The following is a 134,970-nucleotide window of genomic DNA, read 5'->3' as shown; positions in this document are numbered from 1 at the left end:
CTCCTTCACTCGCAAAGTGAAGTGGACTCTTCAAATGCAAAATGCTGAGCCCAACAAACTTTGGGTGTGTTTTGTTGAAGGACTTGGGGTGTGAATATTTAGGGCAAGGGCTGCCCTCCACCTCCTCGGCAGGACTTCGGGGGTGCCCGCAGCTTCCCTTCGGGGGTCTCCTGAGAGATGAGGAGTCCCTGTGCCCTGGAGGCCTCCTACAACAAGCTGGGGCTGCAGTTGGCTCACCCGGGGGATGGTGACATGTATGGTCACATTTGGGGACAGCCTGGGACAGGAAAGAGCCATGTATCTGTGTTTTGCATCATCCACCCTGGGTGGGGCTGCAGGGGCGTGGCCGCCCACTGCTTTGCCCTAATCCAGGCCTCCCACCGCATCCCTGGCTGTGCAAGGGCCTCCCCAGTGGGTCTTCTCTGAGCGGCCAGGAGCCTGGCCTTTGGAATCAGCAGAGCCTCGGAGAGGCCGGGTGCTGGAGAAGAGTCCTCGGAGGCCATGTTGAGCTCAGCTCCCAGGAACAGCAGGTGCTTCGGGCCCAGGCGGAGGCTGGGGGCTGCCATCCCTACTGTGGCGGGCTTCAGGAGGGGCTCCTGCAGCCATGGGCACATCCTCAGCTGGGTTCAGCACTGGGGTCGGGGGAGGAAGGAACAGCCAGGCTACCTGCCTTCTGATCGCCCGGAAGCCCATGCAATCCCATCATCCTTTGGGTCCTCCGTTCCTGCTTCCCTGTGTCCCGTTTCCCTCTCAGCAGACCAGGCAGCGGTGGCTGAGTCCTCAGACCACGTGTTTTGGGCTGAATCCCTCCTGTAGCCACAGTAGTCCCTGGGGAGAAGGCTGCCCAGGGGTCAGGCCTGGATGCTGGAGCTGGCCATGACCTCGACCAGCTCACCTCGATTCCGAGCCTCACTTTCCTCACCTGTGACATGGGTCACAATCCCTTCCCTGCCACTCTCAGGCCTGTCCTGAGGGTCAGGGGAACGAGCGGGTGGAAGCCCCTTGCAAGGCTAACTGTTGTAACCATCCTCTACAGCACGTGCTGAGCTGCCGGCTTCGGCCAGGACCCAGAGGCAGCACCCCCTGCTCTTCCTCTCTGTGGCAACTGCTGCCCCCTCCTGGGTCTGGCGTCACCACATGGCTGTTGTCCCCAGTGGGCTTTACATCGGGGCTGAGCTTTAAGTTTTTGTAAACATCTTCGTCCCTAGCCCTCTCTCCTATTTTCATGGTGTCCTCAGAGAAGCATCCCCCAATGTGGATGCAGTGGGGCTCGCCCTGGCCACTGCACAGGGCCCCCCAGTGTGGATGCAGTGGGGCTCGCCCGGGCCACTGCACAGGGCCCCCCAGTGTGGATGCAGTGGGGCTCGCCCGGGCCACTGCTCACTGGGTGCAGGAGGGCAGGCTTCTGTCTCCTATCTCCATCCTCTCTGCTCCCGTTGTTCCTCCTCCCTTTACCTACCCCATCCAGGCCCTGCGGACAGAGTGAGGGTGTACCTGTTCTGCCCCACAGAGACCTCACTGACCACTCACTGGCCACGTGTAGCAGAAGGTGCCAGCAACCCAGGAAGGTGGACGAAGAGGCGACGCCCAGCTCCAGGATGGAGAAGAATAGCAGCGGCGCAGAGAGGCTCTTCCGGGGCCCTTGGAAAGCAGCAGGAGGAAGCCCCACAGTCTGCGCCCCAGCTCCGAGTGGGAGGGGCCGCCCCAGGTCCTGGGAGTCAGTTAGCAGATCCAACCGGGAAAGCTCGCGCCACACACCAGGGACTGGGCTAAAAACCGGAAGGGGGACAGATAAAAGAGGAGAAGGCTAGGAGGAGGGTGAGTCATCGGTCATCCACCGGGCGCCTGCTATGTGCTCTTTTCACTCTCCATCGTTTTATTAGGTAGATACTATCATTAGCCCCATTTCACAGAGGATGAAACTGAGGTTCAGAAAAACTAAGGTACGTGTCCAACCACGCACAGCTGGCAAGTGTAAGCCGGGATTCAGACACAGCTGTCTAGTTCTGAGTCCCATGTGATCAGCCACTCAGCCAGTCTGACTTCCAAGAGCAAAAAGCACAGCGAAGTTAGAAAATACACAGCAAAGCGTCTCGTGGATTCAGCAGTAAGTCACTGGTGACCTCCGCGAGAGGGCTGAGATGAGGGTGGAAGGCGACGAGGTGGAGACGGTGAGAGATGCTTGGCTGTGAAAGGGGAGAGAGAGAGGACCAGAGTCAGAGCTGCAGCTCTCGGAGCCTTGAATCTGTGGAGCAGAGAGGAGGGAGGGGATGGGTGGAGGAGAGAGCCTGGGGAGGTGGAAGCAGTGCAGGAGGGTCGCGATCAGGGGCTCTGGGAGGCACAGTGTGTCCTCTACTGATAAGGAAAGCACCGATGGGGCTGTGTGAAGGTTCAGATACATGGGAGTCATGGGCAGGAAGCCGATCCTTGGGGCTGTCCAGGGACCCCAGGCTGTGGGGGCAGGTCTGGGGTCATGGGCTGTAGGGCAGCAGTGGACAGCGTGTGTCCTGTGTCCCGCACCTGCCTGGTGGGTTGGACTCGACCGTGGAGAGTAGCCATGCTCCCTTCCTGGTCCATCCCTAGTACGTGAGCAGATGGAATTCCTCCCCACTGTGTTCCCACCCCCATTCACATCCGGGAGTGATGTCACGGGAGTGACGTCATCCCACAGCTCTGACCTGGACTCCAGTGGGGAAGCGACAAGACTCTCTGATGAAGCCCCGTATCTCAGCTTCACAGTCTTCCTGACATCACTCACCCTGTATTCTGTGGGGGCGCCCACTGTCGAGGCGACAGCTTGGAGACTCTCCAGGCAAACGTTCTCTATACCAGGCAGCGTAGGACAAGTGAGTCTGGTGGTCAGAGCCTGGAGCTCAGATCTGGGGTTGAGTTCTGCCGCAAGGACGCTGTGGTATGTGACCTGGAGCTAATGGATAAGGTACCTCAAGCCCGTTCCCCGGCTTCCGCTTTGGTAACTGGGGGAATAAGACATCTCTGGGGAGTTGTCACCAGGGTTAAATGGTGCTAAAGGGCAGGTGCTGGTTCTCCAGCCCTTGACTTTCTCCATCCTTTGGGCCCGAGGCACCCACCTGGGTGTACCGGCTGCTGGCACCAGCTCCACCACGAAGGCACACATCCCAAGGCCGAGCTGACCAGGTTCAGCCCTGTGCTGATCTTCATCAGCCAAGGCGACCAGAGCACCCATCATTACCCAGCCAGTAGGGGAGGGTGCTGGCCTCACACGCTGTGGGAGTCACAGGCTTCCTTCATGGGCTTTTGATCCGGGAAAACCGATGACCTGCCCTGGGGGGCTAGGAACCAATTACCGAAGGTGGGAAAGACATCTCTCCTCCGACTGCTGGATCCCAAGGGCCACAGAGGCCAAGAGCTGCTGCTGGCCCGTGGAAGCTGTCAGCCTTCCCAGCCAGAGGAACAGAGGCACAGGCAGCACACGTGACCCCTTCTTCCTCCTGTGCCCATGGCAGACAGCACTAATCGATCCTCACAATCCACCGGAGTTGGCAATGAGATAAAAGCGATTTGCCCTCTGTTGTGGGTTGAATTGCGTCCCCCACAAAAGATTTGCTGAAGTCCTAACCCTGGTACATGCGTATGGGGCCTATTGGGAAATAGAGTCTTTGCAGATGTGATCAGAGCCTCCGAAGCTCTGACCCAGGAGGCCCAGGAAGGTGAATGCCATACGGCTCTGCATGCAGCCTATTCCGTCAGGGGCAACTTGGTGTCCATGGTGAGGTCTAGGCGGCATCGAAGGCGTGGAGGACTGGGGTGTTTGTCTGACTAGCAGAGGTTTGGAGGCTCCCCCAGGGGAAGAGAGTGGGCAGGAGCCCAGACCCCACGTAGGTAGGTTTGAGGGCAAAGATCCCTCCTCCCCCTCGGCGCCATCCTGTGCAAAGGCTCCCACGAGGACCCACCTTCCTGTGAGGTTTTCCAGGAAGCGCTGTGCCTGCTGGCAGAGGCGACGGCTGAGAAACTTGCCCCAGAATTGTGCAATTTGCTGCCACAATCGAGGTGGCTGCTCCTGGGGTGAAGAACTGTGCAGAGGGGCAGGAGCATTTACGGGCCCGGACAACCCAGGGGCCGCTCCACCTCCCAGTAAGACCCGTGTGCTGGAAAGTTCGCCATCTGGGAAGGACTTACCCCAAGGGTAGACATCTGGGGCTCATCACGATGTGGTCACATAACAGGGAGGAACGGGCCAGGGCAGCAGAGAAGGGCATGAGGCTCTCCCGAGCTTGGTAGGACAGAATTCCAGAAGATGACTACTAGTGACTCCTGGGTACGTGGTCCAGTTTGCCTCAAACTTGTTGAGCACACAGGTAGCCTGGAGCCCTTGTTAAAGCGCAGATTGATTCCACCAGTCTGGATGGGGCTCCGACTCTGCATTTCTTTTCTTTTCCTTTTGTTTTTTGGTGAGGAAGATTGGCCCTGAGTGAACATCTGTTGCCAATCTTCCTCTTCTTTTTTTTTTTCTCCCCAAAGCCCAAGTACACAGTTGTCTATCAGAGTTGTAGGTCATCTTCTATGTGGGATGCTGCCACAGCATGGCTTGATGAGCTGTGTGTAGGTCTATGCCCAGGATCTGAACTGACAAACCCCAGGCCACCGAAATGGAGTGTGGGAACCTAACCACCTAGCCAAGGGGCTGGCCCCCATGAGACTCTGCGTTTCTAACAAGCTCCCAGGTGATGCTGCTGGTCTGTGGACCACGCATGAGGAGTGAGGGACCAGTCTCTTAATTTGAAGACGAAGATGAAGAAACTAAGGCCAAGACAAGGGAATCCAATCACAGGGCTGGTAAGTGATAGATCTGGGTCTGGAAACCAAGGCTGTGACTCCAAGTCCTGGGGCCTTTTCCACTGTGGGGGCTATATTTCGTGCCTTGAGTGCCACCATGTGGGGTCCCCATCCCCGCCCCGGGAGCCTCACCTTTCTTCTTCCTTTGGCTAAACCTAATGGGGTGCGGGCCCTTCTCCACCACTCCCCTCCTCCCCACCCCACGTCCAGAGAAGCAGCTGTAGCTTCTGGCTGACTGCCCACCAGCCAGCTCCCTCCCAGGGCCCTTCCCATCCTGCGTGCCTGTGTGAGGTGGGGTGCACCAAGATCTTCCCCTGGAGTTCGGAACAGGTCTACATCCTGCAACTTCACCCTCTTTTTCCAGACCCAAACTCTCCCCCCAGGGCCTAGGGAGAGAGCAGAGGCCTCACCTCCACCAGCCCTCCGTGGCTTCATCAAAAGCCCATCTCTGGGCCACTATGGGGTGCGGGCTCCAGGGTGCTCAGAAGCACTCTGCTGGCCTGTGGGTACCAGTAAGAGGTGGGAAACTCCATGAAGTTCGGGGCAGCAGCCAGGATACCCCCACAGCTGACATGAAGCCAGCCAATAACGATCTGCAGGGCCTGGTGGGTGGGGATAGGGGTGAGATAATGCCCTGGTGGTCCCGGAAGGGGGGGTCTGTCTCCCAAGAACTTAAAGGGCTGAGCTGAGCAAATCTTTGTCTAGACATCGCTGCCCAATGGGATCTTAGACTCCCGATCCACCCCCTCGCTTGGCAGTGAAGGAAGCAAAAGCCTGGAGAGAATGAGCATCTTGCCAAACTCATCCAGCCAGTAGGGGCAGACCCAGGCCTCCCCATTTGCAGCTGGGCATCAAGGGTTTGTAGAACCCTAGAAATCTCGGGTTAGGGCCATCTCGGGCATGGAGCCTAGTCTTCCTTCTTGAGATGTTCTTATTAATTAGTAATGTTGGGTACCTCCAAGATGCCAGGCTCTGAGGGTGCCAAGCCCTCTCTGTGCATTGAATTGTCTCGCCATCAGAAGACCGGGAGGCAGACACCCTCATCACCATGATTCAGACAGGACGTGAGCCTCAGCAGCCTAAGTCGCTTGCCCGAGGTCTCCAACCTGCACCTGAGCTCGTCCGTGCCCAAGCACAGCGCCTGTGCTCCTTACCCTCTCTGTTCGGCATCTTCAAGCATCCTGATTGTTTCAACTTCTTCTTCCAGAACACTGGGTTGACTCAGCCTCGGCTGAGTTTGTGGTCACTTGTCCCAAGGCGTGACCAGCTTCCTCCTAGGCTTCTCTGATCTGAGAGAGGCACTGTGACCTTGCCTTCCATACGCTGTGTCTCTGAGTGTCACCCAAGAGGAGTAGCTTCTCCCAGGCTCTCTCCCCTCTTGTATCATTCAGTGCTCACCTGCAAGGTAAGGGAGCCATGTTTTGGAAGCTCAGAGCCCCCAGCACGTGAACAGAGGACCTGGGATTCAGACGTCCGGCTCAGCTGCTATGCCGACATCAGAGCCAGACAGGCGCCCTCTGCCCACGCTCGTTGACCTTCCCACTGACCACGACCCTCTCAGGTGCACGGGCAGAGCCACGTATAGCAAAGGAAAGATGAGGGGAACCAGAGGGAAGCTCACCCCTTGCCCCAGAGTGGCCCTAGGAGGATGTCACCCACTCACTCCGGGTTCAAGCCGGCGCCTCCAGGACGTGGTGGCAGCCGCAGCCTTTCCTGTAATTTTCCCGAGCTGGAGACTACGCAGGGAAAGCCAGCAGGTCTGTCTCACCTCCTCTAACTGTCCTGCTGGCTTATACCCTTGGCCCCGTAAATCCTGCTGACTACGTGGATGCTGAGATTGGCATCTGTTTCCTGTCTACCTTGGAAAGGAGGGGGTCTGTGGAGACCAGGGGGCCTATGTAGTCTCAAGGCGGCTGGCTGTCCCTGGAAGAATTGCTCCTTCTTGCTGCGGAGGGCATTCTCCAGGTTCTTGGGCTGTAAGAGTGGCGTCTCTGGGCTCTGCCATGGTGCCCCTGGCATTTCAGGCGGAACGACCATCACTGGTTGCTGATCCTGGGTTGTCATCACTGATGACTGGCTTCTGAGGACAGCTGGGCTGTAGGCTGGGCTGCCTCAAGCTTACTGGAGGGAGATGGAGTTGGGGTCCTGGCTCCTGCCATCTCAGACACCCTCTGCGTGGAATACCCGGACACGTGTGATCCAAGGATGACGTGGAGCATTCACAGGCAGGCCCCACGTCCCGGGGCTCTGTCTTCCCATTTGAAAAGTAAAGCTTCATCACCAGCAGAGGTAGTTGGTAAAACGCGGGTTTGTGCATGTGTGTTTAATTTGTAGCAATTAAAGCAAAGGACAGGATGTCCACAGAGAGCAACACGTATCGATCTTAAACACGGGCTGAGTGGGAAAGAAGAGCAAGAAACGGAAGGAGACCTCACAGAGCCATTTGTGTAAATTAAATATTTGCACACTAAACAATTCATGAATAAAACCATGCACATTAAAACCGTCTAAAGTCTCGGCCTGGGGCTAGGAAGATGACGGAGGGGAATGCAGGCAAAAGGGAATGAATGGAGCAGGTGGGGGAGGGGTTTGGACTGGGTGACGACTGCCCAAGGCTGATGCTTACCAATAATTTCACCCACGGGGAAACTGAGGACCCAAGAGGTTAAGTAGCTTGCCTGCTTAAATAAAGAGTGCAGTTGGGACCTGAATCCAGGACAGCTGGCTACAAAACCTGGTTTGTCCTGCTTTAATACGCCCCCTTCCAGCCCCTCCTCTTATCTTCCTGCTCTGCCGGGCTAGTTAACAATGCCACCAGCTCCACAGCTCACACCTGTCTGTCCAGCTTGCTAGCACCTCCCTAGTGCCTGCAAGGACGTTCCCCTGGTTAATTACTAGACATCCCTTGAGGCCTGTGGGCCCGGGAGCATCACCTCCTAGTTCGCTCAGGTCAGACAGATGCAAATAGGTGGGTGTACATTTGAAGCCACACCTTCCGACCCCATAGCCAGTGTTGAGTCCACTGCCTTGGCTTGCCTCCCTAAGCAAAAATGGGAGAGATTAAAAAAAAAAACACAACAAAACCTCAAAACACCTCAAATTATAAGTGAATCCAGGAGAAGAGAGCTGGGAGGCTCCTAGGATCCAAGCACTTTGACCCCAGGTCCTTTGAGCTTTCCCTTGACCATGGGGCCCTCCATCTAGCAGCTGTCCAGGCCTCCTCACCTCTCCCAACATCGCTTCTTCTCGGCCCCAACCTGCAGTCTCTCACTGCCCCCAACACGCCTCGTTTGGTCCCACTGCTGAGCCTTCGCACAAGCTGCATCTTCAACCCACGCCCTTTCCCCTTTCTCCATCTGGTGTCTTGCTTGATCATAAGAATCAGCTGGGTGCCTGATAAAAATACGGACTCTCAGGCCTCCCGCTGCTCTTCTGAGTCAGATTCTCCGGGGAGAGGCCTGGGAATTTCTGCCTTGAAGATCCCCCCAAGTGACCCTTCTGATGAGGCCATTTTGCAGAACACTGGCTCATCCGACCCTTTGGTCCTTAGCTCCTGCTGTGTTTCTGAGGTACCGATGAGGTCTCCTGACGGTCAGCCCTCTGCACTGACGTCTCAACTCCCACATCGGAGCAAGTCAGTTCACCCCTGTAAGCCTCTGTTTCTTCATCTTAAAAATAGAGGATGGGCTGGCTCCGTTGGCCAAGTGGTCAAAGTTCTGTGTACACTGCTCTTGAGGCCCGGGGTCGCAGGTTCGGATCCTGGGCATGGACCTGCTCCACTCGTCAGCTATGCTGTGGAGGCATCTCACATACAAAGTAGAGGAAGCTTGGCACAGATAGCTCAGGGTGAATCTTCCTCACAAAAAAAAAAAAGGGGAGAAATATCTATCCCAGGGGATCTTGTGAGATTAAATGGGATGCTACCTGCAAAGTGCCAGCATGGCTCCTGGCTGCAAACACGTGAGCTTCTTATTTGCTGCCATATGCAAACCAGTTGCAGGAATGATGGACAGGGCCCTCCTGAGCCTTGAAACTCTACTCACCCCTTGGGTCCTGTAGACTTGTCTCAAATGGCCTCCCTTCCCAGATGCCCACCTGCCATCTGTGGAAATGGCTGCCTTCCCTATAAAAGCCTGTGAGTTTCTATGGGTGTCTGCTAATCGCTTGCCAGCCTCATGTCTCCCACCATGTGAGTGCCACATGTCCATCATGAGGAAATGGACAAAGGTGGAGTGTTTGGGAGACCTAAAGGGATGCTGACAAAGGTCCACAAAGAATAAGGAGTTGTTGGGGGGTTCCTCCCTTTGTCATCCTAGGAAGAAACAGAGAGAGAAGCCCTAGCGTCTGATCTCCAAGATCTTTTTAGGGAAACAATAATGGGTCTGGCGTCTTGACTCTGCTGCTAACATTCTGTGTGATGTCGGGCCAGTTACTCCCTTCCCTGGTCTCAGTTTCCCCATCTGTAAGATAAGAGTGATGGGCTAGAATGATTGGTACTGTCAGGAGCTATGGCTGTGTGATGCTGTGACTATTCTGGTCATCAGAGTGGAGAAGCTGGAGAGTTACTCGTTTTATAGATTTGAGACTGCTCTTTTTTCCTAATATAAACATCTAAGGCTATACATTTCCCTCTAAGCACTGCTTTAGCTGCATCCCACAGATTTTTTTTTTTTTTTGCTATGCTTCATTTTTAATTTCATTTAGTATATTCATTATACAGTTGGAGAAATTGTAGCTGGGGGAGAAGGCCCCCCATCCAGGAAAACGTCACACATCAGGCTAATTGCAGAGCAAAGAAAATTCTGTCTTTTCCCTCCTACTCTAGAGTTTTTTAAAAAGGGAGTGCTGATGTTTAGTTGAGGCTCTGACAACATTTGATTAGATTTTCATTTTTTAAAAATGTAGATTGTAACTATTTTTTAAAAACTGTGATGAAATTAGGTACACTCAAGAATACATTTTATCCCAGATTTTGACAGTTGGAATCCACTAATGTGTTTACTTGGGCTGCTAGTTTATCCCATTTCTGTGCTGACTTTGACTTCACATTTCTCCTGCCAACTCCGTTTCATTGAATGGTGCCCTGAGATTGTCAGGCAAGCTGGTAAAGACCATTGTCATTTGCAATTACTTGTCTGTTTGCATCAGGCCTTTCTTGACACTGTGTAATCAAATCAAATTCAGAAATAATGTGGATACAGATGTTACCCATACTCCTTGGTTTCAAATTTTGTGCTCATTGAAATTTCTCATTGCTCTCATTGACTCCCTTTGTAATAGATAAATGCTATAAAATTGAACTTGTATAATACACTTATAACCATAAAATACCACCTTTATCTGTTTTATCTACATAAACATTTTCCTTTTAAAAAGTTCTGCTACTAAAACCTTAAAAACTCTTGTCTACTTTTTCCTGCCTCGCCAGGTGCTGACATTGCTTCTTGGTCACTATGCACCTACAGATGCCTATGGCGGCATGCGTGCAGCCTGAGGGCTAGTTCCAATTCTATCTTTTAGTCACCTTCTAATCCCCAGACAGGTCATTTCCATTGGCCTCAGTTTCCTCTGCTGCATAAAGAGGAGCTAGACTAGCTGATGTCTGAAGTCCCTGCTGGCTTGGACATTCCTGGATTCTTTGGGTTAAGGCTCAAGGATTAAGACATAAGGTGACGGTAGAGCTGTGCGGGCAGCTGAGGCAGGAGAGAAGTGAATGGAGCAGGAGTGGGGAGGCTGGTTTTCACAGAGGCAAAGGGAAGAGATCTGCAGGCCCCTTGGGCAGCCAGTGTACTGACATCCGGGTGACCGTGGTAGGGTCTGTGCTGCACATTCTCCATGTGTCCCCCCAGGATCACTCTCCCACTGTCTCCATCCTGCTCTATGCCCAGGAACTGGAGGTGGGTGATGCAGATGAACTGCAAATGCAGGCTCCCTATTGGCCGGCTTCCTATTGGCTTCAGCCAATGAGAGACGCTGGAAGGGGTTCTCCAGGGAGCAGGAGAGCGAGGCTGGGGTATTTATTCCCTTCCTGCCAGGTCACTGAGGATTGGCTACACCTCCTCCCAAGGCTACAGCTCCTGGCGGGCGACCCATCTGGGTTCTGGTAACTGCTCTGTCCCCTTGATCCTTCTGGCCTAGGGGTGGTGACAGCTCCGTGGCATTGGTGGCCTGGGGTACTGCCCCATCTTTGTCACCTTTTCTAAACACTGCCTTCATCTTTGTAAGTCCTCTTCTTAAACCCTCCTCCCATTCCCCATGTTGAGCGGGCCATCTGTTCCAGTTGGGACCCACCAATACAGTCTGTTCCAGCAGCTTCGCCGTCGGAATTTCCTCCCCCCAGCCTCATTCATTGCTCTCCAATCTTTTTTCACTGCTTCCCCTATTTCCATTTCTGTGAATTCCGTGCACACCTTTAAAGAGCCAAGCACCCCTCTGGCCCACGCTACCGTGAAAACAGAGAAGAGTAAACTTTCACTCCACGTCCGGTTTAAGGTGCCCGGTGCTCATTTAGCTGGAGATGCCCAGGGAGCAGAGAAGCCAGCAGGATGGCTGGAGTGTTCTGAAGGAACTGTGTCGAGGAAGGCAAGGCTGGGAGGAGAGAGTTTCAAGGAGCATGAAGGCATGAATTTGGAAATTCCATAATTCTGTCTTCACCCCGCAGCCCCTTCCTTCCCACGGTACCTCTCCTCCATCACTTCTTACGTCCGCTCTCTCCACTCCGTCCTTCATCTTCCTGTGCTCCTGTTCAGTGGGCTGGCTCTGGCCTTGCTGGCCAGTGATGCTCCAGGGCACAGAGGCCCCTGCCCGGTGTCCCTCACCCTCAGCGGGGCCACACGCAGCCCTGACCCATCTCTGCCACCCACCTGCTGTGCCACCTTGGGCATGTCACTTAACCTCTCTGAGGGTGAGACCTGCTGGCCAGAGCCGGGGTGGGGGGTACTGATGGTGGGGAGGGGTCTTTCCCTGCTGTTTGGTGGGATGAAACAGGTAAGACGCTCCCAATGACCTGAGTCTGGAATGCCAGGCACAGGGGTTTGCACCCAAGCTGATGAGCCAGCAGAGGAATTGCCGGATCCCATGTAGGTGGGAAATTCTCTGGACTTTGTATACCGTGGTCCCAGAGAGATCTTTCCAGAACAGAAATCGATGGCTCCCTAGGGCCTCCGGCTCACTATGGAAGCCCAGGCCTGATCCTAGCACAGAGTTTCCCAAACTTGGCCCAAGGGGCTGGATGATTCTTTGTTGGGAAGGACTCTCCTGTGCACTGTGGGGTGTTTAGCAGCGTCTCTGGCCTCTACCCACCAGATGCCAGCAGCACCCTCCCCCATGTTGTGACAACAAAAATGCCTCCAGACGTTGCCACTGAGGACCACTGCTCTGGACCGATTCACTGAGAGCTGCTGGAGGTAGGGCCTCGGGGGAGGTTGGTAGATTTTTGTTTTTGAGGAAGATTAGCCCTGAGCTAACTACTGCCAATCCTCCTCTTTTTGCTGAGGAAGACTGGCCCTGAGCTCACATCCGTGCCCATCTTCCTCTACTTTATACGTGGGACGCCTACCACAGCATGGTGTGCCAAGTGGTGCCGTGTCTGCACCCGGGATCCGAACTGGCGAACCCTGGGCCGCCAAGAAGCGGAACGTGGGAACTTAACTACTGCGCCACTGGGCCAGCCCCGGTCGGCAGATTTTAAATATCCCCCAGGGGACTCTGGTCCAAGTCAGACTCTGAGCCGCTGCCAGGTGCCACTTCCTGCCGGTCTCTGCCCTGAGCTTCAGGCCCATCACGCCAACCCAGAGCGGACCCCCAACGTGACCTTTAACCTCCCTAGGTCCAGCTCTTCACCTCTGCCCCCTCACCCCCTACCCTGCTGCTGGTCGGGGAGAGAAAAGTCAGTATCGAAGTAGCCAGGGGACCCCCATCACCTTCCCCTTTGGGGACTGATGCTCGGAGTGGGAGCCATGCGCGGCTGCCTCTGTTGGTCTGTTCCATATGATTGAACTTTTGGGGTAATTTATGGGCTTTTCAAGGACGAGTCCCTCCATGACGCTGACCGTCCATGATTGCCTCAGTCTGCTCAGGCTGCCCTCAAAAGTACCGTGGACTGGGGTTTAAACAGCAAACGTTTCCTTCTCCCAGCTCCAGAGGCTGGAAGGCCGAGAGCACGGTCCGGCGTGGTCAGGTCCGGGGAGGGCCCTCTCCTGGCTGCAGATGGCGGCCTTCTCGTTGCATCTCCCCAGGGCCCAGAGCAAAGAGAGAAGCAGGCTCTCCCCGGCCTCTTCCGAGGGCACTAATCCCGGCATGAGGACCCCACTCTTGTGACAGAATTACCTCCCAAGACCCCATCTCCCAACACCATCACGTAGGGAATTCGGGCTTCAACATATGAATTTTGAGAGGACACCAACATTCAGTCCATAGCAATGATTTTTATCTCACCCATTGACTTTTTTTTTTTGTGGTGAGGAAGATTGGTCCTGAGCTAATATCTGTTGCCAATCATCTTCCTCTACTTTGTACGTGGGATGCCACCACAGTATGGCTTGATAAACAGTGTGCAGGTCCACACCCGGGATCCCAACTTGTGAACCCTGGGCCGCTGAAGTGGGGCATGTGAACTTAACCACTATGCCACCAGGCCAGCCCCTTACCCATTGGCTGTTGATGTGAAGTTCTTTGTAAAGGGGGCTTCCTGTATTTGGAGGTATAATTGCTTCCTGCTTCTCTCCTTCTATGCCTTCGTCCATGCTGTTCCCTCTGCCTGGAACACTGTTCCGCCCTTTGAGGCTCAGTGCAGGCATCCAACTTCCAGCACATCCCTGGCCGCCCTGTCCAGGCTAGTTCTGGCACCTCCTGTGACCCCACGACATCTGCCCGGTTGGTCCCAATTTTACTGTGTTGTCCCGTGTTTCCTTCACTCAGCAGAGCCCCCTGAGGAAGGCCTTTCTCAGCTCTGTGTCGAGGAGGGGGAGGGGTGGGGCTTGGCAGTCGGTCACGTGATGGCTTGAGTCCTGTTTCTGCCACACACAACCTCGCTCGGCCTCCACATCTTTCCCTGTAAAATAGAGACCACCACAGCCCTTTCCTCCTCAGATCTGGGAGGACGAAGACATGATGGTGACAAACCACTCTGTCACTTCCGACGTAAAGGAACCAACAAATGGAGGCGGGATTGCAGACTGGTAATGAGTTCAGGCTCTGCCTCGGAAAAAATGAAACTCCCGGTTCGACCCCTCTCTTGCTGTGTGACATTATGCAAATTACTTCACCTCTCTGTGCCTGAGTTTCTTCAACAATAACTTGTTTTTGTGGCTTCTTACAAAAGTGCTTAGAATGGTGGCTGGTAGAGAGTAAGCACTCAATCAGTGCTAGCTCCTGGAGAGGAATAAAATTCATTAATATGATGACGTCTGTGGACTATCTCCCTCCACGCCTGTCAAAGATAATTCTATACTTGCTACTCCTATCTACCCCTCTGTCTGCAACTTCTTTTGCATTAGTGTGTCCATGATAGTCTTTTTTTTTCTTTTTTGGTGAGGAAGATTGGCCCTGAGCTAACATCTGTGCCAATCTTCCTCTATTTTGTATGTGGGATGCCGCCATTGCATGGCTTGATGAGTGGTGTGTAGGTCTATGCCTGAGATCTGAACCCACGAACCCTAGGCTGTCAAAGTGGAGCGTGCACAAACTTAACCACCTACGCCACCAGGCTGGCCTTATTTATTGATTTTTAAAAAAATATGAACAGGTGCCACGTCTACCTTTACAGAAGCAAACCAGCAATCTGGAACAAAGTTCTGTTTTACAAATGAGGAAACTGAGGCCCAGCGAGAGGAAGGGGCTGAGTCAAGATGGAGAGTGAGCTACCGCAGAGCCGGAATTGGCCTCCAGGGGTCTGTCTGTCAGGCCCTGTCATCTCTGGGAAGACTGTCTTTGTCCTAAACACGTGCGTGGCTCTCGGCTCTCGCTGCTGCTTCCTCGGAGCCCGGTGATTCTGCCTTACTCTCTGTTCTGAAGCAGCCTGAGACCCATGGAAGAAGCAGGTCACAGGTGGAGAAAAGAGGTGGGCTGGGCAGGCCCGCGACTGAAGCCAGAGGGGACCGTGCAAAGTGGCAGCAAGGCAGGTGACAAAGCAGATTGGGGAATTCAAAGACCCTCGAACCCCAGGGATGCTCCGAGCGAGGACAAATGGTCCTGAGAGCATCTGCCCACAAGGGAGTTTATAAGACAATGCAGAGGGGGCTGCTACCCCAGACCATCAGAAACCTGTGAGACCACATGGGAAACAGCTCGGGTGGGAGGATGGGGTTCCTGTTCTTGGCCGGGAGGACAGGGGCCATGCTACAGCCACATTTGGGCGTCGTCAGGAGGCAGCACTTCGGTTTGGAGCCAGATTGTCTGGCTCCACATCCCAGCTCTGCCACTTACTAGCTGTGTGCCCTTGGGCAACTTGCTTAACTTCTCTGAGCCTGCGTGAAACGGGGACGGTAACAGAACCTACGCCACAGGGAGGGTTGAATGACATCAGCCTTGGCTCAGAGTCAGTGGCCCAGGGAAGATTCAACGAGCCAGCTCTGCAAATAGCTGGGGGAAGAGCATCCAGGCAGAGGAAGGGCAAGGGGATGGCTCAGAGGCAGCAGTGTGCCCAGGGTGTCTGTGGAGCCTCGAGGAGGGCGTGGTGGCAGGAGCAGAGCGAGCAAGGGGCAGAAATGTTGTAGGTGAGATTGCAGAGGTGGGGCGGCGAGTCAGTTTTGTTTTATTTCCATGATTTTGGTGCTTCGCTTCTTTTTATGGAAAGATATTGGCTTCCTGTTTGTTGCTGTTCCAAAGCACCCCTCTAAAATAATATCACGCAAGAAAAAATCAATTTAAGGAAACATAAAGGGGCTATAGCACAGGCCACAAACCAACCCAAATCACGAGGGCTGTCCCGGGACGACTGAGGTCTGGGAATAAGGGAGGCGGGTCCCCCCCCGCCCCCCCCACGCCCCATTGACTCAGCACGGGTGGGTGTGGAATCCCGAGGCTGAAGTTTCACTGCTGGCCCCAGCCGTCGCAGCCAGAATCCTGAATTGTTCCTGATCCAGATCTTTCCAGTGGGGAGACCCCAGGATCCCTGCATCCACTCGCCCCCCTCATTGTACAGATGGGGACACTGAGGCCCGGAAGGCAGAGACAGCCATTGACGGTTAGGAGGGAAGAAGTGGTCACAGCGTCCGTCTGACTCACGCACCTGCTGCCCCCCATCCAGACTCCAGGGCATCAGATGCACAGGTTTCCCCAGTGACCTCTTAGGGGTGGAGGCCGGGGAAGGCCACGCCTCCCCCCACCCCCTGGCCCTGAGGACCCCTCCTCTGGCTCCCCTCACAGCCCACATGGACAGGCTCCCTGAGCATCCATCATTGACTGGAGAAAGCAGACAAAGGAGGGAGGAGGGGGTGAGAGTGCCAGCCCAGGGGCCTCCTCCGGAGCCGGCAGGGTGGGTGGGTAGGACCTGGTCCAACTGAGGCAGCTCTGGCCACCCAGTCAGGTGCTGCGGGGTTACGGGGGACATTACGGCAGGGCGTCTGGAGGCTCCTCTTGTGCCTGAGGGAATGGAGACAGGGCAGCCCCGCCTTGGCCACCAGTACGGGGCAGACAGTTCTAGCAACAGCATGCTTTGACCCTTTAGAAGGTAACTGCCCCCTGGGGAGTCGGTTCATCTCTGCGCCAGGGAGAAGGGCCCTTGGGGTGAATTCTGACGGTGCTGCTTTTGCTCCCCATGTGCCGCCTCGAGTCACGTCCTCGTGGGATGGTGGAGGCCTCACCCACGGCCCTCTGAGCTCCAACGGTGTGTTGGGAACAAGGGACAAATCATCCTTCTGCAAAAGAGAAGCCACAGTCCCTGCCAATCCCATACCGGGAGTGAGTGGCCATTTACAAAGTGCTTCCCTGCTGGCTCACTTGTTGAAGTCTCGAGGTCCCCAGGAAGTTGGGGAAACTGAGGCTGGAGAGACAGAGGGCTTCCGTGAGGGCTGCGCCTGACTTTCTCCACCTCCCTGTTCTTGAGAGGGGAGCTGGGGAGCGGCCCACGTGGGAGTCAGCAGGCTGGGACCTGCTACCAGTGTGCTGGTGACCACGGGAAAGTCACTCACTGGGATGGCTTCCCCAATGCGGCTGGGCCAGGCACTAGCCAAGGTCCCTCCCAGCCGGAATACCTCCTGGGAGCAAGTGTGATGCCCACAGCGTCCCCAGTGACTGCTGCGTCCTCATCCCTGATCTGTGATGGGCCTCAGAACCCGTCCCTGGCACTGTCCTCTCAGAGGCAGGAGGGCACAGGGGTCTTTGCAGTGGCCCAGCTCTGCCACTTACTGCTGTGTGACCATGGAAAGTCGCTTAACCCTTCTGAGCCACATTCCTCCTCTTTAAAATGGGAAAGCAGACCCTGCCTCCCACAGTGGCTGCGAGGTTCCAGGAGGTCTGAGCCGGTAGGGTAGGAGGAAGGATGGCCCCTGAAAAGCTCGGAAGTCCCCAGGGGAATCTTAGAGTGCGGTGGCCTGTGGCTCTGAGTGCCCACGGTGTTTTCTCTTTGGTGGCCCCGCATTTTTTGCCTTGAACTGGCATTGTCTCCCCTGCGCTCTGTCTCCCCTGCTGGACTGTGGGCTGCCTTCTTTGTGGTCCCACTTAGCAAATGCTCGGCAACGTGACAAATGAATGAGTGGGAGATGTGCCCCTCAGGTACCGTACCTGCTGCCTGCCGACTCCCCTCTCTGAGCCCTCTGTTGCCTTGTGTCCCCATCTCTTGAGGGCTTGTCACTCCAGGAAGGGAGTTCCTCTGCAGACAGGCGCTCATTCCCACCAGCTATGACGGCCGCGGCCCCCAGCAAGGCCAGCTCCAGCCTCTGGATGTGGACCTAGGAGGGAGCAGGGGGGGGAGAGACGGGGCGAGGCCTTGCTGGGCACCTGCACCCACCACGTGGGCACAGGCAGGGGTCAGACCCAGCTGGCAGGGGGCCATGGGTGCTTCAGCTCCTAGGTGTGCATGGGGAGGGCTGTCGCAGTCATTGCTCTATGCCCAACGCCTGGCGTCCATGGGTTCTTGGTGAGTACTTGAGGGTGGAGAATCTTGCGGGTCCCAGTAGAACTGCAGGTGGCCCTAGCGTCCTCTCATCCAACCCCACTTAGATGTGGATACCGAGGCTCAGAGAAGGGGCGTCTCTTACAGCTCTGGAGGAGAAGAGCTGGGTTGATGACTGCCACGCAGCTGAGACATCTCTCAGGGCCACGAGCATTTGGCGGCAAGTGTGTATGTGTGTGCATGTGTGTGTGCACGTGTGTGTGCATGGTGGCCGGCGATGAGGAATAGCCAGCCACCGAGGTCAGAACCATGGGAACCTGGCTCAGGGGCCGCAGCCGCCCACGTGGAATGGCTGGTTCACTTCCGCTTCAGAGGCGGCCGTCATGGGGCAAAAAGAGTGCTGGGCTTGGAGTTATAGACCAGGCTTTGAGTCCTCATCACACTCTGATTTGCTGTGTGGCTTTGGTCCACCAACTTAGCCTCTCTGGACCGCAGCGTTCATTCTCATAAAATGGGAGTAACCAAGTGGACTCGGCCAGCTCTGCAAGGCTGCTGTGAGGCCCACAGATAATGGGGCCCCAGGGGCTACGATATTTAAAGAGCCTTGAACAGGGCCATCAGCAGTTCTAGGCTGTGGGCCTGAATTTGCTGCTCGACCTCAGATCGTCCCCTCTCCCTTTCCAGGCCTCGGTTTCCCCAGCTATAAAAGTGGGATTGGACTCAGTGACTCGAGGTCCCGTCCAGCCCATGATGCTGACCAGCGAGAATGCCGACTTCCCCCTTTGCATCACACCTCCGGTGGGATGGAGGGGGACAGATCAGCTGAGGGTGCCACCTCCTGCCCCTGGGCTTCAGAAGACGGTTTCTGAGAGCTGGAAACATCCTCTTGGCCAAGCCGGAGGCAGCACCTTCCTGAGTCGGAGGAGCCTGGGGGCCTGGGTGCTCACTATGCCGGTGGGGTACGGTTTCCAGCTCAGGAACTCAACCAGACTCTCCAGAAAGAGATCCTCGGCCATGATGAAGAGGCAGCCAGCACGCAGAGGAAGCTGATGATGTTTGTAGTCAGACACAATGCCTTCTACAAGCAACAAAAGTAACAGCCATTGTCCAAATCTAGGTCCTCCGTCCAGGCCTGCCAGGAGCTTGCTCTGTGACCTCAGGAAAGACTCTGCCCATCTCTGGGCCTGAGGATCTTCAGCCAAACACGGCTTGCTGAGCTAGCTGACCACTGAGGAGGCCCCAGCCGGCCCTCACCTGCTACAGAGCAGGTTGGGGGAACCCAGGGCTGCCTCCGGATCCACAGGCTTTGTGATAAGGAAGAATGTTCCCACTGCCATCTCCCCCTCAAAGCCAGTCCTGACCATCCTGGCATCAGATACGCCGGTGGAGCAGGGACTCAACACCCAGATGGCCCCTCACCCAGCCCCTTCCCCACCGGAAAGGGCAGGAGGACCCCTGGAGGTCCCCATCCTCACACACTCCAGGTCTGCCTCCGTCCTTACCCACCGTGGTCCCTGCATTGCCTCCACGCATCATCGTCTTGGGCTTAGCATTGTTCCAGGAGCCTCTTACCAAATGTGGACCCCGGTGATGGGGAAAGAGCGCGAGCGTATCCAGCCCCTTACATGAGAACGGGTTTCTCTGTAGGAAGGGAGAGACTTACAGTTCTGAAAGGGGTCCTGCCCAGGAGGAATGGGCTGACCACGCATCTCCTGCCTCTGCTGGGTAACCTGTACAACACCCTTCCATTCTCTACACCCTCTGAGAGGGCGAGGGACAGCCACAGCCCAGCCCAGCCTGAGGGGCACAACTGTGGGACCTGGCTACAGCTTCTGGGGCAGAGGGTGGGCTGAGGGCATGAAATGGGATGGGTAGGGACGGTCCTTCCATCCTCCACCCACCTCCATCCATCCAGTCTCGTGCGGGTGTCTCCTCCATGCCTCCCTGGGCCACCCCAGGCAAGAAAGATGCTCCGACACCTGCTGCCCACCCAGCTTAGTGCATGGGCGAGAGGGACAAGGACACAGGTATGTCGTGGGAGCTGTGGGGACACAGAAGCCGGCCGTGGTGGTCGGAGAAGACTGCCAGGAGGATGAAGCGTGTAAGCTGAGTCTTGAAGAACCATGAGGAATCAGTCAAGGCCAGGGGAGAGTGCGCAGCAGGGAGACGGCGAGGTGCTGGGACCGGGGACGGCACAGCACAGGGGACGACAATGGCTGTGTCTGGCTGGCACTTAGAGATGAGAACAGATGGACGCCCGGCTGTGGGCCGGGGCTGCAGCCCTTACGGACTTGCTGATGTTGGAGGCAAGCCGAGGGCACCATGGAACGCAGGAGGGGTTGACGGCAGTGGAGTGACAGTCAGACTTGCCCAGGAGAACAATTACTCAGGCTGCCGTGTGGGGAGCAGGCTGCATGACACCTCCAGGCTGGACCCCACGGGGGCCAGGGCTTCGGTGGAGGAAGGGCAGAGTGTGGAGGGAAGGGTGTGGAGGCAGGGATGTGAGGGGCCGAGCTCCGGGATGTGGGGAGCTTGGGCGCCCTCTGCTGTCCGAAAGGCTGGAGCCTGCTCCCAGCAGATCCCAGAGAGCAGCTCCGGAACGTCCTCCAGGCACAGACGCCCTTCCCACAGTTACCCCAGGCCTGGGGTGGAGAGGAATGGTCTCAACGCTCTGACTTACCAGATGTGGTTTAGAAAACGAATCCATTGTTATCGCCGAGATCCCTGAGACAAGGAACGGCAGGCCAGATTTGAAACAGTCATAAGAGAGAAGTTGGGGTTCCTTGAAACCCACAAATTCCTTCCTCTCCTGCTATTCTCTAAGAAAACCAATGTCTGGGGGCCGGCGGTGCAGAGAACACCATTCCTCTGACAAAGGAGTTCACCCCGCCTGCCACATGGCCCATCCCAGGCCCCGCTCCAGCCAGGCTGGTCTTCCCTGGAGCACACTTAGGATCAAGCTGTGCTCCCGCTTCCCTCATTTTACTACTCAAACCATCCCTCTCGGATCCCTGCACCGTCCCATCCTCTCCAACTCTTTTTCTGTTCCTGGATCCTGTAGTTTGGAGGATGTTAGCTCTTGGTTCTAAGGCCTCTGGTATATTTCTGCAATTCTTCCTTCAAATGTTCACTGAGCGACTACTGTGTGGCAGTTACCAGGATGAATGGGCACTGCCTGTGGGGACAGTCCCATCACTGTGCACTGAAAGCTGGGAGCTGGGGGCCGTCGGGACAGAGGACTGAAGTGACAGTGGGGTGTGGGGACACCTGCTTGAGAGGCTGCCCCGGAGCTGGGACTTGGTGTGTAAGCAGGACTCCACCAGGGGCTGCCGACGAGGAGGGGGCACAGGGGAGTGTGCAGGAAACGGCATGTGCCCTGGTCTCCTCTCATCTCCCATCCGGGCTGATGGCCTCTAGAGGGCAGGAGCCACACCTTATACCCGTGTGCTCTCCTAGACCAACCCTGACAGAGACTCAGGGCACCAGCGATGCGTTGCTGGATCCCAAGGCAGCCTGGCTGCTCGGAAGCCTGAGGAAGATGGAGCCGCCCCAGCTCTGCCCGCCCTGCTCCCTGCTGGATGCGTGTGTCAAATTAGGGGAGTGTGAGGAGAGCATTCCTGGGATGCAGGCTCTCCTGTGGGGGGGGGGGGAGGGCGCCCTGGGAAGGACCCATTTCCAGTGTGACTGAGAGAACAGAAGCAGAGAGAGGAGACTGGAGAAGGGCCGGCCAATGTTCCGCTCCTCTTAGCCCACTGCACCTCACCCTACCGCCTATCCCAAATGAAGGGTCCCCCAGAGCTGCCTCCTGACCCCCCACCTGGCCCATGTATTGGGACCTACTCAGAGGCAGCCCCCTAGAATGGATACCAAGAGTTCAGCACCACCAGGTGAAGGCTCTTAACTGCAGAGACCAGGTAACCCCCAAGGGGACAAGAGCAGCAGAGCGATGACCACATGGAAGGCCTGGGCAGGGACCAGGGAGCCACTGGTAGAGGACCGGCCCTGGAAAAGGTTGTTGGTACTTTTGACCAACCAGCCGAAGTGAGTCCGCTCCCCACCTTCTAAGGGATCCTGGCGGGTCTGCGAGGAAGGACCAGTCCTTGGGAAGGCAGGTGGGAGTCAAATAATTGTGCCACCACCTGTGGCCGTGCCAGTGCCTCCGGGTTTGCGGGATGGGGAAGGGGAGGGAACGTTGCCTGCTGAGCATGTCCTGGGGGCCGGCACGCAGCAGTGTTGGTGTAGGTGTGGACAGCCTCTCCCATTCCTCATGGCTTCTTCAGTTGTAGGATGAGTGTTAAGCAGGGCAGCTGGAGGCTTTCTCATCTCCCTCCATCCTCAAGGCTCCCCAGCATCCTCCCCATGCCCCCCTCTTACCCCCAGCACTCCGGGAAATGGATGCTCACGCCCGGCTCCTTGAGAAGGCTGCTCTTCTTCCTGGGCTTCTCCTGGAGCCAGTCTGGAGGCAGGAGGCCCGGCCGGGTCACCCTCTGGGGTAGACTGGTCTGGCTGGGCTGGGTTGGGCTGAGGGTCTGCCTTGGTGGGAGGCCCCTAGCTTCAGGTCTGGGAATAACTGCGGCTGCTCCAAGGGCTCCTGCTGCCAGGACTTGGGCTGAGGACCCCAGGTGCGGGCTAGGAGAGAAGATGAGTCAGAACCCATCTCAGGTATGGGGCTTGTGCCTGGGTGACTCAGCGCCTGTCACCTCTGCCCTCTGGGCCGGGGCCTTCCAGAATAGGGGCTGCCCTGCCCAGCAGCCTCTGAACTTGATTTGACCTGGAATAACCCGGCCCCCTGGGGATGGGGAGAAATTGCCACTGGCAGCCTCTGTGGGGCTCAGGGGGACACAGCTCCTTCCGGGACAGAAAAACAAGGACCAGACAAACTTTCCAACAACTTCAAGACAGACCACACCCAAGCTGGCTGATTGCAGTTTTGGCAAAAGCCAGAAGTGCCGTGCGGGTGGTGGCGCTGGGCAGGTGGTGGGAATTTATAAACAGTCCCCAACCACTGGCCCAGGATGAGCCAAAGGTGGGCAAGTGGGAATCAAATAATTGTCCTGCCACCTGTGGCCATAGCGGTACTTCCTGGGTTTGGGGTGATGGGGAAGAGAGAAGAAGGAAATTTCTGCTGAGGGCCTACTATGAGCCAACACTGAGCCAGGAAGTCAATGTTTAACAATAAATCAACCTTTATGACTATTTCCTCTGTTCCTGGCAGTGGGATAAGCATTTTATATGCATTATCTGATTTTAGCCTTATCTCAACCCCAGGAAGTAAATAGCTCTCTTTGCTCCCATTTTGCAGACGAGGCTCAGAGATAGGAAGCCACTTGCCCAAGGTCACACAACCAGTAAATGACTGGGCTGGGACTCAAAGCCTGGCAGCGTGGCTCCAGAGCTTGTGGGCTGAAATCCTTGTACTGTTGCCCCGATGAATGAAAATGAATGGTCTGGGTGTTTTAAAGGTCAGGGGCGAGGGAGATCTCGGCGGGGAGGAAAGGGGTCGGCCGTGAGGCTCTTGGTAGGTGACAATTCTCCACGGGGATGGGGCTAATGAATAAATCCCTTAGAGGCAGTGGGTTGTTTTCCCTCTTTCTAGTAAAAAGAAAGCGGGGGCCACATTCCCCTGGATTTTAATTCCTACCGTGTAAATTCAGGAGGCCATGTTTGAGCATTCACATTTTACAATTTTCCTGCCATGGAGGTGGTGACAGTGGGAGGGGGAAAGCCTTGGGAGGCTGTGACGGACAGGTAGCTCAGGTGACAAGTCCTGGACAGGGAGGAAAGGGAGGGACAGTGTCCGAGACCTGAAGGACCAGACGGGGCCACAGAGTTGCTGAGCGCCGGCTCGGCACTGGGCACTGTGCAGGAGGCATTTTTGCATGCTGACGTCTCTCAAGCCCCAGGAAGTTGGCTCCATTCCATAGAAGAGGAAACTGAGGTTCAGGGAGGCCAAGCGCCTTGGCCAAGGTCACACAGCAAGGAAGCGCCTGGAATGGCAACGGTATGTGGTCAGACGCCAGTGCTGGGACCTCTGATCAATCTGCCCCTTGGCCTGCAGTGGCAGCACCTGATTTAGTGGGGAGGGTGGGGTGGGCGGGCGGCTGGGCTCCAGGAGCTGAGCCCAGAGACACACTGATGCTTAACTCTCACCTGTGAGCTGGCCCAGCAATGCTTGGGAATTCATCCTGCTCTCAGTTCCCAGTACTTCAGGGCCCTTCTGACACAGTCCTAGCTGGACTGAGGGATGTGATTGGTGGCAGAGGCCTGTACCAATTAGCCACCGGGAAGCACAAAAGAAGGACGACTTCTTAGCAGAGGGGTCTCAGACGGAATGGGTTGTCCAGGGAGACTGAATGTCTGGGCACTGGAGGTGTGCCCCCACCCAGGCATTCGTTTTCCAGAGTGGAGGTGACGGGAGTGCTTCAAACAGCCAATAAAGGCTTGGATTCACGAAGCCAGACTGATCTTTCTCAAAGTATGTTCCACGGAACGCTGGTCCCAAAAGATCAGCAGCAAAAGGGTTCCACGGTGAAATAAGTTTGGGAAATCCTGGATATCCTCTTCCTTTATCTTTAGCATATTGAAAGCCCTGAGAGTTCCTGCAGTGGAGCACTCTATTTTAATATTCAGGACACTTTCCAAACTTCACTGGCTGTGGGACCTTGGTTCTCATAGCCCAGTGATTCTCCACACTTAAGATTCTTGTGGGAAACGCTTTTAGGCAAAGTGGCCTTAAACTTACAAACTTTAAGTTCTGTATTTTTTTTCTGGCCTTCTTTGCCCTCCTTTTGGTTTTCTCATGCACATATCACGGTGTGGGGGGGATTGGACTGTGACCTCTGGGGTCACTTCCAGCTCTAAATAATTTTCTCATGGGACTGACAGCTGGTGCAGTGAACTTTAAACAACTGGCGGGGGAGTGGGGAGGAAGGAGATGCTGAGGTGGGACTCAGAAAAGCAGAGGGAGAATCTGTCGTGAAGTTCCCACTTCCTGAATGAAGGACGTGAGCTCTGAGGCCTTGGAAAGCTCAGCCCAGTGTCCCCGCCCACCACACCCCCAGAACCCCGTGCAGGGCCGCTGGGAGGCAGAAGTGGGCTGGTGGAGGGGAGGGGGCAGGGGACTCTTGGGGGCAGTGGGAGGAATACCCCTCCCCAGGCCCCTCAGCCAGCTCAGGACCCACAGGGCCTGTAGCCTCGCATCCCCAGGGAAACCAGCCGGGGGCCTTGCACTCCCTGGGTCTCACACATATTCTCTTTGTTCCTTTGGCTCCTGGTGGGCGGGGTTGGGAGGGACAGAGCTGGCCAGGACCCTCCAGCCCCCAGCAGAGCGGACCAGATCTTGAGTGCTGGAATTGGACAAGCCTGGGCCGCACCCTGGCTCCACTCCCTGGAGCAGGCTGATTACACCTCAGCATCTTCCTCTCCTCACTTGTCACAGGGGGCGTGCCTATCCTGGGTCGGGGAAAGGCTGTGGGGATTCAATGAGACACTGTCTGCAACGTGCAGGGCCTGGCACAGCAAACGCTCAATAAACAGCCAGCAGTGCCACCAGCCTGTACCTTCTGCAACCCCACCACCAGGCTCCATTTGGTCCTTGTCTGGTTCTTGGTTAAGATCTAACACATCCTTCCTCTTCATCTGGAGAGATGATCCCATGAGAAGAGGGGCATGAGAGCTCTGGGCTTCTGGGCAAGGGGGGTGGGGGAAGGATGTGGAGAGGGAAGGAGAGCAGGGAGTGTATTGAACTAGAGGTCTGAGATGCATCTGTGGAGCTCTGAGCTGAACGCCGCAGGGGCCCAGGCAGCAAGGAGTAAGACCTGCCCACTCTTGGGGTTTGTGGTCAAGCAGGCAGAGATAACCTGTGACCCCAATAAGACTGTGCTGTGGAGGCCAGGAGGCCAGGGAGGGATTCTGAGGGGTGTGTGCCTGCGTGTGTGTGCACAGGTGTGCATGCATGTGTGTGCATGCGTATGCATGTATGTCAAGCAGAAAAGGGCAGGAGTTGAGAGGTATCGAGTCACCTCATGTGACAGAGGGGCTGCTGGGGGCTGGGGGCCCCCTTAGAGGGCCGGGGCTCAGTGTATGCCAGTTAGTAAACAGCCAGCCTCCCCCCAGTGCTTCCCAACAGAGTGCTGGTGTAAAGAGAGGTTCATTTGTAAGGAGCCAGGGGCCTTGGTGGGAAATGAAGGCTTCTGCTCAGGGATGGGTCAGGAGGCCTGGATGCCAGTTGTGGCTCTGAGTGGTCCTGGGCAACTCCTTCCTCTCTCTGGGACTCTGTTTACTTAAAGTTGTCTCTGTGTGGATGCGTTTCTGGGGTTGGAATGGAGATGGCTGAGGCCCCTCCGAGCTCTAACAGTCAGTGATGAGCAGCAGCCTGGGGCTCTAGGTAGCAAATTCCTCCCTCAGGTAGATACTGTTGGGGCCCCTCACTTCCCATTCACTGGGGAGTGGGGTACCCATTTCCAGCTGCTGTAATTGTTGGGCTCACAGTTGCTCCCTTCTGGGAATTTAGGTTACACCCTTGTCCCCAACCCTGCAGCCAGTGACTGGCATGGAGTATCTCAAGGTGGGACCGAGTCTGTGCTTGTCAGCAACCCCCCATGTGGAATCAGGTTGAGGCAGGTGGGCAGCTCAGATCACATCTGTCCTTGGCTTGTTTCACCTGCCCTGTCCTGCTTCCCTCGCTCTTCTTCTCCTGAGAGCGCTCCTTCATAAACCAGTTGCACCAAATCCTTGTCTCAGGCTCTGCTTCTAGATAAATTGACTAAAGACATTCCCCTGCTTGTTTCTGCCATGGGGAACCACTCACCTGGCGCCAGGACCTTCACTCTGAGCTTCCAGCCATGATTGGCCCTCTGGATCCACCTCAGCCCCACGGAGGAAGCACCAGAACATCTTTACATCAGGCTTTGGATCTTTTCCTCCTGGCCGCACCTCCTGCTTCATGCTCCGGTTGCACGTGAGCTGTCAAAGTCTTCCCCAGCCCCCAACCCAGGCAGTGAGAATCTTAGCACCCTCCTTGCTAGTTGTGCATTTCCTTTGGCAAGTCGAAAGTTGACGATTTCACCTATTTACAGTAAGGGACAGATGGAGTGAAGATGATGGTAAATCTTCATGGAGTTAGAGGTTGAGCCTCTTAAAAGATCTTTTTAATTTTGGAAAATTTCAAACATTCACAAAAGTAGGGAGAATGGTCCAGTGAGCTCCCACGTACCGTCCCCAGGTACCGCGGTCCCCAGCTCTCGGCCGATCTTATTCATCTGTTTCCACTCCGTCTCCCGCATCAGACAGCAAAACTCAGACATCCTGTCATTTTATTTGTAAGCATTTTAGTATTTATTTCTAAAAGATGAGCACTCTTTAAGAAAAGTACGACCACGTGCCACAACTGAAAAATTAAAACGAGTTAAGTCCCGGTGCTCATGGAGGCGTATTTGTGTCTGATTCAGTGACCCTACAGCCCTGCAGAGCTCTGTGCTGCATGTCAGATAACTGGTCTTGTCGAGGAAAGTTCAACACTATGAGTCAGAAGAACTTCTTCTCACCCAGTTCTTCCCACTTAATCGATATCACATATCTAGGCAGTGTGCAAATTTCTCTGATTGTCTCACAAGCATCTTGTGACCTTTGACTTGCTCCCATCAGGACCCAGCCATGGCAGGCAAATGGCACCAGGCTGATCAGTGGAACTGTCTTACTCGCCTGGCAGCCTGCCCCGCTCTGGGAGGTGTGCAGATCCTTGATGAGGCAGTGCCAGGGGAGGAGGTGAAGGTGGGCTCTGATCACCCTCGGCTCTCATCCTGGGCCCCTGTCTTTCCATCTGGCTTCTCTCTCTGCACACTGTTCTGCTGAGGGTGGGGAGGGAAGCAGGAGGGAGAGCCCAGAGGCCATGCCGGAGACCCCCCACCTTGCCAGGACTTTTCAGCTTGTTGGGCACAGCATAGCCCTTCAGAGCCAACTCTGGGTCCGGGCTGCCTGAGTTCAAACCTTGGTTCTGCTGCTTCATAGCTGTGAGAACTAGGGCAAGTTATTTGACCTCTCTGGGCCTCAGCTTTCCCCTCTGCAAAGTGGGGATAATACCTATGGGGCTGCTAGAAGGTTAAATGAGTTGGAATATGTAAAATGCTTAAAGCAGAGCCTGACATGTATTAGGCACTGTGTTTAAGGATTACAGTCACTCTCAGGGGTCACCTCTGCTCAGCTGTCATGCACGTTCCATGTCACACACACAACCAGAGAGTGCAACCTCCTGCACACTCACTTAGCTGTCACGCCCAGTGGAGGTCACTCCCCTTCTCTCGGCCCTGCTGGACCTGGTGGCCCTCCCGTGAGGGGTGAGGCTGGGCAGTCAGTGGCTCTGGAAGGTTCATTTCTCTTGAAGGCACCACCCACCCACAGCTGTGGTCACACACGCGCCCTGGGGCCTCCTGCGGTGTGGTGCCCACCTGTCATAAGGTAATTTGTACCTGTTCATCATCCATACCTTTGGTTCCTCAAACATGGAATGAGAGTTTTTCTGGGACCTGTGGCTTTGCACTGGGTTAGAGGCCTCCGCTTCACAGTTCTTAGTCACATACGACATATAACATACACACACGCGCGCACACGCACATTCCACACCTTTGTTCATTAACTGACCCACTCGTTCACAAAACCCTTAACGAGCTGACAGGCCGGGCACGCTGCTCTGTGCTGGAGGTCCAGGAGTGAAGGAGAGGCCAGCCCTGCCTTGGAGGAGCTCGGGGGCTGAGGTAGGCGGAATAACGGCCCCCGATGTCCTCTGGGTGTCTGGGTCCGTGGAACCTGTGACATTTCCTTACACAGTCAGAGGACTTTGCAGATGTGATTAAGGACCTTGAGGAGGGGAGAAGGTCCTGGCTTCCGTGGTGGGCCCCACGTAACCACCAGGGTCCTTGTGGGAGGGAGGCAGGAGATCAGAGTCAGTGAGGGACCGGACGGGGCTATGCTGCGGCTTTGAAGAATGAGGATGTGGTCGCAGGCCCTAGAAGCCAGAAAAGGCAGGCAACTGGATTCTCCGCTGGAGCCTCCCAAGGAGCTCAGCCTTCCTCACAGCTTCATTTGAGACTTCCGACCTCCGGAACCGGAAGACAATAAACGTGCTGTTTTAAGCCCTGAAGTTTGTAGGAATTGGTTACAGCAGCAACAGGAGCGTGATAGAGAGTCCAAAGGGGAAGACGATCAGGGAGATGGGCGACTGTCTGGGGAAGTGAGGTGACCCTGGACCTGTAGGGAAGTGAGGTGACACTGGACCTGTAGGGAAGTGAGGTAACCCTTGACACATGGGGAAGTGAGGTGACTCTGGATGTGCGGGGAAGTGAGATGACCCTGGACGTGTGGTGGAGTGAGGTGACCCTGGACCTGCAGTGGTTGAGGTGACCTTGGACGTGCTGTGTGCTGAGAGCCCAGCAGCAGCCAGCTCACGTAGAAGGAGGAGAGAAGCATGAGACCAGGTGAGACTTCCTGGAGGAAGTGGTTGAATACTGCGGTCTGAGGAGGGTTGGGAGTTAAGAGGGACAAACAGGAGAGTGGGGGGGCAGGTGGGGACAGTACTCCAGGCAGAGGGGTTTCACAGGCTCCGTGTGGCTCTAGGGTCAAGTGTAAGAGGTGGACGAGGAGGGACAAGCCTGGAGAGGTGAGTGGGCCACGTCTCCAGTGCTTTGTAAACTTGCCAGAACATTTGGACTTTAGCCTGAGGCCAGAGGGGAGCCCCAAATGGCGATAGGCTGAACAATAACACTCTTGCTTTTGTACTTTGGAAAAGTCCCTCTGGCTGTCATCCAGCCCAGAGGTGGGTTGGGCCAGCTTGGAGCTGGGGACACAGGTTAGGAGGTTGGGAGGCTGATGTCATGATGCAGGTGAAAGATAATGGTGGTCCACGAGTGCTAGGAAGGAAGACGGGAAGAGTGAACTGAGTTGAGAAACCTAGAGTGAGGAGAGTCAGTGGAGGGTGATCATATCCGGGGCGGAGGGAGGGGAGGAACCAAGAATGATGTTCAGATTCTGCTATGGCAGCAGCCAAGTCTGTAGTGACCCTGACTGACAAACCGATGTGTTGGAAGAGGAGACGTAGATGTCTTTTCAGTGGGACATGAAAGGAGATGCTGAAGCTGGCTCAGAGAAGAGATCTGGGCGGGAGGGAGAGATTTGGGAGTTGTCAGGATAGTGACAGATGGTTCCATGAAAGCAGGGACTTTAGCCTGAGGAGGCACTCGATAAGCAGCTGTTGAATAAAATATTAAATGAAACCAAGGCAGCAGATGAGATCACCTAGGGAACAAGCAGAGTGCAGAGAGAGTCCAGGGTATGCAATACTGAAGCAATGGGTGGAGCGACTATCAAAACAAGGATTTAACAAAGCCCATTGGTTTTGGTGACGAGGAGGCCAAGGACAACAACGCTGGAGAGAGCAATTTCAGCGGTGTGAGTGAGAGGTGAGGAAGTAGACTCTGTTAAGGAGAGGAGAAAAATAAACCCACAGCCAAAGGGGCTTAGGGGGGTCAAGACAGGGCTATTTAAGCTGGGAGAGAAAGAAACACATTGCATTTTCACATTCATGAAATTTAAATGGGCAAAAGTGTAACTGTGGTGGACAGACTCCGAGGTGGCCCCCATCCCTCCCCCTCGACTGTGGGTGGGACCTGTGATGTGCTTCTAACTGATAGACTGTCACAAAGGCGATTCCAGGTCACTTCCATAATGATGTTTTTACATGAGGCTTCATCTGGCTAGTGGACTTGCTCTAAAGACTCTCTCCCTGGCTGGCCCTGAAGAAGTAAATGGCCATGGGCTGGGGCCCACGTGGCGAGGAGCTGAGGTGGCCTGAAGGAAGCTGACAGCTGACAGAAAGAGGCTGGAGCCCTTGGTCTCATAGCTGTGGGGAAATGACTTCTGCCATCAACTGTGCGAGCTTGAAAGTGGGCTCTTCCCCAGTCGAGCCCCAGATGAGAATGCAGCCCAGCTGCCACCTTGATTGCAGCCTTGTGAGACCCTAAGCAGAGGACTCAGCTATACCTGGATCGTGACCCCAGAAACTATGAGATATTAAATGCGTGGTGCTTTGAGCCATTAAATTTGTGGTAACTTGTTACATAAAAATAGATAACTCACACAGTAACATTTTTTGTTTCTTTGTTTCCAGCTTCTGAAAAATGGAGATAATTACATAAGATGCATAAATATGTACAGCCTGATGAATTTTTATCTATGTATACACCCATGTAATCATCACCCATACCAAGATCTAGAGCATTTCCCACGCTCCAGAAGGCTGCCTCATGCCCCGCTCAGTCAGTACAGCCAGCCTCTGGGGCAAAACCACTGTGCCGGCCACTATCACCATCAGTTGATGTCGCCTGTTCTTGAAAGTCTTATCAATGGAATGATACATATGTCCTTCTTTCACTCAGAGATTCATCCCTGTGTTAGATGTATCAGTAATTCTTTTCTATTTATTCATTTTTTGTGAATATGCCACAATTTATTTACCCGTTTTATTGTTGATGAACATTTGAGATGTTTTGAGTTTTTGCCTATTATGAGTACAGCTGTCATTAAAAACTCTTGTACGTGTGTTTTGGTGGACATATTCACTCATTTCTGTTGGGTATATATCCAGGAATAGAATGTTGGATTCTATTGTGTGCTTTTCCAGGTCTCGCCAAACATCTTTTACAACGTGGTTATTTCAAATTATACTCCCACCAGCAATGTGGAAGATGAGCTCCCAAAACTCATCAAGACTTGTATAGTCAGTCTTTTAAATTTTGGCCATTTTGGCATGCTATGTATCTCATTGTGGTTTTAATTTGCATTTCTCTACTGCCTAATGATGTGTGTCAAATGACACACTTATTGGCCATTTTGATATCCTTTTCTGTGAAGTGTCTGTTCAAGTTCTTTGCCCATTTTCAATTGAGCAGTCTCTCTTGTCTTTATTTATTTTCAGGAGTTATTTCTATATTTTGCATATGAGTCCTCTGTCAGATATTATGTGTTTGAAAATCTTCTCCCAGTCTGGCGAGCATTTTCACACTTATGATGGTGTTTTTTGATAAGCAGAATTTCTTAATTTTAAGGAACTCTAATTTGTCAATCTTTTATTTTCTTTCTTTCTTTTTTTTGGTGAGGAAGATTAGCCCTGAGCTAATATCCACTGGCAGTATTCCTGTTTTTACTGAGGAAGATTGACCCTGAGCTAACATCTGTGCCCATCTACTTTATATGCGGGATGCCTGCCACAGCATGGCTTGATAAGCAGTGCATAGGTCCATGCCCGGGATGCGAACCTACAAACCCTGGGCCACCGAAGGAGAGTGCACAAACTTAACCACCATGCCACGGAGCCGGCCACTCAATCTATTCTTTCATAATTCGTGTTTTTTATGTCCAGTTTGAGAAATCTTTGCTTAGCCCAAAGTAATAAAGATATTTTCCTAATTTTTTTAGAAGCTTGTTTTAGTTTTCAAATTTAGGTCTATGACTCATCTTGAATTAATTAATTTTTACGTATAGCGTGAGGTAAGAATTAAGGTTGATTTTTTTTCTCTACGGGTATCCACTTGTTCCAGGAGCATTTATTGAAAAGAACATCTTTTCTCCATTCAATTCGGTGGAGCCTTTGTCACAAATCAAGTGAACTATATACGTGAGGGCCTGTTTCTGGACTCTCTGTTGATCTAATTGTCTATTTTTGCACTGAAACTGTGCCGTCTTAGTTGTTATTGTTACTGCTTTATACCAAGTTTTGCAACCTGGTAGTTTAAGTCCTATAACTTGGTTTTTCTTTTAAGATTTTCTTGAATATTTTAGACGCTTGGAACTTAGATGTAAAAATTAGAATTAGCTTGCAATTTCCCGCAAAACAAACTGTTGGAATTTTGAATGGGATCCTACTAAATCTATAGAAACATTTTGGACATAAAGGACATTTTAACAAAACTTTGAGCAAAATTTTAACAAAATTGTATATCTCTCCATTTATTTAGATCTTCATTAATGTCTCTTAGTAATGTTTTGTAGTTTTCAGAATTCTCTTTCTTCTTCATGGTAATTACTTCTCCAGCTCCCATTTCCTCTCAGTGGTGGAAAATTTAACTTTGCCGTTTCAGGATAACTTGGTCCCTTCCTGTGACTTCTAATCCACAAGCCACGATCTGTCCTTGCTGGCCTCTGTGGACGTGCAGCTCATCCCTGCTGGTCTCTCCCTGGTGGGCCCTGTCTCCACTCTTATTTGCTCCAAGGCTGCAGCCTCGTGCCCTCCACAGCTAACATCAACCTGCTCAGGCTCTTGCCGTTCCCTCTTGGGGACACAGAAATCTTTCTGATGCTTTTACTTACATCCACATGGGCATGTAGGACTCCGTGTTGCGTGACCGGGCACAGCCCTGAGCCCTGTCTAACCCATATTCTGGCTCCATGAGGTCTGGACACGGGGCATCTCTAGGGACATGTCTTGCAGTCTCTCAGGTTCCAGCCTGGGATTCGAAGAAGCATCCAGCCCTTATTCCTCCTAATTGATCTGTGGTTTTCGGCCCCACAGCTCCGGAGGGACTGAGTCAACAGGAGACAGATGGTGGCAATCCCAGCCTGAAGCTAAGCTCTCTTTTCCTCCTTGTCCTCCCTCCCTCCCTCCCTCACACCCTCCCTCCCTCCCTCTCCCTCCATCCAGAAACATCTCAAATCTCCTCTACATGTGGCAGGGAAACTGGTCTTAAACCCGCAAACGCATTTCCCTCCAACTCTGTACTCCGTGGTCTTAAACCCTCAGCTCTAAGTCCTCAAGATTCCTCTTGACTTTGAAAGCCAAAACTTGTTGCATCCCCCACCCCAACTCTGCACTTGCATGACCCTGGGAGCAAGTGCCTCCTTAAAGGGGGCCTCGCTAGCCCCACGCTCCTCCCAGCCCCGTAGCTGAATGACGCTTAGCCACCTAGCCAGCTACCCTCCTTTGGGAAGACCTCACAGAAGGGGCAATATTAAGATGGGGTTTTGAAGGAGGAGCAGGAGTTTGTTAAATGAATACACGGAGGTGCTGAGGCACGCAGTCTTAGCCCAGTCTTTGGGATGAAGAAACAGGAGGAAAGAGGGTAAGAGGTCACTTGGGTTTGGACCTGAGAGCCATGCGGTCAGAGCATGGACTCTGACATCAGATGAAGCCAGGTTCCAATTCTGGCACTGCCTCTTACTAGCTCGGTGGCCTTGGGCACATGATTTAGCCTCTCCGAGCTTCCGTGTCCTCAGCCGTAGAGAGTGGGGATATGAATGCCTGCTTATGGGGGCCCAGGTGGGGACAGAACAAGTGTAACGATCCAGCACACAGAGCCCAACACCCAGAGATGCCCTCTGCTGTGACGATGGGACGGCTGCCCAGGTCTTCTGATAAATTCGGGACAACCCTCTGTAGTTAAAAAGAAAAAGTCGTTGCAATGAGACCAGCTCAAAATGTAAGCCACACTGTTTATTTGCCTCTGAGGTGTGGTCCAGACGAGCCACCCACCAGGGCCTCCGAATACAGGGGGAGAGGCCTCCTCCACCCGGAGGCCCGGCCAGCTCACGGGGACCTTCACGGGCAGCCTCGCTCCTCAGGCTGGCGGGAGAGGGAGGGGTGCTGAAAGGCGCAGGGGGGGCCTGAGCCTCCTGGGGGAGGCTCCCTCCATCACTGTGCACCTGTGGGTGCTGACTGGGCTCACTGGGCTGGCTTCAGCCCTCCTCTGCACCCTCCCTCACCCTGGGAGATGGGCAGGGCTGGAGTCAATACCGACTCCATCCTACAGAGAAGGAAAATGAGCGTTTCTGGAGGCAGTGCGGGGACAATGCCTGACCCGGAACCGGGACTTCAGGGAGGCCAGGGGAGCTGGAGGGCCCTTATATGTCATCTGGTTCAACGCCTTAGTTTCCAGGTGGGAAATCGGGCCCAGCGACGTGGCAGCAGATTACAAAGGAGAGAGCTGGTCCTGGGGCCTGAAGACACAGGGTCAGGCAACTGCTGACTGCGTGGCCTCGGCAGCTGGACTCAGCACTCCCTTCTGGAATCTTCTGGGCTTTCTGAGCTTAAAGACCTCCCCAAAGCCTGAGAGTCAGCGTAGCCTTCGACCCCGACTCCCACTGATCCAGGGTTTCCCCAGATGAGCAGAGAGAAATGCAGAGCAGCACATGGGGGCATTTCCGGAAGGGTGATGGGGCCCGGGGAGCTGAGAGACACACACTCCTGACATCAACGCTAGCTCTTTTAGGACAGAAACCACTTCGGGAAATGTGTGGGACAGACGTCCCCGGGAAACACTTCACTCGGACGCCACAAGACGTGAGGGTGGGAGGCGGCGGGCTCCCCCCATTATCAACGTAGGGGTGGGGAAAGGCTGGACTCCAACGGGCCGAGGGAGCATCTACTCAGACGACTCCTTGGCCATGTACGCCACATTGTCATAGGCGGGGGGCGGAGAGGCTGCCGGGCTGGGGATGTTGAAGTCTGCGCTGAAGGCGTTTGGCAGGAAAATGACAGGCTGCAAAGAAAAAGAAAACCCCATGAAGGTCCTACCAGGAGCTCTCGCCTTCGGGGAGGGGTGGCAATAGTGCCCCCTTGCGGGCATTCTGAGAACAGCGTCCTCGTCATGAATTCTGCAGGTCTGAACTAGCCGGCTCAGAACTGTCATCCGTTCGACTGATATTTCAAGAAATTTTTACGGGGGCCAACTCTGATCCAGGCGTTGGGAGTACAGCAGTGGAGAAAACACACAAAAGTCCCATTTCTCTAGGAACTAAAGTTCTGGAGTTCTTTCTGGTCGGTCCCCCACTGGTTCAAGACTTCCATACCATTGCACTGGCCCCCTTGTGGCCTCCTTGCCTCCAGCGCCCCCCCCCCCCCGCCCCTCCGCCCCTCCACCCCTCCACTGGACAAACCCTCTTGACTGATTTCCCTGAAGCCAGCTCTACTCACCCTCCCCTTTGAGCAGATACTTCTCTGCTCAAAGACTTTTGATAACCTCACCTCCCATTTTGCACGAAGCCACCTCCCAGGCAGCACCCCCACACCACAGGCTGCATTTTCCCGCCCGAGGCAGCCTTTGCTCCAACTGGTTCCCCTGCCGCGAATGCCCTCCCCCATCCCCTTCCCATCTTCACGGTCCTCCAGCTTTTTGGACACTAAGCTCAATTTCTACCTGAGTCATGCTGCCCCTTTCTGATGCCCCCTGTCTCCCTCGCGGCCCCTGAACTTCTGGAGGGTCCTACTCATCCAGGTACAGCCCTCTCCCTGGTGCCCCGCGCCCGGGCCTTCGCTGCTTTGTATCAAGGCTCACAGAGCCGCTGGTCCCTTGGTGCTGGCGCCCCTTTGTGGCCATGAGGAAAACAGTCCCATCTACTTTCCTAATAAAGCAGACTTTTTTTGGGTCCTAGTCTCATTGCAGCCTAGTCCCTCCAGATTGCTTCCCAGAGGGAAGAATGGAGGGGCTGGAAGCAGAGAGCTTTCCCAGCCAACAGCTTCCCTGAGAGGCCCAGTTGGGGGTGGGTGTGCCGTAGAAGTACTCACCATGTTGGCTTGGGCGCGGGTGGCTTGGCACCCAAAGTGGGTGACAATGACTGCAATGAAGAACTCCAGGATGGTGAAGATGGTAAGCACGGCCAGATAGCCCCTGCCCACATCCTGGAGACCAAAAACCCACAGTCAAGGCAAGATGAGAATTCTAGAACAGAGGAGGAAAGGGGCCCAGGTGGACAAGAACTCACCCAAGGTCACACAGCCCACTGGTGGCAGAGCTGGAGCTGGAGCCAGGCTTCCTGCTGCCCATCCCGTGCCCTCCCCTTTGCTCTACCAGGCTGCCTTTCCATCTCTCCCTGGGGTAGGGCCCTAGGGTCAATACACTCATGGGGTCTATTGGGACCATGAGGCCCCGTGAACGCCCAGGCCTCCTGGTGCTACAAACTCTCGCCTCTGCCCGCCTCCTGGATATGGCTCTGCCCTTCTCCAAGCTTTCCCCTTCCTGGGGGCGTCTGACACACACCCAGTTAGTGACACCAAAATCCATGAGCAGAATGGCCGTCCCAGCAAAGGCCGCCGTGGCGCTGAGGATGTTCGTCCCCAGGCTGCTTCTTACCTGCGGGAGGCAGAGGGAAGGAGAGAGAGGAGCAGAGGGAAGGAGAAAGCACAAGAGGCAACAGCCATCTCTGCCTGAATCTCCCACACCCAGCCCTCTGTGGCCGGGGGGCAGTGGCCATATGGATGTGCATGGCTGTGTTCTTGATGACCCCTCTCCTTCCCTGGGACCTCAGGAGAATGGCCTCTCTTACCTTCTGTCATCTTCTTGGAGGCTGTTAGGGAGAGGGGCCCATTTCCTTCATGGTCTCTCTGGGTGGGGTTTGCAGCAGGCTCCTCACCCACCCACATTGTGCCCCCACCCCGAGGCTGAGCACCCTGCAGGGGCAGCTGCCCCAGGGCAGGGGTCAGGGGAAGCCCCCTGCTGTGGACACCGAGGCCCAGTTGGGAGAGGTGTTGGGGTCATTTCCATGAGGTCCCAGGCAGCAGCCAGCAGAGCAAGGCACTGCAGACCCTGGCGGGGCACCAGGCAGGGCAGAAATGAGAGGCAGGTGCTGGGGGCCTGAGGTCGGGGTGGGCCAAACCCTCACCGGGAAGCTCAAGGCTTCAGGGCAGGTGGATCCCTGGGTGGTCCAGGTGACCACCCAGGGGTCACCCTGCCCATGCAGCCACAACTTGATGCTCTTTTGACCCAGTAGCTGATGCCTTCTGGTTAAACTGCCCTGGCTTTGAAGGGGGCACCACTGCAGGACCTACTCAGGTTCAAAGACCCCTGACTCCTCTTTTTTTATCTTTGATGACAACGAGGAGGTCATTGAGACCAGAGCAGCCTCTCAGGAAATGAATTGATTGATTAATTAACCCAACAAACTTCTCTGGAGCCCCTGCTGCCCACCAGGCACTGTTGGAGGTACTGTGAGCATGGGGGAGAGAATGTCAGGCCCCTGCCCTCCTGACTGTACAGCCTGAGGGGACACTGGCTTTGGTCCTGAGGGTCCCCCACGGCCAGTCCTGCCCCCCTATAATCCATTCTCCTCCCAGCACCTGGATAGCTCTCCAGAATGTACATGGGGCAACCATGCCCCTGCTTAAACCCTCTGTGGCCTCCTGTTGCCCTTACAATCAGTTCTGAGCTCAGCTGCCAGGCCAGAGTCACCCCCGCATCTCCCTCCCAGCTCATCTCCTTCCACCTGGCTTTTTGCCTGCTGTAACCCAGTGTCCTGGCCCCTTCTGTGTCCTGTGATGCATGCGCTCTTCCCCAGGGCACCTTCCGCCCTGGGATGCTGGTCCCCGGGCTCCTCTGTGGCGGTCGCTCTTGGAACAGTGAGCTCCATGACAGCTGCTCACGGAGCCCTGACTGTCCGAGCTGGGCAGAATCACTCGCATTATCCCACCATCCCTTTTAGATTTTTCATTCTCTGTCATTAGCTTACTTGTTGGTTTGGTTTTTGGGTGTCTTACCAGACACCAGAATATAAACTCCATGAGGGAAGGTCTTGGCCCTGGGTGACCCTCAACGCTCCTGTTCAGAGCCTGCCTCGTCTCCCCGGTGCCTGCAGAAGGCGTGGGAGCCTTCCACAGTCTGCACCTAGCGTATCTCTCCATCTGAGTTTCTTCCCTCCCCAGACCCTTGCTCTGGCCAACAGAAACCACACATGGTTTCCATAGCGACCCTGCCCATGAGCCCTCCTTGCGTTCCCATGCCTCTCCTGTATTTCTGGATCCTGCCTGCCCACCAGGGCCCCGCTGAGCCGTCTCCTCTTCCAGGAGGGCCTCTTGCATCTGCCTTTTCTCTGGACGACCATCAACACTTCATCGGTGGACTCTCACTTTCTGCCCTGGAGTGTATTTCGAAAGCGTATCTCGGTTCTTCTGTATGTAGGGCAGGGCTGCCTGGTGTCGTCCTGCTCCTGGCACTCAGCAGGCCCCCAGGCAATGCTTGTTGAAGGAGCCGAAGGAGTGAGCGTATTTGGAGGCAGAGGGGAGTGGAATCCAGCTGCAGCGCAGCCCCCTCCCCTGGGCTCCCTGTTCAGACTTACCAGGCAGCTGGTGTGGTTCTTCTCGGCTGCCACTGAGAGGGACCCAGAGATGATGAACTATGTGGGGAAGAGGGGACCCCAGTGAGGCTTTAGCTGCGATACTGGGTAGGCTGCGTCGGGGCCATGGGTATCAGGGAGACGACAGTAACCTCTTGGCTGCTACCTTCGATGCCTCCTGGCCAGGCACCTTGGGATCTCTCTGTCAGGGTGTCCCCTGGTTACCAGGGGCTGCCGTCCAGGGAACTAGGGCCACAGCTTGAAGATGAACGTGTCCATTGACATCTTATTGTCAGAGCCTCATAGGGAAGGCTTTGTTCCTTCAAACATTCACTCATGAAACATTCACTGGGCAGCAGGTATGTGCCAAGAACATAAGAAAGCTGAGTAAGACAGACAAGATCTTGCTCTCATGGGGCTTCCATCCTAACTGGGGAAGACTGACACTTAGCAAATAAACATTAAGAAGTACGGGTGGTAGAGACAAGGGCTGTAATGATGTGATAAGCAATCACTGGGGCTACTTGAGGTTGAGCCATCAGGGAAGGCCTCTCCCAGCTGAGATGCAAAGGAGAGGATGCAGGGCATGTGATTATTTGGGGCTGGAGGGCATGAGAGTGCTGGCTCAGAGGCTGGCCGCCAAAGATGGCTCCCAATGAACCCCGCGTCATTGTACCCATGCACTTGGCACTTGCCTTGTGTAATGAACCTGGGCTGGCCCCGTGACCGGCTTAGCTGAGAGAATGCAGGGGGAGTGGCACCAGTTCTGGCCCTGATGTTTAGAAGCCCTGGCAGCTTCCATCTTTGCACTCAGCTGCCCTGCTGGAGACACCATGGGGACAGACCTCATGGAGAGGCCAGTGGGAGTTTGCAGGGGCAGTCCTGGGGTTACATGGACACAGAGAGGACGGGGAAGGGGCTGCTACAGCTGTCCAGGTGGTGTGGACCAGGTGGCAGTGTAGGTGGGGAGATGTGACCAATTCCAGGCTCTGCTTGGGAGGGCAGCTGATGGGACCTGCTGGTGGCGTGGATGTGGAGTGGGCAAGAGAAGAGTCTAGGCTGACTCGGGATGTCTTAGCAACTGGATGGATGGAGGGAGGTGCCATTTGCTGAGATGAGGAGATTGGTGGGGGGTGGAGAAACAGGGTTGGAATCAGGGTAGGAATCAGGAGTCGAATTTTGATATATGAAGAGTTGTCTCTTTGACATCAAGAGGCGATGTCAAGATGGACGTTGGATTTGGAGTCCTGCCCTCAGGGCTGGAGACAGACACTATGTTGCACAGACAAAGAAGCTGAGCCCCAGAGAGAGGCAGTGACCTGCCCCAGGTCACACAGAGGAGGCCCGGCTGGGACGACATTCCTTTTTCCTTCTTATGCTTCCTTCCTGGGATTTTGGGATTTTTCAACTAAGAACCCCTTGGATCATCTGACAAAAGCTATGAGCCTTCTCTCTAGAAAAATGTGCATAATCCACGTGTTCTTTCAGGGGTCCCCAGAGATCAGCCACGTGGAGACCCAGCCGAAGGATTAAATGTTGGAGCTCCCCCCGTGCTGCCAGGGTCTCCTGATGCTGATGTCTTCTATGATTGAAAAGCAGGGTTTTTTTTTTTCCCTCTTCCGCCATTTTTGAAATCTTTACGGGCGTCTATGTATTTCCCGTCACAGCCTGGCAGGAGGGAGCTCAGAGAAGAAAGCGACACCTTTGTTTCTCCCGGTTGCAATTTCTCCCTTAGATCTTCCTATTGGCTGACATTTTCCCCCAACTTCGGTCACTACGGACTATTTGAAGGGCCAGGCCCGTCCTCATATCATGGCCGGGCGGCCATCTTTCTCCAGCTGTGTGTCAGCTCCTTTGGCCTCCCTTGGCCCCACTTTTGGAGATTCTGAGCTCTTGCTGGAGGCACCTGGCACAGGGGAAGAAGTCACTGTGCCTTGGGTTCAGGAACCACCATTCACTCGAGGGAGGTCCCCCTCAGGCAAGCCTCAGACTCTCTCTAAAGGGGGAATTGTTGCAAGTAATAGTCACCATTTGGTGCAGAATCAAGGGCTGGCAATTGGCTCCCACATGCATTAGCTCTTGATTTCCTCAAACTATGGGGCAGGCAGGGCCAGAACTATGGACCCGACTTTTTGATGAGGAAACTGAGGCTTGAGACTGAATGACTTGCCTAAGGGACTCTGTGGTAATGGGCGGTCCAGCTGGGAGGCTCACGTGCAGACAGGGACGTTGTAAACGCTAAAGTGCTCTCTTCACTGAGCTGATGACTATGCCTCCCTTGACTCTCCAGCAGGGGTGGGCAGCCAGGGTGGCGGGGGTGTGGGCAGAGGAATGGGCTTGGGGGCTTCAGAGCTGGTCAGACTCCCAGGACACGGAGCTCAACGGTCGGCTGGGACCCAGAGGGACGCTGACGGGATTCTGCAAGCCTGGGTCTGGATGTGGGTGAGGCTTAGGACCCAGGTAACACGGGTGGTTTGTGTCCTTATCCCCTGCCCCCATCCCCTTCATCCCATCCTTCATGGGAGCCTTCTCTGCGCCAGGCTTTTTGCTGGGAGCTTTTCATACATTGGAGGGGGGTCTGGCTCAGGCTTACGATTGAGGGTTTGTGGGTAGGAGCTGGATTTCGGTTCAGGCCCCCGCCCAGCCCCCGCCTAGGGACGGCTGTGCCCAGGAGAATGTGGTCGGGGGTTGGCCGCAGTGGGGAGAGGTGAGCCTGGGCAAGGTGGCAAGCCTCCCAGGTGGCCCCGGCACTCACGCAGGCTCCTCCCCAGAAGGGGACGCCGCCTTCGATGAAGAGTATCCCCACGTGGCCGCGCCGGACCATGAGCAGCACACTGCCGAAGCCCAGGTGGATGAGGCCGCCTCCACACCGCCCTCTGCCGGCAGCCGAGGACGCGACCGGTCAACTACTCGGAAATAACCCCAGATTCCCTTCTTTTGAGAGACATCGTTACAACCACCAAAAAAGACAGTTTTAAGAAGGAAAGCCAGTGTCCCACAGCCTGCGGGACCCACCCTTCTGTTTCCACGTCTCTACAAGTTTGCATCCTGCTCTGTGCTCTGACCACAGATCTCAAGCATCGCTCTGCGTTGCTCTCTGGTTTTCTTCGCCCTCATTTCAACGACACAACATTCTCTGCGCTGAATGCCCCACCTTTTCCTTCCCCATCCCCCTGCAGCCTGCACGGAAGATCTCCTTGAGCATCTTTCTCATTTGAGCGTCTATCATTGACCCATCCCAGCCGTGTGCTCCAGCTGCCTCCCGCCCAACTGAAATCCGGACTTTTTTTTTTTCAGAGGTGGTTTCCTAGCACCCCACTCATTCATTCTTGGAAGTGGGATGGTTTTCCCAAGGATGAGGATATGTGGGCTTCTGGTAAATCCTGTCACATTTCTTCCAAACGTTTTTGGTAACAATTGGATTCTAGAAGTGAGTGGAAAGAGACATGGAAAGCCCCAGAATTCAAACTCTGCCTGAACCAGGAGCCCTTTCCAGCTCCTGACTTCTAAATGGACTCCTCCAGTGACGAGCAGCTCACCACCCAAACCAGCGCGGTCTGCTGATGGGCAGTTCTGACTGTAAACAACTAGAATCGTGTTCTGGGGGCATGCGGAATATGAATGTCTTTCTAACATGAGTGCCAAGAATTTGGACATTTATAGGCATGACCTCTTGAATCTTCTCTCTTCCGTTCTCTCTTTGGCTGCAAGTCTTTCTTCTTTTCAGCTTCCTTATGGGGCGTGGTGTCCCAGCTGCCAATGCCGCTCCTTCTCTGTAGGTCCTTCTTCTGCTCCTAGACCACCACTGCCATGGCCGTCAGTCCTCATAAAACACAAGCTGCTGATTACGGAGTGCCTGTCTACACTAAGCAATGTGCTGGGTGTATTACGGACATTATCTCATTTAACCCTGGCATGATAAGGTAGGTATTATCATCCTAATTTTGGAGATGAGGAAACCAAGGCTCAGAGATATTCAGTAACTTGCCTGAGATCTCCCAGCTATGAAGTGGCAGGCCAGCGAACTCTAAAGCTGGTATTCTTCTCCCTGGGTGACTATCCCTAACACCTGTTTATAGTTTCCACTTTTTATGGTTTTCAACAATTTGTATAGGTCTTGTCAAATTCTTTTGGAGGTCATCGGTTCCCAGAGTCCGCTCTGAGGTTTCAGGATTCCAGCAATTCATAACTCTATCTTTGTTCACTGTCTCTAGTCTCTTCATGCACCCATGGACTTGGTGCAGCCTCCAGTGTATAGAATCCTAAATTCCAGAATGTTCAAACCAAAACTCCTGGATGCCACAGAGCAGTGGTGTTGAAAGTAGAACTTTACAGTCAGGCTGTCCTAGGGTGCAGGATGCCACTTACCAGCTGTGTGGCCTTGGGCCAGTGACTCAGCCTTGACAAGTTTGTTTCCTAATCTGTCCAATGGGAACTAGGATCCCTTGTCTCACAAGGTGGTGATGAGAATTGAAGGAGATGATGCACGCAAATTTCTTGTGCACCTCTCAGGGGCAACTCAATAAATGAGAGCTGTCATCATCATCACTATCACCATCATCATCACCATCATCATCATCACTATCATTACTTTCACTATCATGGTCATGACCATCACCTTCATCATCCCCATTGTCACCATCACCATCATGATCATCTCTATCATCATCACCATCATCACCATCACTATCATTACTTTCACTATCGTGGTCATGACCATCACCTTCATCATCCTCATCATCACTATCACTATCACCATCACCATCATCACTTTCACTATCATGGTCATCACCATTACCTTTATCATCACCATCATCACCATCACCACTGCGTAAGCTATGTTTTCATCTTCTACTTGGAGAAAACTGAGGCCAAGGGACAAACTGAAGACACTCTATAAGTATTTATAGATGAATATGTGCATCTATCTATCAATTGTCTAATATTTTATTCCCTCCCAGAGACCAATATCTCCAGGCCATCTGAGATTGGAGATCTTACAGGCCAACTTCCATGGACTTTTAGCCCCACGGGAGCTGGCCCTGGCCTACCACCTCATCTTCACCTCATCTCCCTCCTTCCTTTGCTCACTGCATTCTAGTCATGTCCACGTTCCATTTTGTCTTTGAACAAGCCACACTCACTCCCACCCCAAGGCCTTTGCACTTGCTGTTCCTGTTACCTGGTGAGCCCTTGTCCCCAGGCCTTCCCTTGGCTGGCTTCAGCCCAGCATCTGAGTTTTAGCTTAAATGTCATCTCCCCAGAGAGACCTCTCTTTCCACTCCTGCTGGTGTTGGCCCTCCCCCATCTGTCATTTTCGACCTCATTACCCTATTTGGAGTTCTCTTAGTCATTTGTTTACTGGATTTTTCTCTGAGCTCCAGTGGGGAAGCATGACTGGTGCATGACTGAATCCTAAGTATTTATCAACTGCCTCCTCTCCAAAGCATGCACAGATGATCCAGGGCTGGGGTGTCCCCTCCTTGCACAGTACCTTCGCCTCGGATCCATTGTCCCAGGGGCTTTTCTTACCCCTAGAGCTTTGGGCTCTCCGGTCAGGAATGTTTCCATGGGCCGCAGGTCTGGCGGCTGGGTGGCCCTTGGAGTCTGCGCCCCCAGCGGTGGCTCCTCGAACTGCACCACCCCGGGAGGCTGGCACATGGAGGTGGGCAGAATGGCTGGAGGTGGGCGGAGGCCGCTGGAGTTGCTGGGTGGGATGACGACAAACACGCCATTGCTGGCGGGAGCTGCGGACATTGTGCTTAGAGAACCTGGGACACAGAGGCTTGGGAGATAATAATGATAAGATGATGGTTACATAGAGCTCTATGCAAATAGAGCTCTATGCATATATTTGCATAGAGCTTTTTAGTTTATAAACTACAGGCCTACCTACCCCTGCTCACTGCAGCCCCCAGAGATGGCACCAAGATCTCTGACTGCCTATGGGGAAGCTTTACTCAGAGACGTGAAGGGATGTCAAAGTCAAGGGTCTCTAGGAAAGGCAAGGTCAAGACTTGACTTCTCCTCTCTCGGACCCTAGAAGCTATGTTCTTAACCTCTATGCTGGGTTACATAAAAGGACCTGCAAGAGGAGCACGTATTTAAACCTGCTTTCCCCAGAGAGGGCAAGTGACTTGCTTAAGAACACACAGCCAGCGAGAGGCAGAGCTAAGCCAGCAGGTATCTCTCCCCTGGTGTCCGGAACTCACGCTCCATTTCCTGTCCCTGAGCCTGCACTCACGAGCTTGTGTAAATTACCCACCGTGGGTAATTTCCTGCTGTGGGAGGCTTTCTTTGGCGACCCAAGCCATCACCATTAATGCAGCCAATATGCACAGATTATGCAAAGTTCACCTGTGGCTGGCCCAGAGGAAACACTTTGCTGAAAATCCCCCAGCTGTCGGGAGATGCATTTAGTAGGAAACGGCGGAGTGGTGAATCTGCGAGATTATACGGTGAAATTAAAACAGTCATCCTTCTCATCAGTGTTAATTGGTGCAGCACCTGGCTGTGGAGATAGAAGCTGGGATCTGAATCCTGGCCCCTCTGGTTACTGTGAGACATGGGGCAAGATGGCCACCTCCCAGCCTCAGTTTCCTTACCTGTAAGATGGAGATGATAACACCAGTAAAATCTCATGGGGTTTCATGTGAATTAGGTTGAAATAACACCCACAAACCTGATAAAAGCCATCCTTTAGGTGTGACTCTAAGCACAGAGTCCCTGCCCTCCAGGAGCCTAGAGTTTAGTTGGAGGAGCAAGAGAAGTAGGCAGTTCAGTCCAACAGACCATTCTTGAGTCTTTCCCAAGCAGCAAGCTAAGGGGCTGGGAGCACAAGGATGGATGACGACCGGATGTCCTGCTTCACAGCAGCTCCCGAGGTAGAGCAGGGCCACTGCCAGAGGAGAGGAGGGTGGAGGGAGGGGGCCCTGATTTGACCCCGAATGTGGAACTCAGGGGTGTCTTCACGGAAGACATGGACCTAAGACGAGGCTCCTCAGAGGCAGCCGCTCCTCTCTGTCGCCTCTCTCACCCCGTGCTCCTCTGCTTTTCTCTTTCTCCTTCAGTCCCTGTCTCCTTCCCCACCCATTGACCTCTTCCCTCCCTGCCAGACATATTTGGGAAGAACGGACAGTTGCTGAGGTCACTACTAAAGATCGCCTGGTCTGAGAGTCCAAGAAAATGGGACGAGAGGGTGAGAGGGCGGAGAGAAGGTGAGTCTGGGCTGAGGAGGACCCACCTGGCCCCCGGGCTCTTTGCTTTTTGAGTGTGAATAGTGACCATGGGAGCCCTCATCTCATTCTGAGAGAGAGACAGGCATGGACTGTTAGTCGTGCTTAGAGATGAGGAAACAGGTTCAGAGACGGTGAGGGTGTCTCCCACATTCGCACAGCACCTCAGTGGAAAAACTGGGATAGATCCTGGACTCCCGTCTCCCAGTAGAAGGATGCTGACTTTGTGGGATTCATCCACTCCTGGGTCTGAATCCTGCCTTTGTCGGAATGAGGGGACCAATGCTTGTCCTCCACTGGGTAAAGCAATAGTGCGAAAATGCTCAGAGTTCACAGATGAGTCAATTAAAAACAAATGGGCACTGAAGGGGTCTGCCAACTCTCCGCTTCCTCAATCAGTTCATTTAAAGAAATCATCCACATTCTCGCCGTCATCTAGAAAGAATATTTCACACCTGAGAGGAAGGAAGGCCATAATTTCAGGATGAAAGGACAGAACCTTTAAGTGGAACAAATTTAACTTGGTGAAAACCTTGTTGCTCTGACTGTGGAGTCGCCATTTCACTAGGGACAGGCAAAAACTGTGCCCGAGACCCATGGCAATTGCTGGCATGTTTGTGGACATTCTCTGGGATTCCGAAGGGTCAGTGACTCAACCGGTCAGCTGGACGCTTCCTGGGCTCTGCGATGGGACCTGAGCAGCCCCAGAAGGGAGCACATGTGGAAGTAACAACATCTCTCCTGGGCAGATGGTGAGAAATGTGCTAAAACCGAGACCTCGCCCTCCTTAGGAGAAGAGAAAACACCTACAAAAATAGGCTGTCTGCTGGTCGGGTGGGTTAAGTGGCAATTGGGAGCATGAAGGTGTCACATAGTTCGTGAGACTTGCCATCTCCTCTCTCTACCCATCACCCCTGCGGCCACCACCAGCACTGCTGCACCCTGAGGCTGGGGACCACCCCTCTGTTGAATTCCAGAGGCCACCTGGCCCATGCCCTCAGCTACGTGTCACCCTGAGAGAGAACTCTTTTTTTTTCTTTACTAGCCAATCAGCCAGTGCACCCTGGACACTAATGCATATGTATCCAGGGACAGACAGGTGGAAGAGAGGGAAAGTCATGGTCCCCTGCCTCCAGGAGCTGGCGAGATACCCTCAGGGGCATGGCTACCTGTGACAGAGACCCAGGAAACACCCAGCCATCAACAGGAGGCGTGTTATCAACAGCTGAATGAGCCGTGGTAGTCCTGGCCCCTCACAGGCACCGCCTTCACAGTTTGTGAAGAGTTGTCATCTGTATGAGGACCGCAGATCCTTACCACAGCCCTGTGAGGTAGGGGTTACTCAGCCCACCTTGCAGATCAGTAAACTGAGGGTCAGAAATTGCAGCGGCGTAGAATATGACAGGCCGTGGGCCTTGAAGTGGACCATCTTTGTCAGCGATGTTAAGACGGAAGTTTCAGCTGCGACCAGACACGCGAGCGAGCTGTGTCCCAGGCGGCCCAGTGGGACTTGCAAAAAGCAGGTGGCCGAGAACCTGCTGCGTGACTTGATACGCTCATCTGCAGAGCTGGGGGGTGGAGATGGAGAGAGGATTCTGGAAGAGGACGTTTAGGGAGAGCTGAGCCCCATGTGTGTGGAGGGGAGGGGAACGCATCACCGTTGACCTTAAGGTGAGATGGAGAGGCTGGCGGTGAGGAGGCTTGGGGAAATTGACAGGCATGCCCTGCATTTAGGACCTGCCTGACTCCTGAGCTGAGAGAGGAGTTCTTGGGGGAGGCACACAGGAGAGAGACCCCCCAGTGACGGGAACTGTCTCCACAGACCCAGTGAAACATCTCTGCAGAGAAGTCTGCTTAAGCACGGCCCACCTCAGGGAGGAGGATGCCAGCCTACAAGAGCAGCAGGCAAGTGCAGGCTTCCTGCCCCTCCGTCTCCTCCTTCCCATTATCTGCTCCCCCCCGGAGAGGGCAGCAACCGCACGGGTCAGCTGTGGAGGAGGAAGGAAAGCAGGCGGAGGAGGAGAGGCCACCACATCCCCTTCTTACCTGGCCGAGGGCCCCGGTGTCCTAATCAAGCTGTTACATAAGACAAGACTGGACCCTCCAATGGCTAAATCAGGGCTGTCCGTCTCACCTGAGAGCAGCAAAGCCCTGGGACTGCCCCAAGGTCACCCTTACATAGTCGTTGTGAGTTTTTTTTTTTGGTGAGGAAGATTGGCCCTGAGCTAACATCTGTTGCCAACCCTCCTCTTTTATTTGCTTGAAGAAGATTGGCCATGAGCTAACATCTGTGCCAATCTTCCTCTATTTTATGTGGGATGCTGCCACAGCATGGCTTGAGTGGTGTGTAGGTCCACATCTGAGATCTGAACCCGTGAGCCCCGGGCCACCAAAGCAGAGTGTGCGAACTTAACCACTACACCACCGGGCTGGCCCCTCGCTGTGAGTTTTAAAAGAGATAATGCCCATCTAGTGCCCAGGAGAGTGCCTGGCACGCAGGAGCCATTCAATGCCTTTTAACTTCTGTTGTTGTTGACAACCTTATGAGGTGGGTGCTGTTAATATTTTGCTGGTGAGGAAAGTGAGCTCAGAGATGTTAAGTGAGATGTATGACCTTCGGCCAGTCATTTAGTCTTCATGAGCTTCAGTTTCCCCATCTGTAAAATGGGGCAGGCAGACGGCCCCAGTGGGTCCCAGTTGTTGGACCTTGCTCCTCTAGAACTTGAGGACAGGTGACCTGTGCTCTTCCTGGGAACATCTCTCCAGGACCCTCCTGGGCAGCCAGAGGCCCAGTGGCTCTGCACACTCCATCCAGGAGAGAAGGCTCATTTCCTGTTGTTTGGAAGATGAGCGAGGTGACTCTCCCAGGGTCGCAAGGTCAGGATCAGGGCTAGAGCTGGGAGACAAACCTAGGTCCTCTGATTCCACCTCTGCTGTTTCCCAACTCCCTGCAGCCCCTCTGATGTAGGGGCCACACCGTGGGGACACAGGGGCTGCACCAGGATGGCCTCGGCGAGCCCCAGGATGCCGACTCCACTTGGCTCCCTCAACTGATCCAAGGTCCCCTGGTCCTGCACTGACTTAGGAACATCACTGCCTTTGGCTGGGTGGAGCCCTGTCTTGGCCGAGCCGACCCTAATCAGCTGGGACTCATCTTTTGAGCATCTCTGGGCATTCTCTTTATTCTTGAGGAGCCAGAAGCGGCTTTGTTCATTCACAGTGGAGCAGCGTGGCGAGGTGTTCCCAGCTGGAGGAGAGAGGCTCCAAGGGGGGGCGTCTTGGATGAAATGCACAGGAGCACATTGGGAGGGGAGCCTGCACCTCTGCACCTCTGGGAGGAGGCAGCTTTGCTTAGTGGTTAAGGTCCTAGGCTCCGGGGTTAGCCTGGGGAGAACCCACCCCATCACCCTGCGAGCTTAATCAGCTGCACGACCTTGGGCAAGTTGCTTCACCTCTCTGGGTCTCAGTTTCCCCATCCGTCAAAGGGGTGGCTGTGATGTTGGTGGGAGGTGAGGTGCTCTAGGCTTCCGAAGATGCTCTGTGTACCTCCCCTGTCTGCAGCCTTGCTTCCTGGCTCCCCCCTCCCCCACATTGCCAGTCAGGCAGGAATTCGCCCCTCTATCTAGATCTGACCCTGTGGCATCAGGCTGACAGGAGGCCGTCTGGGTTCCTCCCATCCCAGCCCTTCCAGGATGGCCCAGACCTGCCCTGTGGGCCTGGAAAGGACGCCAACAGATGCAAACACATGGTGGAGGAGGGCAGGCCTCTCCCGTCCCAAAAGCCACTAGACTGGACCTTGTCCACCGCCTGGCCCCTCAGCGGGGCTCCACTCTGCTCTGGTGCCCACCCCCACTGAGGACCTGGGCTGGGGACAGCCCCTTCTCTTCTCTGGGCCTCCGTTTCCCCACCTATAAATGAGCGGTGAGCCAGTATTTGCCCCTAAACCCCTTTCAAGCTCAGAATCCCTGACAGGTCCTTCTGTTTCCCTTGGAGGAGGGAAGGGCCGGGGCACCTGCTTCTGGGTTGCAGTCACCTTTCTGCCCCACCTGGGGTCGCATGGGAGTGGGTGGAGAGGAAGACTCCATTTTCTGGGAGGATGGTTAGGGTCCTGGGGTCTCTATGGGAAATCTGAGTCATCTCAGTGACTGGCTCTGAGGACAGAAGACAGACGCCGCTCCCTTACTCCCACCACCTGTGCGGTGGGGCTGGTGGGGTCTGAGCTGGCCGGTCCCTGTCAGTGGGAGGCCAGTAGTGGGGATGGCCCTGGGAGTTGTCCTGCCCCCTCTTAGTGACAGGTGGGGGGAGACCCACGGGTGGCAACCTTCTCTGCCCCGTGGTCTCTTCCTCCCTCCTCGCCTGGGATCTGATGTTCCCCTGCCCTGCTTCCCTGTTACACCCCAGGGACCGGGCTGCCTGGGCCACTGCTCCTGGAAGGGCAGCAGGTACTCACCGGGCTGCCACCACTGCCGTGCCCGCTGCTGCTCACTCCCCGCTGCCTCTGCTCTCTTGCAGCTGCCTCTCCTGAGTTCACACATATTCGTGTGAAAGTCTTGCTATTTGTGTGGGGCTTGGAAATCCACTCCTCCTGTGAGCTGCTGCCTCTGGGAAGTTCTTAAGTTCCTCCCGGCTCCGAGGCCTCCACCCATCTGGACTGACTGATGGGGCTGAAGAGGCTGCTGGTGGAATCGTTGGCCTCCAGCCACAAGGGGCCCCTAAGAGGGTCTAGTCCCGTCCTTCAATCTACAGAATGGGAAACTGAGGCCCAGAGAAGCAAGTCGCCTGCCGGGGTCCCCCTGTTGGTGTCAGAGCTGGGAGTGGGGTCCACACGGGCCTTCACTCTCCTGCAGCCAAGGACGGGAGCCTCGGAGTCACCAGGAGGCTGCCCGAATTTCTTCCACTTGAACTGGTCTGACGTTAGATAAGAGGGGCCGGGGGTTAGTCCACAGCTTCCCAGGGGCGGGGGCAGAGTGTGTGGGTGTAGGAAGGAGTGTGTGCAGGTGCTTGTATGAGAACGTGTGTGTGAGGGTGTGTCAGTGAGAGAATGTATGTGTGGGTGTGAACATGTGTGAGGGTATGTGAGCATGGGAAAGCATGTGCAGGAATGTGTGTGCATGCATGAGTGTGTGTGTGAGGTATGTGAGCATGTGAGCATGCATCAGTGTGTGAAAGTGTATGTGAATGTGGGTGTATGTGAGTGTGTGCGGTGTGTGAGCATGTGTGTGTATGAATGTATATGGGAATCTGAGTGTGTGGGGATGTGGACATGTGTGAGTATACTTGAGTGTGTCAGCATGTGTGAGTGTGAGTGTGTACGCCCACGGAGTGGTATTCGAGGGGCACATGCACAGAGAATTTGGGCATCAGTTTCTGGATTCAAGTTCTCATCAAAATATCCCCTGAGGCCTCCGTGCAAAGTCAGGAGATGACACGTGACCTGTGGGCTCAAAATGGCGTGGAGGTGGTTGGGAAGGGCACAGCCCGTGCCAGCTCTTAGCTTAACCAGGGATGGAAGAGTGTGGATGGTTGATTGCAAAAACGGCCCTCGTTCTTGACCCCTCCATGTACCCACACCTCTCGCAGCTAGAGCTGGAGTCTATTTCCCAAACCCTTGAATCCGGGCTGCCTTGGGATTTACTTTGCCAGTAAAATACAGCTGATGTGGTCGTGTGCCAGTTCTGACCTGAGGCCCCAGGAGACATCGCCTGCTGCTGTTCTCTCTTGAAAACCTGCAACTGCCATGGAGCATGTCCGGGCCAGTTTGCTGGAGGCTGAGACACAGGCAGCAAAGCCGAGTCAGCCCAGTTGTCACTGCTGAGGTCCCCTACATGTGAGGGGGACGGTGGCCAAGATTATCTACCTCATCCTCAGCAGAACCCAAACACACTGGCAAGTCCTGCCACACCCAGATTGATGTGGGCTTGGCGAGCTGAGGAGTTGAAAGAAAGATTTCTTGGACTCTCAAGGTCTGGCAGTAGTGCTCTTTTATTCAGAGAATAGTGTGGAATAGCATGGGGACAGGACCCATGGGCAGTAAAGAGCTGCGGCTGCATGGGGACAGGACACACGGGCAGTAAGAGCTGCAATGTGTTGAGGGTTAGAGCTAAATTTAAGGCATAGGTATGTGAGTTATCTCTTTACAAGACAAAGGAAAGAATATGTAAAAAAAAGTCGCTAAAATGGTGTTAGTGCAGGTGGGGTCTGGTTATTGGGTGGTCCTATAACTTTAGATAAGAATCAGATCGGATTAAGTAAATGGTTGAAGCCATCTCCTTAAATATCATCTTCAGTTAAAGACAAAGGAGGATGTTGGTGGTGGGGGGGATCAGTCACGTGAGGTTACCAGACAAGTGCAGTAAACAAGGGTAAGATTATTATGCAGACTTAAGTCCTTGCCATCCCCATTAAGAATTTCTAGAGATCAGGTCATCCCCGCTTCCTCCTGGTGCAGAGAGGGAGACACCCCCACAGATGGAGACTTCCATCATAAATGCAAATGTCTCTCATCAAAGGGCAAGCAAATTCCACCCTTCAGAGTTTCCTTCCTGTCTGCAGCTTTCAAAAGTAACCAGCCCAAAATAATCCTCATCAAGATCAGATTGGGAGACCTGCTCTGCAAAAATAAATGCTTCTCATCATGTGCCACTGAGGGTTCATAGTTGTTATGTTTTCCTGTTGTGGCGATAGCTACTGAAGCAATCAGTTTCTTTATGGTGGCCTTTTCATCTCTCACATCAGCAACCCCCTAGGTGGGGGACCTAACTAGCTACGCTGACCCTTTAAGAATGAGGCACAGCAGGAAGGATGGAAATGTGCAGATTCTGAGACCAGCACTAAGCACCCACGGTTTGGTGCTATGTTATCCCAGCTGCCTCCAGGTGTCTCGCCCATCTCTGAATCTCCAGCTCCTCGCAGAGTCCTGCCATGTTGAATGCATACAGGTTGAACCCATGCCAGGCCCCATGCTAGGAGTTGGCCAGGTGTCCAGTGGGGTGCAGGACAATCTGTTTTCTGACTCATAAATGGAATTGAATTGAGCTTTTCAAAGTACCAAATGAAAATGGAAGAGGCAGGAAAGAGGCAGGAACCTCCCTGGGAAGAAGAGGAAATCACAAAACATTGGAGCTAGAAGAAATTTAAGAGAGCAGCTGGCTAGACCTTCTCTGAAAGATGAGGCAGTGGAGGCCCAGGGAGGGAATGGGGTATGCCTGAGGCAACACAGAAAATCCACCTGGCCTTGAAACCTCAACAGACTGACTTCTGGCCAATGGTTGTTTCAATGAAACTTTTGATGCGCCTGCCCCTGATAGCTAGACGGGAGGTTTTATCAATTTTATATTCTCCCCCAAAGACCGCAGATGTGACTGGGGAGAAGGAGGGAGGCAAGAGAGGGGCTGGCCTCTGTGGGGTGGTCCTGGGTCCAGCCTCCAGAAACTGCCACCTACCCTCTGTCCTTTGCTCTCTACATCCATTCCCTTCCTCAGCCAAGTGCACTCAAGGTGGGCTTATGAAGTGACCCAAACTGGGGAGAAAAAGAAATCATGCTCACCTGTAATGTTCTGTCCTCCTCATTTATGAATTTCTTTGGATCAAATAGGAGGAAATGATCCAAATGACACGTTCCATTGTGACTGGTTCAAGGTGTACGTTGGCCCAGGGATAAGTTTCAGAAGATTCTGAGGGTCCCTAAGCAGAGCCTGGAGATCCGTAGCTGCCAGTGAGTAGTGGATGCTCCAGGTGGGGGCTGCAAACTGGCCATTCCTGCTGGATATTGGAGCACAGTGGGTTGACTCTGTGCATCTTTCACTCCCACTGGATTCTGCATGAGTGGCTTCTGTAAGTTCACTCTTTCTGCATCACCCTTGGTCGTTCTTGCTGAGGTTGAGTAAGTGGTCATCCTCAAAGGCTGCCTGTCTATGGCTTCCAGAAGCCACAGAACTCCTGGGCTGGATCATGTGGATGTTACCTGGGTCAATAATGCCGGGTACATGGTCGGGTCCAATCTTCTGCTTGATCGTGATGTTACAACTGCCACCAAACACTTTAGAAGATAAAATTTTCCTCCTCTGATAAAATGAATAATGCAGTGTATCCCATTCTTATCTTTAGTTCTGTATTCATTAAAATAAAAATCACCAGCATGTTATACAAAATAAGCTTCTTGCCTTCCTTGTAGTCCGTATTCTTGGGATCTGCTGTTTTCTTTTTGTGAGTTTGGGTTTGCAAAACTAGGTTTCATGGGGCTACCTAGTCCTTGTAGGCCCTTTGTTTACAATCTGGGTAGTGGTTTTGTTTAGGTCCCTGAGGTTGATATTTCGACTGGCCTGCTTTAGTTTTCTGAGTGAGCAGAGGCTACCTCTCTGTCTGTTGCCATGCTCACCACCAGATGAAAGCCAATCCGTCAAGAGGCAAGACAGTGGTAGAGAAAAGACTTTTATTAAGTGAAAAGCCAGCTAATCAGAAGATGGTGGGCTTTTCTCTAAAGAACCATCTTAAAGAGAATACAGAATCTTGAAGCAGTTATATAGGGCTAATGGGCTATAGAGGATGGGGTCCAGAATGTTGACCATCTGTTGCTGCAGATGGGGCTGGTGGGGGGGGGGGGGGTCTCCACGCCATCTGGTGCTGTACGCTGGGGATATGCCACACCAGACATTTCAGCTGTCATTGATGAGGTAGGCCAGTGTAGTTTAGTTATTTACTATCTAGCCTACACGCAAGCCAGAGTATGTCCAGCTGGGTTAATTACTTAGAGGTTATCCATAGTTACAACATGGCTCCCTTTCTACAAAAATGGCTTCTCTTATGTCAAGCTTGTGTTGAGCCAGTATACAACCTGCCCCCTGCCCTGGCCGCAGCTGGTTGGCCTGGGGATGAACAACTATCCTCAACTGTGCTGGTAGCTTCTCTCTCCTGGGAATTTTGGATTGGACCCAAGGACTGTTGCGGAATGGGAGGCTATGCAGAGCAACTCATGGTAGTGGATCTGAGACTCAAATTTATTTTTTTTCTGCCAGCTATCTTCATTTCACTATATTTTCATTTCTCAGAGAGAATGCTCTATCGACCAGGAGACATGAACGATGGGATGTTTGGCAGTGTAAACTGAGATCGTGGCAGGCAGCGTGGGCCACTTCTGCCTTGAACCTTGAGCTCATTCCTTGCTTTCTCAAAGGAAGAGCAGGTTTTCCGTGGGGGTGGTTTTCAGTAACAGTTACAGCAACCATAGGTGTTTATGACTCAAAGTCCTGTAGATATCGGGGAGTTCCTCCAGCCATAGATTATTGCTGTGATCATTTTGCAGACGAAATAACTGTTAACCTAAAAATAAAGAACCAAAGTGAGAGGCAGAGAGGTGTTTAATTTGAGATCAAAGAACTGCAATTTGGGGTAGACAGATTTGGGTAGCAAATCAAATACTGTCCCGCTAGGGAGTACGTGATAGGGAGCTTATAAAGGCAAAAGAGGGAGATTTGTATTGCAAAGAATGTTAATTGGGCTTGGCAGCAGAAACTTTTCTTGGCTAACCATAATTGATTGCTAAGTCTAGCTAGAGTGAGGCCAAATCCTTCACTGTAATGAACTGCAGGTTTCCTGCAGGATTCTTAAAATATTTTTCTCTTGACCTAGTATAAAAGTTCTGGCCCAATGACAATATACAGGAGACCCGTCTCCTTAAGGGCTTCCCATTAAAAGCCATTTTAAAGACCTTAGATGTCAGCGACTCCTTTTTGTTTCGCATTTCACATAACTGAGGCTAAGAGAGCTTAAGTAACTTGGTCACAGTCACACAGTTAGGACACGTTGACGTGAGATTTGAACCCAGGTCTGTCCGCCCTCAGTTTTCACAATGAATACTGTGCTAAATGTTATACTCTGCTTCACGATAGAAAAAATATGGGATATTTCTGCCTTCTCTTTTCAGAGCACCCTTCCTTCTCATACATGTGAAAAACAACACAACTGTAGACCTGGCGATTGGCACAGCAGCTGAGTCCTGTGATGGACACTCTTGAGAGCCCTTCAGTTCCACCTACTGTCAGAACAAAGGGAGGTGGTTCTATCAGAAGCCTTGCTATCAGTTCTAGATTGAGGTCCTAAATAAACCCAATCATGAGGTGCCTGCGGCTGGACTTGATGGAGGTAGGAGAGGGTGAGCCAGAAGATGCCTTGCAGGGTTCCCAGCCGTCTATCTTAAGATTGCTGTGTCCCTGCAGAGGTAAAAACTAGATTTGAGAACCCGTCCTGACTCCTCACTTATCTTCCACCTGGCCAAACTCTATATCTCCAAGGTTAGGTTGCTGTAAGCTCTGTCTTGTTGGAGTACACTAGTCTATCTCAAATGCTTTTATAAAAAGGCAATGTGTGGACCCCTGCCTCATCGCTGCTCCCCAGAGACAGTTCCAAGGGCTGTCTAGGTTCCAGGTCTCTCCTGATGTGATCCAGGTTCGGTGAGAGACATGCAGAAGAATTCATAGAAGTCTTACCTTGTAGTCCTGGTGGGCCTTTGAATGTTCCTTCTTCAGGTTCTGTGGGCCTCTGAAATGCGGTCTGAAAACTCCTGATGAAGGGGGAAAATTCAGTTTCTCTTTGAAGCAACAAAGTCCTCTTTGCAGGTTCGTTTAAGAGCCAAACAATGGTTAATTCTCTGGCTTCCAAGTTGAGTTCATTTGCTCCTCAGAGTATTTGCGGCCTGGGATGGAATGGGATTCCATGGGAACTCCTTTCAAAGTCTTTCTTTGAGAGATTAGCAGATCTAGAAGTGGGCCATGAAGGTCTTATAAACCAATAAATTACATTGAGTAAGCAGTTGACACATGTTTAATGAGTGTCTGCTGTGGGCCAGATGGTCTGTTAGATGCTGTGATACAAAGTTCTCTAGAAGTTGACAATGAGTTGGCAAGACAGAATATAACCATTGTTGGATATTTATAGTACAAGTTATGGCTGGGGACAGACAAATAGCCAGACTGTGAGTGATGACGTAGTTGGGAGATGTTTCAATTCCTCTCTTCCCCTCTCTCTTGAGCTCACTCTAGTGAGGTTTTTACATCTGTTCACCAAAACCACTCTTGTCAAAGTCTCATGACCCCACATTGCTAAGTCCAATAGCCAGTTCTCAGTCCTCAATCTACTTCATTTATCAACAGCACTTAATTCACTTGGTCATGCCCCTCCCTTTAAACCTTTTTTCATTTTTTTTTTTTTTTTTTTTTTTTAAGATTTTATTTTTTCCTTTTTCTCCCCAAAGCCCCCCGGTACATAGTTGTGTATTCTTCGTTGTGGGTCCTTCTAGTTGTGGCATGTGGGACGCTGCCTCAGCGTGGTCTGATGAGCAGTGCCATGTCCGCGCCCAGGATTCGAACTAACGAAACACTGGGCCGCCTGCAGCGGAGCGCGTGAACTTAACCACTCGGCCACGGGGCCAGCCCCAAACCTTTTTTCATTTTTGTGCAGGATCCCATATTCACAGAATCTTCTGGGTTTCCCCTACATGGCTATCTGTTCCTTCTCAGAATCCTTTTATTTCCCCTGACCTCTAAACATTGGAATTTCCCAGGACTCAGGACTTGAGTCTCACTCCCTTGATGATGTTATCCAGTCTCCTGGCTTTAAATCTCATCCTTGTGCTGATGACTGTCTTAGCATAAATGCCGTAGACTGGGTAGCTTATCAATAACAGAAATTTAAATCCAAGATCAAGCGTGGTTTGGAATTCAAGATAGAAGCAGAAATTATTTTGAGGAGATCTTTTCTGTAAAGGGTATTAGAGAAACAGGGCAGCATCTCTAGGTGGTTCTGGGGTCCGAAGAGGGTTTCATTTTCAGAGGGGAGAAATGACAACATGTTTGTATGCTGTTGGGTATAATTCAACAGATTGTGAAAAACTATGATGTGGGAGAGAGTGAGTAGATGAGAGGGGTGGAATCTGGTGCCAGGTGGAAGGAGCCTGGATGTTTCCTCTGTAGTAATTGGAGGGAAGGCAGGCTATGGGTACAGAAAGATCTCGTCTTTGGTCAGGGCTTGTACTTCTCTTCTGAGTGCACTTGGGGAAACAGGAAGCAAGCTCATTAGGTGAGAATTGGGGAGGAGGTATTGGGGTTTGCAGAGAGAAGATAAGATATGAAATAGTTGTCTGGAGGTTTGGAGAGAGCATAGATTAGGGAAAGGAAGCAGAACGTCTAGACAGTTGTGTCAGGCACTAGATAGGCAGTTGGTTGAGTTAAGCAAAGTTTGGGATTTTGTAGACAGTACACTGAGGTGAGAAGGTGACAAAAATGTTGAGAGTGATTGTAACAGTGAACCATGAAGCTGAGTGATGGCGAGAGGGAGTAGGAGACACTGAAAACGTGGGAGATTGATGGGTTGTAGGTCCTGTTGGAATTGAGGACTATAGGACTTGAGTTGGTGAGCTGGAAAGATAGGAAGTGGGGGTTGGAGAGAGGAACATTGAAACTGAGCTTATGGAGGAGGTGCAGTTGTGAAAATGACCAGGTTAATGTGTAACCATGGCAGAGTGATGCAGATGAGGTGGAAGACGGGATCATTGAGGCAGAGGGATATTCAGTGAAAAAGGAGGTCACAGAGTTAACCATTGCAGGCATATTTCTTTGCCTCACCTTCCTCTGCCCTATTGGTGTTTGCCCTTCGCTGTGTGGGGCTGATGACTGGTGGAGGAAACACTCCTTATTGCCTGACTGTTCATTGACCATCTGGTTTATTTCCTGGCTGGTTTGTGTTTGTGTTTTGTTGAATAATATTTATTGAAGCCTATAACCCAGTCCCATTAGAGATGGGTGGGTGCATCATGGTTCATGTTTATTTATTCTACCCTTTTTATTGCCTGTCAAGCCCTATTTGTGTGAATAGAGCCCTTCCCCTAACCATGGTCATACACTTGTAGCTCCCATCACCAGGGGAGCCTCTGATTATCAAGGTCAAGAGAGGGTGGGTGGATCCCAGCCAATTCATTCCCACCATGAGTGAGTAGATTGGAACATCAGGATCCTAGTACTGAACACAAAGGACAGTGACTTTATCATCCTTACCATCATCCCATGCTTTCTTTCTGTCCTGGGACCAGCACTGCGGACATGAGAGGATGAGGTGGCCAGTGAGCATGGGCTTTGGAGGCAGAGGACCTGGATTCGAATCCAGCTCCACCAATTACTAGTGGTGTGGACTTGGGCAAATTATCTACCCTTTCTGAGCCCCAGATTTTCATATTTCTTGTTCTTAAAACATAGATAATGCCACTCTGTATTGTTTGAATAGGAAATGAGATAATGCAGATGAAATGGCATTGGGCAGAATAACTTAGTAGATATTACGGACTCAATAAATGTTAATTCCTTCTTTTTTCAGAAGATTGAGTCCATTCAACGATACTTATTGAGCACCTGCATCCTTGTGTGGTGCTCAATAGTGGAAGGTGGGGGCTATTCTTTGACAGCAGGATGACTTCTGGCAGGCTTTGGACTGGCTCGGGCAGTAGTCCTGTATGTTGTTTTATTGGTCTTTTACCTGGGCAAAGTCTAATCTTGCTGGTCCTGCCTTCATTGGCCTCGACATGTGTACAGCCTCTTTCTATCGACTCCTGGTTGCTGATTTAACTTTATGAGGCATACAAAGTGTATTTGACAGTAGCCTCACCTGGATGGGAATTGGAGAGAACAGATGATCAAAGGGAGGGTGAGGGTCTTGGGCCTCTGAAAAGCTTTGGTAGGAAGTGGATGGGCTGGGACTGAGTCTTAGCCGGTAAGTTGATTGCTCAAGTCTAAAGAGGAAGGGTCATCTTTTTATCTCCTAGGTGATAACTTGGGGAGCATCTCATGTGGATTTCCACTTAGATGTAGTTCATTCTTTGGAAGAGCTTCTCAGTAGAGTTGTCTAAGGATGGAGTGGGCTGTCTTTGGACACACCACCATAATATACACCGCCATATAAGGTGCTCAAAACTAGAAGGAACAATCATTTGAGAAGATACGGTTGAGCAGAGGTTCTCAAACTTGAATGAGCATCAGAATCACCCAGCATACTTGGTAAAGCACAGATTGCTGAACCCGACCCTCCGAGTTTCTAATTAGTAGGTCTGGGGTGGGGCCAAAGAATTTGCATGTTTAACAAGATCCCAGGTGATGCTGATATTGTAAAGATGGGGCAATTACAGAGAATATTGAAGCATCAAATGAAAGCTACCTTTAATTTCTTGGCCACCTCTGACATGCTATGCTCCTATAAGTTCTTGAGGGCAATATTACTGAAATCTTGGTTTTTCTACTGAAACCGTTTCCTACTCCAGCCTTCCCCGTCTAAGGAAATGGCTGTTCACTCAGTTACTTGAGCCAGAAACCTTGGCATTGCCCTCAATTTCCTCCTCTTCCTCTGCTCCCCCACACCGTCCATGAGCCCTAGAGTCTCACCTCTGAATCATGTCCCAAACCTGCCTCTCTGTCTCCATTGTCACTACCTAGTCCAGGCATTCAACAAGTAGTTATTGGGCACCTACATCCCGTTCCGCTTCCCCTAACCATGGTTGTGTGCTTACAGCTCCCATTTTAACTAGTTTCACATGGGGAGTCTCTGATTACCAAGGGCAAGAGAGGGTGGGCGGATCACAGTAAATTCTTTCCCACCGTAAGGATCATGTACCATCAAGATTCTGGTAGACAAAGGACAATGATTTTATCATCATCATCACCGTCGATCTCCAGGGTTGATACACTTTTCTGTAAAGGGCCAGATAGTAAATTTTTTAGGATTTGCAGCCCTTATAGTCTCTGTCATGCCACTGAACTCTGCCGTTATAGCACCAAAGCAGCCAGGGACCATTTGTGAACAAGTGGGCATGGCTGTGTTCTAATAAAACTTTATTTACAAAAACAGGTAGTGGGCCAGATTTGGTCCACAGACCTTAGTTTGTCAGCCCCTGTCCTGGACTATCACTAAATCTCCTCCTGGGTTCCCCGCTTCTTGCCTTCACTCTCCTCCACTCTTTTCCCTACAAAGCAGGCAGAGTGATCTTTCACAACCATAAACCAGATTACCTCACTCTCCTGCTAAAGCCATCCAATGGCTTTTAGCTCTAGAATAAAATCTGCATCTGTTATGTGGCTGCTGCCTGAGTTTCCAGTCCCTTCGTGAGACATTCTGTGTCTCCTCCACTACGTTCCATCTGCAGGGCCTTTCTCTTCAGTTCCCTGAACACTTGAAGCTCTTCCCTGATTGAACAACTTTGCACAGGTTGTTCCCTCTTCCTGGAGTAGTTTTTACTGTACTTTCTGTGTGGCTAGGTACTTCTTTTCCTTCGCATCTCCTCTTTAGAGAAGACTTCCATTCAAAAACTCTGCCCCTCTTCCCCTTCCCTAGTAATGTCTATATGAGCATCCTATGTGTTTTCCCCATCACTTTTCATTGCTTAACTCATCACATGATTTGCCTGTTTCACACTCTGGTATGTAATTGCCAGAAGGGCAGGGACTGTATCTGCTTCATTTGCCACTGTGTACCCAGAGCCTGGCATACAGCAGGTACTTTATGTTGCTGGATGACTGAATGAATGGATATGGAAGGGATTCTTTCCTGGAAATAAGAGGATACTTTTCATTCTAGGAAATATTCAGTGAACAGCTGCTATCTACCAAGGCTTATCCTGAGCCAGGCAGGAGGGCTAGGATCTAAGGAAGACATTGTGTCTACACTCAGGGAGACCAAATCTATACAAATGGTACAAACTGTGGGCAGTAAGATTTCTGGGAAGGAAAAGTCAGGGTGGTGTGGGTCATAGCATGGCATTGGGGTGGGGGGTCCTGGGAAGCACGTGTCTTTCCTTGATGTGACATAACCCCTCACATCATAATGCCCCTTCTAAAGACTGAACTTATTTCCCAATGTATTGCCCCAATGTTTTTATGGAGGAGCTGTAAATATTGCAAGTGTGAATAAATTACTATGAAACATAAAGTCACAGTTCTATTATTTTTTAGCCACCATACAAAAATCAGAACTTTTTTCAGTCAAGATGAAAAAGAAATCCTCAAAGTTAAACTCTGAATGTCATCACTGCCAGGTCACATTTTGCACCCTCCCTTCTCCCTCCACAAGACTGCTTTTCACTTGGATGCTTCTGGCTGGGAATCTAAGACAGCTTCCCTGTGGAAGTGGAACTTGAACTTGCCAAGTGGAGAAGATGAGGGCAGGCATATCAACCAGGATTTTACGAGAAATCTCAAATTCAAGGGTGATGAGTCCTGGGACCCAGGGCCTGATGAAAAGAGGTATAATCACTTTGCAGTGGTTTTGTGCACTGACTGTACATTTGAATCTCACCATCTCACTTGAGATTTGAATCTCAAACTCCCAAGAGAGGAGCTTGAGCACAGAGACTGCAAAGAGGGCCAAGGGCAGTGCCATATTGGAGAGCAACACTTTAGGGGCAAGAGGAGAGAGATGGGCTTATGTAGGAAAATTAGGAGAGCATGTGGAGAAGCTGGAACAGAACCACGATAGTGTTTTAAGGAGAGAGTGGTTTGTGGGGTCAAATCCTGCAGAGGTCAAGAAAGATAAGGATGGAAGCAGAACCATTGAACTTGGCAACTTGGAGCGCATTGGTGACTTTGGTGAGAATAGGGTATATTCACGAGTACTATTGCATCAGTGGTAGCAGGACAAAAGGATTGATCATTTTAGTGGATGACTCACCCTCCCCAATGGTGTTCCCAACAGTGTTGTTCCTAATTGCCCTAAAAAAACCCCTTGTTCTCCTTTAATGCCCCACTCAAATGTTGCTTCCTTAACCAGGCTTGTTCCCTGCTTCCGCTGTTCCTTGTCACATCCCTGCCAGAATAAATAATATCCATCTCTGTTCTCTCTCTGCACATCCCCACATCTGCCCTGTGTTAGAGAAAATTACTTGCATGTTGTCCTTTCTTGTGAGGCCAGAAGTTCCTCGAGGTCAAGGACTTTGTTGTGTTCACCCTCCTCCTGCCATGAGTAGAGTCTTGAACATATCAAATGCTTAGTACATATTTATTAAACGAATGAATGATTAGAAGGATGAAGCTTGGGTTGTATAGACTTTTGTTCCTCTAGCCCACAAGCTCACACAGGTAAGCACAGGAATATGTACACACAAAGACCCCATGTTCCCCCCAGGGAAGACCTCTTTGCTAAAATCCACTTTAAATTCCTGTCTCCTTTTTAATAGAGGAACAGCACGATTTACCATGCTGAATTGAATGAAGTCCAGATGCATGCAGTTGGAAAGACATATCCCTTAGAATGTAAGGGAAAGAAGAACTTGGGATTCAGTAGCCCAGAAAGGGGACATCTTCATTTGGTCCCAGTGAAAGATGCTTCTAGAACCTTTGGCTTTGCCTATTTGGAGACCTGGACCAGGTTGGAATAAGTTGACGGGGGGTTCGCTGGTTCTGGGATGACCACTGGGTTTGACACACAAACAGTTGGGTAGACGACGCCCACCTAGAAAACACAGGCACACAGTAGGTCCATGAATAAGGGTGTAAGGAGGACCAGGCATGCGTGGAGGCCTCTAGACACTGCGGGACTCCTCCTACTCCTGGGCAGGAAAGGGAAGCATGAAAACCCCTCTAGTCTCCACCCCCTTTGGGGCATTTTCCACCTGCTGAGGAGCCCCCAGGACTCACGTTGTTGTGTTGACAGCAGACCAGTTGGCAGCCAAAGTGGGAAGAGGTGCTTGCAACGCAGAATTCCAGAATGCAGAAGATGAGCAGCACAGCAGAAACAGCTGATCCAGGGGTCTGGAACCAGAACAGGTGGGGAGGACATGAGTGCTGGCCAGGGAGTTCCAGGTCTGGCTTGAAGTCTGGCACTGCAATGGATCATCACCATGGCTTTGAGGAACTCCCCCAACCTCATCTCAGCCTCATCAGGAAATTATCTCACTGGGTTTTTGTGAGGGTCAAGTGTGTTTGTAAAAGAATTGTTATTTTAGCATTTACTACCAGTGCTCCTCCAAGAGAAAAAGGAGTCACTGTTTAGGAAAACATCATAATACCTTGCTTCAGGTAAGGGGATGAGGCCTGAGGGTGTGCTCTGGAGTCGACACTGAAACAGTAAAACTGTTCTGTGTAGGAAGCAAATAGAAAGTTGGGAGCACGGACAAGCCACAGAGGGAAAAGTGAGATGGTTAGAGGAGAAAGATGTGACTGAACAACATGATGGGAAGGTGGACCCTGCAGAAACAGGCGTCCCGAGAGAAATTAAGAGTTTACGTGATAGGGACGTCAAATCTTCAGTCATCAGTAGTTTCCTAGGCTTTAATATAACCCTCCATCTCTCTGAATCTTTAGAGAAAGTCGGCCACTGAGACAACCTTCTTGGCTTATGACAGTGGCGTTTTGTGGAGGGAAGTAATTGGGGCTGTCTTTAGCTTGGGAAAAAGAGTTAGTGATAGGACTCTGAAATTGAACTAGTTCAGCAGTAGTAGATGCTAAGGACCAGGAGAAATCTAAGCTGTCACCTTGCTATTCTGCAAAAATGCCCAGGAGAATGGGGCCTCACCCTGCATCTGGGGGGAGAGCTTGAGTAGAACCCATTTTAATCTTAAAGGACAAGGGATGAATGACCCAAGTAGCCATGTGGATTCCAATTACCTGAGATAATAAATATGAGTGTAAAAGCACTCAGAACAGAATAGGTACCAAATAAATGTTTGTGAATTATAATTTTTAAAATGGCATTGGAGACAGTCCACTGCTCAAAGAATTCTCCTTTTTGGAGAGACCTCTCCTTAGTACATTTCCTTCTCCTCCCTCTCACTTTAGCAAGCATTTATTAAACCTCTGTTTGGTACAAGTGGCCAAGAAGAGCATCGTGAGAGGCACAATCTAGCGAGGGAGACAGATACAGATGTAGATCATTATATTCACTTCTAGCATATGAGAGCTATAAAAGAGCCCCACAGAGTGCCTTAGGGGCACCGAGGAGGGAGGTTAATTTTTACTGGAAGACTTAGAGAGGATAGAGGAGGGAGAGGGTGTCCAAGGCAAAGGGAAGGGCAGGATGAGGATGTCTTCTTAGTCAATGAATCTCAGAAGCTTAGGGGAGAAGGGCCTTTACTCATTCTACTGGTCCTTTCCAAATGTATTTTTAACAATAAAATTCTTTCATCAATAAGACCTTCCAAGAAAAAGGGTTCCCCCAAGAGCTTTGGTATTTATAATTCGATGGGCAATGATTCATGCTCGTTGAGCTCCTGGAGTGCCCCATCTCTTGGGTCATCATTTGCAAAGTTCTGATGAAGCCCAGTCCTCCTTGGTCAGGTCGGGGGCAGCCAGGATGGGGAAAATTGTCTCTCTAAGATCAGACATTGCCATAACTGAGATTAGAAGCCAAGTTTTCCGACTCAAAAGTTACTGATCTTTATACTTCAGGGCATTGGCTGGCCTGCTGAAATTAATCTTTCCTAAATCTCTCCCCCACTTCTCCCTCCTTAGCTCCTCAACCAGGAGGAGCTCCCTCATTTCTTACACTGGGCAATTCATGCCTCCTTGGTCCGTGCTTTCCCAGTAGGAAAAGACCGGAGTGTTCTTCAGTGCTTGCTTCTCTCACTGGAGGGGAGTAGCTGGAGGTCAGGGTGAGTAAAGGATTAGAAGGGAAGTGAGCTGTAGGGCACAGGGAGTTGGAACCAAATCTCTGGGGAGCAATGAACACCTGGCTGAGGAATGTGGACTTTAATCCTAAAGCAACTGGAATCCATAAAATGTTTCCAGGAGGGGAGGAACTCAAGGTACTTTTGATAAATGACATGAAGTTGGTCCACAGGTTCTCTGGGGAGAGGCTTTTCTTAGGAATCTTGGAGAGAAAAGTCCTGGGAAGGACAGTCTGATCAAATATAGGTAACAGTTAACAGCTACCATGTATGCAGTACAAGCCATACCTGGTGCGTTCGTATATTCATTTGACAAATGTCTATGAAGTGTCAGCTATGTGCCAGGCACAGTTCTAGGCATTTGAGATATGGCAGTGAATGAAACAGAAAAACATCTCCGCCCTTAGGAAGCTTATATTCTAGTGGGAGGAGACAGACAGTAAGCATGAAACGAAACAGACGAGTCAATTGTAGAGTTTGTTAGATGTTTAAAGCTATGGGAAAAGTGGATTAGGGGAAGGGGAGTTGGGATTCTGGGATAGTGCGGGGCGATGCTTGAGACTTTAGGTACGGTGTTGGGTCATTTGGGCGGGCCTCATTGAGAAGGTGAATCCTGAGCCATGGCCTGAAGGTGGCGAGGGAGGGAGGGAGCTCTGCGGGTAGCTGAGGGAACATTCCAGGTCTGAAGATGGAAACATGCCTAGGGTTTTCGAGGAAACATCAAGGAGCTTGGTGTGGCTCAAGTGTGGAGAGCCAGAAGTCGGTATAGAGCCTGGGAGCAGAGGGCACCAGAGGACCAGCATCTTTAGGCCACTGTAAGGATGTTGGCTTTTTTTTTTTTGAGTAAAATAGGAGAAGCGGAAGGTTTTGAGCAGATAAGTGATGTGACCTTACATTTCAAAAAGGGTCACTCTGGCTGCTGTGCTAACAACAGCTGCAAGGAGACTAGGGTGGGAGCAGGAGGAGCATTTTGGTGGCTGCTGCAGTGGCTGAGCTGAGAGGTGGTGGTGGCTCGGGCCAGCGTGATAATGGAGGGACTGGTGAAAAATGGCTGGATTCTGGATGTATTTTAAAGGTAGAACCACCAGGATTCCCTGAAGAATTGGCTGGGAGGTGTGACAGAAAGAAGGGGGTCAACGATTATGCCAAGGTTTTGTCCCGAGCAACTGGAAGGACGGAGTTGCCATTAGCTGAAACAAGGAAACAAAGTTTGGGAAGGAAAATCTGGAGATCAGATCTGGATGTGTTAATTTCAAGATGTTGAGTGGACAGTTGGATACAAGAGACTGGAGTTTGGGAGCGAGGTTTTGGCTGGAGCTCTGCCTTTGGAGTCATTGTCCTAGAGAAGTTGTTTCTCTGTGAGAACGCCAAGGCAGTGAGCGTACAGAGAAAACAGAAGCGGACCTGGGACTGGGCCTAAGAGACTGGGGAAGAGAGAAGAACCAGCAAAGGAGACAGAGAAGAGAGCGACCAGCAAGGGTGGAGGAGAACCAGCCCCAGGGTGGAGCCTGGAAGCCACACGAAGTCCACCAAACAGGAGAAACGAGTGCGGACCTTAAGCAGACTTGGTGTTTGGAGAAATGAGGCTGAAAGTCTGATTAGAGTGAGTTCAAGAGAGAATAGGAGAGGAGAGAATGGGAGACAATGAGTGTAGACAATTTTTTTAAGGATTTCTCTGAAAGGAGGACCAGAGAAATAGAGTGGTAGCTGGCAGGAAAGTAGGAAAGTAGAAGGTTGGTTGGATTGTTTCTCAAGATGGAAGAAACAAAAGCATGTTTATATGCAGATGGAAAAGCTCTAGTAAAGGGGGACAGTCGATGATGTAGAAGAGAGGCGGGGCGAGGGAGAGGGGAGAGAAGTGGAGTGATAACGTTGAGTGGCCGGGAGCGGACGCCCTCTGTGTGCAGATGGAGAGACTGCGTTTACATGGGACTCATCTGTGGCTGCCCTGTTCCACCTGGTACCTGTGAGTCCCGTCTGGCTGTTGAGCACTTGAGATGTGGCTAGTCCCAAACTGAGATGTGCTGTAAGTGCGAAATACACACTGGATTTCAAAGACTTGAGGCCCGAAACGCAAAATACCGAATTAATAATTTTTTTTACACGGATTACATGTGGAAATGACAACACTTCAGATATATTGGGTTCAATAAAATGTTATTAAGATTAAGTTCACCCATTTCTTTTTTTCTTCTTTTTTTTAAATTAAATTTTTTTTTTGATTGCAGTCACATTGGATTATAACAATATATAGCTTTCAGATGTACATCATAATATATTTCAAATTCTGTGTAGATTACATCATTCATCACCCAAGGACTAATTATAATCCATCACCACACATGTGAGCCTAATCTCCCCTTTTGCCCTCCCCACTGCTCCCTTCCCCTATGGTAACCACCAATCCATTCCCATTGCTATGTGTTTGTTTGTCGTTGTTTTTATTTTCTACTTATGAGTGAGATCATACGGTATTTGACTTTCTCCCTCTGCCTTATGTCACTCAGCATAATACCCTCAAGGACCATCCATGTTGTCACAAAATTTTTTTCTTCTTTTTAAAGGTGGCAACTAGAAAATTTAAAATCATGTATGCAACTCACGTGCTATTTCCACTGGATAGCATCAGTCTATAGCACAGTTTGATGAATTACGGTCCACGGGTAAAATTGTGCCTGCTGCCTACTTTTCTCAATAAAGTTTTATCAGAACACAGCCCTGCTCATTTGTTTGTGTATTTTCCGTGGCTGCTTTTGTGCTATAGGATAGGGTTGAGTAGTTGCCACTGAGCCTGGATGGCCTGAAAGTCTTAGATGTTTACCATCTGGCCCTTTACAGAAAATGTTTGCTGACCTCCTCTCCATAGTAATGGGCAGAAAGGCAAGAATGGAGGAGGGGCACAGGTTGGTGGGTACATATGCGTCATATGTGTAATTGCCTTTAATTCTCCTAGCAACGTCATGGATAGGTGTGGTTTTCCAAAGACAGAAACTAAGACTAAGAAAAGTCACGTGCTTAAAGTAACCCAGAAACAAAGCTACAGGTCAGGGACTTTAGACTCTGTTCTGAGTCTGACAGCACCTCCTTTTCCTACAGTGCTCAGTGAAGAAGCTTGGTTGTTGGGCCCTGTCCAACAATTTCCTAAATATAGCTAAGTCGGAACCCAGAGGAGCGTGGGTTGAGGGGCATACTCACCACACCCCAGGTGTCTGGGTAAGGAAAATGGTCAGGGTAGGCATAGGTGTGGATGAGACTCAAATCTGTGATGAAGAGTATGATTCCAATCACAGAACAGATTGCACTGACGATGTTCAGGCCCAAGCTGCCATTCAGCTGAAGAAGACACAGAGGGTCAGGGTAGGAGAGAAAATGATCATAGGTGAGATGAGCAGAGACTCAACAAATGTTTCTTTCTTTTTTTTTTTTGCTGAGGAAGATTCGCTCTGAGCTAACATATGTTGCCAATCTTTTTCTTTGTTTTTTCTTTTTTGCTTGAGGAAGATTAGCCCTGAGCTAACACCTGTGCCAATATTCCTCTGTTTTGTATGTGGGTTGCCGCCACAGCATTCCTGACAAGAGGTGTAGATCCGTGCCCAGGATCTGAACCTGTGAACTTGGGCCGCCAAAGTGGAGTGCACCAAACTTAACCACTACACCACGGGGCCGGCCTCAATGAGTGTTTCTTAATGTGGCTTCCCGGAAACCTAGTTCTGCAGCAAGTAAAGAGGTGTTCTGTGCAAAAAAATTTTTGGGTAAATTAATTTTGAAAAAAGCTGGGTTGAACAAAGTTAAAAAGGTCTTTGCTGCAGGACTTCTCAGAGCCTTTAACAAGGATTATGGATCTTCCAGAGGGGAATACAAAATAGAGATTTTCCAACTCTACCTAACCATCGTCATAGAGCATCTTGTGGGACAAGTGTCCCCAAGAATAATCTTTGGGAAGCACTCAACCCATTTATCCCGTAGAAGATAGGCAGGAGGCTCACCCCCAGTGTCCTGGGAGGTGACAGGCTCTGACGCTCCATGATTCTGGGCCATGTGCATAAAGATAATGCCCAGAATTTTGAGCTTCATTTTGGAGATTTTCAGATGGATTTCATCTGGTCCTAGGGACCTGGCTGCTTTGAGGCTTGTTACCCTAGAACACCTGCTCATGAGAGAAACAAAGGTACTTTCTACTTTTTTCCTTTTTTTTGGTGAGGAAGATTGTCCCCAAGCTAACATCTGTGCCAATCTTCCTCTATTTTGTATGTAGGATGCTGCCACAGCATGGCTTGATGAGCAGTATGTAGGTCCAGGCCTGGGATGTGAACCCACAAACCCTGGGCCCCCAAAACTGAGCACGTGAATTCAACCACTACCCCATCGGGCCGGCTCCCAGAGGTACTTTCTTGATCCATTGCTAGGGGACCACAAAGCCTTGTCCGTGTTGATTTTCTGAGCTCACTTGGCTGGATTCCTTAGGGAAGGAAGCAGGCAGGTGCCTGGGTTCCCCTGATTTCCCAACAGAGACGGCTGGAGGCCTACTCTGTGCTCTGCTCTGCTGGAGGGGCGCCCTGAGCCCCTGGAAGCTTTGTACCCCCTCCCCTAAGGCCCAGTTAGGGAAGCTATTCCCTGTCTCTGTGTCTCCACACTCTGAAGCTTTAAGTAAGGTGGCTGTGTTGCCCTTGCCTCCTCCAAATCCTCTGGACTCTTTCCTCCTTGTGACTCTGGCTGGGTTCACATGGTCCTGGATGTGAGTAGGGGCGAGCCTGTGTGTCTGTGCCTGTGTCTAGTTATAAGTAGGCACAAGGATGAGGGAGGGGTTGCGTGTTAACCTTCTTCCCAGGCTTGCATCTCTCTCCTATGGGTCCCCAGCTGGGAGGGCCAGTCTCCAGATGTGACTTACCAGGCAGGAAGATTTTGGATAATTTTCTGCTGACACTGAGAGGGATCCTGAAATGATGAACTGGCACAGGAGAGAGGGGGTTTAGAAAGAGGTCAAAGGTTAGGACCCATCTTCAGGCTTCCATGATTCTGGTCCCACACATATTCTCTCGCACACACTAGGTTCCTCTGCTGGGACCTCCAGCTCAACACGAGGAAAAGAATGAATGAACGAATGCATGAGTGAGCTGTTTTGCACCACAAGACAGGGTAGTGAAGTGGGATAAACCAAGATTTTAGGACCCAGCAGACCTGGTTTTAAATCCTGGCTTGAAACTCATGTGATCTTGGGTAAGTTATTAATTTCTCTAAGTCTTTATTTCCTCACTTGAAAAATTCAAAAAGCTGCATGTCTTCCTAAATGTCATTGTCATGAGATAATTGATGCCCTGCATCTGGCATTTGGTATATCTTGCACCTAGTAGACCCTATACTTAGTAGGTGGTCAATAAAGGTTACTTCCCTCCTTGTCTTTTATTTTCCCACATGCACATCTTGTTGGTTGCCCATCTTTATCTAAGGATGCAGTCAGGCATGGGGGCTCTGGAGAGGGGAGGGAAAGGGTTACCAGCCTCCCCACTGCTTTTAGATATAAGGCCAGCATTAGTCCTTGCCTGCCTATATACCTCAGTCACTCCAAAAAAGTTACGTCTCTAGGATGCTGAGCATCAATAAGAGGATGATGAGGTAGATCGTGGGAATTTATTTCAACACTGGTATTCCTCAGGCCTCGTGGATGGTGGGTCACTGCAATGGTCTGTGAGGGCATCAGCTATGGTCTGATAAAAGCTTTGCTGAGCACTGCCACATGAAGTGTCTTTTTCACCTTGCCTTATTTAACTGCATGATGGCCCATCAAGCACTATTATCATCCCCACTTTACAGAAGGGCAGACTGAAGCTTAGAGATTTTTTAAATAACTCACCCAAGACCATTTCAATAGCAGAGCTGGGAATCAAATCTAGGCAGTTGACTCCAGACCCCGTGTTCTTAACCCTCACCCTATACCCCCCTCCCACTCAGGGTGGATGCATGTGCTGTGGATTGCAGATGGTTTTACAATGAAAACTTACTCTAGCTGCTTATGCCTTCTAAGGGGAATGCCATTTTTCCTATAAGTGGAAAAATAAATCTCGATCTTACACCCTTCTGTTTATAGAGACTGGATGAGGAAGGAAGGGAACAGAAGGCTGGACTTCTGTTGTCCCCGCCAGTCCTTTTGAGGTGCCAAGGGAGATGGGCCTTTATTCTGGAAGAAGACATTAATGATCTTTAGGAAATGGATAGTTCAGGAGTCAAGAAGGTAACAGAGAACAAAAATGCCCTGCAGAAAAAAGGGAGGAGGGCCCTCAGGGCTGGAGGGAGCTGAGCCACCTGGCAGAAGGGGAGATGGCTAGCAAGGCGTTTGAGATGTCAGGGCAGCCACTGGACACTTAAGAATACTCACTAGAATCTAACACTCATTAGCAATGTAGCTGTGGTGTCAGTCCTTTCCATTGCCCCAAACTCCATGAAAGTTGGCCATATGCACACAGGTATGGGGTCTGGGGGAGGAATAGGGGCTGAGTTCCAAGTCTGAGTCTGAGTCGAGAAGAGAGAAGACCACAGCCTTAGTGGAGGATGCTCAGAAGGAGGCTCCCAAGAACGTAAGCCCTGCCGTTTTGCAGATGTTGCGTGAGTGTGAGGGTGGAGGATATCTCTAGGCTATTTTATTTAAGTCTCATGGGATAGGGTGACTTTGGCTGATATCTAGGTTACTCCAGAGTTATGCTATTTGTGGGAAAAATTGCATTTGAGTCACGGATAGATGTGTGAGTCAAGGGACAGTCTGTGTAACAGCAGGAAGAAAAAGGAAATCAGTGGGTGGAGAGGGAGAAGGAGGGACTGTGTGTGTTGGGGTGAGGAGCGGAGAGTGGAGGTGTGTGTAGGGGAGAGGACACTGGGGGAATGCAAAAGAATCATAAAGGCAAGAGATTGGAGGGGAGAAAGGACTTTTGGTTCTTAAGCTTTTATGGAGTCACAGATCACCCTGAGAATCTGCTGAAAGCTATGGACTTTTCTAGAAAAAAAAAATCTAACATAGCAAATATTTTATTAAAACAGGGACTCTGAAGCCCATCTGTGGACTCTAGGTTGAGTCCTCAGAGCTTAATGACTGCTCTGTGGCTGGGCAGTCACTCTTGACCATTGGGGGAAATATTTTTCTCCTGGAGCTCAGGCTGTGGGCTTACTTTGAACAGTTGAGGGTTATTCCCCAAACGTCTTTTTTCCAGATGGGTGTTTTTGTGTGAATTGGAAAAAGATGCCCCCTTTGGGTTGATGAACTAGAAGAAGGCTCCTTGACCTCTGGGGTGGGCCAATTAGAAAAAGCACCCCGTCTGGGTGGATGGAGCCTTGCAGGGCTGTCACTTGGTGTTATGGGCTCAATTGTGTCCCCTCAAAATTCATCTTTTGAGGTCCTAACCCCCAGTACCTCAGCATGTGAATGTATTTTGAGATAGGGCCTTAAAGAGATGACCAAGTTTAAACGAGATCATTAAGGTGGGTCCTAATTGAATATGATCAGAGTTCTTATAAGAAGAGGAGATGAGGACACAGACACACAGAGACCATGTGAGGACACAGAGAGAAGACGGCCATCCACAAGCCAAGGAGAGAGGCCTCAAAAGAAACCAACTCTGCTGACACCTTGATCTTGGACTTCCAGTCTCCAGAACGGTGAGGACATAAATTTCTGTGGTTTAAGCCACTCAGTCTGTGATATTTGTCATGGCAGCCCAAGCAGACAAATACGCTTGGTGAACAAGACCTGAGCTGGATTCACACACGTGCTGTCTTGGAGGGGAGATTTCTGGAGGCCAAAAGCTGCTCAACTTGACAAGGTGCCCTGAGTCCACTGACACTTCTGGGAGCTCACTTGCGTGGTGACTCTCCTTACTCACCAAGATGCCTCCCCAGAAGGGAAAGCCTCCGTAGAATGAGATAGCTACATAGTACCCATAAAGGACAGTCAGCATGATGAAGCCGAGGCCGATGTGTATCAGGCCGATCAGGATCTGGACGGTCTGCAGGAGAGATACAAACCGAAAACTTTGTTTCTGAAGCTGGATCCTGTGTCCCCTTTGTGCCTCCTTTTTATATGAATAAACCTGTTGTTTCCCTAGTCTACAAAGTCATATGTAAAACACAAAAGTCAAATAAAAACTTCCCATAATTTCTCCCCACTCATAGGAAACAACAGCTTACATTTTGGTGTATAATTTTCTGTTCTTTTCAAATATATACATTGATAATACAAATGGCTCTGTATAATTAGCTTAATATTTCATCATCAACACATCCCTAGGGTATTAAGTTTTCTTCAAACATATTTTTTAAGGGCTGCCAAGATTCCATCATGTAAATATTCCGTGGAGTAATTGGGACAGAAATGTTGGACAGGTAAAATTGTTTCTATTTTTTCATATTATAAATAACACTGTGATGAACATCTTTGTGGATAAACCTTTGTGCTCATCTCTTATTTCTTTAGGATATGGTTATGGATTGACTTGTGTCTGCCTCTCCCCTACCAAATTAATACGTTGAAATTCCAAGCCCCAGTACCTCAGAACGTGATCTTGTTTGGAAATAGGGTTGCTGTGGATATAATTAAGTAATAGGAAGCATGCCGGAGTAGGGCGGGCCCCTAATCCTATGACTGTTGTCCTTTTAAAGAGAATGCCATGTGAAGAGACACACATGCACACAGGAGAAAGCCATGTGTGCCAAGATTGGAGTTATGTTGCCATAAGCTGAGGAACCACCAGAAGCTAGGAGATCTGGAATCGATTCTTTCCTAAAGCCTTCAGAGGGAGCATGGCCCTGTGGACCCTTGATTATGAACTTGTGGCCTCCAGAACTGAGACAATACATTCCTGTTGTTCTAAGCCACTCAATTCGTGGTACTTTGTTAGTGCAGCCATGGGAAACAAATATAGATATTGTCTTGCACAAAGGGTGTATATACATACATATGCATATATGTATAAACATACATATTTTTGTAGTATATATATACACAAATATTTTATTTCCTGAAATTTGTACAAAGGGTGGCAAATTATATGCAATATCTGCCCCTTATTTTCTTCCATTAATGATATATCTTGGACTATGTCCGTATTATTACATAAGGAGCTTCCTTGTTCTTTTTATAGCTCCACTCCATTTCCTTCTTTTGATGCACGATATGTACATTGATTTAACCAGTATTATATTAATGAATATTTTGGTTGTTTCCATCCTTTGTTATCACCAACTTGCTGCAAGGAATAAGCTCATACATATCACATCTCTCATGTGCACAAGCATATCTGGAGGATGATGTCTCAGAAAGGGACTTATTAGGTATTTTGCAAATTTGCTAGATACAAATTGCCGTCCACATGGGATGCATCGATTGACACTCCCATGAGCAATGTACTGGAGTGGAGCTAGGATTTAAGCTTGGGCATCTGGATCAGAATCCACGCTTGTCATCATTCAGCTGCATAATGAAACTGGCCTCCCCTACCAAGGACAGCCTTTCAGGGGGCCAACTGTTGTGAACTCTTGTTTTGTTGGCTGTCTATTGGGCAAAAATTCCATTCGATCACATTGGGTTTAGATACCACCCTCTGGCTCACTAGACCCACTTTCTTCCACAGGCTACATGGATGTTGGCAACAGGAGCAGTGTTCAAGCTTACTGCTTTTTTGTTGCTTTTCTTCTTCTTTCTTAAAATGCCTAAATCAGAAAATACAAGGCCCCATGCAGAGGCCCTGGTGATGTTGCACAGCTGAGCTTTCTAATAGACCTGAGTTTGGCAAGGCCGGGTCAACTCCAACCCTACTCCTAGATTTGGAGTTTCTGTATTTCCAAACCTCGTCACTCCTCCAGCTCCAGCCGTTTGTGACTGCTGGCCTGCAGAGGGAAACAGCACTTACCCCTAAGGCTTTGCCTTCTTTCAAGGCTCTCTGGGCAGGTTGCACAGTCACAGATGGCTCCAAACCAGGTGGGCTCCTGGAAATTACGTGGACTTGGGGCTGGTTGCTTGGATAAAGGGACACCTGAGGCATGCCCCCTGGGATCACAGGATACCCGTTTTGGGGTGTTACCACAAACACAGAATTGGCCGTGGGGCCTGCTGAAGTCATCGAATTCATGCTGCTAAAAATTAAATGCGATAGAGTTATCCTTCATGTATGCACTAATGTCAACATTGAAAAAGGACGTTTGCCTCCATTAGCTCATGTGAGCATCTCAACACCCCTATGAGTTTACTAATCCTGTTTTAGAGATAATGTTAGGTACCAGTTACAGGGCATTTATGAAGTGCCGGGCAGTCAGTGTTTTACAAATACATCTCCTTTAATCCTCACAGCTGCTCGGTTATACAGATGAGAAAACTAAGACCCAAAGAGGTTAGGCACTATGGAGGGTGAGGGCTGTGTGTTTTTCATGTTTGTGTCTCTCATAGTGCTTCACGTGGTATTTTGCAATAGCAATACTATCTGGTTACAAAATTTCAGAGCTGAAAAGTCTCTCGGAGAACGTTGAGTCCAATTCTTTCAACTTCTGGAAAAGGAAACTGAGGCTGGGAGAGTGGATATGAATTCCCCAACGTCCCAGTCATGTAAGTATTAGTTCAATGGAGATCATTCTTCTCAAGGAAGCCCTGTTGCCAGTGTAGTGTATATTAATTGGATGTCTCATGCTGCTCAATTTTCTAGGCTACTTGTGAGTTCTGGTCTGGTTTAAAAACTTTCCTTTCTTTTCTTTTCCTCTGTCTTTTTTGGATCAGACGCCAAAAAAACTGGTACAATAAACCCTACCACGTGCTCCAACCCACACCCAGATTCATTGTAAATCTCATGTGGCAGAAAAACCTTATAACCATCCCTCTATTATCCATAGAAACCATTCGTTTAAGCATACTCACTTTCCTGTGCCAGTGGCTAAGTTCCTCTTGATCCTGTTCCCAACGCTTTGCTGCAGGCAACTCTTGTTTTCCCCTCGAGAGACTGAGTGCACTGAGTTCAGTTGGATATGTTTAGAAAGATCCAAAGTCCTCTCCACTTTTCTCCTAGGTGCAGACCAGTTGCTTAGAGCTCAGCTACCCCACCCATATTTACTTCCTGTTCTGGCCAAGGAGACAATTAAATGCAGTTCAGTTGGGTAAGTGTTTAATGATATCTGTGTGGAGAAGAAAGTGAAAGTGCTGTGCTTGGTGCTCTGGGGGAGACCGGGGAATGAACTGGGCACTCAGGTGTAGTGTGTGTGGCTGTAATGCAAGACAGAACTACATAAATGCCACAGTAGAGAAACAAGAGTCCCCCGCAAGAGAACAGAGGAGAAGCTGATTTACTGGGTTTGAAGAGAATAGGGAAGACTTCAAACAGATGGTGGAGTTTTGAAATCAGTGAATTACATGAGAAAAGGGGAGTCCCAACATGTGAAATGAAAATTGCAATCAACTTAAGTCTATTTTTTAAAATCTTTCTATTATTTTTATTTGTATGTGAGTTTTTAAAAATATAAATTGGGTCATGCTCTATGTTACAAGTCTATTTTTATGTAAGTCAGAGCCTAAAGAAGATCAGAAAACGCCCACAGGTGCGCAGCCAACGTAAGCATGATGTACGTCACGTGACTTGCACAGGCAAAATGTACAAGAACTGCTGTAATAGGCAATGAGTCTCTGGATGGAATGGTCCATGACACATTCACCTTTGTATTCCTACTGGCATATAATAGGCAACCAACAAATGCTCACTGGATGAAGAAGTGAAGCTGATAGGTTGGCTAGAACTTTGTAAAATGTCAAGAGAAAGAACATTATTACAGGCAGAGGGTATGGAGGAGGGCAAAGGCATGGAGGAGAGAAGGTATAGGACACATTTTGGGTATGGCTAATGGTGGTTGAAGCATTTTGTGGGTGAAGGACATTGAAAGCAATAAGGATGAAAAGATAGATGGAGGCAAACCTCGTGTCTTTAACTCGTTTTTCTATCAGATTTCTGGACCTTTGTTTCTCAATTTTTAAGAGTTCTTTACATATTGGGAATATTAGCCTTTTATCTGTGATATCTTTTCTCCAAATTTGACAATTGTCTTTTGACTTTGTTTATGGTGGTTTTTAAAATCATACAAATTGAAAAAAATTTATGTGGTAAAATTTATCAATCTTTTCTTTTATTACTGCTATAGACTGAATGTTTGTGTGTCCCTGGCCCCCACCCCCAATTCACATGTTGAAACCTAATCTCCAATGTGATGGTATTTAGAGATGGGGCCTTTGGGAGGTGATTAGAGTGGACCCCTCATGAGTGGGATTATTACTTCCTGTTCCTGTCATGAGAGGGATTGGTACTTCCTGTTCCTGTCATGAATGGGATTAGTAAGTACTTCCTGTTCCTGTCATGAGTAGGATTACTACCTTTATAACCTCAGAGAGCTCTCTGGCCCCTTCTGCCATGTGAGGACACAAGGAGAAGACATCTGTCTATGAACCAGGAAGTGGGTTCTTACCAGACCCTGAATCTACAGATGCCTTAATCTTGGACTTCTCAGTCTCCAGAACTGTGGGAAACAAACGTTTGTTGTTTAAACCACCTAGTCTATGGTCTTTTTGTTACGGCACCCCAAATGGACTAAGATAATTACTTATGGAGTTTGAGTCATTGTTAGAAAGACTTCCCAAAACTAAGATTAAATAGGAATTCACCTGGAGTTTCTTCTAGTACTTGTATGGTTTGTTTTTTTAACCATTTTGTAGGTAGTCCAAATAGGCTTTATTTTCTCCTCTGACAGTAGGTGTTTGGTGTCAAGGTACATTTTTCCTACCACAATGCTTTCTTTCTCCAAACTGTTAATTTTGTTTTACTGAATAATGCAGTATGTGATTTTACTTTTTACATTTTGATTCCTAATACATTTAGGGTTTATTCTCCTGTATGATATGAGATATGGATCTAATTTTATATTTTTCCAAAAGGCTATTTGGTTGTCCCAGCACCACTTGTGAAACTGTCTCTCTTTACTCCAGCGATTTGAAATGACGTTTTTGTCACACGTTAAATTTCCATATGTGTTTGGGCCTAGTTCTGATCTTTTTCTTCTATTCCACTGGTCTATTTATTTACCTATGTGTTAATTCAACAATGTTTTAATTATGGAGGCTTTTTAGTATGTTTCAATGTCTGATAGGGCTATCCTCTCCTCAGTTTTTCGTTTTCATTATTTTTCTGGCTATTCTTGCATGTTTCTTTTTCCATATGAACTTTAGTGTTAATTGTATACCTCCATAAAACAGCTTGACAAGTTTTTGAAAAGATGAATGACATGAATCAACTTATATTGAGGGAAGTAATAAGAGGCATTTGAATGGAGACATGTAGGTGACTAAGCCCGAGTTCTTTTTGGGACCAGCCTTAAGCAGCTATTGTAGAGGACAGACTTGTCAACGTTTTTATTGATTTCTCAGAAATGACATCAACTTCCTAGAAGGAAGAGACATACAGGAGAGAAGATTGTTGTCCAAATCTACTGTAGAAATGCTGTTGATTGGCCCATCCATAATGCCTTGTCCCGCTCTGGAAGTCATCTTTAGTTTCTGTGCCTACAGATAATTCTTGCCTCTCTCTTCCTAAGGATGGTTGGGTGTGGGCAGACCAAAAGTGCTGGGAAGTTAATACTCCAGGAATTTTTCTTAACAAATGAAAGGTGGGTATTCCTGGATAATTATTCTAGCTCTTTACTGCTCACACCCCAAGGGATAATCCTGAAGTGTGTTCCATCTGTCTCTTAGAAAGTCCTCATAAAGATTGAGCCCTCTGGGTATCTATCCTAAGAACCTGAAATCAGCAATTCTAAAAGTCCCATGCACCCCTATGTTCATTGCAGCATTATTCACAATAGCCAAGTCACGGAACCAACCTAAGTGCCCAGCAACTGATGATTGGATAAAGAAGATATGCTATATATATATATATATATATATATACACACACACACACACACACAATGGAATACTACTCAGCCATAAAAAAGGACAAAGTGGTCCCATTCACAACAACATGGATAGACCTTGAGGGTATTATGTTGAGTGAAACAAGCCAGACAGAGAAAGACGAACTCTGTATGACTCCACTCATAGGTGGTAGTTAACATATGGACAAAGAGAACTGATTGGTAGTTACCAGGGGAAAGGGGAGTGGAGGGAGGGCACTATGGGTGAAGTGGTATACCTACAACATGACTAATAGTGATGTACAACTGTAATTTCACAAGGTTGTTAACTATCATAACCTTAAAAAAAAAAAAAGATTGAGCCCTCATTCTCTGGAACAGAATGCCCATTCATTAATGCATACTTTATTGGCTTTCCTCCCTTCCTGTATCACTTTTCCATTTTCTCACAATCTCTAAATCGTTATGTCAGCATCTGCTTTTGGGGGAACCCAAAATACGACACCCACTGACTTAGTTTCTGAAATAACTGCCAAGTGTAAGAGCATGTGAGACTCTAAAGATTGAGATAGGTTATGGAGGCTGTTGGTGTAGTTTAACCTTCCCCACCCCGCAAGTGATGCCCATGTCCCTTCTATGGCATTTCTGCCAGTGCTAAACACTTTTAGGAGTGGAGAACTCATTGCTACTCTAAGTTCTCTTTTTAGGGAAAGGTAGTGAATGGATTATCTTCCCCTTATCTATTGACCTAAAGAGAACAGAGTATCCCTAAAAGATTCAGTCTCTTTACACCCATTCTGGGCATGCTGATGGCTTAGGCATACTTTTCTGCATTATGGTATCACTTGGGGTCCCAGAAGAAAACAGAAGGCAGTCTTAAAGTGCTTAATTGAAGGAAGATTAATGAAGGAATTATTTAGAGAAATGTGAGCAGCGTCATGGGAACCAAAAGGGATGTTGACACAGTTGGTAACCAATAACAGATGGAAGCTGTTATTTCCCCTCAGCCTTAAGGGGCAAGGGGCAGGAACCATGTTCCTGTATCAGCAAGAGCTGTAGCTAAGGACATGAGCTGTGTAATATGAGCTGAGGCCTTAGATAGAGGAATTCAGCTACTGTTGAAATTGTGACCAGAAAAGGGGAGCGTGAGCAGGGCAGAGAAGGGCTGTGCTGGCTCTTTCACCTGGCTCTCCAGATCTCCTCTCCATCCTTCTCCATTCTACTGCGTCCCTGGGGACTAATCTTTATATGGATTTCATCCACAGTGACCCTTGCTGGCTGGCTTCCAATTGGTTTCAAACAACACGAGACCCTACTAGGAGACTGGAGGAGCGAAAGGGCAAATTATTTATTCTTTCACTTTCCTCCCTGGGGTGTTGCCAAGGGCTGGCAAGCTCCTTGACCAAAGGTCACAATGCCTATCAAAGTGGCCTTTTGTCTCCCTCTTTGTTCTCCCCCACCTTGCCCCAGATGGAGGAAAACATGATACCTATGACTCTATTTTCTATTTAAAGGATGAACTTGGAGTCTTACTCATGGAAATTAACGCAGGACTCCCAATAAATACATTACCACCGGTCTTCCCCTGGAGAAGGCCTGGCTCTTGTAAAGCTCAGGGTAAGTGTATGAATATCATTTTTTTTCCCATTTGAAACATTTGGATCCATTTGTATCCATGTGGATCCATCCACATTTCCATCCATTTGATACATTTTTTTCTACTTTCTCTTTGGATAGAAAGGAGTTTATGTAATCTCCAATTCATCCCATAATTAAAAATTGTTTCTCACTGTTACAGCAAATTCTTTTCCCTCTTATAAAAGTTCTCGTGAATTGAGAGTGGAGAGTGGGGAATCCATGAGGATGCTAGAATGCCAGTAGAGACTTTGGTCTTTTTGATTCAAGCCATCATATCTACAGGACCTACATATTTTCCAAGAAAAGAACATTGAAGAGAACCAAGGTATACAGAGGTAAGTCAGTTAAGTTTATAGATTTCTAGAATTTTCACATTTAAAGGCCTAGATTCTCCTGTCCCCAAATAAATACAAGGATTTCTAATGCTGAAGCAATGCAGTTGCAGAAGATGCCTGTTCTTCAAGATTAAGATAGGTTTATGAAGGATGAAGAAGGAAACCTTTCCTTTAGAAGGTTTCGCTTGAACTGGATTCATAGTCCATCCTTGGAGGGCATGAAAGAATAAAGGCTGCAAAGCCTCTCAAAACAGTGAGCAGAGCTCCATGTTGATTGGTTTCAAGAAACTATTTAGCCCTTATATGCAAATATAAGGTAAAGGCTTTCAAAAACTCCTAAGAAGAAAAATAATAAGAAATTATATACAAAAATCTTTCCATGCTGGGAAAAAACTAAAATATAGGCCCTGTAGTCACTGTTTACAAAGAGAGCCAAATAGTGAATTACACTCTGTAATTTGTACAAATATATTAAATAGGTTAAAAACGTAGTTGTCAGATGACTGAATCTTACAATGATTTTCTACTTGAAAAAGGAACTTCCCAAGTGAAAAATTAAATAACTAAATGAATAATAAAAGTAAAGATTACACTTGGAAATCGTACAATGAAATAATGTGTAAATACCATACGGAATAAAAAGTTTAAACAAGATTCAGTTTTTAAAAGCTTAAGAACTTTCTTTGCCAAACTTTATTTTTTTATGAGAATAAGAGACAGTCGAACACTGTCATGGCCTCCAGTTCTTATAAGATAAAGAACAAAAGTTTGCAAATTGACAACAGGCTAACAATTTTTAGTCATAAAAATGAGAATAAAAAAAAGAAGACAAACACATACAAGTGACTGCAGCATACTCTTTTTTTTTAATTGAATGCAGTTTTATGACATGAAATTAAATCTCAATATTTGCTTATTATACAGCTAATTCAATTTTTCATATTCTTGAAAACAACAGTGGGCTTCCTCTTGCCCTGTTAATTCCCAAAGATGTTCTTCCTTTAGAATGCTTTCCTTCCTGTAGGTCAATTCCTTCTTTGCACATATACACAAGAAACTTCAACTAAGTGTTCAGTGGTCTCTGGGGAATCCAGATGCTTCTGTGGCTCTTAACAGCTCTGTCTATATTTATCGAATTCTTCATAAGCTGACATTTCTGGGATGATTCCCTCATAGCCAGGAAACGCTGTGTTTACATTATGGAGGGGAAAATCACTGCATAAGCCATGTGATGAACAACTCTTCTTTGAAAGTCAAGGACTGCTCACCAGCACTGTGTATTAGGAATACTGGTCAGAAAATGAGTTTAGATAAGGCCACAGAAGATCAAGCACTGTACATAAAACTTAAAAAAAAATCCTAAAAAGGTCAAAAGGATAGCATGAAATTAGAAAGTGGACTCCTGTATCCATTGTGTTAGCCTATATTAGATTTTGAGTGAAATATTTGGGAGAAAATCTAGAAATTATTTGGTCTAGCCCTCTTGCTTTCCATATGAAGTAACCGATACCCAGAGAAGGCAGTGACTTGCTTGCCACCTCCAGCTAGTTCGTGGCAGAACCAGGACGGTCCTGCTATCTTCTAGCCCAGGGTAATGCTTTCACTGTAATAAAAAAGGGCAAACAAAGAAAAATATTTATAATAAAGTATCTATTTCATTGTGTAAAATTTCAGGCCTCAGTGTATTAGAAGCTATAATAATTAGATGCCTGTACATTTTTATAATAAGAAGTTGGATTCAAAGAAAGCAAGAAAATCAGAGGCCGTCTGTACAAGAAATGCAAAAAAAAAAAAAAAAAACCCAAAGAAAGAACGTAGGCATAAGTGAGTATCACTGCTGTAAGAATAAAGAACAGAATAAAGTAATAAAAAAACAGACTTATTGGTATAAGATAGGAGAAAGAAGGATAAAATGTTAATCTATGTAGGCAGACCAGGGCAAAGCCAATTACAGAATTTTGAAACACAGAAATTGAAGACTATTTTTATAATTAACCAGGGCAAATACAGTGCTAAGTCCCTGTGTTAATGACATGGGATGGGGAAGTGAAAAATATTCCAGAAAATGTATGTGCTATGAGAGATCCCACCATAGGTCGAGACACACGTTCATATGATGGTCTTAACGTGATCTTGGGTGCTATGATCTTCAAAAGGCAATGGGGTATCAAGGAGGGATTGGAAGAAGAAATGGTTATAAAAGAGGCTTTGCAGAAGTTGTATGGTGGACCCTTGGAGATAGCATCAGAGTAAAACTGAAAAACAGTAGGGAAAACCCCAAATATATAACTTCAATACTAATGACACAATAGAGATATTTTATCTTGTGTTATGAAATATTAAAATATGCATATAGGATGAGGTATTACTCAGAGTTCTCTGGAGAAACACAATATGTCTGTATATTTCAGGCATATGTATAAAGAGATTGATTATGAAGTATTAGCTCACATGATTGTGGAGGCTAATAAGCTCTAGACCTGCTGTCTGCCAGCTGAAGACCCAGGAAAGCTGGTGGGATAGTTGTCTGAAGAACTGAGAACCAGCGCGCCGAGGGCAGAGGTACGATGTCCCAGCTCCACCAGTCAGGCAGAGAGCAAACTCAACCTTCCTCTGCCTTTGTGTTTTATTCAAGCCTCAGTGGACTGGATGATGCCCACTCACACTGGGGACAGCCATCGGCTTTACTCAGTTCACCAATTCAAGTGCCAATCTCTTCTGGAAACACCCTCTCAAACACACCCAGCAATAATGTTTCACCAGACATCTGGGCATCCTGTGGTCCACTCATGTTGACACATAAAATTAACCATCACAGATGGCAATAATATGAACCATTTTTAACACAATTTTTGTTACTGTTTTTTAAAATGACATGAAATGAGCTCTGTGTATTTCATGTGTTTATTCCAATTTAATAATAATTGATTTTATGTTAAAGGTGTCTTAAATTTCTTCTTTTACATGTTTGCATGAGATAGTTACAAATGTAGACTGATATGTTTGTGTTGTGCTGGTGATTTAAATGCCACAGAAGCATTGTCTTTTTTCCTATTATTTTGCATGGTGAATCATTCTTGGTGAAATCCCAAGTAAAACAAAGTCTATGGCAGCTACATTCCTGGAAACACGGATATGGAATAAAGACCGAATATTATTCATTAAGTTCTGGAATGAGACAACTATAAATAGGTTTATCTTCTTGATGAACGTCTGGTGGGACATTCAAAACTCATGAGAGACAATTCATTATTTAGGACTGCCCCGAACATTGCAGAAAGTCTAGCATCCCTGGCTCTATTCTCTGAATGTTTTCAGTGACCCGTCACCTCCTCTACTCACAGTGACAACCGATAACATGCTCATAAATTCCTGACTGTGGGATGCTGAGGTGCGAGCATAGCCTCCCTTCATAAACCTAACACCCTCGAGGGAATGGGGGGAGTATGGTGCTCATTATAATGAAAAGCCACTTTCATTCATTTTCTAGAGCTGCTGTAACAAAGCACCACACACTGGTGGTGTGACTTAGAACTGGGTGACTGGGTGTGACTGGGTGACTTAGAACGACAGAAATTTATTTTTTTACTGTTCTGGAGGCCAGAAGTCCAAAGTCAAGGCGTTGACAGGGTCAGGTTCCCTCTGAAACCTGTAGAAGAGGGTTCTCATCCCACGGTGAGAGTGTGGCATTTGAATCGTTCTACTCTCTGAAGGTGAGGGAGAGGACAAGCTGCTGTGAAGTTTGTGAGTGTCTACAGATAGAACCCCATTGCCCACCGATAGTCTTTGAGACCTAGGCAAGACTGCGCCAGAACAACCAGGATCCCTTTCTGGCCTCTTCCTAACTTCTGGTGATTTTCCAGCAATCTTTGGCATTTCTTAGATAGTAGATGTATCACCCCACTACTCCGTCTTCACATAATGTTCTCCTTATGTGTCTTCACATAGGCTTCCCTGTGTGTACATCTGCTTCTGTGCCTAAATTTCCCCTTTTAATAAGGACACCACCAGTCATATCAGAATAGGGCCCACCCAAAGGATCTCATTTTATCTTTATTACCTCTATAAAAATCCCATTTCCATATAAGGTCACATTCTGAGGTACTGGAGTTTAAGACTCTCATACATCTTTTTTAGGGGACGCAATTTGACCCGTAACAGCACCTCTCAGTAAGCTCTCAATTGGTTTTTTGGACTTAGGATGTTGAGAACACCTGCTTTCAGAGGTGGACTTTGGTCACCAATTCTTGAAAAATAGGAAAAATTCCATCTAGCCTCCTATATCATCATGCTACAGATATAATGATAAGAGCTAAGAAGTGGTAAAGAATAATAATTTATTGGGAGATCGCCATAAGTTAGGAGCTGTTCTAAATCTTCTTAGTGATGTCTTGTCATTTAACCCTTGCATCTACTCTGTGGGCTAGGGACTATTATTTCTGTTTTGCAGATGAGGAAATAAAAACAGAGCGATCAGGAGTCTTGCTATTACTACCCTGACACTATGCCTGCTTCCAAAGTCAGAGTATCTCCTCCTTTCAGATGAAGGAGACCTTTCACTCAGGCCAGTATCCTCCAACTTGAGATGAAGTGGGAATTCAACTTTACTTTCCTATATCCCCCGGACCAGCTATATTTATCCACGTCAACTTGGATTGGCTTTTAAGAAAGGAAGAGTCAACTTGTGATCAAATTGCATCCTTTATTGAAGAAGTAGGAAAAAGGAGTACTAGAAAGGACTTCATTAAAATGCATTCTCCATCAGGCCTCTTGAAAAAAATTATGGAGTTCTTCACTAATTCACGATTCATCTTTTGCTCTTGACTAGAGTCACACCGGTTCTTTGCAAATTATGAAGAGATGGAGAATTCTGATAGTGAGGAACCTGAGGTGAGTTGAGTGATAGCAAATTGATCATTATTATATCCCAAAATAAGAGCCTTGTCTTGAGCTATTGAGTCAAAACAAGACAAAACAATAGCAACAACAAACTGACAATCACATAAACCTAGAACATGAATTTTGAAACCGTACTGAGAAGATAGCTCCTACTCTGTCCTGGGGGAGAATCAAAGGCACATCAGACCTGCAGCCCATTGGAAACCAGAAGTTTCAATGAATTACAACAACCATATTAAACCAGAATATTATTCTTCACAAAATGACTTTAACCTTTGACTGGATTCTGGTGGGTTCCACGTTTCCTCTTGGGTCCTCTACTCTATGTTCTAGGTCAGAAAGAGAAACATCTGGACAACCCATGGCCTGGAGAGCTAGCTGGCTCAAACTACGGGATTTTGGGGAGTCATTGCAGAAGGCATCCTAATGGGAACAGCATCATTTATTTTGCTGAGTAAAACTCTTGTGTTTTTGCTTTTTGTGTTTTGTTTTTAAGTTCCCAGAAGAATATTGTATGATATTAGCACAGACACAGAAAACGGAAAATACATGAGCATTTTGAACAGTTTTATAATCGAGTGAAATACAGATCAGTATTTAAAGCTAAGCTCAATAGTAACTGAGCAGTATAGGAGTTAGAAATAAAGGAGAAGCAGTTTATGAAACTAATTTTAGTTAAACTAAGACCCTAGTTATCTAGCAACATCAAGTGTGAAACTAATATATGAAACCTTAGTAAACTCCCTACATATCTTTCAAATTTATCCTCTTCTCTTTGTTCTCTAGTCCTCCTCTTTTTGATGAGGAAGATTGGCCCTGAGCTAATATTTGTGGCCATCTTCCTCTACTTTATATGTATGACACCTGCTACAGCATGGTTTGATGAGCAGTATGTAGGTCTACACCTGGGATCTGAACCAGTGAACCCCAGGCCACCGAAGTAGAACATGCAAACTTAATCTCTATGCCACCAGGCCAGCCCCAGGTTGTTTGTTTTTTTCTTGTTGAGTTTTAGAAGTTTTTTATATATTCTGGAATATTAATCCCTTATCAGATATATGATTTGCAAATATTTCTCCCATTCTGTGGGTTTTTTTTACTCTGTTGATATTGTCTTGCGATGCACAAAATTTTTAATTTTCATGAAGTCTAATTTATCTATTTTTGCTTCTGTTGTTGCCTTTGGTGTCATATCCAAGAAATCACTGCCAAATCCAATGTCGTGAAAGTTTTGCCCGATGTTTTCTTCTAAGAATTTGATTGTTTCAGGTCTTACATTTAGGTCTTTGATCCATTTTTAGTTAATTTTTGTATATAGTGTAAGGTAAGAGTCCAACTGCATTCTTTTGCATGAGAATATCCAGCTTTACCAGCACCATTTTTTGAAAAGACTGTCCTTTCCCCATTGAATGGTGGCACCCTTGTCAAAAATCACTTGACCATATATGTGAAGGTTTATTTCTGGACTCTCTATTCTATTCCATTGGTCTATATGTCTGTCCTTATGCCAGTGCTACACTGTTTTGATTACTGTATCATTGTAGTAAGTTTTGAAATCAGAAAGTGTGGGTTCTCCAGCTTTGCTCTTAATTTTCAAGATTGTTTTGGCTGTTTGGGATCGCTGAAATTCCATATGAATTTTAGGATGAGTTTTTCTATCTCTGCGCAAAAGTCATTGTGATTTTGGTAGGGATAGCGCTGGATCTGTAGATTGCTTTGGACAGTATTCACATCTTTACAATAGTGTCTTCCAATTATGAACATGGGATATGTTTCCATTTATTTACACCTTTGTTAATTCTTGCAGCAATGTTTTGTAGTTTTCATTGTACAAGTCTTTCACTTATTTGGTTAATTCTTAAGTATTTTATTCTTTTTTGATGCTAGTATACATGGAATTGTTTTTGTAATTTTCTTTTCAGATTTATTCAGGATTTATCTCTGGACTCTTGATCTTAGCACACTGCTTTTTACATCTTTCCTTGTGCCAGTACCACAACGTCTTGACTACTGTAGCTCTGTAGTAACTTTTAAAATTGGAAAGCATGAATCCTCCAACTTTATTTTCCTTTTTTTTAAAAAGGCTATTTGTTTTTGGAGCAGGTTTAGGTTTGCAAAAAAGGGAAGGAACAGAGATTTCTCATATACCCCTTGCCTCTACATATGCATAGCCTCTCTATTATTTGCATCACTCACTAGAATGGTAGATTTGTTACCAAGGATTAACCGACATTGACATATATAATCACCCAAAGTCCATGGTTTACCTTAGGGTTCACTCTTGGTGTTGTACATTCTATGGGTTTGGACGAATGTATAATGACATATATCCAACAATATAATATCATACAGAGTATTTTCATTGCCCTAAAAATTGTCTATGCTCTGCTTATTTATCTCCCTCTCCCCTTGGAAACCACTGACCTTTCTACTCCATAAAAAGTACAAGTCTCCATAGCGTTGCCTTCTTCAGATGTCACACATTTGGAATCATACAGTATGTATCCTGTTCAAATTGGCATCTTTCACTTAGGAACATGCGTTTAAGGTTTCTCCATGTTTTTTCATGGCTTGATAGCTGATTTATTTTTAGCCCTGAATGATATTCCATTGTCTGGATGTAACACAGTTTATTTATCCATTAACCTACTGAAGGGCATCTTAGTTGCTTCCAACTTTTGGCAATTACGAATAAAGCTGCTATAAACATCCATATGCAGGTTTTTCTGTGGACACAAATTTTCAACTCCTTTGGGTAAATACCAAGGAGCACGATTGCTAGATTGTATGACAAGAGTATATTTAGTTTGGTAAGAAACTGTCAAAACTGTCTTCTTCCAAAGTGATTGTACCATTTTGCATTCCCATCAGCAGTACATGAGAGTTTCTGTTGCTCCACATCTTCGTCAGCATTCGGTGTTGTCAGCATCCCAGATTTTGGCCTTTCTAATATGTGTGTAGTGGTTTGTTTCCCTGTTTTTTAAGATTGGTTTGGCTATTTTGTGTCCCTTCCATTTTTACATAAGTATTAGGATAAGCTTGTAAAAAAATCAGCTGAGATTTTGGTAGGGATTGTGTTGAATTGCAGGTTAGTTTGGGGCATTTTACCATCTTAATATTAAGTCTTCTGGTCCATGAACATGGGATGTCTTTCCATTTGTTTAAATCTTCCTTAATTTCTTTCAATAATGGTTTTTAGTTTGTGGTGAAGCCTTGCACTTCTTTTGTTAAGTTTATTTCTGAATATGAGATATTTTATTCTTTTTGATGTTATCATAATTGTGTTCCCGTGTATAGAAATACAACTGATTTTTGTATTTTGATCTTGTATTCTGCCAACTTGTTGGACTCGTTTATTTGTTCTAACAGATTTTTTTTGTGGATGTCTTAGCATTTTACATACATAACATCATATCACTTACAAAAAAGAATTAGTTTTACTGACCTGGATACTTTTTATTGCCTAATTTACCTGGCTAAAACCTTCAGAACAATGTTGAATAGAAAGCAGAAGAGCAAATATTTTTATTTTATTCTAGATCTTAGAGTAAAAGGATTCAGTATCTCTCCATCAAGTATGATGCTAATCGTGGATTTTTCCACAACTAAATGCCCCTCTTTGGCTTGAGTAAATTCACTTGTATTCCTAGTTTGTTGAGTGTTTTTATCATGAAAGTGTATAAGATTTTGTTAAATGCTTTTTCTATGTCTATTGAGATGATCATGTGATTTTGTCTTTAATTTTATTAAAATGGTGTATTACATTGATTGATTTTCATATGTTAAACCAACTCTGAATTCCTAGGGTAAATCCTAACTGTCCTGATGTATAATATTTTTTTATGTTGCTAGATTCCATTTTCTAGAATTTTTTGGAGGTTTACACATCTATATTCATAATGGATATTGATTTATAGTTTTCTTTTGTTGTGATGTCATCGTCTGGTTTTGATATCAGTGTAATATTAGCCTCACAGAATAAGTAGGAAGAGTTCTTTCCTCTTCTATTTTTTTGGAGAATTTGCAAAAGATTAGTGTTAATTCTCTAAATGTTTGGTAGAACTCACAATATAGCCATCTGGGACTGGGCTATTCTTTACAGATTTTTTTTTTTTAATTTTTAATTCAGTCTCAGCTTGTGATGAGCCTATTCAGATTTTTATTATTCTTGAGTCAGTTTCAGTAGTTTATGTGATTCTCGGAATTTGTCCATTTCATGTAAGTTATCTAATTTGTTGGCATTTTACTATTCATAGTATATCCTTTTAATCTTTTTTATTTCTGTAAAGATGTTGGTAATGTCCCCTTTCTCATTCATGATTTTAGTAATTTAAGTCTTTTCTCTTTTTTTCTTGGTCAGTGTAGCTTAAGATTTGTCTTCTTTTTTTCTGGTTCTTTTAAAAGAATCAACTTTTCGTTTAACTGTTTTTCTCTGTTTTTTTTTTTCTATTTTTTATTTCATTTTTTCCCACTCTAGTCTTTATCATTTCTATTCTTCTTCTCACTTTGAGTTTAGTTTTCTCCTCTCGTCTAGTTTCTTAAGATGGGAAGTTAGGCTTTTGATGTGAGACATTTCTTCTTCTTTTTAATATGGTATTTACAGCTATGAGTTTCTCTCTAAGCACTACTCTAGATGCATCCAATAAGTCTTGGTATGTTGTGTGTTTGTTTTCATTTATCTCAAGATGTTTTCTAATTTTCCTTTTGATTTTTCCTTTGACCTTTTGGTAATTTAGGAATGTGTTGTTTTATTTCCATATATTTGTGATATTTTCAAATTTCCTTCTTTTATTGATTTGTCGTTTAATTCCTTTGTGATCAGAAGGCATATTTTGTGTGATTTCCATCCTTTTAAATTTGTTGAGATTTGTTTTATAGCTGTTGTTGGCTGAAGTCTTCTACAGATGTCTGTTAGGTCTAGTTGGTTAATAGTGTTGTTCAATTCTCCTATATGTTTTTTTTTCTTCTGCATAAGTTATTCTATAAATTATTGAACGTGGGGTATTGAAGTTTCAAAATTCGACTTTTTAAATTTTGTGTTTCTCGTATCAAATCTGTCGGTTTCTGCTTCATTTCTGCTGAGAAGTAAGCTGCCAATTTCATTGAAGATTCCTTCTACAAGATGAATTCCTTGTCTCTTGCTGATTTCAAGATTTTCTCTTTGTATTTTTCTTTTGGTATTTTGTTTATTACGTGTCTAAGTTTGGGTGTCTTAATTTATCCTATTTGGAGTTTGTTGAGCTGCTTGGAAGTATAGATGAAGGTTTTACAATAAATTTTTGAAGTTTCCATTCAATATATTTTCAAAAACTCTTTGTGTTGCTTTTCCCTTTCTCTCTCCCCTCTCCTCATGTGATTCTCATTATGCACACTTTGGTGTGATTGGTGCTGTTTCAAAGTCATCTGAAGCTCTGTCCTTTTTTCATCATTTGTCTTCATTCTGTTTCACAAACTAGATAATTTCAGTTGACCTATCTTTAAATTTCTGGATTACTTTTTCTGTCAGATCAAATATTCTATTGAGCCCCTTGAGTTAACTTTTCATTTTACTTAGTGTATTTTTCTGCTCCAGAATTTCTTTTTTTCAAATTCTTTTTATTTATTTTAATTTAATTTTATTATTATTATTTTTTAATTGCAGTAACATTGGGTTACAACATTATATAGCTTTCGGATGGACATCGTAATATATTTCGAATTCTGTGTAGATTACATCATGCTCACCACCCAAAAACTAATTATAGTCCATCCCCTCACATGTGAGCCTAATCACCCCTCTTGCCCTACCCTGCTTCCCCCATGGTAACCACCAATCCATTCTCCATTGCTATGTGTTTGTCGCTGTTTTTATTTTCTACTTATGAGTGAGATCATATGGTATTTGACTTTCTCCCTCTGACTTATTTCATTCAGCATAATACCCTCAAGTTCCCTCCATGTTGCCACAAATGGCTGGATTTCATCATTTCTTATGGCTGAGTAGTATTCCATGGTGTATAAATACCACATCTTCTTTATCCATTTGTCCCTTGATGGGCATCTAGGTTGCTTCAAAGTCTTGGTAATTGCGTATAATGCTGCAATGAACATAGGGGTGCATGTATCTTTATGCCTTTGCATTTTCAAGTTCTTTGGATAAATACCCAGCAGTGGGATAGCTGGATCATATGGTAGATCCATTCTTAATTTTCTGAGGATACTCCATACTGCTTTCCATAGTGGCTGCACCAGTTTGCACTCCCACCAGCAGTGTACAAGGGTTCCCATCTCTCTACATCCTCTCCAACATTTGATGTTTCCTGTCTTTTTAATTATAGCCATTCTGACCAGAGTGAGGTGATAACTTATTGTAGTTTTGATTTGAATTTCCTTGATAGCCAATGATGTTGAGCATCTTTTCATATGCCTGTTGGCCATCTGTATATCTTCTTTGGAGGAATCTCTGTTCAGATCTTTTGCCCATTTTTTAATTGGATTGTTGGTTTTTTTGTTGTTGAGCTGTATGAGTTCTTTGTGTAATTTGGATATTAACCCCTTATCTGATATATGTTTTGCAAATATCTTCTCCCAATTGTCAGGTTGTCTTTTCGTTTTGTTGATGGTTTCCTTTGCCGTGCAGAAGCTTTGTAGTTTGATGTAGTCCCATTTGTTCATTGTTTCTTTCGTTTCCCTTGCCCAGTCAGACATGGGACTTGAAAATATGCTGCTAAGACTGATGTTAAAGAGCGCACTGCCTATGTTTTCTTCTAGAAGTTTCATGGTTTCGGGTCTTACATTCAAGTCTTTAATCCATTGAGTTGATTTTGTGCATGGTATAAGGGAATGGTCTACTTTCATTCTTCTGCACGTGGCTGTCCAGTTTTCCCAACACCATTTATTGAAGAGACTCTCCTTTCTCCATCGTATGCTCTTGGCTCCCTCGTTGAATATTAGCTGTCCATAAATGTGTGGGTTCACTTTTGGACTCTCGATTCTGTTCCATTGATCTGTGTGTCTGTTTTTGTGCCAGTACCATGCTGTTTTGATTACTATGGCTTTGTAGTATATTTTGAAATCAGGGAGTGTGATACCTCCAGCTTTGTTCTTTTTTCTCAGGAATCCTTTGGCTATTTGGGGTCTTCTGTTGTTCCATATAAATTTCAGGATTCTTTGTTCTATTTCTGTGAAAAATATTGTTGGAACTTTGATAGGGATTGCATTGAATCTATAGATTGCTTTAGGAAGTGTGGACATTTTAACGATGTTAACTCTTCCAATCCAAGTCTGCTCCAGAATTTTTATTTGATTCTTTTAAATAGTTTCTTTGTCTTTATTGATATTCTCTTTTTTGTGAGATGTTGCTTTCACACTTCCCTTTAGATTTTTTTAGACACGGTTTCTTTAGTTCTGTGAGCATACTTATAATAGCTGATAAAGTTTTTTTTTCAATAAGTACAACACCTAAGCTTCCTCAGATACAATTTCTATTGATTGCTTTATTCCCTGTGTTTAGGCCATACTTTTCTGTTTCTTTGCTTATCTCCTAAGTCCTTTTGTTAAAATCTGCATATTTAAAATAATATAATGTGGCAATGTGGAAAATCAGATTCTCCTAGGAGTTGGTTTTGTTGTTGTTTTTCTTATTCTGTTTAGTGGCTTTCCTGAGCTAATTGTGTAAAGTCTTCATATTTGTCATGTGTGGACATTGATGTCTTTGCTCTGTTAGCTTAGTGGTCATTAAATGATTGGACATAGATTTCCTGAACTATATTGAATGAATAAATTTCCCAGTCTTTCCTGAGAAGCTGTGTGTGTGTGTGTTTGGGGTAAGTCTTCAAAGCTCTAGGAGACAAGTTGCAACTCTGCTTTAGCCATCACTTCCTGCCTGCAGACAGCCTCAGGCCAGCCAGTGGTGGGAAATTAGGGGATTCTCAGGTCTTTTCTTGGCATGTCCACATCCCTGCACGTGCACATGGTCTTCCTTATTTCCAGGTATTGTCATAGTTCCAAAGTCCTCTATGGACATCTTACTCTCCAGTTTTTTCTTTTAAGATTTTTGGTCAGCCTCTTGTTCTCCCCAACTGTTATCCTTGTTTTAGGCAGGTGTGATGTTAAATGCTACTGATTGTTCTGACAAACATCCCAGGGAAAAAGCTGCTCACAGTGATGGAGCTCTGAATGAGGTCAAATTACGAAGAGGCTTGCCAGTGGGGATTTCCAGGGAGCTGCAGGACAAATCAGTAACAATTTTCTGGAAATGGAGCTTTTTCCGAACTCCAATCCCGTTTTTCCCCTTCTTGTGGTTGTTAGGCTGGTGTTTTTCACAGGTACTGTGGTTGCAAAGTTATTGCATTTAAAGGCTGCTTTGCAGATGGGGCAAGTGGGATAAGAATGGGGCAAATTACAATACTGTAAAACTCACTGTTCTTACGAAGATTCAACCACTTTTCTCGAATAAGTGTTCCTTGGATCACTGCAAGTCTTTCACCAATTTCTAGAGTTCTGAAAACGTTGCTTTTGACAACTTTTGCACTGTTCTCATTTATGTTATGGAGGAAGGGATTTTTAGAGGTCCTTATTATTCTATTCCAGAAGTACTCTCTTCAGTATCCTGTGGGGGATCAGAATTTGCCACCTCAAGATGTCTCTTTGGCAGGAGGATTATTTTGGGCTGGTTATTTTTTTAAAAAAACTGCAGACATGGGAAAAGCTCTGGAAACCGAGCAGAATTTACCTTTCATAAGAGATATTTACATTTGTAAGGGAAATCTTCATTTGTAAAGATATCTCCCTCTCTGTACCAGGAAGAGGGGGATGACCTTATCTCTAGTAACTCTGATCAATGTGGAAGGCAAGTACTTAAATCTGCATCATAACCTTATTCTTGTTTACTGTGCTTTTTCTGGTAATCTCCCATAACTGACTCCCCTACCCCCAACATCCTCCTTTGTCCTTAGCTGAAGATAGTGTTTAACATGGTGACATCAGCCATTTAGCCAGTTGCTCAGTTTTCCTGGGTTTCTTCCATGTATACATGTTATAAAGTTTTGTTTGATTTTCTCCTATTATTCTGTCATGTCAATTTAACTTGTAGCCCAGCCAGAAGGACCTAAAGCATAGAGGAATTGCCTTCTTCCTCTACAGTCCTCTAAAATCTTTGTTTTCTGAAGGCATTTGAAGATCTCAAATTTTGGAAACCTACATTTCATAACTAAATTTGAATTTCAGTCTATAGCATTCAGTGTCCCCAAATTACTGGTATGACCTGTGAAATCACTTCAGTCTGTATATTTCCTCTATTAATCTCCTGGGAGATGCAAGTCTAAAAGACAATTCTCCCACATAGTTTTGCCTGACAAGTTAACTTCAGTTTTACACAGTATCAAGCAAGAGATATGTCAGCATATTTTCAGCTGCCCTTGACCTTCCTTTAGAAGCAACATTTCTGTCCCCCAATTCCAGCTAAACTTTAGTCCCTCAGAGAGGGTCTTAACTGAAGCTGTGTTATCCTGAGCTGCCAGCCAGAAACAAAACTACTCACTCTCATCGCCGTATTCTTGATACTGCAATGCTTGCACAATCCAGTGGATAGTTATACTTGCAATGATCAGTTCTGAGACAGCAATGAAGAGTAAATAGTGTAAAAGCATAGTACCAGCCAACTGAATTCAAAACAAAAGAAATATTTCTCACATTAATTAACCATTTAAAAATTATAGGAGAACAACATTTAGAAAACAGAGCATAAATATCATTCATCATATCAGTCTCACACAACTATGATTATTTTTGGCTATTTTGCATAACAACAAAATATATTTTAAATTTATCAAGTACATATATATATATCTATATATATATATCTCATGCTTTATGTCAAACACTTTAATTCTAGCAACAATCCTACAGATTGGATAATTTTTTTCTATTTTACACATGATGAGACTGAAAAGTAGAGAGAGAATATATAGTACCCTGAGCTGTTGGAACTTTTTCTTTTTTCTCTCTTTATACTCTCTCTTTTGGTGAGTCTGATAGTATAATCTGTGTTTTTTGCTTTTCCATTCAGTGCACATATAATCTGCATGTTTTATTGTCTTTTAACTTATGTATCATGAGCATTATTACACATCTTAGGGGGAACTGTTCTCTCTCTCTTTCTACATTCCTAGCATGACCCAAAGTAGGAGCTTTTGCTCTCTTAGAAATAGGTGAAGAATGGCTTCCGGTGCTTCTCAATGCTCTTGACTTACAATTCCCCATGTGAGAAGCAGAGATTTATGTAATTGGTGATTTCCAGAGAAGGAACCCATATCCTTCAGGGCTCTCTTTTCTCAGAATGGTTTGTATTTATGACCACAAGTTCTTCTCCTCAGCATCTGACAATTGTCTGGCCCCAGCATAGGGGGGCCTGTGGTCTACCTGTGCCTAGGTGCATGAGTCTAATTCATGAAGGGAGCTATCAGCAAACTCATTTGTCCAAAGAGTTAAAACTTGTTCTCCAACTATAATAATCAACAACAAAGCTGATAGTTTTATCTACATCTGCTTGATTCTTGTGTCTTATCTCAGTTGGTTCAGAACATGAGAGGAGGAGAATGGACGGCTATTTATTGGTCTCCTAGACTACTTTCCTTGGGCTTCTGTAATAAAGTATCACAACTGAGTGGCTTAACACAACTGAAACTTATTGTTTCACAGTTCTGGAGGGCAAAAGTCCAAAAGGAATGTATTGGCAAGACAGTGCTCCTTCCAAAGCCTCTAGGGGACGATTCTTCCTGGCCTCTTCCTGCTTCTGGTAGCCCAGGTGCTCCTTGGCTTGTAGAAGCTTACCTCCAATCTCTGCCTCCATGTTTACATGGCCATCTTCCTTCTGTGTCTGTGTCCAAATTTCTCTCTTCTTATAAAAACACTAGTTATATTGAATTAATGGTCCACCCTACTGCAGTATGACCTCATCTTAACTTAATTACATCTGCAAAGACCCCGTTCTCAAATAACGTCATATTCTGAAGTACTGGGGGTTAAGACTTCAACGTATCATTTTGGGGTATACAGTTCAACCCGTATCAGTCTGTCTCTGCCCCCAACCCCCCAAATTCATGTCTTTCCCATGTACAAAATATATTCACCTGATCCCAACACCTCCAAAACTTTTCACCCATTCCAACATGAACTCTAAGTCTAAAATCTGATCTAAATATCATTAAATCAAAAAGCCCCAAATCTCATCATCTAAATGATCTAAATCAGTTATGGATGAGACTCATAATGTGGTCTATCCTGGGGCAAAATTCCTTTCCATGTGTGGACCTATGAAACCAGAAAATGAGTTATCTACTTCTAAGATATAATGGTGGGACAGGCATAAGATAGATACTCCCATTCCGAAAGGAAGAAATAAGAAAGGAAAAAGGGGTCATGAGATCCAAGCAAGTCCAAAACCCAGCAGGGCAAATTTCTTTAGATTTCAAGATCTGAGAATAATTCTCTTTGGCTCAATGGTCTGTCCTCTGAGCCTGCTGAGGAGGTGGCCCTGCTTTTTAGGCTCATGAGGGTGGTGGTCCTACCGTCTCAGCCCACTGGGGCAGAGGCCTCACTCTTTCAGCCACTGTTGTCTCAGTCTGTACTATATCAAAAAGGCAAATACTTGTGATATGAAATCTGTCTTTTTCCTCTTTTATTCTCGTTTTTCTCTCTTGCTTTTATAACTTAGTTATAATTCTATATTAAGATCTATTCTATAATTCTATATAATTCTATACTAATTCTGTACTAAGGCTATTTTTTTAAAGTTTCTATGCTCACTCATTTAATCTACTCATTGATTTAATACTATTTATTTAAGTTTCATCTTTTCCATATTGGCTGGTAAAGTTATCTTCCATAGAATAATGTTTCTGCCTATACTTGGATTCATCACTCAACTCTCTATTCTGTTCTTTGATCAATTTTTCTTTTAATGTATAAATACTATACTATTTTTTATCATAATAGCCTAATAACGTTTTAATATCTGATGCAGCAAGTTGTCTGGCCGTCCCCCATCTCGACTTTTTTGGCAATTTTTACACAATTTTTCTTCCATCCTTATGCATTTTAGAGTAATTTTGTTGTATTCCCTCTCAAAACTTTGTTGAGATTCTAAATGGAATTGCATCACATTTATGTATTAATTTTCAGAATCTTGCAATTTTATGATATTGTGAATTTGCATTCAAGAATATAGTTTCTCAAAGTAGTCAGTTCTTTTTTTTATGCCTCTCATTATGTTTTTATAGTTTTGCTGTTATTGTGATTGAGTCATTATTTTTCCCACTTCGATATCTAAGCAGTTATTTCTAGTGTAAAGAAAATTTGTTAATTTTTTGTAAGCTTTTCTTTTATCCAGTCACTTTACTAAACTGTTTTACTTGTTTCAGTAGTTTTTCAGGTGAGTCTTTGGGGTTTTCTAGGTATCTTATCACTTTATCTTCAAATAATGATAATTTTGATCTTTCTCTGAGGATGCTAGTGTTTCTACATTTTGGAAGAAAATTGATTTTTTAAAATATTCCCATGGCAAAGATTTGGAGGAAATACAGTTTGTTTTTCTTTTTCTATGTCAAAGATGGTTGACAAATTTGGTGGCCTTTTCCATACCTTGGTCACTGCAACATACATCATTCACCCTAGTTTTTTCATTTATATCTAAAATTTTGATCCAGGTATTCTTAAACTTAGCACTTACCTGTGTCCAAGTGTAATCTTCTTCTGACTGAAAACTTGCACACGCAATGATTAAGGCAACTGCACCAAGTACAGCAAAGCAGGCACTTAAGATATTCATAACAATGCCAGAAACACACTGTAATAGATAAACAAAAAAAAACTGGTGACAGGCAGCATAAATAGATTTTGATGAAGCAATCAGTCTGCTATACTGGCTACAACATTCAAGTTGACATTTTTAATCTGATTTTTTAGAATCTTACTGTGGTTGATAGCAAGACTCTGCCTCAAATGTGTCTGGAACCCAATAGGATGAAAATTTTTTTCAGATGCGGTAGTTATCTATTCATTCAACAAATAATGATGCAGTGCCTACAACATGCTAACTTTGTGCTAGGGAGAGGCTTAGGCTTCTAATCAATAATCTTGCAATCTAATAGAGGAAACATGACAAACACTTAAGTTCATTTAATAAAATTGGATAAGTGTCATGATATGGATAAGTTTCAGGTCTAGGATTTGTCAGTGTCCTTCCTATTCCACTAAGGTCACTTTACTGCTTAAAACCTTTCCACAGTTCCTAACTTCCCTCAAGACTGCATCCAAACTCTTTTGAATGCCTCTGAGGGCATTGCATGAGGTGTGAAGGGAGGCTGTGCTCTTTGAGAAGGAGCTGCAGGTATTTTGCATGTATGTGTGATGGATAGCTACATTTTAAAGAGGATTTTTTTATTTTAATAATGAGAAGAAGGATGTGATTTGGTGCTGGTCAACCAAAGGAAAGGACTTAAGTGGACGTATGAATGTTTGGTTGTCCAGCAGGCAGCCCCCTTCCTATTTTAGGGGCTCTCCTCATTGGTTTAGTCTGTATAAAGAAGTTTATCAAACTTCAACTATGAGGTCTTCCCTCTCTTCAATCTCCAAGAGCCAGGGCCAGGACATGGCCAGTGAAACACTCCTGCTAAGGATTGTGGATTTTGAGCAAGCAGCTTAAAGATGAATGAAAGATTGGCATTCATTCCCAGCAGAGGCAGCAGTGATGTTATGCAGCGGGGACAGTGAGAGTCTTGGGTCCTACAGGGAAGCTATCATGTCTAGTGGTAGTAAGAACCCGGCCAGATTCTCCTTCTCCAAGAAGCTATTTTACCTCTGTGCTTTCTGTTTCTGGCTCTCGGAAACTTCCTCAGATCCTATTTGTTTTTTAGGCTTGGTCTTTCACCTCCAGTAGATGCTATAAGCCTGGCATTTTCGCGGTGGATCCTGTGTTTCTTTGATATAGCCAGATTCAGTTCACAGTGGTGGGCAAAATTAAGAAAGTATATTATGGAAGAAAGAAAATTTTAGAAGCACAAGTAAGCAGATCTTCAGGAAAATACCTGGCATTTGGTGTGGCTGGAACGTGGAGCACTGTAGGATAAAATATGGCTAGGGAAGGGGTCAAGAGACAGATTATGAAGAATCTAGTATGCCGTGCTAAGGATTTTCAATTTTATCTTTATGGATATGTAGAGCTATAATGCCAGAGTGTCAGCTAGAAATACTCTTCCTTGGTACAAAGCCAGGTTATGGTATGCTCCAGAAAATGCACGCTTCTAATGCCTCTGCACACCTACCCTATGTCCTTTTATGAGGTCAGAGAGGCTTATGAACCAGGACCACCTACAGAAAGACATTTATGTTCCAAAAGATCCCATAAGTACTTGAATTAAATATACAACATTATTACTTTTGAAGAGTTGCACTTCCAGCATGAGAGTGTGAGGCACTCCATGGATCAATTCTCCAGCCAAACTTGCGAAATTACTAAATAAACCCCCAATCATTTAAAATCTCTAGAAATAATCCTAAGGGTATACAACAAATGCAGAAACATTTAGTCAAGAAAATATACTAAAACTCATAAAAACTCTAGGCATATGTGGTATCTGAACCAAGACCTGCACCCTCTTGCCTGCCGCCCCCCACCAAGGCTTAGCAAGACCACTCGAGGTTGGTGCAGCTAAGAACACAGGGCTGTCTTTTCCCGTGGATCCCCAGTTAAGTGCTATCAAGTGCTCTCCTCTCGAGGGGCAGTTCATCTTCTTAGAATTTGAATCCTGCTCCCCACCACCTGTTGCTGAGGCTAAGTCCCAGTGAGTGCAGCCAAGAGAGAGGGGGCTGTTTTCTTCTGCCCAGCCTCCACTTGTGGGATGGAGACTGTACCTTGGGTGTGGGGCCAGTGAGGTATCAGGCCCTGATCACCCCTACTCTGGCGTATGGGGAAGGGACTCCACATCATGAGAGTTGACTGGGGGGAGATCTGGGGCTGCTGCCTCCGTTCACCAAGCCCTCAGCTGTTAAAGTGGGGGTGTCACTCAGAGAGAAGCACTCCATTGTCCCTGTCCCCTCACATCCCAGCACCAGAGCCTTGGCTCAGAGATTTTGTCCAGGGGAGAAGTAGGCTTTAAAACAGAGAGCTCCAATCTCCCCAAAGGAAATGGCTTCATTTGCAACAGAGTGTGCAGAAGTTTAGACCTAAGGGTACTTTCGAAAACGGTAGAAGTTGAGAAATGCAGTTGGGAGGGATTGATAGACTCATTTCGGACACAGTCTTAACGGTAGGCGAGCTAGTTTGTCAGAGAGATGGGGAAGGAAACAGCTAGAAGGAACCCTCTTGGGGTCAGAACAAATCTCAAATACTGATTTTGGGGACTATTCCTTTAAAGGAGTCCAAATTTGATTGGATTAATCTATGAAGCAATTTATGCCCCAGGTATTGTTGAAAACAATAGCAGAGTCAGCAGGAAATTAGTGGAGCTTAACAGGAGGTTATAGTCACCCCTCCAAAATAAATCTCATCCTAGGGTGTCCATGGGTATCCCCAAAGCTGCAGACCACCCCCCACCCCCAGGGCCCAAGAGCAACATAACACTGAGAGGGAGAAATAGACTTCACTAAAATATTTCAGCCAGTCATAAAAAAACAAAATCAAGCGGGGCAGGCCAGGTGGCACAGCGGTTAAGTTTGCATGTTCCACTTTTCAGCGGCCCAGGGTTCCCTGGTTCGGACCCCGGGTGCGGACATGGCACTGCTTGGCATGCCATGCTGTGGTAGGTGTCCCACACATAAAGTAGAGGAAGATGGGCACGGATGTTAGCTGAGGGCCAGGCTGCCTTAGCAAAAAGAGGAGGACTGGCAGTAATTAGCTCAGGGTTAATCTTCCTCAAAAAAAAAAAAAAATCAAGCAAATAACAATAACAAGCTCTCGGATGGAGCACTAGTACCCAGAATTGCTACAATATATTATCTAAAATGCCTAGTTTCCAACAAAAAAATTTGTGAAACAGGCAAAGAAACAGGAAAGTTTGAACCATACACCAGAAAAAAAGCAGGCAACAGAAACCCTCTGTGAGAGTGACCACGTGTCAGATTTACTAGACAAAAATTTCAAAGTAGTCATTGTAAAGACAGTCAGAGAACTAGAGTAAACCACTATTGAAGAAGTAAAGGAAAGTTTGTTGACAATGTTGACTATGAACAATTACACAGCAAAAAATTAGATAACCTACATGAAATGGACAAACTCCTAGAAACCACACAAACTATCGAAACTGACTCCAGAAGAACCAGAAAATCTGAATAGATCTATAATAAATTAAGAGATTTGAATTAATAATCAAAAACCTTCCCTAAAGCAAAAGCCAGTCCCACGTCATCTCAATGGTGACTTCTACCAAACATTTGAAGAAGAATTCACATCAACTCTTCACAAACTCTTGCAAAAATAGAAAAGGAGTGGCCATGTCCTGACTCATCCTATGAGGCCAGTGTTACCCTGACATCATAACCAGACTGAGGCATCACAACAAAAAATCTACAAACCAATATGTCCTATGAACATGGATGCAAAAGTCTGCAATAACGTGCTAACAAACCTGAGCCAGCAACACAGAAAAAGAATTATACATCATGATCAAATGGGATTTATTCTGTGAATGCAAGGTCAGTTTAATTTCCAAGACTCAATTAATGTAATACACCATATCAGTAAAATATGAAACAAAAAACCACATAATCTTCTCAATAGATGCAGAAAAAGCATTTGACAAAAATCCAAGACCCTTCATGACGCAAACACCCAACAAACTAGGAACAGATGAGATCTTCCTCAACCTGATAAGGGCATCTATGAAAAAGCTACAGTTAATGTAATTATTGGTGAAAGACCAGATGCTTTCCTCCTAAGATCAGGGACAAGACAAGAATGTCTGCTCTCACAATTTCTATTCAACATTGTATTAGAAGTTTGAGCCAGGCCACTTAGGCAATTAAAAGTAACAAAAGGCATCTATTCATGCTTTTGTAATAGAATATCCTAAGGAATACACTAAAAACTCTTAGAACTAATAAATGAGTTCAGCGAGATAAGAGCATACAAGATCAATATACAAAAACCAACTGTATTTCTATATACTTAAAATGAACCAACTGAAAATAACACTGAGAAAATAATTCCATTCACAATAGCATCAAAAATAATAAAATATTTAGGAATCAATTTAAGAAACGAAGTGTAAAACTTGTTCTTTGAAAACTAAAAAACATCCACATTCATGTGGATGTGAATACTTAATATCGTCAAAGGCAATACTCTCCAAATTGACCGACAGTTCAGTGCAATCCCTATCAAAACCTCAGCTGTTTTTTCTTACAGAAATTGACAAGCTGATCCTAAAAGTCACACAGCATTAAAGGAGACTCAAATAGTAAAAAAAAAAAAAATCTTGAAAAAGAAGAGCAAAATTGAAGGACTCATATTTCCTGATTTCAAAACTTATTACAAAGCAACAGTAATCAAGGCTTTGTGATACTGGCATAAGGATAGACATACAGATTGATGGAATAAAATTCGAAGTTCAGAAATAAACTCATGAGGAAGCCAAGACAATTCAGCGGGGGAAAGAGTAGTCTTTTCAACAAATGATGCTGGCACAACTGGATATTAACATGCAAAAAAATGAAATTGGGCCCTTACATCATACCATCAACAAAATGGATCAAAGACTTAAATATAAGAGCTAAAACTATAAAATGCCTATAAGAAGACAGGCCTAAATATTCTTGTCCTCAGTTTTGGCAATAGATTCTTAAATATGACATCAAAAGCAAAAACATCAAAAGAAAAATAGGTAAGTTGGACTCTAACAAAGTTAAAACTTCTATGCTTCAAAGGACACTATCAAGAAAGTGAAAATACAATCCACAGAACGGGAAAATATTTGCAAATCCTTGAAAATCTGTATCTAGAATATCTAAAAACTCTTATAACTGAATAACAAAAAGGCAAATAACCAATTAAAAAACAGGCCAAGGACTTGAATAGACATTTCTCCAAAGAAGAAATACAAATGGCCAATAAACGTATGAAAAGATGCTATGAAAAACCATCACTAGTCATCAAGGATATGCATATCCACACCACAATGAAATGCCAATTCAATTGCACTAGGATGGCTACAGTCAAAGGTCAGATAATAACAAGTGTTGACGAGGATATGGAGAAATAGGAACCCTCACATACTATTGGTGGGAACATAAAATGGTACAGCCATTTTGGAAAAATAGTCTGTCATTTCCTCCAATGGTTAAACAGACTTACCACATGACTCAGCAATTCCGCTCCTAGTTATATACCCCAAAGAACTGAAAACATATGTTCAAATAAAAAATTATACACTAATGTTTACAGCAGCACTATTCATAATAGTCGACTCCACTCCAAAGGTGGGGTCAACCCAAATGTTCAGCACTTGATGAATGGGTAAGCAAAATGTAGTATAGCTGCACAATATTTAGTCATAGAAAGGATGAAGTACTGATACATGCTACAACATGGATGGACCTTGAAAACCTTATGCTAAGTGAAGTCATTCATGAAAAGTTACATATTATATGATTTCTTTTTATGAAATGTCCAGAATAGGCAAATGTGTAGAGACAGAAAATAGATTAGTGGTTTCCTAGGGCTGGGGAGAATGGGGAGTGGTAGTATGAGGGGTGAGGGCTAAGTGGTACAAGGTTGCTTTTTGAGGTATTGAAAATGGTCTAAAATGGACTGTGGTCAGATAGTTGCACATATCTGTGAAAATACTAAAAATCATTGAATTGTACACTTAAACCAGAATCAAAGAAGACAGTAAATATTTACCTAGGCGGCTAAAGACTTTTCCAGGTTAAAATGAAAATAAATAGGTATGTTTTCAGAAAATAAAAGTTGGGGAACTCAAATATCTGCATCCAATTAAGGGGGCCACCTAATGCATATTATTTTTAAAATATAATTTAAAAGATTTTAGTGCAAAAGACATATACCCTACATTCATTTTCTGCTTTAATTGGAAAACTTACACATAAACATAAATAACATTGTACTCTTTAGGACATGATGTTGAACCAAAACCTTTTCAACTAAAAAAATTATTATTTTTTCCTCTTCTTCCTATTCTTCATGTTGGAGTGCCCTAGGGCTCAGGTCTTTTTTCTCCTTTCTTCTTTGCTATTCCCTCTCCTTTGGAGACCTGGACAAATCTGATTGCTTTAAACATAATCTTCAAGTCTGAGATTACCAATTTAACCCTTCTAAAATTTTAATCCCTGATTCCTCTCTTTCTCTTGCATTTTATGCCCATTAGGAAGCCCTGTTGGCAATACCTTCAAATACATCCACAATCCAAGTGCTCATCATCCCCTCTGCTTCATTACCCTGGTGCAAACCATCATTGTCTTTCACTTGGCTGACAATAATAGTCCTGTAACTGGCCTTCCTGCTTCTAACCCTGCCCCCCTTACAGGTGATTGTCAGAGAATTTCAGCCAGAATGATCCTTTTAAAACACACACCTCATCATATCATTCCTCAGACTACTCCAGTCTCTCCCTATTTTCCTTAGGGCAAAAGCTGGTCTAAAGGGCCCTACATGATCTGGTCCCCTTAGCACACTGACCTCATCTCCTACTCTTTCCTGAGCTACTCTGCCATCACCACACTGGCCTCTTTGCCAGAACATGTCACACAGGCTCTCACTTTATGGCTTTTCCAATGGCTTATCCCTTTGCTTGGAATGCTGTTCCCTCTGATATCTGCATGGCTAACTTTCTCCATCAAGATTTGCTCAAATGCCACCTTCTCAGTAAGACTTATTTGGATCATCTTAATCACACAGCCTCTCAGTGGTAGCCTCTTTTACATTTTCTTTTTTTCCGTCACAGCTATCACCTTCTAACACATTATATTATTTCCTTATTGGTCATGTATATTGTCTTTATTCCCCTATTAGAATATAGCTCACTGATGCATCCTACATAGCCCAGCACAAGCCTGATACTCCATAAATACTTCTGAATTAAATTATTGGAATTTAGGTACATTATATTAGATGTATTATGCTACTTAAGTGTATAGAATATTATGCTGCCACTAGAGCAATTTTTCCAAAGCATTTGTTTCATGGCTTGATATAGAATTATAATTGATTTCCTCTTGTGAGTTGAGCCACATTGATTGGGAAATAGAATTACTCTGCATGAGACAAGATGAGGGGTTTATTTTTGATTCTTGAGGTGGAGTGAGGGGAGGGAAAAGGGCGGGCAGAAAATTGAGTGATGTTGGAGGTTGGGGAAGAATTTCAAGGGGAGCCAGGTCATGGCTGGAACCCAGAAATTACAGTCCTAATTTTCCCTCACCATCCCTCAAGTAAAAACCAAACACTTTTTGTGAAAACCAGTCTAGAGGCCAAGTTTATTCACACCTGTTTTCTTGGACGTGGTGAAGCAAAATTGGGTCAGGATGTGCAAATGGAGAAACAGAACTATGAGAATGTCAGTTCAGGGATTTGCAAAATCACAAGGGTGCTTCATTGGCTTTGGGGTCAACTGTACTTATATCTCTGGGAGAAAAGCAGCATCAGATTAATGTCTGGGTCACATGGACACTCTGTTTGTAAAGACATTGGAGAATCAAGCTTAGAAAAAGGACTGGAATGGAAGATGATGCGAGCAGTGGCTACCTAGCTGGTGGTAGACGTTAAAAAAGAGGTGTGAACACCAGACGCCCATAATTATAGCCAGCAAGCTGCTGCTGAGCAAAATAACCTCTTGTGTCTCTTTGAAGAAAAAAGTAGGCAGACCTTTCACTGAATTAGGAAACATAATTTCTTCAGTTTCTTGGCTCGATCCCTGAAAGCACATTGTTTTCCTCAGTAGGTTTTGAGAAACAGAGCTAACGTCTACTGAGCGTTCACCGTGTGCCAGGGATGGCCTTTACGCGTATCTACTCGTTTATTCCATCCTCTCAACAGTCCTTTGAGGTATTACTAGCCACACTTTTTCAGATGAGGACTGTGAAGCTCTGAGTAAAGTAACTCACACAGACGTTAGTAGGGGAGTCAAAATTTGAATTCAGGCAATTTGCCTGCAGAGCTACGATGCTAATCACAAGGGGAGAAGTTCTAAAGGAGGAAGTGACTATCTTCTGTTGGATTATTTTAGTGATATTTGATTTGTATTCTAGTGATATTATCTAGACCTGGGTTTGCTGAACGCAATTCTCTTTTCAAACATTATTTTGTCTTATCCTCTTCATTAAATAAACACTGACATCCTAAGCTTACCTTAGGATATTCCTCAACACACCTATATCTCCTTCTTTCCTATTGCTTTGAGTCCACGGTCAGAGTTTCCTTTGGTTTTAATTACCCCTTTAGATAGCTTGAAATGATTTATTCCATCAAAACCCTCACACCTGATGCCTTAGAAAACCTGTTCCTCACACTGTAGCCTCCTCAACACCCATACACAAAAAATGCACTGGAGTGCATCCTTAGAAGCATTGAATGATTTTTTTCCATTCAAATATCTGGAAAAGTTTTTTACCCCTCAAAATTTGGCTCTGAAGCAATAATTTCTCCTCCTCAGTTTGTGACCGGTAATCCTTCTATCTTTGGCGCCGCTCCAAACATCCCCACTTACCTGATATTGTGAACCCTTCCTCTGTGCTGCAACGCTGATGGCCCCCGAGGTGATGTACTGAGGGTAGAAACACGCATTTGTAAACACCCATTCCTGTTGATGGTCCCTTAAACACGTAATTTTCCTAATGCCAGTGGCATTCTTGAGATCTGATGGATCTCATTCTCTCGTTCCCTCCATTCTCTGAAGAAAGAGGTTTTTGCTATTTCAGTTCTGTGGTGACTGCCAGTAGGCTCTTTAAGAAATGGGCTCACTCTTTCTCTGTTATAGAGGCAAAAAGATATTTTAACGTCTCTGGTCATTAATGAAACCTTTGTATTGGTGATGGGACTTAGGGATCACATGATGATTTTACGAGGAACCAGCAGTAGGTACGTCACGTGTTTTGAGTGTCATTTATTAAACTCATGACCTAAATTATTAGAAAGTAATCCCTACTGACTAGGGGATGGTTCTCACGTGCAACACTTTTCCCCCAAAATGCTCTAGAAAAACATAGTTCATCAATAGAAAATAGTTGCAGAAGGCGTTTGATGTGAACAGTTGAGGGCTGACTTCCACAACATCATGTCCTAAGGACTATCACCACCTGCTGGCCTCAGTTGAAAGGGTTGTTGTTTCTGGTATATCAAGAATTTAATATTTTTTCCGATGGTAGATCAGCCTGCCTTCAATCAGCCCATAGTGCTAACAAAAGATGACTCATTTGAAGGGAATTGGGAATCTTGCAGCCCGTGAAAATGAGATCCTGCCACGGAAGCAGAAGCAGCTTAGACTGATTTTTTAAAATCTCGGACGCTTTATTGCTGGGTCACTCTGTAAAATTACCGTACATCTTGTGAGTCTTGGTTTCCTCATTTGTAAAATGGGGATGGATAATAGCTATCTTGGGGGGTGGTTGTGGCAATTATATAAAACAGGCGAGCGCTTTCGGGAAGCTGCCTGGTACACAATAAATATAAAACTGAATGATTACTATTTGTGGCTAATTTCTGCCATCAGCTTCTGTTCTGCATCTTGGACTTATGGTCCTTTCTAAATGCCTTCTAATGGGTTATTTATTGGATTCTTTCAGTTTAAAGCATTTCTTTTTATGACATACAGCCCTTTCCAGAAAGTTCTCAGTGTTGGTATAATGCCCTTCACTTGAAGACTTGTGCTATAGGAAAGTTCTCTCATCTAGAGCACTGATGACCAGGCCCTTCCTTGGGTGAAGTTACTGTACTTGCCTATCTCAGAGGCCTTGTCACAAAGCACAGGGACTGGGTTACATTCAAATCCTGTTTTTGGTTGAGGAGTGCCAAAGGGTGGGAAAGGAATTAGTAAAACCCTTTCTCCTCTAAGGAGAAATTTGGCCTGGGGTTAGCTTTCTACCTCTGTTCAGCTGGAAACTTGAAACAATTGGATTATCAGTTGTGTTGCTAGGCCACCTTGCTTACAAATAATTGCAATATTGATAAATTGCTTATGAATAAAAGCAATATTGATAAATTGCTTCTGGATTGGTTGTAACTGTGAGCCAGAAATAACCTGTGGGAAGCCATGGCTTTGGGCTTCCCTGAGTGTAGCAGCTTGTAATTGAGCATGTCCCTGGTGGGGACCTTAACAACCATGTCTATGGAATTATTACAACATCCTTACTCCAAACACCCACTTTAGAAATCTATTTCCTCAAATTCCTCTTGGGTCCTCCACATCTCTTGTTTTCTCTTTCCTTATATAACCCCTCTAAAAATCACTAGAGCCCCAGACATGAAGCTCAGGCCTTTGGATTTTCACTCTGCCAAAGAAAAGCCTTACAGTTATCCAAATAGCCACTCTATTACCCTTCAAGCACCCCCCTTCAATGTCTTTTCTGCATGCACACTCGTCTTCCCAAAGAACTTATCAACACATGCAACAAACATAAAAAGACTTTTCCTAAGTATCCACTCCTGACTCCCACGGCCACCCCTGCCCCCCATTTTGTTAAGGCTGTTTCCAATTAAAATGAGCTCCTTAGAGTCAGAGACTGAGTCTTTAGCCCATTGCTTGATCTCTGAGCAATTCACTTGATACATTAGGAAAAAAAATAAGTTGAAATTAATAATACCACCGTTTACTCACATATGGTGCTGACCAAAATGCGTAAATTATCATAACAAATGTAGGGATGTAACCAACACGTTGTAAGCCCGCCTCTCTGATAAACAAACATTCACAGAGAATCCCCAGTGCACAGTGAAAAAAGCCAAGAAGTATTTGCGCAGCCTGTGAGAAGAGAGAGCCATCATTATCTATCAAGTCAAATCGATCACTGACAATTATAATTTGGGTGACTGAAAGGTCATGGGATGTCCAGCTCACATGACACATAATTCAATGAAAGAATTATGTGTCAGGCAGGAATCAAGGTGGATTAACAAAAGGGTGGCCACAATTTGGTGTGGGGGGGGTCTCCACATTTATTTTAATAGTGAGTATTTGCTTTTGTTTCACCACAATCTTCAGAGATCATTAATATTTAAATTTCTAGTTGGTTCCAGTTAAGTAAAAAGCAGAGGCCTATTTGTCTGTATGGTTCAGGAGGACACACAAAGAGAAGGAGATCTGTTGTCTCTGGGATTTCTCAAGCTCTGCCTTAACGCCCCTTTCCTTCCTGTGGTTGGTTCTACGAGGCCAACTCCAGCTGGCAGATTCAATTCTTGTTCTCTACCACCACCCAGACTAGGTGCTTTTTGACCTTGCCTTCCTTCTCTCATCCTCTCTTGTCTGGGACTTGGAGTTTGGTTTTCCTTTGCTCTGCCCACTCCCACACCCTGTGCTGACTCTTGTAACCACAGTCTGGAGCAGAGCCCCAGGCTTTGCTCAAAAAAGCATAAAGGAAGGCTTTCTAATGACCCCTGGTTTTCCCTAACTCTCATGTGAAGTGTTCTCAGGGTCCATGCGTGGAGCTGGGTCTTATTCTCCAGCTGGAGTAGAGCCACATACACACACCAGTAACAAGAGTGCCTGCAATCACTGAAGCAGGTGGGGAAGGTGAGCCTCTTGTTCTAGTCAGGCCTTCAAGTGATTGGATGAGGGCCATCCACGTTATGGAAGGCAATCTGCCTTACTCAAAATCCACTGATTCAGATGTTACTTTCATCCAAAAACACCCTTACAGAAATATCCAAAATTATGTGACCCTGTGGCCCAGGTAAGTTGACATATAAAATGAGCCATCACAGAAAGTCAAGAAGTGGCTTTTGGGTGATGATACTCCTCGTCCTTGAAGATTACCCTGACCTTCAGGCAACACAAAAGCATGCATTTATTGGTGATTTCTGCCTCAATGTGGTACATGGGGGATGGCAATTTGGGATGGGATCCATTGGACTTGCCCACTACTTCCACACTCTTCAGTTTCAGCTCCTTTCTCAGCCATGAATCTACTGACTTACTCTGAGTTCAGTAAAGGACCCAAAAGGAGTTAGTAGGAAGAATTAATAGAAGATCCTAAACACTTCATCCTCTCTGAGGTGGTGGAGCTTACTGGTAGGTCAGTGGGTGGTCAGTGACAGGCCTGTACCTTCTCACACACATTGCCATCACCACTCTCCAGCCTAGATAAGGAGATAAGGAGAAAGTAATCCAGACCTAAAACATCATGGTAATGGGGGATGGGGCAGGGAAAATGCTAGCCTCCTACCCTTGCTATATACGAGGCTTTGCTGCATTAAGGTGTGCCCTGCATTCTGGCAGTAGGCCAGGTAGCCACCAACCAGCTAGAGATAATCATAGGCTTGATATGTTGGGAATTTTCCTAGTATAAGCTTTAATTTTGCTGGCTTAGATCAAAATATGCTTTGACCTCCCACAAATATTGGTAGCTAATACAAAAGGGTATAGCATTGTAAGGTTGAGGAGAGGTGAGAGAAAGAACACTGATGCAGAATACGACCTCTGAGCTGAATCTAGGGGGAGCATGCTGAGAGTACAAATTTACCAAATGGTCACTGACCACAGAGCTTCAGTGTCTACAGTCTCTTCTAATTTTAAGCTCATTGCCTAACCGCCTCATTTTTGATCTATAAGCTTGTTTATATACAAAGGCAGAAGGTCCATTGCTTATAAAATTCATAGGCAATCTCAGAATGTATATGCTAGAACCATGGGTACATTGTGATGATGTTGAACTATTCAGAAATGGTTTGCGGATCCATAATTTGTGTCCAATTAGCTCTCGACTGATTAGAATCAGCTCGGAACACTTCCATCAGTTTTCCTTCCTTTGGGGTATTCATTGTATATGTGTTAACGTCTCTTCCCCGTTATATTAGGAAGATGCAGCACTCATCATTTATTAACCCAATTAGCACTTAGTCCTTACCCCTAATGCTCTGGTCTCCACTCTTAAGGCATATCTTCTTTGCATTTTAATTAAGATATGGTATATAAATTATAGATAATGAATGGTACTTCTTTTCTGTAGAGAAATATAGAGAAAAAGTAATACTAATTATTTTTGAGATCAGACTTAAGATTGCAGCCTCTGGTTTTCCACTACTTTCCTTGAAAGAAGCTTTTGGCTCAATCTGCTGATATTTCTCTCTGCTACCTAGCTAACAACTTCCTGTCAAAAACCAAGAGCTTCTTCTCAGATTTTACGCTTTCATAATGGCCTTTAACTGAGACTGAGTAGATACACTTTTGACATAGGTGCCCCACTCCCACCATTTTCACCTATTCTAGGAATTACCTGCTCCCCTAAATCCCCAGGGTCACCCAAGTTTGGGTTCCTGCTTGCCACGTTTGGTCTTCACAAGAACGTCTCTCAATCTGGCCATAGTTGATTGGACAAGGTGTGGACATCTGACTCTAACTGAGCCAATCACAGTTCCCTTCCCAGAAAATTGAATTCAGAAGCAAGAACATACACTTCCAATCTGGGATTGTTTCTTGAACAAAGAAATAGTAGCATTGCCATGTTCCACCTTACAGAAAGAAGAGTGGAGGAACACCAGAGTCAAGAGGTGGAGGGAGAGCACACCCTAAAAGTTCTGACGGTTCTCACTTTCCTGATTGTAGCTTTTTATGCCTGTCTATGAGACACACTTGCATCTTTAAAGTAAATTCCTCTTTATTTTGTTAAAACGAATGTAAGAGGATGTACATCAAGTGAGAATTTTCATAGTGTTCCAGAATAATGGCTGAGTCTCAAAGCTTTGGGCAGAAGGGAATATTTCGCATCTTAAGTTCATAAAATTGCCAGAGGTTGTGGCTAGTAGCCTTCTCCAAGGGCTTATTGGTAGGCGATGGTTCAGAGAAGTGGGAAGTGGCTGTGGGCAATTGAATTATTGTCCCCAACCATTCTTTCTCCTTTCCCTATTAAAGAGTTATATACCTGCATGTGTTGCCTTGGGACTTGCAGTGTCTCCTGTTCCACTCCATGGAGAAGTATACCTCTCTACCTCGCTGATACTGGATTTGAGCTTGTCTGATACAATGTGAGGGACATGACACATGCCATGTCTGAGCCACAACCTTGTGAGGTATTGTAAGTTTCTATCAGCTTTCTCGCTCATTTTCCTCTGTTGTGAAAATATCACTTCCCAAGACTTTGCTGTAATCCTAGTGTGGATCCTGGAATGAAGATATGTGGAGCAGGTCCACAGCCTATCTGCAGCATTGAACAAAGTGCCAGTAAATGAAAAATAAATGTTGGTTCTTGTAAGCCTAACATTTTGTGGTTATTACATCAGCAAAACTGTCTAATATCCTGGCATCAGCCAACACCTCTGGGCAATGTAGGAGAAGGACAGGATGAGAGAAGATAGAATTTTGAGAAATAAAGTATTGGTGAATTTATGGGAAGTAGAAGCAGACCAGTCAGAGCACAGGGGGTCCTTTAAGAATGTGAGACTAGCTTTCACTTCCCTGTTGGTGTCTGTTTGCCGGAAGATATGGTGGCTTGCTCTTGTGTTGGCTCAGTGAAAGTAGAGAGAATTGGAGAGAAATTATATGGAGGGAGTGACCTCCATAAAGAGAGAAGGCCAGGACTAAGACATCCTTCTAAGTTGTAGTTGCAGTCATAAACTTTTGGGAGAAATATCCCTCTGGTGGTTCTGGGATGACAGACGAGACTAGGGTCCACAGTTTTGCAGAGAATACTGGTAGTATGAGGGGAGGGTCCAAAGACAGCCAAAGAGGGGCTCGCTTATGAGGAATATAGCTGGATTCCATCAATACAGATGTGATCAATAGAGTAGAGAGTTTCAGTAGTCAGTAGAGTCCCAAACCATAAGAATCAATGTGAACTCAGGTCCCTCAAAATAAATATCTTTTCTAGCTTGCTTCCCAAAATTTGCCGCAGCAGAAGAAGCACTTTTGCTCACTATTAAATCTTACGTGCAACTCTACTGCTCAAACTTGGCTCTCTAATTGTCTTTTCTTTCACAAGGAGCTAGGAGGGTAGTTGTAGAAATAATAATGTGTATGTGACATCCTCTTCTTGAAAGAAAGTAAGGATGCTGTTGAGAATGTTACAGAGAGTGCACAAAGGCAAAGAAACCAGGTTAAGTTGTAACAATTTGAATAACCAAAAAAAAAAATCATGATCATTTAAAATGACTTGTCTACAGAAGGCCATGAGTTCATCATGATACACAAAAGAGAAAACTTAAAGTGTTAACAAATGTGATTGTAGCACTTATAAAATGTGAACACGTTAGGATGCATTTCAGTTTTCGTTGGTTTGAAGTGGTAGGGGAGTATAAACATGCATATGTATATTTTGTTTCTTCCTTTAAGTGGATATTCATTTTTAAAGCACAAATCAGTGTATAAATAGATGGGTATTTACACGTATAAACATGAAAGAGGGAACCAAACATCGTGAGTGGGCTCGGTTGTCCACTGGCGGTTATTTCTGGTATAAGGGGCATTTCTGGTATAAAGGGCTGGCCAGCACCTCAGGTGTCACTCATTTCCCAGGCAGACGAGGAGGGCAGCAATTAGCACTGAATGTCATTTACAAACAATCGCTAATTTAAAGATAGGTCCAGCACTGCCTTTCCAGTTGATGAATCAGTCAAATGTCCTGTAGAAGAGAATTAACTGCTCAGACTCAGTCTGCCATCATTTATTCAGTGTAAACCCTAGATGAGGCTACATATTATAATGAAAGTTTAAGAGGGCATTCGCATGTTTCCATTTATTCTAATTAACCAGCTCGATATTACTGTAACAGGGGGAGAAAGGAGTGAGTGGGTAGCGATGGCCAGGCAAAACTGAAAGCCTTCCTCATTCATGTGAGAGGCAAGGAACTAAATGTTCTGTGATGTAACAGACTCAGTTTACAACCAGTGCTCAGATATGAGTGACTTTGGGTTACAGAACCAGGTCCCATGACTCTGCCAACAACTCATAGATCTGACAACCCACAGACTGTAAACTTGCTTGGCCTGAAGAACTTTATCTTTCTTTGGGTCTGGCAAGATTATTTGCAATCCTAGTATGTTTAAAAATAGTATCTGTTAAAGCTGCTGTTACCCTAGGAAATATAAAGAGAAAAGGAAACTAAAATTTACTGAGTGCCTACTCTACCAGGTACTTTTCTAAGTTCTGTACAAGTATTAACTCATATAGACTTCTCAATAACCCTGTGAGATAGGTACTCTGAAAAGGTTAAATTCCTAGAAGCATACAACCTACCAAGACTGTATCATGAGGAAACAGAAAATATGAAGAGGCCAATAAGAGTAAGAAGATTGATTAGTAATCAAAAACCTGTCAACAAAAAAAGTCCAGGACTGGACAGCTTCACTGGTGAATTTTACCCAACACTAAGAAGAATTAATATGAATCTTTTGTAAACTTTTCAAAAAAATTGAGGAGAAGGAGCTACTTCCAAACTCATTCTAAGAGGCCAGCATTACCCTGTTTCCAGAGCCAGACTAGGAAACTGCAAGAAAAGAAAATTACAGGCCAATACCCTCAATGAACACAGATGCAAAAACCTTCAACAAAATATTAGCAAACCAAACTCAACAGCACATTAAAAGAATCATACACCATGATCAAGTGGAATTTATCCCTGAGGTGCAAGGATGGTACAACATATGCAAATCAATAAATGTGATACATTACATTAACAAAATGAAGGATAAACAATAAAATCATCCCAACCGATGCAGAAAAAGCATTTGATAAAATTCAGCATCATTTCAAAATAATAACTCAAGAAATTAGATGTAGAAAAAATGTATCTCAACATAATAAAGACCATATGTGACAAGCACATGGCAAACATCATATTCAATAGTGAAAAGCTGAAAACTGTTCCTTGAGATCAGGAATAAGATATGGGTGCCCCTTCTTCTCAATTCTATTTAACATTGTAATGGAAGTCCTAGTCAGAGCGATTAGGCAAGGGGGAAAAAAAAAAAAAAGGAAATACATCCAAATTAGAAGGAAGAATTGAAATGGACTCTGTTTCCAGATGACATGATCTTATATATTGAAAACCCTAAAGATTTCACCAAAAAAACTGTTAGAAATGATAAACAAATTCACTAAAGTTGCATGATTCAAAACTAACATTTAACTGATTAAAATCAGAGGCACTTCTATAGACACTAAAAATGAACTATCTGAAATAAAAAGAAGAAAACAACCCATTTACAATGTCATCAAAAAGAAAATGCTTAGGAATAAACTTAACCAAGAAGGTGAAAAAGCCGTACACTGAAAATTATAAGACATTGATGAAAGAAATTTTAAAAGACACAAATAAATGGAAAGACTTCCTGTGTTCACGGATCAGAAGAATTAATATTGTTAAAATTTCCATCATACCCAAAGCCATCTATAGATTCAATGCAATTCCTATCAAAATTCCAATGACACTTTTCACAGAAATAGGAAAAACAATCCTAAAATTTGTATGGAACCACAAAAGTCGCCAAGTAGCTGAAACAGTATTAAACAAGAAGACCAAAGCTGAAGGCATCACACTTCCTGATATCAAACTATATTATAATGCTATAGTAATTGAAACATTATGGTATTGGCATAAAAAAAGACACATAGGATCAACGGAACAGAATAGACAGTCTAGAAATAAACCTATGCATCTACGGGCAACTAAATTTTGACAAAGACGCTGGGAATACAATAAGGGAAGGATTATCTCTTCAAGAAATGGTTTTGGGAAAAATGGAAATTCACATGTAAAAGAATGAAATTGGACCTTTATCTTCTACCATATATAAAAATCGTCAAAATGGTTAAATATTTTAAACATAAGAAATCACAAAACTAGAAGAAAACATAGGGGAAATGTTCCTTGACATTGGTCTTGGCAGTGATTTGTTGGATTTGACACCAAAAGCACAAGAAACAACAGAAAAAAACCCCAAGTGGGCCTACATCAAACTCAAAAGTTTCTGTTCAGCAAAGGAAGCAATCAATAAAATGAAAGAACAACCTACAGAAAGGGAGAAAATATTTGGAAACCATGTATCAAATAAGAAGTTAGTATCCAAAACATATAAGGAACTCTTTCAACTAAAAAAAATTACCTAATTAAAATGGGCAAAGACCTGAATACACATTTTTCCAAAGAAGACATGCAAATGGCAAACAGATACGTGAAAAGATGTTCAGCATCACTAATCATGAGGGAAATGCAAACCAAAACTACAATGAGATATCACCTCATACGTGTTAGGATGTATCTTATCAAAAAGACAAGAGATAAACGTTGGTGGAGATGTAGAGAAAAGGGAACCCTTGTACTCTGTTGGTGGAAATGTAAACTGTTCAGCCACTATGGAAAACAGCATGGAAGTGCCTCAAAAAATTAAAAGTAGAACTACCATGTTATCCAGCAATCCCCCTTCTGGGTATATATCCAAAAGATATGAAATCATTATCTTAAAGAGATATATGCACACCCACGATCATTTCAGCATTATTCACAAAAGCCAAGATACAGAAACAACCTAAATGTCCATCAACAGATGAATGGATACAGAAGATGTGGTATAGGTAATTATAATGGTGACCATAGTTAATAATACTGTATTATATGCTTGAAATTTGTTTAAAAAGTAGATCTTAAGCATTCTTACAAAAAACTCATTATGTAAGGTAATAGATTTGTTAAATTAACTTAATTGTGGTAATCATTTCACAAAGTACATGTATATAAAATCATCATGTCATACATTTTAAATATTTTACAATTTTATTTATCAATTATACCTCAAGAATGCTGAGAAAAAAGCTTTTAGTTTTTATGAAGGCCAATTTATCTATTTCTTTCTTTCGTTGCTTGTACTTTTGGTGTCATATTGAAGAAACCTCTGCCTGATCCAAGGTCATGAGGATTTATGTTTATGTTTTCTTCTAAGATTTTCATGTTTTTAGCTCTTACATTTAGGTCTTTGATTAATTTTGAGTTAGTTTGTATATACGGTGTTAGGTATGGATTCAAATTAATTATTTTGCATATGAATATCTAGTTTTTCCAACACTGTTTGTTGAAAAGACTATTTTTTCCCCCCTCTTATTGGTTTTGTCACTCTTCCAAATAAATTGATCATAGATGCCTGGATTTATTTCTGGACTTTCAGTCCTAGTCCATTGATCTTCTTTATGTCCTTCTTTATGTCACTACCACACTATTTTGATTACTATAGTTTTGAAGCAGGTTTTGAAATCAGGAAATACAAGTCTTTCACTTTGTACTTTTTTTCAAGATTGTTTTGGCTTTTCAGCTTCCCTTGCCATCCACATGAATTTTAGGATGAACTTGTCAATTTCTTCAGAAAAAACCAGTTGGGGTTTTGATAGGGACTGCACTGAATCTGTACATCAGTCTGGGAGCATTGAATCTTTACTGTATGAAACCTTCCAATCTGTTGAACACAAGATGTCCTTTAATTTATTTAGGTTTCCTTAAACTTCTTTCAACAACGTTCTATTGTTTTAAGTGTACCAGTTTTGCACCTCTTTTATTAAATTTATCACTGAGTATGTTATTTCTTTGGTTGTCGTAAATGGAATCGTTTTAATTTCATTTTTGGATTGTTCATTGCTAGGGTATATAAATGCAACTGATTATTGTGTATTGACCTTGTATCCTGAAATTTTTTGAACTTACTTATAACTGTAATTTTTTTGTGTTTGAAAGCTTTAGGGTTTTCTACATACAAGATCATGTCATATGCTAATAGAGAGAGTTTTACTTTCTCTCTATATGGATGCACTTCATTTATTTTTATTGCCTATTTGCCCTTGGTAGAGCTCCCAGTACAACGTGAAACAGAAGTGAAGAGAGTAGATATCTTTTCTTGTTTCTGATCTTAGGAGGAAGGCTTCCAGTCTTCTAAGTATGATATTAGCTGTGATTTTTCATAAGTGTCCTATATCAGGTTGAGAAAGACCCTTTCTATTCCTAGTTCGTTGAATATTTTTATCATGTAAGGAGTATCGGATTTTGACAAAGGCTTTTTCTGCATCAATGGAGATGATCATGTGTTTTTTCCCCCTTCATTCTCTTAATATGGTGCGTTACGTCGATTGATTTTCATTCATTCAACCACCCTTGCATTACTAGGATTAATCCTACTTGGTTAAGGTGTATAATCCTTTTAATATAGTGCTAGATTTGGTTTGCTACTATTTTTTTTTTTTTTTTAAAGATTGGCACCTGGGCTAACAACTGTTGCCAATCTTTTTTTTTTTTTCTGCTTTATCTCCCCAACCCCCCCCCCCCCCCCCCCCCCGTACACAGTTGTATATCTTAGTTGCAGGTCCTTCTAGTTGTGGATGTGGGACGCCGCCTCAACGTGGCCTGACGAGTGGTGCCATGTCGGCGCCCAGGATCCGAACCCTGGGCCGCTGCAGCAGAGTGTGCAAACTCAACTACTTGGCCACGGACCCGGCCCCGGTTTGCTACTATTTTATTGAGGATTTTTTTCACCTGTATTCATAAAGAATATTGATCTATAGTTCTCATTTCTTATGATGTCTTAATGTCTTTGTATTAGGGTGATACTGGCCTTATAGAAAAAATTAGGCAATGTTCCTTCCTTTTCTATTTTTTGGAAGAGTTTTTGAAGGATTGGTGCTAATTGTTTTTTAAATATTTGGTATAATTAACCAGTGAAGTCATTTTGTCCTGAGCTTTTGTCTTCTTATTGTTGAAAGCTTTATTGATTACTGATTCAATCCCTTTACTTGTCATTGGTCTATTCGGATTTTATATTTCTTATCGAGTCAATTGTGGTGTTTGTATGTTTCTAGCTATTTTCCATTTCACCTGGGTTATATCATTTGTTGATATACAATTGTTTATAGTATTTTCTTATAATTCATTTTACTTTTGTAAGGTGGCTAGTAATGCCCCTACTTAGATTTTTGACTTTAGTAACTTGAATATTCATTTTTTGGGGAGTCAGTCTAGCTAAAGTTTTGTCAGTTTCATTGATTTTTTTTGCTTTTTCTCCCCAAATCCCCCCAGTACATAGTTGTATATTATACTTGTGGGTCCTTCTAGTTGTGGCATGTGGGATGCCACCTCAGCATTACCTGAGGAGTGGTGGCATGTCAGCACCCAGGATCCTAATCAGCGAAACCCCAGGCCGCCAAAGCGGAGTGCATGAACTTAACCACTTGGCCATGGGACCAGCCCCTGTTGGTTTATTTTTTTAAGAACCAAATTTTGGTTTCATTGATTCTATTTTATTTTTTATTCTCAAATTCTTTTATTTCCATTCTAATCTTTATTATTTCTTCCTTTTTGCTAACTTTGTGTTTATTTCTTTATTCTTTCTCTAGTTGCTTAATGTGGAAGTTTAGATTTTTGATTTGAGCTCTTTCTCATTTTTTAATGTAGGCACTGATAGCTATAATCTTCCCTCTGAGCACTCCTTTCAGTGCATCCCATAAAGTTTGATAAATTGTGTTTTCAATTTCCTTTATTTCCAAGTATTTTCTAATTTCTTTCGTGATTTTTTTCTTTGACCTGTTGGTTATTTAGCAGTACGTTGTTTAATTTCCACATATTTGTGAACTTTTCAGATTCCCTTTTGTTATTTGTTTCTAATTTCATTCCATTGTGGTCAGAGAAGATATTTTGTATGATTTTAATCTTTTAAAATTTATACAGACTTGTTTTGTCACCTAACACAGTCTATCCTGGAGAATGTTCCCTGTGCGCTTGAGAAAAACGTGTATTCTGATGTTGTTGGGTAGGGCATTCTAAGACATCTGTTAGGTTTAGCTGGTTTATAGTATTACTCAAGTCTTCTATTTCCTTGCTGATCTTGCTTAGTTTCTATCCATTGTTGAAGGTGTGGTACTGAAGTCTTCTTTTATTATTGTTGAACTATCAATGTCCCTTCAATTCTGTCAGTTTTTGTTTCATATATTTTGGGGTTCTGTTATTAGGTGCACTATGTTTACAGTTGTTCCATCTTTTTGATGAATTTACCCTGTTATCATTATATGATGTGTCTTATAACAATTTTGCCCTAAAGTCTACTTTTCTGATATTTGCATAGCCATTCCAGCTCCCTTTTGGTTACTGTTAGCAGAGAATATTTTTCTCACGTTTTCACCTTCAACCCACTTGTATATTTGAATCTAAAGTTAGTTTCAGGTATACCGCATATAGATGGATCATTTAAAAAAATCTATCATTCTGCCAGTCTCTGCCTTTAAATTGGAGAGTTCAATCAATTTACATTTAATATAATTACTGATAAGGAAGGACTTATTTCTGCAGTTGCTATTTGTTTTTTTATGTGCCATATCTTTTTTTGTCACTCAATTCCTTCCTTACTGCCTTCTTTTGTGTAAAATGAATTTTTCTATTGTACCTTTTAAAGTTCATTTCTTTTACTATATGTATATTTTAGTTATTTTCTTAGTGGTTACCTTGATCATTATAATTGACACCTTCTTTAAAACAATCTCATTCAAATTAATATCAACTCAATTTCCATATTACACAAAACTTTGCTCCACCCTATTTGTTGTTATTGTCACAAAATATGCCTTTATATATTGTGTGCCCAGCAACGTAGATTTATAATTATTGTTTTATCAGTTGTCTTTTAAATCTTTAGGAAGAAAAGAGGAGTTTCAAACCCACAATATTTTAATACTGACTTTTATATTTACCTATGTAGTTTCCTTTACTGGTGTTCTTTATTTCTTCATGTGGATTCAAGGTACTATCTAGTGTCCTTTTATTTCATGCCCAAGGACTCCCTTTATCATATCTTGTAGGTCAGGTCTGTCAGGTTTAGGACAATGAAAAACCCTGTCTTTTTACTTTTTTAAATGTAGTTATATCTTAATTTCTCCTTTATTTTTAAAATATAGTTTTACCAGATATAAAATTCTTGATTGACAGTTTCTTTTCTTTCAGTACTTTAAACATGTCATCCTATTGTTTTAAGGCCATCATGGTTTCCGATGAGAAACTGGCTTTTAATCTTCTTGAGTATCTTTCATATGTGATAAATCACTTCTTTCTTAATGCTTTCAAGATTCTTTTTGTCCTTGGTTTTCAACAGTTTGCTTATGATGTGTTTGTCAATCTCTGTGAGTTTATCCTACTTGGAATTATTTAAGCTCTTGTATATGTAGATTAATGGTTTCAACAAATTTGAAAAGTTTTCAGCCATTATTTCTTTCAGATATTATTTGTGGTCCTTTCCTTCTCTCTTCTCCTTCAGACACTCCCATTACATATATGCAGGTATGCTTGATATTGTCCCCACAACTCTCTTAGGCTCAATCCATTTTTCTTCACTCCATTTTTTTTTTCTCCTTGGACTGGATAATCTCAATTTACCTATCTTTAAAGTAACTGAATTACTTCATTCCCTGATTCTTTTTTTTGCTTGCTCAAGTCTGCTGTTGAGCTCTTCTAGTAAATATCTAATTTCAGTTATTGTACTTTTCAACTTCAGAGTTTCCATTTGGTTTCTTTTTACAATTTCTCTCTTTATTGTTTATTCTCTATTTGGTGAGACATTGTTCTCATAGTTTCCTGTAGTACTTTGTACATAATTTCCTTTATCTCTTTGTGCATATATAGTTGACTCCTAAGTCCTTATTTAGTAAGTCCAATATCTGGGATAACTCAGGGACAGTTTCTATTAAATGTTTTTTCCTCTGTATGTGCCATTGTTTCTTATTTCTTTGCATGCCTCATAATTTTCTGTTCAAACTGGACATTTGAATATTATAATTTGACAGCTCTGGAAATCAGATCCCCCCTTGCCCCTGACTTTCCAGGGTTTGTTGTTGCCGCATGTTGCAGTTGTTGTTTGTTTGCTTAGTGACTTTTGTGAACTAATTTTGTAAAGTCTGCACTTTGTCATGAATGGCAACTGAATTCTCTGAAGTCAGCTAGGAGTGGAGAGAGATTTCCTTAAATGTCTGGAGCAATAACAAGAAAAACCTCCTACTCACTCTTTGCAGATGGATCCAATGTGTTGGAGAATGCTTTCAACACTCATTCAGGAAGTTTACAACTCTGCTTAGCTTTCACTTCCTGCTTGCACAGAGCCTGAACGTCGGCCGGAGGTGAGAACTTAGGCTCTTCTCAGGTCTTTTCTGAGCATGCATCCAGCACAGGGCTGGATGAACATGGCTTTCTAGATGTTCAGAAATATGTGGGAGCTTTTCAAGACCTTTCTTACCCAAAACATCTCATTCTTTAGCCTTTTCTCAAAAGATTTTTAGTCTATTGTTTGCTCCAACTGTTATCCCTTGCCTGGGGTGGCAATGACCATACATTTGCCTTTAAATGTTTTTGAAAAACACTCCCCGGGTAGATACCTCAGAATTGGGATAATTCTGAGTTATAGGTGAGCTCAAAGTGGGTCCTTTGAGCAGGTCCTTCAGGGAAACTCCCAGACAAGTCAAAGAAACAGCTCAAATTCTTTGAGGATAAGATTTGTTCTGCTCCCTCTGGCACTCGGTACCTGTACTGGGAATGCAGGCTATTTTCTTCAAGGCCATTGATGAGGTGGGAGTGGGGAGTGGGAATAAGATAAGTCAAAATTCCACAAAACTCTCTTACCAAGATTCAGTTGTAGTTTCTTTGTTTTATTTTATTGAGGTCACATTGGTTTGTAACATTGTGTAAACTTCAGGTATACATCATTATATTTTAGCTTCTGTATAGACTGCTTTATGCTGACCATCAAAAGTCTAGCTTCCATCCATCACCATAAATATGTGCCCTTTTATCCCTTTCAGCCTCCCCCTACTTCTTTCCCCTCTGGTAACCACTAATGTGTTCTCTTTATCCGTGCGTTTGTTTATTTTCCACCTATGAGTGAAATCATGTAGTATTTGTCTTTCTCTGTCTGGCTTATTTCGCTTAACATCATACCCTTGAGGTCCATACATGATGGTGCAAATGGGACGATTTCATCTTTTTTATGGCTGAGGGCTGAGTAGTATTCCATTGTATGTATATATATATATATCATATCTTCTTTATCCACTCACCTCTTGATGGTCACTTGGGTTGCTTCCAAGTCTTGGCTATTGTGAATAATGCTGCAACGAACATAGGGGTGCATATATCTTTTCAAATTAGTGTTTTCATGTTCTTTGGATAAATACCAAGAAGTGGAATAGCTGGATCATGCGGTATTTCTATTTTTAATTTTCTGAGACATCTCCATACTGTTTTCCATAGCGGCTGCACCAGTTTGCACTCCCTCAGTTGTGTTTTCTTGATTAAGCAATTTTGCAAGTTTCAGTTCGTTTCCAGAGTTGGGAGACAGGTGGTTCTGACAGTTTTTGCCAGTTTATTGATTACTTGGTGTTCCCTACTCTGCCATTTTCACTGATGTCACCTCCATTCCTATCTTTTTAAGTTTGTCTCACTGCCATAAGTCTCATATCCACAAATGAGCCTCTTGGGTTCCCACATGCTCTCTGCATCACAGCTTTCCCATAATCTTCTTTGTGAGCTCTCCATCTGCTAGACTGACTGAGCTTTTGCCTATATCAGAGGTAAATTGCTGTGTCTCAGTGGAATTAAAATGGTGCCTAGAAACCCACTGATGTATCATTAAACATAGATATGCTCATTGCTTCCCTCCAACTTCTTCCACTTCATCCTTCTTCCTATAAAGCCATCCCAACTCAACCAAATTAGCCAACCAACGAAAACATGGAGAAGCCAAAAGCCAAATCTATTACTATATTGAGGGATAGGTGCAGAGCTAGAAATGGGAGACAAACCTAAGAAATCAGTAGCTAAGTTGACATGAGATTCATATTTTGCTTGCATTATTACAAAGGTCTCTGGTTTGGTCTTCTTTCCTTCAATATCTTATTATTTCTCTCCTTGACTCTTTGGCCCATTCCCCACATCTTAGTCACACCAATCTTTCAAATCTGATCATACCACTTAAGAGGCTCCCCACTGTCTTCAAAATAGTCCAAACACATAGCCTTTCATGGTGTGCCCTCTGGCTTCCTTTCCAGTCTGATTTCTCAAACCACACTCTCACCACTTCTAATAAGCTCCAATTCCACCAATAGGTCATATTTTTTTGTATGTTTGTGTCATCCTCATCTTTTAACTGTATGCTTTAGTACTGTGTGTGGCACATTTTTGGAACTCAGTGCTTGTTGAATAACTGTATAAACACAAACAAATTTCTATGTGTTCTTGCAGCCTGCAAACATAACTGAACTGACTCTCATTTCATGGTAGTTGAGGTGATAGGTCTTAGTATATGGGCTCATGCCTTCATGAAATTAATATTAAAGAGAAAAATTAGAGAAGTGTTTGGTATGTAGTAGGTGTGCAGTAAATGTAGTCATGGTTGTATTATTATTACTGTCCTAAAGAGTCAGCTGAAACTCTTGATAACTTTTCATCAAATTGGGATAGTATGTCTGGAATTGAATGATTTAAATCTAAGCTATACAAATATACAAAATTCCGTTTAGGAACCCTGGAGACATACCTCAAAGTCACAAACAGTTATCATACAAAATAGCTGAAACAGACTGAAGAGGATCTCATGGAGATCTGAAAACTAGGACGAAAAGAGAAAGCAAACAGTGGTTTCGAAGAGGAAGCCAAATTGGGTGGGTGCCGACAACCGCAGGCCTTGGTTTATAACGCTGCCGCAAGTCACTCTAGAGTCACTAGATGGACTGTCCCGCTGGCGTTTACTTACTTACCCCAAGGCGTTTACTTAAAATGATAGACGACTCTCCCAGGCAATGCTTGGTAAGTCACCTAGCAGCCGAATGGTGCTGAAACGCGCAGGATGAGCATGGATCTTCTCAACTCAACTATTGTTACCAGTAAAACATTCCTAGCGATGGGAAAACCCAGGATGCGGAAGTCCCACCCAGGGTATCAGGGTCCGGCAATCTCTGATGTCAGCGAGACCGGGTCTGAATCCTAGTGGCAACCCGGCCAAGGCTGCCTACCCTCATGTCATGCCCTGAGCACACGGCTAGAGGGGCGTGATCCCACAGGTGGCGCCCTCGGCTCGGGGCCTCCCAGCCCGGGGAGCCCGGTTGGCGCTGCTTCCTAGGTTGGACCCCTCATCCCCCCTCGCGCAGTTCCAACGCTGCGGTTGTGGCCAAGAGCGTGGCTGCTGGAGGCGCTGCACGCGAGGAGACCCGCGCGGACTCCTGCCGCGAGCTCTGCTGAGCCCGCATGCTCCCAGGGGAGGGGGAGGTAGTGGGCGGATAGAGACGCCACCCTTTCCTGGCTGTGTCAGCATCATACTCGGTCCTTGAACCTGGGCACACCCAGGGGGAAGAGGCTGTGCTGGACGCTACCTGCTGGCTGCCAACTCTACAGAGACGCCCCTTGAAGAAGCGTCTGCATGGAAGCTCCCTGCGCCGAGAATCTTGTACAGGATGTGGTGGGTACAACACTGGGAAGAACAGTTAACTCCTGCGGTCCTGGGTTTACTCCATAGAGTAGAGATAATACTGCTCAGGTACCTCACAGGCTCATGCTACAGAACTTTGAAGAGCTGAGCGGTTATACAAATATAGCCTACTACTATTATCATTTACCATCTTTTTATTTTATTCTGATTAAGGAAAAACCATGAGACAAATGTTTAGAATCCTCCTAGATGGTGATTTTCATGAGGACAGAGACCTTGTCTGACATCTTTACTTCTGTGCTTTCCCTGTTCAATTCCCTCCCTGCCCCCAGCCCCGGTGAATGAGTTATTAATAGTGTATAGTACTGTGTCGGGCACAGTGAGAACAAATGAATGAATGAAACATAGAACTATTTATTTAAAGATTCTCTTTTTACAAAAATTAATTAATTTATTATTTATTTATTTTTTTGGTGAGGAAGATTGGCCCTGAGCCAACATCTGTGCCAATCTTCCTCTTTTTGCTTGAGGAAGATTGTTTCTGAGCCAACATCTGTGCCAATCTTCCTCTTTTTGCTTGAGGAAGATTGTTTCTGAGCCAACATCTGTGCCAATCTTCCTCTGTTTTGTGTATGGGATGCTGCCAGAGCATGGCTCCATGAGCGGGCGTGTAGGTTCCTGTCCAGGATCTCAGCCGGCGAACCCTGGGCCGCTGAAGCAGAAGGGGGAAAGTTAACCACTAAGCCACTGGGCCAGCCCCTAAAGATTCTCTTTTATACTCTGATCCTGCCTAAAAAGTTAAATGTCTTACATAGGAGGATGATTAGAAACATAGGTATGCATATGGACTTGTTTTGCTTTACGAATTAATTAGTTATTTAACAGGTATTTATCGGGCACCTACGCATGCTGATACTGTTCTTGGTACTGGGAATACAGCAGTGAAAAAAAGCCCTGATCTTAGTCGAACTTACGTTCTAGAGGAAGTGAACTGATGACAAACAAGGTCTATAAGTGAAATATATAGGATGTGACCAAAGAAAAGTGCTATGGTGGACAACAAAATAATGAAGAAGAGTAGGGAGTGTGTGGTTGCAGTTTTAATGAGGCTAGTAGGGGAGTCCTCATTGCTAACGAGATGTTTGAGCAAAAACCCTAAGGAGGTAAAGGTTGGAGCATTTCAGACATCTGGAAAAAAGAGGTACCAGGCACAGGGAAGAGCTAACGCAAACACACCCTCCCAGGTCTCTGAAGTCAAAGAAGGGTCTGGGAGTGATACAATTGACAAGAACTTTTTAGAACTAGAAAACATGAATCCATTGAAAGCCTTTGCCCTTAAGGAATTTAAAATACAGGAGAAATAGAAAGAGGTGACATAAAATCTGCTAACAAGAGGTGGAGATATTCCTGTGGGAAGTAAGGATGACACAGGTGATTTTGGTGGGTTGGGGCGACTCGCAGTACATTTTGAAATTCAGGAAGGACTTAGGAACTACTAGCCTCATTAAGTGTAGATGCTGGAATTTCCACATGGGAGGGGCTTGCGGAGACAGTCTGGTGCAAAAAGTTGGAGGGGTGGGGAGTGGGAGGGCTCACAGGGGAGTCATCTTGAAGCTCGTTTGCTTATCAAGCACCCTGATGCACTGATCAGAATGAGATCCACGTAGTGCTTCCATCCGAGCTCTATGACTGATCTAAGGCAAGCATATCCGAAAAACCTTCTCTGGAATCTCATAGTCTAATGGGAAACAGCCTTAGACCTTGCAAATTCTTACGTACCTTGGGGTGGATGCAAGGGAGAGAGAGTTGGCTAAGTCTACATTCTTTTGGGTTGAGAAGGCATCTCAAATGCATTATTTTCTAAGAAAAGAGAGGACAGAAAGAACACGTGCAGGTAAAGGAATCATGCAGCACATAGTCAATGCTCAATAAATGGTATGTAAATCTGTATTTTTATTATTAAACTTAAGAAGTATGTATGTAAGACTTGCAAGTTCAGATTCTGAAAAAATTATGGCAGCCCAGTGGCTTAGTGTGGAACATAAGACTACCTCCTACTTATCAGTCTCATCCCTCTGATTTTGCCTAGTCTTTTCACTAAAAAGTTATAAGATTGCATCAATCTGTAACTGCAAAAGTTTCCAGAACACGAGTGGGAGGGGATTCTAATTTTATCCCCATTGTCTCTGATAATTAAGTACCAACACCAGCCCTCTACCACTTTGAGATCCCGTTAATTCCCAACGAGATCAGAATATTTGATTCCACTGTTGCATTACTCATTGCCATCTCTGGCTTACAATGACAGCCACATTAAACTCCTCGGTGTGCCACTGCTCTTTCACTAACGCATGACTTAATGCCTTGGTGAAGGTGGTACCTTCTGGAACCTTCCAGAGAATGTCATTAGGATATATTGTTGTCTATAACAGATTCATTCCGAGGTTCCCAGAAAGAAGTTCCAGTATGTTAAATGCCATTAACTGCAGGCCAGGCTCCAGAAAGAAGGCAACAAACTATTAAGTAATTTCCAGGTGCTAACACAGTAAGTTTTAGCTCATGGATTAGTGTACCCTTGCCAATGAGTTTGATCTAATGAATTCTTATATTTCTGGAGTGTTCCCCAGACCCTTGCCAAAACATATCAGTGCAGTCTAAAGGAAAATTCTTTAACTTAGTAAAAACTATAACCAAAACCTACACCAAATATGCATTACAGGGAAATTTGAAAATCATTCCCTTTAGGATTTGGAGAATCCAAAGATGTCCACTATTATGGTCATTATTTATAAAATAATAAAAGGAAATAATAAAAGGAAAGAATAATAAGTAGTGAAATTTGGCAAGAAAACAGTAAATTTATGTGAATGATATGATCATTTACTTTGAAAACTCAAAGGTAGATCCCAAAAAAATGATTAGGGCTAAGAAAATAGTTTTCAGCAAAATCAACCTACAAAAATCAACATCGTTTTTCTACACCAGTAGTAGCCAGCTACAAAATGTAGTAAGAATAAGACAATATTCATAATAATAAAAACTATAAAATATCCAGGGATTAATTTAACCAAGTGTTAATAAAATCTTTATGGAGAAAACTTTCAAACTCCAATAACAGAGATGGAAGATGGTTCAGACGATTTGAATGAATGGAGAGACATTTCATGCTCCTGAACGGGACAATTCAATGTTATGTAGATGTCAATTCTTCCAAAATTAATATGTTAATCTGCTGAAAAATTCAGTTGGATTTTTTGAGAAACTTGGTAAATTAACTCTAAAATTTATATAAGGAATAAAGGTTCATGAATTCTAAGTTAACCATTAAAAAGAGGAATAAGGAAGGGTGGGCTTGATCTATAAGTTATTGAGATTGTATATATGTCAGCTTAACATATGACAAAGACAATGACAAAAACCAATGGCAAGAGAAGAATTATTTAGGAGATATTGTTGGGAAAACCATCTTGCTAAAGAGAAATAAATAAACCTAGATCACTGTCTATCATCATATGTACGAAGTGGATTCTAGACAGATGGGAGATCTAAATGTGAAAGGTAAAACTCCAAAGTTAGTAGAAAGAAATGTAGGAGAATATGTGTCTCAGAGGTATGGAAGGACTTCTGAAGCAAAATGTAAAAATCTTAACCATATGACAAGTAATAGATGAATTTGATTCCCTTAAAATACAGAGAAAAACTAAAAAGTTAACAATCACATAAAGAAATGGCCAAAATGATTGGTAATCAGAGAAATTCAAATTGAAAAGTAATGAGATACAACTCTTTAGATGTAGAAGACTGTCAAAAATTGTAAAGCTGGATAATTCTGTTAAGAAAGATGTGGAGTTTGGGTTTGCTCATGTTTTGCTTGGTGGGAGAATACACCATAGCAGACTTTCTGGAAACGCCCTGTGGCACTGCTTAAGTAAACTAAATATGTGTAAACTACTTAGCCCACCCTTCTGCTCATAGAGAATTTTCCATTAGAGAAGTAGGTATCGATATACATTGTAGGGTTGTTTTGGGGGGGCAGGGAGTTGGGGGCTACCGGGGCGTCCATAACTTCGAGGGTGAATATGTAAGGGTACATTTCCTGAGCAGTCTCCAACACTTAGAGTCTACTGTTTAGATATGCTATTAGCAACATGGATGGATTTTAAAAATGTGGTGTTGAGTAACTAAGAGAAGTACACGTGTTTGTGCACAAGCACATGTGCGCAGACACACACACTATACCATCTATGTGATTTAAATATATGTACACAAAAGAACGCTATGCATTTTTTATAAAACACTTACAAAGAAAAAACGTATACATTAAACAGAAGGGAATGGTTCCTCGTGAGGGAAGATGACTGAAAGGGGAGTGTAGAGATGAAAGGAAATAAAAATAGGGTAGGAACTTAGGTCTAGTGAGATAATTACAGTTAAGTGTTTTGTAAGTTTCATATTGTGATAAAACTATATGATACCTTTATTTGTGGTTAGGGTATTAGGTATAAAGAATGCCATAACTCTTTGGGATCTGGATCTTTTTAAAAACTCAAGGCCACACTGTTATTAAGAGAGGGTTTGGTATTAATCCAGCAGGATTACTTACGCAGTCTCAACCCGATAAAGATACCAACAATTGAATTATGCCTTCTCCCAGCGAAAACTATGCAAATTTCAATAGTGTTCACTGAGGAGAAATTACTCAGAAATAATTTATTTAGCCTACAATGTGTTTAGCACTGTCATTGACCCAGAAAAGACTGCCCAGGCTATGCGGATGCTTTTATTTTGCGCTAATGTCGCTCTTAAAAATGAAATGATGATTTCCTTGAGTCAAGATTTAAAACATCACCCCATCAACATTCTGCCTCCTCTCTGCCTCCATCTTGTTATTATTAGGCCTACTTTGGAGAACTTGTCCCTATCGCTGGGATTTTCTTTCCTTCTTTATTTTTTTCCATGTGGAAATAGAGCACATTTCATTACCCTATAACCAGGGAAGCCTCATGGTAATGATTCCTCTGTCTGATCTGTAAGAACTTTGTTTCTTTACAACTTATTTCTAGAAAACACAATAAGGTACTGCCAGCACTAAGTTTTCATTCTGACCTGGTGTTTGTAGCACGTACTGTGTGTGAGCCATTAAAACACTGATGTTGTTGCCCCCTTCTTTCCATACTGAAGAAAATCTTTTTAAGAGGATGTGGCTAAATCCGTGCTTTTTTCCCAGTCCCTCTGGTCATGAGTGTGTGTGACACTCAGGGTCAACAGTGGATCTTTGAGACCTGAGTACTCAGCAAAACATAGACTCTAGGCTGCTCTCATCTGCAGTAACCCACAGGAGGGAAAATGTTTCTTTGGCTTCCCAGTTTCTAGAGAAATCATTGTTCCTTGCACTGATCGTCATAAGCTTAAACAAGAGAAATACTACTCTTAAAGTTCTCTTCCTATTTGGGATCAACGTGTCTTTAAGCTTTGAACCTTCTGTGTCATGCTATATGCACAAATTCTCTACAACTCAGATTTGCAACATGTAAAATACAATTCTGTTCATTGATCCTTTGTCTTAGCAGATGTTAGGTATTGCCTTGGGGTTTTTGGAAGACATGGCAAGACAGAACTGGCCCCTAAGAGAATGTATGTTAGTCTAAGGACACTTGGATGAATTAATAAGCTAAATGCCTAGGAAGTGTAAAATTCACATCCATGTCAAATATGAACGTGCTCAAGATTATAATGGGGGAATGACTTCAAGGTGGAAGTTTTTGTTCTTACAAATGTTTATTTCCCTCCAAATTTCTTGCATTTTTCTGTAATGCTGTGAAAAGTCTTTGTTTCCCTTTTACCAAGTGTTGAAGTTCAAAAAATCAGCTCTCAACCATGAATTAATCCTCATCACTTCCATGTCTTGTATGTTGATTTAGTTTCATCTTAAGTATTTATATTAGTTTTCCCATGGATTTGTACATCTATCTATCTGTCTGTCTGTCTGTCTGTCTATCTATCTATCTACCTACCTACCTACCTATATCCCTACACAGATATATACAGTCACGGATTGCTTAATAGTGGGGGATACATTCTGAGAAATGCATCATTAGGCAATTTTGTCATTGTGCGAACATCGTGGAGCGTGCTTACACCAACCTAGATGGTATAGACTACTACACACCTAGGCTATATAGTACTAATCTTATGGGACCACCGTTGTATATTCAGTCTGTTGTTGACCAAAACGTCATTATGCGGGGCATGACTGTACAAGCTTTTTATCCTCCTCTTGCCACTTGACGATGCAGATTTAAGTATGTTTTGCACAGCTGTTTCTTGGTCAAGGTCATTTTCAAGAGCAAGGCTTTTCTGAAGAAATCTTGTTTGGTGGCTGAAGGATCCATTGAGGGATTCTCATTAGTTTTTGCCCCTTGTAGTCTGATCTACTGGACTTAAAATCCAGAAATGAGTTAGCTTTGATGTCACCACCAGTTGCAAGGACCACAGAAATCTTCAGTTGCATTCCTATTGTTCTTTTTAAAGAGCTTGCAGAAGGAGCTACAAAAACCTCCTTTCTGGTCTTGCCTGGGCTTTTGATGCTGAAAGGTGTTTGTTCACTTTCTCTTTCTTCTTTTGGACAGAATCTGGTGGTGTCTTCTAAATGCATCTCTTCCACATAGGTCTGCTTTTCGCTTTGGGACCTCTGTTGGAAGAAGGTCCCAGGAGCACTGTGGCCAGCAGCGGTGGCCCCTGGGTTTTCTTGAGTGAAATAATTCTTTAACTCAAGACAACTAGATTCACGCTGAGAAAACTTTACACTCAGCATCCTCCATATGGAAAATATAACCAGAGTCATCTGTTTTAATATTTAATTACAGAATGGGGAAGAAGAAACATTGGGATAAACTTTATTAAAACATGTTTCTAGAAAACTGCTTGAATAAAACAATGACATTCTTCCTTCATTCACCACTAAATTTTTTCCTTCTGGACTGTGGCTATGGTGGTTCTGTTCTTTAATATGTAATAAAGGACCCTCTTGTATCATGAACCTGAGATAAGTAGAGTGTTAGTAAATTGATCATTAATATGATCTAAAAAGTGATCTTATTCTGAGTCATTGAATTTTCCTACTAAGTGACTTTCCAAATTCTTCCCAATTAAATACCTATTCTGACCTGGTAGGGTGATTCAGAGGCACAGCATGCAGGCACTGAGAGAAAGGGCACAATAATGTTAAAATAAACATTACTCCTCTCAGCATATTCTTTTCTCTACTATTCTCAGCTTATTCTTGAATAAGAATATTCTTACTTGGACTCTGAGAGACTCCAAGCCTCTTGAGTCATCTCATCTCTGGGCAGATAAGTCATATCTGAAAAGCTGATTAGAGAGGAGTGTCTATGTCAGACCACAGGATTTTTGCTGATCGTTTTGGAAGAGATGTTAATGGGAATATTCTCAGCACTGAGGTTCTTTTCCCCAGGAATCAACACATCTGCTTTTGATGTTTTTCTTTTCTTTTTTTTTTTTTGTTTAGTTTAGAAACTAACGACCATGGTTTATAAACACTAAAAACTTAGACTAAACATACATGAATATTTAGTTTTCTCATCAAAGTAATCAAATTTAAACTATTAAGAGTTTAACACTATGCTCAATTGTTACTATGCAGTCAAAGAATTTAGAATAAATGGAAAGCAGTTCATTACTCCATTATTGTTAATATAAAATTGTATTTTATCCAGGGCCATTTGCTATGGTGTAACTGTAAACAATACACAAAACATACTTTAACATTCAAAATT

At 45.7% G+C, this 134,970-nt stretch overlaps 3 protein-coding genes and 1 pseudogene across 11 annotated transcripts; all 4 read right to left on the bottom strand.

The window, feature by feature from the left end:
- Positions 1 to 34,331: 34,331 nt before the first annotated feature.
- MS4A15 (membrane spanning 4-domains A15) lies at positions 34,332 to 44,713 on the bottom strand. 2 transcript variants are annotated; one of them, XM_070230519.1, is made up of 5 exons: positions 44,489 to 44,713; positions 38,960 to 39,016; positions 36,889 to 36,981; positions 36,417 to 36,530; positions 34,332 to 35,391 (listed from the first exon to the last, which is right to left on the bottom strand). In XM_070230519.1, exons 1-5 carry the CDS (start codon positions 44,711 to 44,713, stop codon positions 35,275 to 35,277), a joined length of 606 nt encoding a protein of 201 aa, XP_070086620.1. In that variant the 3' UTR covers positions 34,332 to 35,274. The 2 variants fall into 2 exon arrangements, with proteins under 2 accessions (XP_070086620.1, XP_070086622.1); XM_070230521.1 differs by lacking the exon at positions 44,489 to 44,713 and adding an exon at positions 41,712 to 41,810.
- A 6,311-nt stretch (positions 44,714 to 51,024) lies between these two features.
- Positions 51,025 to 54,427, bottom strand: LOC106781463 (membrane-spanning 4-domains subfamily A member 18-like; annotated as a pseudogene).
- Positions 54,428 to 63,202: 8,775 nt separating this feature from the next.
- On the bottom strand, positions 63,203 to 76,934 carry MS4A8 (membrane spanning 4-domains A8). 4 transcript variants are annotated; one of them, XM_001493583.5, is made up of 7 exons: positions 76,710 to 76,934; positions 75,715 to 75,937; positions 73,690 to 73,812; positions 70,710 to 70,769; positions 69,017 to 69,154; positions 63,855 to 63,968; positions 63,203 to 63,669 (listed from the first exon to the last, which is right to left on the bottom strand). In XM_001493583.5, exons 2-7 carry the CDS (start codon positions 75,931 to 75,933, stop codon positions 63,565 to 63,567), a joined length of 759 nt encoding a protein of 252 aa, XP_001493633.4. In that variant the 5' UTR covers positions 75,934 to 75,937; positions 76,710 to 76,934; the 3' UTR covers positions 63,203 to 63,564. The 4 variants fall into 4 exon arrangements, with proteins under 4 accessions (XP_001493633.4, XP_023509904.2, XP_070084866.1 ...); XM_023654136.2 differs by having other exon boundaries at positions 75,715 to 75,934; positions 76,710 to 76,833; XM_070228765.1 differs by lacking the exon at positions 70,710 to 70,769 and having other exon boundaries at positions 76,710 to 76,841.
- Positions 76,935 to 86,393: 9,459 nt separating this feature from the next.
- LOC102148248 (membrane-spanning 4-domains subfamily A member 12) lies at positions 86,394 to 126,958 on the bottom strand. 5 transcript variants are annotated; one of them, XR_002811908.2, is made up of 8 exons: positions 126,507 to 126,918; positions 112,657 to 112,752; positions 110,412 to 110,555; positions 108,306 to 108,362; positions 100,448 to 100,568; positions 99,320 to 99,436; positions 96,131 to 96,251; positions 86,394 to 86,596 (listed from the first exon to the last, which is right to left on the bottom strand). XR_002811908.2 is itself a non-coding variant. In XM_023654134.2 (8 exons), the coding sequence occupies exons 4-8, from the start codon at positions 110,442 to 110,444 to the stop codon at positions 86,562 to 86,564; spliced, it is 363 nt and encodes a 120-aa protein (XP_023509902.1). In that variant the 5' UTR covers positions 110,445 to 110,555; positions 111,820 to 111,889; positions 112,657 to 112,752; positions 126,507 to 126,942; the 3' UTR covers positions 86,394 to 86,561. The 5 variants fall into 5 exon arrangements, 4 of the variants coding, with proteins under 4 accessions (XP_023509902.1, XP_005598262.1, XP_070084865.1 ...); XM_023654134.2 differs by lacking the exon at positions 100,448 to 100,568 and adding an exon at positions 111,820 to 111,889 and having other exon boundaries at positions 126,507 to 126,942; XM_005598205.4 differs by lacking the exon at positions 100,448 to 100,568 and having other exon boundaries at positions 126,507 to 126,958.
- Positions 126,959 to 134,970: the final 8,012 nt, after the last annotated feature.

Source organism: Equus caballus, chromosome 12, assembly GCF_041296265.1.
Source record: "Equus caballus isolate H_3958 breed thoroughbred chromosome 12, TB-T2T, whole genome shotgun sequence".
Classification (NCBI taxonomy): Eukaryota; Metazoa; Chordata; class Mammalia; order Perissodactyla; family Equidae; genus Equus; species Equus caballus.
The sequence above is the reverse complement of the archived record's forward strand: the minus strand, read 5'-3'. Positions and strand labels throughout refer to the sequence as shown.

Coding starts and splice junctions, on each gene's coding strand:
- MS4A15 (XM_070230519.1), bottom strand. CDS start 44,713: ATGTCCGCAGCTCCCGCCAGCAATGGCGTGTTTGTCGTCATCCCACCC. Junction 39,017..44,488: donor GAGAGCCCAAAGCTCTAGGG/GTAAGAAAAGCC, acceptor TTCCCCACATAG/TTCATCATCTCTGGGTCCCT. Junction 35,392..36,416: donor CCCGCGCCCAAGCCAACATG/GTGAGTACTTCT, acceptor TTTTCTTTGCAG/CCTGTCATTTTCCTGCCAAA.
- MS4A8 (XM_001493583.5), bottom strand. CDS start 75,933: ATGAATTCGATGACTTCAGCAGGCCCCACGGCCAATTCTGTGTTTGTG. Junction 73,813..75,714: donor AAGAAGGCAAAGCCTTAGGG/GTAAGTGCTGTT, acceptor TCTCTCCTGCAG/ACCGTCCAGATCCTGATCGG. Junction 70,770..73,689: donor CCTTCTGGGGAGGCATCTTG/GTGAGTAAGGAG, acceptor CTCCTGTGCCAG/TTCATCATTTCAGGATCCCT.
- LOC102148248 (XM_005598205.4), bottom strand. CDS start 112,701: ATGCAAAGAAGATATGCCTTAAGAGTGGAGACCAGAGCATTAGGG. Junction 110,556..112,656: donor TGGAGACCAGAGCATTAGGG/GTAAGGACTAAG, acceptor CTCTTCTCACAG/GCTGCGCAAATACTTCTTGG. Junction 108,363..110,411: donor CATTTTGGTCAGCACCATAT/GTGAGTAAACGG, acceptor TTCTACCCTCAG/TACATCACCTCGGGGGCCAT.